Raw genomic sequence first — 102757 nt, 5'->3', positions numbered from 1 at the left:
GAGGCAGCAGCAGAGTACTGCTAACATTTGAGCAGGGGCTTCTCTTTTGACTGCTCACTAACAAGCAAGCCAGCTGAGCAACGGACAGGAGAATGAGACAATGCAGACACTTTGGCGCAACTTCTCCTTCTAGTATTTGACACTTAAGAATTAAACAACGTACTTAAATACCCATGGCATTAGTGAACATCTGCCAGCCGTGTCCCAGACACAAGCCACTAGAACAGATACATCCTCTCTGCAGGCCAACAGAAAAGCTAATCAGCATTCTCACCAGCTTACTTGAGATTTTGGAATATTTAGCTATCCTAGCAAGTGTGTCATGTGAAAAACATCACCAAACTCTTGTGACTTACCTGTAAGTATAGTACGAATTCCCCTGATAATCACCTCAGCAAGCCAGCTACTAGTGCTAATGCTTTTAAATGTAGAAAACAAAACAAGCAGAAAAAACCAAGAGCATCACCTGCAGTCTCTTTTCAATACAGTTTATCAACATCCCATTCCAGGCTAATTATAAGCCACCAAATAACAGGGATAAACCAATAAAACCTCTAGAGTGCTTATTTTATCTTTCCCTACTTACAGAGTACCTACAAGACAAAACCCTAATTTTTTTAGGGTAATGTTGCCAAGGCAATAAGGTATCTAAAAATGTTTTCATCTTCCCTATTATTTAACAAGTGTGTAAGGCAGCTCCTTATGCTCTTAGGCTGTAACTCTTTCTCCCTCTCCTTCCCACCTAAATTTCTTTCGAAGCTTCCCCCTCTGCTCCCCATTCCCCAGACTCAAGAGCTTCAGTGCAAGAACACAACTCAGAGGGCTCCTGTCCCTACAGATTACCTCATGCGTTACACAAGATAAAGTATTACTGTTGCCACTGGCAGTTACGAGTCCTGTTTCCTGCCCCGGCACAGCAGTCCAGAGCTCTGCAGGAAGGTCTGTATCCCAGCCAGAGGCAAGTCCAACGCAGGGCAGAGACAGACTTATTACTATGCAGATGAGACATGAATTGAACTCCACGCTCACTCCCAGTGACACATGAACAAGTCTTGCGTCTCGCTTATCTGCATCCGCAACATACGCATCATAGGTGCATCAGGAGCTCTGTTATTGTATTCTGAAATGTCGAAGTTGCAGGTTTCATTCCAACACACAAGTAAAACTTGTTCTGTGACAAGGAGAACAGTTAGAAGATTCTCAGGAGCTGAACACCCTCTTTACAGACCTATGCAAGAACAACTTTTGCACTGCAATCTGAAGCTTGATTTATTTCAATCCATATATACACATTTTATTTAAAAAAAAAAACAGAAGAGACAACACACCAGATAAAAAAAGGCTTAAAATCCACTTTAATAATGCATTCCTGTAACATTCCTCAGACAAACTCAAACTTGTTAGTGGGAAATTACAGCTTGTGTTCAAACAGTTTACACTAAATGAAAAAATCTTGTAGTACTTCTACACAAAAGACAAGGCAAGGTTAAGATTATACAAACATTTGTTTCGGTTAAGTCTTCAGCATGAGATACAGTATCTTTGTCCAATAGATTGTACTTTACTACCAGTAAAAATAAACAGTGATACAACACATTATCAATAAATCCATCCAAACAAGAGCCTCCAGCCATTCAGGCTGCACATGACAGTCAACTACTTTAAAGAAACAGATGGTCCAGATAAAAAGAATAACTACAAGTTAGGAGAAAAAAGAGGAAAAAAAAGAAACAAACATAAAATCTCCCCCAATTCACTACATGACGGATCATTTGGAGCTATATAAATTTACAGAAACATGGGAGCTGCAAAGTACCCAGATGCTGCCCTAGTTCTCCAGAGACTTGCCTGTGCTCTTAAGCAAGGTATGCTACACTAAAAAAATGCCAAGACATACCGCAATTTTCTCTAGTTTAGTCTCAGGACTCTGCCTGTAAATAAGAAACCTGGAATGGTCAAGGCAGTAGGGTCCTTGCCAGATCTTACCGTTATTGAACAATGCCAGCCTCCCAGATTCCATTTTTCACATTGAAATTATAGGAATGCACCACATGAAATTTTCTAAAACCTTTACCAGTCAGACTGCACTCCCCTTGTCCTAGAGTGGCTTTACCAAAACAGGCCCTAATTAACTGTTTTTAATATATCCCTCCCCCCACCCCAAGCTGAACCCTGTGTGGCCTGCCAAGATTCCTTTCCTTTTTGGGGCATGTGCAGGGGGTAGCTTAATCCTGTTAGTATCTGCGACGCTTGTTAGGGCCGAAATCACCCCCTGGATTTCCTCTGTTGAAGGCAGGTGGGTTCCCTCCCATCGCTCCGAGGCCTTCCATCGCACCGCCCTGGCCAAAGCGATCTGCAGGTGGTGGTGGAGTCTTGTAATGAGGACAAATGCAGAAAAAGCAGAAAGAAAAACAAGGAACAACAAAGGGGAGTTAAAAGCATTTGAGTTGATTCAAATTCTACCAGGATTCCACAATTCCAGCTGACCTTGCTACAAACCTTCACCCCACCAAAAATATCGCAAAGCCCCAAAACCAGACTGATAGGACCACTGCAGGACCAAGTCTCCTTCCCTACATAACTTGTAGTCTAGCATACTGGAATACAGTTTGCACCATCTCATAGAGTGGTGCCCTGCTGTGGAGCATGTGAGTAATGCAGTCTGGGAAAGGAGAACTTCACATTTCCACCATATTCCTTCACCCAAACCGAGTGTAAATGAGGAGCAATATACTGATACTACAGCACTGTCACAATCCAGGTGTACACAATACTCCAATTCCAAAATCAGTTTGCAATACCCATCTGGTGCTGTGATCGTATCCTGTTATTTCCATCCATTTGGCTCTCCCCTCTCCCAGCTGGACTAGTGCTACTGCACAGCCTGTTCCTTCCAGCTGAGGGAAGACGATCAAAGAATAATTCAGGTTGGAAGGTACCTCAGGAGGCCTCTGCTCAAAACAGAGTTGGCTATGAGGTCAGACAGGTTAGGCACAGCTTTATCCAGTCGGGTCTTATAAACATCCAAGGATGAAGGCTGCATAACCTCTCTGGGCAACCTGCTCCCCTGCTTGAAATGTCCTCATGGTTGACATGGTACTTCCTTTGGGGAAGGTACTGGAGGCAACCACTGCCTCTTCCTTCCCCCAAGACTGCGGCTAAGACTGCACAGAGCAGGGCTGCTCTACACCAGGTTCCTGGGTTCCATCTATTCTTTGTCCACAGGTTTACAGCAGTGATACATATAAACACAATGCGATACATATATGCACTTCATAATTGGTATTAGTACTGTAGACGACTGCATGGTATTGCCTGGTTCTACAGAAGACAAACCCAAAGTACAGTAAAATTGACAATAGGGAGGTCCCAGGGACTCTCAATGCTCACTTTGCTGGCAGTGAATGGGAGGCACTAGCAGTAACACAGCACTCCTACCTTTTTCCCCTTCTCTACAGATGAAAAACTCTGAGTAATTATGAACCTGTCTTGTAGGACACATCACAGGGAAGGACGCTGCAATCACTCCAAGCAGCTGGAGCAAACATGCAAAGTAACTGCTCCCTACCTGAATAAAAAGCTGGAATTCATGGGCCCAGTAACTCCTAAAACCAAGCACTTAGCCAGGATAAACAGTTTCCAAAAATACTATACATATTTCTGGCCATTAGAGAAACAGCGTATTGCTTTTTGGTCTAAAAGATATTATTTCATCATATTATTCTGAACTCACCTCCCTTTTCCATTCCTCTCTTCGTCTTCTCCCTTAATAGCTTTGTGTAGTATGCATTCCCTTAACCTCAGCCACTCCACTGTCCCTACCACTTAAGTACAAAAGCTTATAGACAAATAAAACTGTTCTTTATGACAAAAAAATTTCCATGATGTCACAACATATCAAGATCACGATAGATCAAGAAGACTGAGTAGGAAAGTTTGCAGGAAAATTATTTATTAGACTAATTGATATAAACTGCTAAAGCAAGATGAACTTTCAGGCCAAACTTGACTGTGACTACTACTGTTTCTGAAGTGCTGACACTGTGAGAGGATCGATCCTCTGTATGACAGAGAGGAATGACAGATGCCACAGAAGCCATGCTCTATTGTAAAGCTCTGCAGTAAGGTTTAAAACTAAATTAAATATAAAAATTAAAAAGGGCAAATAAATAAGCAAAACCTCCACTGATTCTTTGTTCTTTACCTCCTAAGCAAATGAGTTAAACAACAGGTCTAAGTAGACAAAGAAGCCTTAACTTTAGCAGCATAGTGCTTAACAATGGAAGCAACATAATCTACATTTAAAAGGTGTGCACAAAAAGCAGACAGAGATACATTACCATTCCCATGGCTCCATCAGGTATCATAGCTCCAGGACCAGTCGAAGGAGGTGCAGCAGCTGGGACATTGGTACCACCCATAGCTCCTCTATTGTTCATGCCAATGGTACCTGGAAAAGAAACCTGAGGAATAGTCCTGGCAGACACAGTGACTGGGGTCTACTCATCACTCCAGATCCACAAAACACTGATTAAGCTCCCTGCGGTGTTTTCTTCAGGGACAGAGTCCCAGCCTATTAACTAGCTTTGCACTATTAAGTCAAGACAGACTGATCTTGCATTCCAGCATTATCTGAAACTACAGCAGGCTCTAACGCTCACCACCTTCATTAACCACTAAGCCCCCATTGCCTTTTCACTTGTTCTTGTTCATGTGGCCTGAAATTCTAAATCATGCAGTCAAAATATGGAAATACAATAATCAAGATTATTTCCTCAGCTCAAGGTCTAGCACTACATGTCGTACCAGTTCCTGTATCAGTACAAACTTCTGAAGCACACTATGGGTCTGATAGCAACTTCAACCAAGTCTTTTGCTTACTGAACTGAGTCTTTTCACAGATGTACAGTACTGCCTCATACCCAAATTTTGTTATGTTTCCTGTCACATGAACACTTGTTTCCTGTCACTGAACTGGGAGATTACTGTGACTGAGTTTCTAAAAAAGACACCAATAAAATAAGACTACTCAGAAAAACATACAGATTTTGTAAGAGGAAAGGAACATGCATAGGAACAAAGATGGCCACAGAATACTCTTACCTCCCATACCCATCTGTCCCATTCGCATGTCTGGTGGCTCCCTCTGGAAAAAAAGACACACTCATTTCAAATGATAAAAATTCAGGCTTTTAAAATGTAATTATACAAATCCAATGAGTTCTGGGGTTTTACTATTGAAAACTCTGAAGAAAAGTTATTCCCAGGATACATTTCAAAAGAAGATCTGAGCTACCTTCACAGAATTAACTGCTGAACAGGTCTTATTTTAAGTATTTCATTCTGAAGGGCTATTTTTCACAATCATGGTAAAACATCCAGCAGCAAAGCTGTGCATGCAGATTTTACCAAACGGCAGCATAAAGAGATGTCTGATATCTAGATGGAAAGATCTGCTGAGCAGCAGTGACACATTAGATAGAGTTAGTTTTGCTACTTCTTCAGCATAGCTAAGCTTTTCCTGTTGAAAGGAAGCAGCACTGGGTCACTTGCATTAAAATACCTGTTAGTGAGTTCAATTTCTCTTTTATTAACTGAGCATAGGTGACACACCACAGATCTCTCTCACTGCAAAGCTAGAAGCACCTCCTCACTTCAGTCAGGGTACTACTTTTTCCATGGTGGGAACTGAAGAACAACAGATTTCACTTCATCTGTAGTCTCAGTGCCACTACTTTTCATATGAAGACACCATTATTTAGAGAAATCAGGAGTTCTGCTACACAGAGTAATATTCACACATTTAGGCCAGTCACACAGTTTTGGCCCTTTTGGTTTGACATATATTTAGCTATTTTGCTTATGGGCCAATTTTTCAGTAGGGTACATAAACACTTGCCACCCAGATGCATCAATACCATTATACCACCTAAATAATATTACAGCTGCTTCCACAACCGAAAGTTGCTGGAACTAGAAATTAATTGTAAGGCAGTTCTTCACAGAACTAGAGATACTACTATTAAAAGGCAGGTCACCACACATTTTACATTACAAGAAAATACTTGACCAACTGACTTAAGTACAAGCAATTATTGTGCCTGCAGCAGTGCCTCAAGTTAGGATCGTTTTGTCTAAGCATGACTAAGACAAACTGCAGGCTAGGAAAATAGCCGGGTGTATGACCATAACAGGGTTCTGCAGCAGTACTTCAGGACAGTACAGTACATCTTTGCCACTGTTAGAATAAAATTAGGTAGGATATATTCTTCTGAACAGCAAGACAGCTAGTGAGGGTCCCACATGAATAGCAGTGGGACAGTAACTGGGCTATTTATATTTTCCAGAATAAATTGTATTAAGATTGAAGGGGTTCAACAATTTAGGGCAGAATGCACTAAAGATGTAGAGTGCCTCAACCAACAAACTAAACATTCACAGAAAGCCCCGTGCTGTGGAAGGGTAAAAATCTAATGTCAGTATCCAGATGTAACTGGAAGGTAGAAGCACTCATACCGCATCAGCAAAATTCCCTTTAAAGCCTTCCTGCTGGCGTCTCATCATCTCTTCTTGCTGCCTTCTCATTTCCTCTTCACGGCGCCTGCGTTCTTCTTCTTGCCTGCAAAAAAGGTCCAAGGATGCTCAGCACAACATACACCAACCATCTGCATCACAGTGCTGCCTAATGGGTCCTGTTTGGAAACACACCATTTTAAGAACATTATTTTGCTGAAGCTGTAAAATATTAGGTACCTCGTGATGAAGACAGAAACATGAATGCACACTGAGGCACTTCTAACACTTTCAATTTTACAGAGTTTATTATAAAACCCAACATGAGCACACCCATGTGTGTATCTCACGAGGAACAGCTGAAGAAACTGGGGTTGTTTAGCCTGGAGAAAAGGAGGCTGAGATAAGACCTTGTCACTCTCTACAACTACCTGAAAGGAGGTTGCAGCAAGGTGGGTGTTGGTCTCTTCTCCCAAGTAACAAGTGATAGGATGAGAAGAAACAGCCTCAAGTTGCACCAGGGGAGGTTTAGATTGGACATTAGGAAAAATTTCTTCATCGAAAGGGTTATCAAGCACTGGAACAGGCTGCCCAGGGAAGCGGTTGAGTCACCACCCTGGAGCTATTTAAAAGATATGTAGATGTGGTACTTAGGGACATGGTTTAGTGGTACACTTGGCAGCGTTAGGGTTACGGTTGGACTTGATGATCTTAAAGGTCTTTTCCAGCCTAAATGATTCTACGTACACAGCAGCTCCCAAATACATGCTGACTACATGCAATATAATGCATACAAGCCAGACAGTTCTCAAGCCCCTTCTGTTATAGAAGTAGTCTGGAAATCTTCCTGGAGCTTCTCAAAATGACCCTGAGATAAGGAAGAGCTGGAATGGAAAGAGAAATCTCTGAGACTAAGTTACCCCTCAAACAAAAACATAGATTCTAGAATGGGGTTTCCCAACCTGCAGCACTGAAGCCATTGAATCACTGCACAGATTCTGATTTTTCTATCTGACTCAGTCAAGGAGCTAAACTAAGACACAGAACTGTAAAAAACCAAATACTAATCAGTGGAAGAAACTCTTAACTCTTCCACCTTAAACCAACCATGCACTCTCCCTATGAACAAAAAGGCCCAAAATAACTGCCATGCTTTAAGGTTGAAATGAAATTGTCACACTGAACAATTCAGGTACACTGAAGCAGCATTTCGTTCCATAGTATTATGGATTCACAGCATTTCATAACCTGTCCCCTTACCTGAGTTCCAACTGTTTACGTTTTTGTACTTCTTGGTTATGCAATTCCTCCATTCTCCTCAGCTCTTCCTGGCGTCTCATTAGATCTGTAAAAGACAACAGTAAAAAACCCCAAACTCAACTCCCACGCCAAGTCTTATCAATTCCTGAACTAGAACCGTAACACACAAGAGAATAAAGTAACAGAGCCTCCAGCAATACAGTAGCACCTCCCCACTCATTTGCTGCTACTATGCTTGGTTACAAGTCAAGAGTTACACCTTCAGTGGGCGCTAGCCACTCTACTGAGCTACCCACCCCTGGATGTCACAGGACCATGTTCTGATACTGTATTTATCTTTGATTGGTACCTTGCCGCATGAGCATAACCTGGTGCTCATGGCGAGCTGCTTCCATTTCCATTTCCAGCTTCTCTCGAGCTTCCTTGATGTTGCGGTCTACTTGTTCTTGCTGCTGCTTCTCCATTTCTATTAGAGCCTTCCAACGCATGGCATATTCATACTCAAAGCTGCCAGGCTGTGCAAATCGAGGCGGCTGCTCACGCTCCCTGTCAAACAAGGAAGAGCTAGTGAATGCTTCAACAGAGCAAAGAGAAACAAACAAACAAAAAATTGTGTTAAATGCAATGGCAGATCCAACAGTTAGAAATGCATTTCTTAGTGCAACAAATAAGGAACCACTTTGTCTTCCACTTTTTCACAAATAGCTATGCCTGAGATGCCAGTTTGTCTGCTCCTCAGGAATCATCTTATTGAAAGGAGAAACTTGGGCAGAATCCTCCTGCATGACTAATTATATATGAAAACTGTGCCCTGCCGTTGTCCATAACAAGCAATTACACTGCTTTTGTAGGACACCAAAAGATACTGGGTAAAGACATTTAGAAATATTCTTGAAAGAAACAGCGTTTGCTCCTGCTGCACATCTTATGGATGGATCCACTCCAGAAACAAACACTGCCCAAATGTGTGTATTTCACTAATCTCTGCAGCCCCTGCACCTGGAGCACATGACTATTCCTAATGCAGCCTCCCAGCTCCTGAAGCTCTCATATTCCTTACCTGAAAAATTCATGAGCTCCCCTGAACTAATTCCCACTGCTTGGATCACATAATACCTACTTACGCTGGGAAGCCTTCAAAGGCCAAGGCCTTATACCTTCATAGCTCTACAATCTCCTAATGCTATTCACATTATTCCTTGGATTTTCACTGTGGGTTCAAATCTGTTTCCTCTACAGACTTTCCATAATACTTAGAGCAAGTAACTTACGTCTTTGCTTCACCTTCTCATCTGAGTAAGGGGATCTCATGTTATCTCAAACTGACACAATTTTTATTCCAACAACTGAAACAGACTTATGAAAAATATGCGAAGGCTGCCAGTCTTATCCAGCAGTGTGGATCCAAAACCACTCCTTTCTTTCAGCTAACCATCACAAGAGAACAGTGTATGCAATTCTCTTTCCAGAGTCAGGTCACATTTACAGAAAAAAGGAGGACCTTCAGTAGCACTGATGAGCCACCCTCCTAAGATTGAAGCACTAGCCACACGTAGTCTCATCTCCTGTCATATGCCAGGCACATACTTGTGATATTGCTGGTTTTTGATGACTAGTTTCTCTGGTAGTCCCTCTTCATCATCATACTGATCCATGGGCTCCACAGTGACAGGCCGAGGGAATCTGTAAAGAAAAGATGAGGTGCTTTCAAGAAAATTCAAGAATGAGCTTGCAGTCTAGGAAAGCATGTGTAATATCTGAACTTATAAATACTGCTTTTAGCACTGCTCAAAGAAATTCAGAGCAGTTGGGGATCTCAAAGTGAAACCAGAAATGACTTTGAACGTTTTTTTCTTCTTTCTTTCTAGGAGCTGAACTCTTAATCAAAACCCTTGTTGAATCCAAACCAAATCCGTACTGAAAGAAGAATACTTGCAGCTACTGGTTCAAATTAACAGCTTAGCTAGAACCTGACATCCTCCTGTAGAAAATACTCAGCATGAAGTATTGTAATCCCTAGAATCTGTTTTTTCTCCCTTTCCTCCCTTGCTACATGGCCAACCATGGGCTGTATGAGCCTTTTTGTAGCTGCCTAAATCAAAGAATAACTACACTGCTCCTCATTGGAGTTTGCTGGCTGTACCATTCAGTCATACTCTCCTCCTGAGACCACCACGTCCCATTATTGCCAAGCAGCAGTGCTCTGTAAGTGCCTGTTGGGCCCCGGCTGAATTTCCCCTCAAGAAATCCACAGCTGCACTTCACAACACAAATACTGCACACGTGATTCTGTCTTCCCAGTTTTTGTGTGCAGAAGAAAGAATTTAAACAGGAGTGTCCCCAGTCTCTGAATCAGCTCCCCAACACAGCACTGATACTGCTCATCCTCAGCACACAGCAGCACCACAGCTTCTCATTAGCTCCTCAACCCCATTTGCCAGAGCTGGGGAAATGGAAGAGAAATTATCACACTATGCCAAGCAGCAAGTGGTGCCCAGACTCCAGCAGGAAGGCAGGGTACGAGAGACTAAAATCTCATCAGCTGAAGATCCACAATCTAGCTTTTCACTTTGATGTGACATATTCCATTATTAGTTGTCTTATTTTCCAATGTGAATCAATTCCAACCAGTTTATCTAGCTGTTACTGTCACGAACTAGGACAAACCAGAACAAATTTAATCAAAACCAAACCACAACTAGAAATAAGCATCACACTAGTTTGCCGTCCTAGATATCAGAATCTAATACACTGACAGCTACAAAAAGATTGAGTGTTACCCTCAGGTGCTCTCAGTTACACACTGGTAGTGATTAGTTTTGCATGATCACTTTTAAAATTTGTATTCATGGTTCTTTCAGGATATAGACTTCTGAATCAGCAAAAGCTCCCTAACAGCAATCCTCCTGCAGAGCACTACATACTATGCTGGTTATCCCCAAAGAGTCTTAGGGGTTAAAACAGATACAAAAAAAACCCAACCCCAAAACACCTGCTTTTTGAAACTGAGCGTGCTTGTGTACAGCTGTGCCATATGCAGGCCTCCAAGAAAAAGGAGAGAAGTGAGAAGCACAAAGCTTATAAAATTACTTTAGAAATTAGCAATATAGTCCCAATTTCAGGAAGTGTTCTATTCACAAATGCTAGGTGCATACATACAAAATATACAGTAACTTTTATTTCCAAGAGATCAAAAACGGTTCCCTCTAACAGTTAGAGCAACAAGCCATGCTCTGTGGAATGCATCTAAAATTAGTCATTTACTTGTGGAAGTTCACATGATTACAAAAGAACATGCTTTATTGCCTTATGATATTCAAGCACGAGGAAAACAGTTTATTATGGTGAAAGCTCCAAACAATCCAATCTATTGGACCAGCTTCTCTGACAGATCCCATGCCCACAGTGGTGGATCAACATTCCACCCCAGCAGTGCATGCTGCTCAGTGAAGTCCCATCCCAAGACTCACCTCTGAAGCGACCCAGAGTGTACAATTAACACATCTGAGCTTCCAACAAATTATATGGATGGTCTCTGAAATAGCTCCTACTTCTTAAAGTCAGTTTTAATTGCCCTGAGAAGGCTTTATCAAGAAAGAGTTTATCAGGAAGTTTTATGCACTTATCCCACTAGCAGCTTCCCAGGAAAAAGTTTTTAGCCCTGAGTTTCAGCACAGGCTCACTCTTGTTGGAACAAAGCCAAGTTAAGTTCTCCCCAGGCAAATCACCTACAACCTCCTGCCCCATGTGTCACCTGTCCTGCTCTGGCATTAAGAAACACTGCTCACAAGCCAATGCCACCCATCAACCTGCACACATACCAATATAGCACTTCTTGCCCTCCACACTTACGTGGTTAGCAGGAAAGACCCATCACTACATCTATCCAGGGCCTTCCTAGCAGCAGGCTTCCCTGAGAACTCCACAATGCCTTTTCCAGAGGATCGTCCTCTGTCATCCACAATAACCACAGCCCTTTCCACCTGGCCAAACACTGAGAAGGCTTCCTCCAGGAGCTCATTGGACACAAACTGAGGCAGGTTCCTGACTGTCAGCGATGCGCTGTGGCATGCAAAACGCACTCTTAGCTGCTTCCCACGAAGAGGCATGTTGTCTAGCTCCACCTTTGCAATCTCTGCCAGAGTGCGAGTTTCCTGAAGATAAAAAAAGTTATCATTAAAACTCTCAATGCAGTACAGAATCAGCCAGGCACAGTCACAACAGAGTCACAAGCCTGTTTCTCCTGAACACGTACTTCACAGAGAGGAACAAATAATCCTCCCATAGTATGGTAAAAAGTGTCCTAACAAACCGTAGCTATTCTCTGTTACCAATTACTCTAACTGAATACGCATGTACAGAGTTTGGAGGGGGGGAAAATATATCAGACATAAGATTAATCCAACAGCCAGTATGGCCTAAGCAAACAATTAAATTATCATTATCCATCAGACATGATTATATTGAGGCTACAAAGCAAGCTTTCTTTTTTAAAAAAATACATAAAAAAATAAAAATCAAGACTCAACTATTAGTCAAGTCTGATAACTGTGAAAGGAGATGCTGATTGTATGACAATCCACGAAAGATGTCCTACACCATTTTCACACTCTTTCACCCATTTAAGCCACTACCAAGCAGCTACCCCACAGCAAAGTGCCCCAGACTTTGGTGTGGGAACCTCATGCTCCATCCACTCACCTTTAGGCTTTCACAAAGGTAGTACATGAGCCAGTAAAGTCTGAGAACCATTACTCTATGTTGGTAGCTACCTCCTCTCCTGGCCACACTTCAACATGATCTTCCAGACATCCCCTACCTCAAGAGCATTCATCACTACAGTAATACTGCGTGACAACCTATGTTCATAGAAATTCCATGTTCATACCTTTCCTGAAAATGGAGGTCCACCTTGTCTATAATAGCATCATGTTCATGTTTTCTTTCCATTTTCTACCAGCTGACTTCACAATAACTTTATCAGATATCTCGTAAATCCTGCCACAAGCTGCCTGAATTCACATTCCTTCTCATAAAAAGCTCTGGACAAAACACTTGTTGAAGTTGATCCTATATTCCAGGTTACTAAAATCAACAGCAGGCTTAATTAGCAAGATATCTGAACATCTATTTCCAATCAGCAATATTCCTCCAGTGTGAGTTATTGCCACAAAAACACCCCAAAGGTAGCAAGTCACTCACCAGCCTGATAAAGCCAAAGCCTTTGTCCTTGTGTATGAAGACTTCACCTGCCTTGCCATACTTCTCAAATAACTTTCTCATCTCTTCCTCTGTAATATCTGGGGGCAGATTCCCCACAAACAGGCGGCTTCTTTGGGTGAAGGTCTTTTCACCAGGTTTCCGGAAATTCTTCAGGTCAATAGTCAGGCCTTCATCTGAGGGGAATAAGGTACACAGCTGCTCTACAGTTGGGGGGATAAATTCTATTAGGTTTCATCACAGCGAACAGAGAGACATAGGACAATATAGGTAATACCACCCATTCACTTCCATCTCAGACCTCTCCAGCCATCTCTACAGCAAGAAGGGTATTTTATTTCAGAATGGTCCCATGTTCTTTTTAAAGAAAATGCATGCTTGGACATCAGTGCTTGTTAACACCAGTGAAAGATAGTCAACAACTGGAGAAAAGAACACTGCAGCTTGAAATAACACGAGAGATTTCACCCAACTTTTGAAGATCTGGTCAAGATGACTGGACCGAACAAAATCAACTGCAGTCACAATACAGGGTTTTGTTATTACAACCTGAATAATTACAGAAAAGACACAGTTTGGCCAGCAACTAGATTTTTACTAAAAAAAAACCAATCCCAGATGTCTAGCAAAATATGCAAATAAGAGGAAATTTTCCCAGACAGGTAACGTTTGAGACAGTTGTCATTCTACAAGATGGGATTTGGGTTCTAGACTCTTGGGTTCCAAGCTGAAGAGAAAGAAATGAAAAAACCCACCCCAAAAATTAGCCATATAGGCGAGACCTCAGAAAAATTACAAAGTTCATTACAAAAATCTATATAAGTAATGCTGTATCTAACACCAATAACCAGGAAAAATTGTAGAAACGTCCTTAAATCCCCACATGCATGTACAATCTTTAACACATAATTCAGCAAGAGTCCAGCACAATCCTGAAAACTCTGCTACACACCATACACATGGGTGGCTTTATCGTCACTTTACCTTCCCATGTCCCATTTTCTTAAATGTATACAGAACTTCCCCACACAGGACAGCAGGACACAGAAAGCAATCCCTTGGCTTTGCAGAGGACGTGCCTCATGGCCACACATACGAAATAAACTATGAACATGAGTGACTTGATTCAGGCTACAAGTATGGCACTAACCAACAAAGGCTATTCATGCAAAGACAACGCATCCAAGACATGCAAGGACAACTCTTTTATAAGAATAAGCACACATCCATGCCTAACACTAAAAAAAAAAAAAGACTGACAGTATATCTATAGAAGTAAGCTATCTACTTCACAGAGCAAGGGTGTATAAACTGAACCATTTTGTCCCGTGAACTTCTTCACACCATTATCAGAAGTATTTGGGGATCAATTGCAAGGCCTATGAATACCCTAGAAAGGATCTACAGCAGTTATACCACTATCACTGTTCTGCCATAAGTAGATCCACTCAAACAAATCTGAGATACAGTCACTCACTATAAGCTGGTCCCTGCGAGAATACCACAATACAGTAGTTGTGTTGTATTGCTTCCAACCTGAATGGAAACAGACTGATATGTCCCCCTTGTCTATTATCTTCTATGAACTGGTAAGGAGCTTATTTAACAGGGCCACCTAATAAAAATACGCAGAAATTTTTTTACTAGCCCAGTATCTCTGCATGTGTGCGTATACCCGCAACAGTTAAGCCTGCAACTTTGACAGAAAAAAACACACAGAGGAATCATGCAGAGTACACATGGGGCTTCTATATCCTTTTGTTTTGAACAGCCAAAGCGTCCAAACTTGAAATAAAAAAATCTAATATAACTATAGCACTTCCCCAAAAATGCTAATGGCAATGCCTTGCCACCATATTTCTAACTGTCAGGTTAGATTAGTTAAGGCCCCAGAAACCATTAATGCATATTGTCTCAGCTCACAAGCACCCTCTCTGTATCCCAGGTAACGGAGCTACAGTCCACGCTGATTAAGAACAAACCGGAAACACACTAGATTAGAGTAACTGCCATCCTCAATGTCAGCTGGTACTTGAATGCTGAAACATTATTAAGTAAAGCTGGGTATCTCCCGATTCCTCCCATGTAAAAGCTTGGTCTTAACAAGTGACTGCAGATTGCTATAACAACGTTCTTACTACGACTGTATCTTTACAGATAGTGAATTTATTTCGCTAGTACTTAAGGAAACCTCTGTTGAGAACCATATGTTACAGCTGGGGAAAAAAGAAACAGCCAATGTAAAACAGGCCATCTCGCATTTGCAAGGTTTACAGAAACACTGTTAAAGGTTCAGAGACTTCCAAACTCTTTAAGTGAGCTTTTCTTGAGAATTCGAGACAAAGGAGGAACCTCTACATCTCTACCCAAGTTCAGAAGAGCAGAAGAAACTTACAAACAAATCCAGTCAAACCTACGGGAGCCGCATGCATCTGAGCGGACTGAGCAAAAACCCCCAAAACCAGTCCAACTGCAATTCAAACCACTGTCTCCAACAATGGAAAACCCTGAATATGCCAGGCAAACAGCGAACGCAAGTCGCGGTATGCTTAGGGACTTGAGTTTTTGTTGTTTAAAACAGAGTGGTTTCTGTTCGTTTCCGCTAAGACCTGTTACACCCGTAGGGGCCGGCAGCTAACCGGGACCCGCAGTTACCCTCTACAGCGAGGGCGGTCGCTCGACGCCTACCCAAAGCGGGGCCGGGCGGCCCCCCGCGGCGGGCCCGGGACTCACTCTGGCTGTTGGCCTGCTGCCCGTTGGCGGGGATGGACGGCGGCGGGTGCTGCTGGTGCTGGTGTTGTTTCCGTGGAGTATGGTTCTGCTTCTCCATGTTGAAGCCCTTATTGCCCTGCATCTTCCTCACCTAGAGACAGACACGCCCGGTCGGCCGCGGCCCAGGGCTCGACTCCCGCTCTCGCCCACGGCCCCCAGGCCCCGACCGGCTCCCGCCACCCCCGGCCACGCCTCAGCGGGGCCAGCCCGCCAAAGCGGCCGCGTGCAGCCGCGGGGCGGGGCGGGCCGCGGCGGGCCCCAGCAGGGCCCTAGCATCGGCGGCCGCCGCCCGGGAGCGCCCGCCTCGCGGCTGAGCAGAACCAAGCCACGACCCTGCAGCCGTCGGGGCCTCACCTGGTGGCGAACACCAGCGCCGAGGCAGATCACGGCCTCCTCGCCCCGCAGCAGCCCGAAGAGGAGCGCGCGCGCGGCCGGAACTCGCGCAGCCTAACCGGGCACTCGCCACACGTGCTCCCATTGGCCTTCCAGCCTCCAGCGTCGCGCCGCCACTGGCCGTGCTCGCCGCCACTCACGGCTCGGCCGCGGAAGGGCGGGCCTATCCGCCACAGCTGCCCTCTGCGCGGAGCCGATTGGCTGCGCGGCGGCGGCATCCCTCCGCGCGCGCTGCCAATCATCACCGCGGGCATAAGCTTGGGTGAGAGGCGAGCGAGGGACAAAGGAGCCCAACGAACTGCCGAAGAGTGCCGCGCAGGCGCACTGAGATGGGAGGACGCGCAGGCGCGCCGGGAGCCACTCGCTTTAAAGGAACAGCGCCGGGGGCTCAGTGCGTGCCGCGCTGCGCGCTCGCTCTGCTCGTCTTCTCACACGCTATTTCCCTCCCTCCCTTACCCCCCGCCCCTGCCGTGTGCCCGAGGCAGTGGCGGGAGCGGCGGCCCCTCCGCCCCTGTTCTACCCATCCGTTATGGCCAGTAAGTACCGGAGCCCTTGGCGGAGCCAGCGCGCTGCTTGGGTCTCCTCCAGGCGCCGCAGGTGAGCGCCGGCCCCGTGCTCGCTCCCTGCCCCGTCCAGCCGTGGGCGCCCCCTTACCTTCCCTCTCCTGCGGACCCCGTTCCCGCTGCCCCGCCAGCCCTCCCCGTCGGAGCGGCGCCGCACCGCTGCGGGAGGACAGCCAGCTGGGCAGGAGGAACCGGCCTGCGGGAGTGGGGAGGGCCCTGCCGTGCCCTGTCCCCGGCGGCCGCAGAGCGCCGGGAACAGTCTCCGGGGTGCCGGGCGCCGCGGGAGCGTGGTCCTTATCTGCCACCGGCGGGCTTGATTTCACCGCCTTTTAATAAAACCTCCCGTTTCCCTCGGTGTCGCATCGCACGTAACCGGGAGGGGTGCCGTGCGTCCGGGGCCAGCCCGCTTCTGGGGCGCGGGAGCCCTGCGGCGGCTCGCGGGCCCCCCCGCCCCCCAAGCGGGGAGCAGCTGGCGGTGGGGCCGGTTCTCCGTAACTCCGTCGTCCCCTCTTGACGGCTGCAAGCCTGCCTTTCCCTCCCCGCAGCGCGGGAGGTCGCCCTGGTGTCTCGTCCCAGCGCTACGCGCCCCGGAGTGCCCCTGAGGGCCAGCCCACTCTCAGCCCCTGCACCCCGTCTTGCCTGCGGGGAGACAAAAAAGCACGCTGGGAGGGGCTAGTTCCCGGGCCCGGGGGGAGAATGAGGAGGCTCCCAGGGGAGGGGGGCGGAATGGTGCTCCTCTGGGATGAGGGGACTCCGGGCGCCGCGGGAGTAGAGCCCCCGGGGAGGGGCTGAGGGTAAGCTGCGCGGGGGGGCACGGCTGCGCCCACGGGTAGGTGGGGGAGGTGTGTCCGCTGGAGGGGGTGTCGCGGGTGGGGGAGGGGAGCCCGGGTGGGCGGGTGTCATGGTTGGGGGAAGGGTGCCCGGGGGTGTATGAGGTGCTGTGGGTGGGGAGGCGAGTGTGGGGGTCACTGAGGGGGCGGGGCCTGGGTGAGGGAGGGGAGGCCGGGTGGGGGAGGGCAGCCTAGCGATGCCGGGGCGGGGCGCGGGCGGTGGCCGGGGCAGCCCCTCCCGGGGGCGGTGCCGTGTCCCAGGCCCCCGCGGAAGCCCCGCCCGGCCGCGCTGTCACTCACCGCCCCGGGGAGACGCTCCAGCTCCAGGGAGGCGGTGGCGGCGCCTGGACCCGGCCGGGCGGCTCCCCCCGCGCGCAGGTAGCGGCTGTGGCGGCGAGGCCGGCCTGGGCAGCCCGGGTCGGCAGCGGGGCCTGGGCCGCGCGAGGCGGCAGCGAGAGGGTTAACGGGGGGGTGGGGTGTGGAGTGGGGTGGCAAGCCCGCTCCGTGCAATCTACTTCGCACTATACGAGTGGCCGCGCGGGCACCGGCGGGCACCGGGTAGCCCCGTTCCGGCCCGTGCTCCCCGCCGCGCACGGCCCCCGCGCCGTGCCCTGCTGGGGTGCCGCCGCTGCCCGCGGTCGGCTCCGCGCTATCTGTTCGCGCGGCCGCGCTCCGCCACCGTGATCCGTTCCGGGTTTTCTGACCGCCCAGGGGAGTCTGGGCTGTTGCGCCGATCCCGGCCTCGGGGCTCCGCTCCGCGTTTCCGAGGCCGCCGCCCACAAGCGAGTCTCGCGAGCCCAGGCCCCGCCGCGGCCAATGGGAAAGCGTCCCTCGCTCTGTACAGCCAATGGGGCGCTGCCCCTGCCCCCCCTCGGGCTGCAGCGCGCTGAGGGCTCCGAGCGGCGCCTCCATTTAAAGGGGCCGCGACCCGATCCGGGCTCTGGGTAGAGCGGGCGGCGCAGCGCTGGGGAGCCAGGTACGAGCGGCGCCGGCCGCGGGCGCCTCCCTAAGGCTGAATGGGAGCCGCAGGTGGTGCGGCGGCGCCGCGTGAGTCGGCCTCGAGGCGCCCGCCCGTGGGGCGCCGGCGCTTGGCCCCGCGGGTGGGGGCGGGGCAGGCGCGTGCGGCGTGGGCCCCGGGGGGGGGGCGGGGCGGGTGGGGCCCCCCCACAAGATGGGGCGCGGGGCGCGGGGCGCGCGCCTGGCGGGAGGGGCGGGGCCTACCGCTCCGCGAGGGGGCGGAGCCGGCGCCGCTCGCCCCCCCCCCGTGGTGACCGCTTGGGGGCGCCCTACGGCGTGGGGCGGGTCCTGGGGACCCCACCCCGATGCGGCACCGGACCCCTGTCTGCTGGGGGGGGGGGGAGCAGCCCCCACTCCCCCCCCGGTTGGGACGAGGGAGACCTCGGTGCCCCACCGGTAAGGTGAGACGCATCCTGTGCAGTCCCAGTGCCGGTTGGCACGGGGGGGTGAGGGGGGGCAGGCCCCGGCGTGGGACCCAGCCCAATGCTGGGGGCTGGTTGTGCCCCATGTCGTATCGGTGGGCCCGGGGGTTTGTGGTTCGTGAGACCTGCCCCAGCCCCCAGTGCAGCCACCCCAGTGGGACCCGTCCTTGCGTGGAGAGCTGCGCTGCAGAGTGCCAGCAAACAGCCCCCGACCTCCCCTGGCACCAAGCTGCTCTGAAGCTTGCCGTGAATGAAGTCTGTGGAGCTTGCAGAAAGCACAGCTGCTGGTCTGTGAACTGGCCAACCATTCTGTCCACTTTCCCCCTGCATGGGTGGGGTGGGTCTGGACCGGGGCAGGGCTTGGGAATGTCCCGGAGGTCTGGATTGTGTGTGTGAACCCCTGGACACAACGCACGCTCACAAGGATCAGGCCCTGAAACTGCCTTGTGCCACTGGAGAAGGCAAAGCCCCAACCTGCTGAAGACTTGGCAGGCCAGGCTGCATGTGAGCAGCGTGGCCATGGCCAGCAAGGTGCCCTGGGGACCATCAGTACTTCCATGTGGTTTGCAGAGGTGGAGGCAGGACTGGCCCTAGACAAGAGGGTGTACACTGGTAAGGCTGGGACCTGGCTGTGGCATATGCCTGGCACGGGAAAAGGCCCTGGCAGTCAGATATGTTTGTGTGGGCAGAGGCAGCGCTGGACATGGTCTGTGTCAGGTGATGGTGAGGGATAGGATGCTCAGCTGAGTGCTGGAGAATGGTTCCTGGAGACTCTTTCTGATGAGGATGAGAGCTGCTTCATTGTGCTCTTCCCTTCCCCTGCTGCTGTGCTTCTGCTATGGCTCTTGTTCTAGGCTGTAACTTCTTTCCCTCTCACTGCTGCTGCATCCCTCAAGAAAACTTTTAATCTGCATTTTCTCACCTAACCCTGCCTATCCTAGGTTCAAAGTTGGTGATAAGAGAGTAGCTCTGTCATGATTGCTAGCCCAGCTTTACTAAAGGAATAGCCACAGCCTACACAGCTGCTGCCTGTAATGGCCAACCTGCAGCTTACAGCCCCAGCTCACATATTTGCACAATGTCTGTTTCCTTCTGCACCTGTTTGCAAGCCTGTCACTGTGAGTGCCCTTGCTTTGGACGATGCTTTGGAGGATGACAGTAAGTCATACCAGATTCCTCCACAACTATGACAGCCAGAGCAAGGGGCTTAGGCTGAACCCACAGCCTTACTTTGGGAGCAAAGCCCCTTGTGTTATTTCTTTTACAAATGTTTTTTGGTCAGTGGTGCTGGGATGCATAACCCTGATGGACCCAGGTATGTTAGCAGAAGCCTAGTGCAGAAGGGTTATGGTGAAAGCAATCCAAGGGAAGTATGGAATAGGCTACAGCTGTGACAATGAGTTTGTTAGCTTAGTGAAGGCTGTGCTAGCAGGATTTCACTGGAATTGTGTTTTAGTCTTGGTAGAGTGTTTTAAGCGTTAACTGCTTCCTCTGGTGGCGGCGCAGGTCAGGAAAGGGCAGTGCTTGAGACCATCTTCAGCAGTCCTGGCTGGCCATGGCCTCTGGTGGTGTCTTCTGGCCGCTTCCCATAAGCCTGCTTTGCTGGATCAGCCCTTGGCAGTGTAAAGAGAAAGGGGTTGGTCACTAGGCTGGGTGAGACATTGGTCTGTTCAACACAGCATTACCCGGGGCCGGTTTACAAAGCTGTGAGGTGAAGCATCCCAATGCTGAGATGCCTTTTTGGGGACCTGGCAGCAGGCACTTTGCAGAGCGACCTCAGACTGTCACCGAGGCCGAGAAGACAGCTCACTTTGCGTTTTCAATATTTTGGCTCTGTAAGGCACTTAAGGAAAATGAGATGTTTTGCCCTCAAGATACATCTTCCCTGAGACTCAGCACTCCTGCCTCCTCTCTCTTTTTTCTGTGTAGTAAGGTTTATTCAAAGAACCACGGACAGATTTAGGTTAGAAGGGACCTCTGGAGGTCTCTGGTCCAGCTAACCTCCTGCTCACAGCAGAGCTGACTTTAGACGCATTGTTCAGGGCTTTGTCCAGTTGAGTTTTGAGGACCTCCAGGTCTGGGGAGTCCATGGCCTCTTCCCAGGCTGTGGCACTCTCCACAGAAGAGTCACCTGCTGTGCCTGTAGCTTTCTGTTCCAGCTGGCTGTGGCTGCTTGTGGGAGGTGTGCAGGACTTTGCTTTAGGTTGACTGACACCCTCCTGCAGCATTTGGGCAACTTGAGGGCCATCTTTTTTTTACCACTTCCAGGTCTACTGTCTATTTCTGTCTTTCAATCAGTGTCTAAATATCATTGGGGCAGTTTCAACAGATACTGCTCGAGTATGCCATGCACCTCCATGCTTTTTTGTTGTGCTTCAGATGCCACTTCCAAAGCCTTTTTACCCACCCACTCCCTTCCCCTGTGTATAACACTATTTTGGCAGGTGTTGTCCTGTGGCGAGTGGTGAGCCTTAGAAGAAATGTTGCTTATTCATGCTATTGACACAAAGCTGAACAAGCAGCAGGAGAGTTTTGACTCGATTTCTGATTGGAGTTGGTTCTTGAGGCTGAATTGCTCTCCAGAGACCAGGCATTCCTGCCAAGACCTTTGTCTTAACACATGTAAACAAAGCAAGTTGTGTTAGAGTATACCTAGAGTTCTTGTTCCTTTCTCTGTTGTGGAGCCTTGACACTTAGTGCTTGGGGGGATCCTGGCCTTACAAAAAGATGTGAGAGTATCCAAGCAGTTTCCAACTGCTGCCAGGATGGCATTCCAGATGGATAAGCATGCTCCTGTTGGTGGTCTTAGAGTTTACTACTAGTACAGAGGTGTTGGGTTAGCAGCAAATAATGCCGAGATCCGACTACCTTTGAAGTGTTGCAGGGGGTCTCCTGGTAAACCTAATTCCAGACAATTCTGCAAGATTTCTGAAATTTGTCCTTCCTCTTGCACTTTCTTGAAGCTGAGATGAAGTTTCTGGAATGCAAGTTCAAACTCTAGTTTTGTCGTTTGCCCTTGAGGAATTACCAGGAAACTCACGGTGCAGCACCATCTGCTCTGTGTTGGAGGGTTCAGGCTTTCTTGATTCTAGGTGACTGCTATATAAAGCTTGAGGCCTGCACCCTAAACTGGTGCTCCTGCTGTAGAAAAATCTAGCAGTGGTCTTGGTACCTCCTGGCTTTGGGACTGTTAGAAAACCATTGCTGGGGTCTTGAGGTTGTTAGTGATGTTCTGGTAAGGACCTTTTTACCATCTACCAGTTCCTGTTGTGTAGGCAGTTCCAGTCACATGTGAAGACTGGCCTGAAGGGGACATGGTGATAGCTACTGCTGCTTGCACTCTTGAGAGAACCAATAATATGTTTGGAGATGAGAAGAGATGACTATTCACTGAGCCCTGTCTGCAAAGCACAAGCTGAAGAACTTGACCAGTGACATCTGCAGTAGCTATAGCTGACTTGGAGAGAGTCACTGAATGCTGTTGTAAAATCTCCAAGTCACAGAGGGTTTACATATTCCTGGGTCAGTTGTTTAACTAATCATCTATAGTGTTAATATGGAATAGCTGTTTCTGAGTTTGTCCAACTTTGACTTCCAGCTTTTCAAGTTCTTCTGTGCATTTGTATCTCTGAAGAGTTGTTTGCTATAAATCTTCTTACCTGGTGGGTTTTTTGAGATGGGTCATGTCTCCCCATTTCTCTTCAATGAACAAAATAGGTTTATCACTGGAAGGTGTTTTCTGAACCATGGTTGATTCTTGCATTACTGCGTCAGATTTTGGGGGGTTTGGTTTTTTGGTGGTGTTGGTTTTGGTTTTTTTGAACATCTCACCTCTCCCAGTGTCTGTCATCAAGTGTAGACACTAGCCAAGAATGAGACAGTAATGGTTTAATGTGGTACTGTGTGCAAGCACCACTGTACTGAATGTTACCAATGGGCTTTGTGCTCTTTGAAGACCAAGTTTGGGCTGCCAGGTGGAAGCTCGGAGAGCTGCCTTTCCAAAAATACTAGTGAATAACACAATCCGTTCTGGAGAATTTTGACTGGAATGACACCTGGTCTTTAGCAAAGTGCTTAGTTTACTGGTGATTTTTCATGAATTCATTTGCTTTAAAATGAATTAACCAATCTGTAATAAATGTTTGCGGTGCTTGAATCTGAAAAGCTATCAGCTGCCCAGATAAACTCAGATAAGTCACAGGACTGAAGTTAGTTTTTGCCATATTTGTCACTCAAGGTATAACATTGTTAATGAAGATCTGTTGACTGAAACCATGCTGGTAGGACATGATATCATTTTCTTAATATTTTATTCATAGAACTCTATCGACCACTGTTATTTTTGTTGAGAAATACTAGGTTGGGTGTTACTGTTGAGTGTTACTGTTTATTCTAAAATTTGGCACAAAAAATAGGAACTTCCTCCAGAGCTCTGCTCATGTCTTACATAACTCATAGGTAGGAATTGGCTGGAATGTTGATTTAAGTGTCTTAATTTTGGTTCTTATTAGTTAATGCTTTTTATATTTCAAATGATCTCTAATAGCAAAAAAGATAAATCCTTCATCCTTCAAAAGTCTTAAATCTGAATCCACATCCTTGAACAAAAGTCTAGGATAGGTACCCAAGCAGTTGCTGTTCCTTTGCTAGAGGAAAGCAGTAACTGCATGGCCATACTCTTTTGTGGGCAGTAGAGACTTCTGAGGTATTCATTTCATCTTGAGGGAGTAACAACAGTATTTTTCCTTACTGTCTGATTTTAATTAAATGTTTGATGGCAGCTGCTCATTTTTGTAGGTAGGCCACATATTCCCCTGCTAATAGTTATCTGAGATGTGGAAGATCTGTGCAGTTACAGCACCACTGATGTTTTTAATAAGTTAGCTGAAGTCCCAGGTTGTCATTTGGTGTACTTGAGTGTCCTGGCAGAGATGTCTCACTCTGAGCTTCCAGGTCTGAGAGGAGATCCATGTGCGTCCTCTTTGGCAGAAAGGGCAGGCCAGGTCTTGTAGTCACATGTGTCGGATTTGGCAGTTAATGTTGTGTTCTGTGCCAGTCCTGCGCTCTTGGGGAGGACCCTCAGCCATCCGATCACTTCTTTGGAAACTCCTGCATGCTACCTGAGAAGAACTCTGCTTCAGACTGTTGTGCAGGGGACTTTGATCCTTGAAGTTGATCTTCCCCAGAATCTCTGTTACTGAACACTACAGAGAGGATGGTGCCAAGTCCTAAGTAAGGAGTTTCCAAATGTCCGATACAGCAGTCATATCTGCTGTAACATGCAGGATTTCTGCCCACTGCCTTCTCTTTGTTTGGCTGAGTCGTGTTCCAGCGTACTTTCCTTGCTGCAAGGTATGTGGCTGGAAAAGAGGAGGATTTCAAGCAGACCAGTGACCAGAGCCTAGTGACTGAGCCATTCGTTGGATGATCCTGGAATAAAGAAGGTGATGACTTGTGGTGGATCACTTCAGCATCTGCCAGAAACCATAAGCTATTTTTCTTCTGTTGGAGAAAGTGAGAAGAGACTTTACCAGAGGTAAAGTGCACGTTCAGTTGGCAGCTTAACTCACTGTGAAGCTCAGCAGAAAGCCCAGATGAATCTGAATGCCTGGGGCAAACAGAAGAAGTAGTGTTTCTTACCGTGCTGCAGCTGGGGAGCTCTAATTTCCTCAGGTTGAGTTTGACTTCAGAGCAACCCACGGAGCTGGAAAGCATTGTTCTCTCCTGTTCTGAGGGCTGCCCTCTTTATCAGCTGGCAGTTGAAAGCCACTGTAAAGACTTTATTGTCAGGGAAACAGAATTGCTGTGATGGGCAGGGACACTCCTTGCTTTCCCACTCAAACTGCTTGTCAGCATCACCTCCTTAGGTCCACCCTCAATTCTAACTCCATCGGTTTTTCCAGATTCTTGTAAATACATCAAAAGTCAGCACTCATCTGCTGTGTATCGCCTTGTCACTGAGCTCTGCTGCAGCAGGTTTAATATAAAGGAAAATACTTTTAAAGGACTAAATGTTAGGCCACAGAACGTATTGCCACTGGAGTTTTTGGACGCCCAAAGTATAAATTGGTTCAAAGGGGGTTTAGGCAGGTTCATAGAGGATTTGCCCAGTACAGACTCTTAACAGTAACAGTCTCAGTCCAGCTCAAGCCAAGCAGTTCTTCAGCAGCTGATTGTTGCTTGGTCAAAGGATGTCCTGAAGAGGAATGTCCTGTTAGTTATGTTTCTTATACTCTCTCCCCAGGTATTCATTCTTGGTGTGAATAGGAGCAGGATATTTGAATACATGGTCCTTTCATTTGACTGACTGCAGCAGTCCTTAGCTTTGCACATCCTTAGATGTTTTGGGTCGTTCGTCAAAACATAAGTCGTTCTGCCAGGGGGTTTCAGACAGAGCTGATGAAAGCGTACAGGACCTTGAACACACAAGGCAAGCACTGTGCTTCCAACCAGAACATGCAAGTGAGTGGTCTTACTGTGGACTCTTGCGTCTGCAGAAAGGTGCAGACCATCTGTCCCAACCATGTTTGGAGTTGACTTAATCTGCAGAATACCTGTTCTCTTTAACACTTTTGTCGGTCAATGTTGTTGCCATTAAGTTTGTCAGAGTCTTGTCTTGCATCGCTAATGCTCTTGTGCCCAAAGCTTGAAAGCAATGTTAAGGTATACACTACTGAAGCCAATGCCTTTGGTCTATTTGTAGAGCATAAGTAGCATGGCAAGTTCATAGATTAATTGCTGCTTGCATTTGCAATTGTTACATTCTGGGAGGGAATGCACAAATGGATTTCTTATGCTACAGAATTGTTCCCAGGATCTGTTTCTACCAAGCAAAGACTAGGCCAGCTGAAAGTGGCAAATACTGTAGGAGTATGACCTCTGTGGTTCACTGCAGACTCGTGCAAAATGTCTGAAGGTGCATTTGAGGTGTAAGTTAGTCCTGTTAAGCATACCTATAAATAAACTTTCCTTATTCATCTGGGTGGCTTGACCTTTCTGCTGCTTATTGTTGTAAGGTCTGCTATCTGGGTGGGGGGCATCTTTGAGAAGGTGGCATTGTTTGTATGTGGAGTAGCAGAAAAAGAACGTGTTTATCATCTTGGGAGGGTTCTCACCTGCTTCAAATCCTTAGCACCTTTCTTTCAGATGTCTTTATTTCTGTTTCACTTTGTTCTTCTTTCTGTCACCCACCCTAAAACACATCTTAGAGCCTGGAACTGGCTCATTCTAGAAGCTTTGTCTGTAACAAAAGAAAGTGAATAGAATGACCAAAAATTTTAGCGGTAAAACTTGCTGAGCATCTCTGAAGATTACATATTCTGTGGTTTCTGTTTGTGATTGTGGGGACAGTGCTTCTCTGCCACTGTGCGACAGAGAATGTCACTGTGTTTTTAGATAAAATAAGGAGGCAAGGTCTTTGAACTCCAGCTGTAGGGTATGATTCCCTAAACTCCTGCTTAAATGAGTTTGAGAATTTGGGTTCATTCTCTGTCCAGGTGTGTCCTGTTTAGTTCAGAGTGAAGCGTTTGTGAGTAAGACTTGGTTATCCTTTCAGAGGTAATAATATAAAGAAAGAATTAATCAGCTATCACCAGTGAAATTATTGCAGGCTTCCTCCTTCATTGATATGGATGAGTTATGCCCGTAGTAAGCCTCAATAGACAAGAATACTGAATGTTCTGCTTCGGGACTTAAAACAGTGCCAAATTTAGAACGAGAAAGACCCTAATGAGGGGGGGATAGGTTGGTGCCACACCTTTTCATTCTAGTGCCTTCCTTGTAATGTCTACTTACAGCCTGTTCTGGGGACATGATGCTACTTCAAGTCTTACTCTGCCTCACCACTTGTAGACTCCAGCTTCTCCCTTTCCCTCTTCAGGTTTGTCAACCATTATCTCTTTGTGGGGGTATAATTAATTTTTAGCCAGTATTGATATAAATGCTTACTTACCTCATCTCAAAGTCTTTCCCATTCTGTCTTATGATAGTCATGTCAACCATGAGGAGCTGGGCTGTAACTTTGTCCCTCTGATGTTAGCGGTCAGCATCACATCTTCCTGTGCAAGTGCACTGTCTGTGCCCTGCAAAGTCACAGTGGTCTTTTCTCCTGACTCCATGTTGCATGCTCATGTCTACTGTGCTACTTGTTCTTCCTCTTATGACTGCTTTTAACATCATGGGCTTTACCACCTTTCTTCTTGCCACTCTCCAGAATTCCTCCTAGTTCTAAATTAAACTTTTCCAGTTGTTCTGTGTCTGAATATTAGCCCACATAGTTTTGGGACTATGCTGTAGCTGTACTTATACTATAACATGGTTTGTATCTGTCCTCTGACAAAATTCCTGCACGTTGTCATCCTGTATCTTGTTCAAGGCACAGGCTACAGAGCTGTAAAGGAATTCTTTCTGCCTCTATGTTTAAGAGAAAAGATATTTTAAAAATAAAATATGTGTTAGCTCCATGAGAACAGATCAGGAGAAAGGACATACCAGATTATTTGGGTCTGGTGAGACACAGAGGAAGTCAAGGAAGGGGGTATTACACACTACAGAACAGCTGCGTGAAGCCTCCTGAATTGGTACTCGAGTCATTTCTGATATCCCACTGTGTCATTTAGCATAAGCAAGTCTATCTGCTATGCTGTGGTGAGGTGTGTGGAGGCTGTAGAGTTCCCAAAGGTCTCCTATACTGAACTGCTGCATCTTGCTGCTGCTTTTTGGCTTTAGTTTTGCAACTTCACAAGCAGATGAGGTTGACCTGCTGGTATCCTGGTTATGACTAGCAATATTACTGGTCCTTGTTTTACTCCAGCAGTGTTCAGAAGAGTGAACAATTCATATGCTGTGTTAGACTACTTTTCATTAACTTGCAAGTCTCTCTCATTTCCAGTTCCCATCTTCTAAATGGATTCCAGTGAATTTTCGGGATCTTTGGACCCCCTCTCCTTGCCTGACAAACCACTTATTGGTGATCTCCCTGCTGACATGGAGTTTGGGGAGGATCTCCTGGGCTCCCAAACAGCTTCTACCCAGGAAGTTTCAGTTCTTCAGCCCCCTGACTGGGATCAGTCCAAGCAGATGACTGCAGATGGGGACTTGGACCTTCTAGTGAAAGCAGACAGCCTGTCTGAACTAAAGAAATCAGACAGCCTCGTTCTAGATAAGCCTAGTGTCTTAGATATGTTGGAGAAACCTGACGTCTTAGATGACCTTGATAAAACTGCTGACTTGATGGAGTTAGATAAATCGGAGGGTCTGGATGGGCTGTATAAGGCACATCCTTCCGAGGATGTGGAGGATGGACCGGCAGACTCGTCTGCCCTCTCTAGAGAAGCCCTTATTCCAGAAACATGGAAAGAGGGGGAAGCTGCACCAAAAAATTATTCTGGGGACCTAAAGGAAGATGGTGCTGCTGCTATTCCTGCACTGTCCGATGACAACACCCCTGAATCACCCCGACAGCCCATTCCTGACTCTGGGGACCTCAGCAGTAGCCCAGCCACGGAAGAAATTACAGCACAATCCTCAAGTCCACCGGTGCGCCCCCCCCAACTCAGTCTTAAACAGGCAAAGAAGGCAAGGTTGAAGGCACCAAGGAAAAGCTCACCCATGCAGAGGGAAGGGCTGGCAGGGGAAGCAGAGGTAGAGCTGAGCATGGACAACAGTACTGCAACTTTGCCACCTGAGCCCACGGAAGAAAACCAGGCAGAGGAAGGGGATGATCGTGGGAACAACTCGCTTAAAGAAAGTAGTGTACTGAAAGCACAGGAAGCCTCACCACCAGCAGGTAGGTTTTCATCTCTGCAGAACTTGTCTTCCTTTTGCTCAGGAGGTCATCCTGTTGCAACTGCTGAAGCTAGAGTCTGTTTTGTGATCCAACTTTTCCCATCGTCCCCTGCTATGGAAATTGTCAATGCTATTGATGGACTAGATTTGGGGAAAGCGTCTTGCTCACAGGGAATAATGCTCCGGAAGCTGATCCCTTGGTACACACAAGCTCTGGCTCCTGCTTTCATAGCTTTAACTTTGATTTTCAATGCTTGTGTCAGCAAGGAGCTTCCCTGATAAAGCTGTAGCTATGCATCAGCTTAGCTGACACGTCACCACTGGGTCTTTGTTGGAACTGAGAATCACCAGGAGAAGGTGTTTCCAATAGGCAAAGTCCCTCTACCTAGGCTGGCCATCCTCAGGAGATGCTCAGTTTTGGTCAGAAGCTGTTGGAAGCAACTGCCCAGCATGCCTTCCCCATGCAGGGACATCTCCCCCTTTAATGGATTCATCCCAAGCTGTGTATTTGGATCTCTAACTGCAGGTGGTGGGTTTAGGAGCTTTCCTGTGTCTGATCACCACCAGAACTGTGCTTGTTAGTCAGGACCATCTGAAGCTTCATGTGCAGACTGACCCAAAGGGTCGCTGTACTTGAAGAACACCTGTCCTCTTTTGCTGGAGAAAAGCAAGATGTTAGATGCAAGCTTATTCTGTGCTTATGTTCCAGGAGAAGGTCTGTCTGGGAAGGGAAGTGAGCTGCCAACTGAGAAGGTGAGGATAATGCAGTCAAGTATGTATGCTGCAGATGCATAGAGGGTAGCTGGCTGTTGTCAAACTCCGTGAGGGACACTGCCTGTCTTGTCACCTCTCTGGGAAGGAGTTTGCATGTCTCCACATTACAGCATAGGGATCACTCTGTCACAGGTGTCAGTTTGTCCCTGCTACCCCCAGCTGGAATGTCATTCTCATAAACCTACTTCTCCCTCTCCCCCATCCTGCCATCTCTGGTCAGGTATCCATCAAGTTTTATCCATTTTCAGCCTAATTATCAGGAAAGCAAATCCCAGAAGTTGGAACTCCACCATGATCTGGGATATTTATTCATGGTTGTCCTAGCAGATGGTTAGCCTAAGTATTTTCTGAATGTCTTCTAGGAGCAGAAAAGAAGCGAACGAGCCAGAAGATCAGAAACAACCAGGCCTGAAACTGTGAACTCCTCTGAGAGCAGTGAGTAACTAGGGCTGCTCAGTGCCTCTTTTCAGCCAGAGAGCAGGGCACAGGCTCATTGCGGGCAGGTGGCTCGTGGTGTGAGTACGGTGGGAACTCTGGAGCTTCTGTGCAGACTTTCCTCGTGAAAGGTCCCTTCACCCCGTGAGTCTTCATCCTAGGGTACTTGCCTTGCTTTCTCAGGGTACTTAGGTTGAAGGGAGGGTTGTACTACTTTTACAGTGTATGTGGACACCAAGCACAAAGTAATAGGATGAGACTCTGGGGTTGTTCCCAGGAAACCCACCTTCCATCTCCTTAGCCAGGAAGTTTCTTCCTTTGTCTCTATGGCAGCAGGCTGTCTGAAGGAAGGTTGCATTTGGGGGATTTTCCTGCAGAATTACGTGAAGTCTCTGTTCTTTGAGACATAGAGTGTCACCCTGCAATTCCTTAGTATTTGTGTGTTGCTCCTTCATTGTCTGCCTTTGCAGCTTGTGCTGGAGGCTGGTGATCCAGCTTGTTCCCTTTAAGGTCTGCTGGTTCTTGGAAGGTTTTCTGCTGTAAATGTTCACACTTTGGCCTTCTGCTCAACCTTGACAAATCATGACTTCCTAGAGAGGAATTGTACTTAAGCCCAGTTTGCATAAAGACCTCCTGACTGGTCTCCAATTCCAACAGAATATCTTTTAAGGGTTCCTTTATCATTCCACCCAGACAGGTACAAAGCATTTAGAGGGACTCCAGAAAAGTGATCCCAGAAAGCCCCAGCATGTGTCTCATGGCAGAGGTTTCTGTCTCAGTTCCTAATGAGGGATTTGAGTGCATCTTTCTCTGCTGCTTTCCAGTTCCGGTCTCTGACGAAGACTCTGATGCAATGGTGGATGATCCCAACGATGAGGATTTTGTTCCTTTTCGTACCCGACGCTCAACTCGCATGTCTTTACGCAATCAGATGGCTCAGCGAGCTGCCCGCTCTGCTGTCACCAAGATGACTTGTGCCAACTGCCGGACCCCACTGCAGAAGGGCCAGACTGCCTACCAGCGTAAAGGGCTCCCTCAGCTCTTCTGCTCCAGCTCCTGCCTCACCACCTTCTCAAAAAAACCACCTGGCAAGAAGATATGCACCTTCTGTAAAAAGTGTGTGTTCATTCCCCTTTCCCCAATCCTTCCACACTTGTGACCCCATTCACCTACCCACAGCCCTACCTGCCAGTCCCCATGCCTGTGACCCTCATGCTTCCTGTTCACACACATTGCTCCTGCCAGCTGCTGCCCATGTCTTCCTTCACACACTGCATATCCCATGCTCCCTACACCCTCTTCATATTATTGCATTTCCCTGCCTGTCCCCAGGCTCAATGCCTCATATCCCAGCCTCCTCAAAACATTCTGCATGTTCTGTCTCAGGCACCACCCCTCTGGGCTTGGATAGAAGCTGCTGTGAGACAGTTCTTGCCACCCTTTTGGGACACCTGAAAGTCCCCTGCATTGCAGCATGCCATCCTGTCCCTTCATGGCAGGACAGGTGTGTCCCTGCACTAATACATCCCCTCCTGATCCCCAGGGAGATCTGGAACACCAAGGACTCTGTGGTTGCCCAGATTGGTTCAGGTGGCTCTTTCCATGAGTTCTGCACATCTGTCTGCCTCTCCCTCTATGAGGCCCAGCAGCACAGACCAGCACCTCAGTCTGCAGATGCCTCGGACACCAGCCGCTGCAGCGTCTGCCACAAACCTGGCGAGGTAAACAAATCCCTTGTCTTTCCCATGTCTTGGAAGAGGTGCTTGTGACTTACAGCACTTGGCCCCACCTGTGACCATCACAGGGAATTTGCCACGTTCTCCCGTGGTGTGAGGCCTCAGCCCTTGAGTTGGCTTGGGCTTGCTCCCAGGTGTTTCCTCATTACTGTGAACTAGCCCTTATTCCAGCAGAAGAAAGAAGGCTTCTGCTTCTCCCTACCCTGAAGCTCATTGCTTCCTGCCACTCCACTCTCCCAGTTGCTCCACTGATTTTTGGCAAGGGAGGCTAGTCTGAATCCAGACCAGCTTCCAGTATGGCACTTGCCCAGGTTTTGGTGTAACAGCCTGTTATCCCAAGGGCTGCGGTAGTAGTGGTGCACGTGCATCAGAAGGAGGCACGTGGTGGTTTGAGGGAGTGACAGCAGTGATGTCTCTGCAGATCCAGCATGAGGTCAGCAATGGGAATGTGGTTCACCGCATCTGCAGCGATGCGTGCTTCACCAAGTTCCGGGCCACCAAGGGGCTGAAAACCAACTGCTGTGACAACTGTGGACTTTACATCTACAACAAGGGCTTGCCCCTGGAGTACCTCTTCCACGAAGGCCAGCAAAAACGCTTCTGCAACTCTGCCTGTCTCAACAGTTACAAGAAGGTGTGTGGAGTCAGCTGCCTGGGGTGCGGGGTCTCTGTGGGCACACAGCTCCCTTGCTTGGTGTGGCACAGGGCACTTTATGGCATAACAGGTGACTTAAATCCCCTTGGCCTGACAGGCTCAGTTCGACTGCTGACAAAACATTTAAGAGATTGCTGTGGGGAAACTTTGAAGCAGGCAAACAGAATTTATTTATTCTGTGTGGGCCTAGGCACTCAATAAGCTGGACTGTGCAGTGACACTGGTATATGCAGTTAACATGGGCTGGCTTCTTTTGGATGTCCCCCCAAAGCTTGGCTGGATATGTTCCTCTGTGGCCTGAGCAGGCTTCACTTAACTGTCTTGTGGGATTGCCAAGCTCTGTATTTCTGCCAGGGTACCCTTGAAATGAGAAGATGAGGTGCCGAAGGCAGCCTTTTTTTGCTACCATGACGTGATCTTGCAGAGTATAAGCCTGGCTCTGGCATCAGGTGTTCCCTGCAGGAGAGCTGCCCTGTGGTAGATACAGTAGTGGGGTAGGATATGAGGGTCGGATCTTGCAGGGGGTGATGGTCTCTCTGGCAGCTCTGTTCTGCTCTGTGTTTGCAGAAGAACACTCGGGTCTACCCGTGCATGTGGTGCAAGACGCTGTGCAAGAACTTCGACATGTTGCCCAATGTGGATCGCAGTGGCAAGATGGGCCTGTTCTGCTCCATTTGCTGCACTACCTCTCACAAAGTGAAGCAGTCAGGCTTGGTCGGTAAGAGCACCTACATACAGGGAACCAGTCACCTCTCCACTCTAACTCCTTCCTTGGTACTATTTATTGCTTGTGGATGAGACTGGAAAGAAGGCATGTTGCTTGCCTGGGGGGGAGTCCAGTGAGACAAGTGGAAGGAGATTTGGAGAGGGAGGAACCCTTGCAGCATGTAGGCGTCTTAATACCAAGAGGTAGAGTACATTGCTGTTCTTGAGAATGCAGGAAGCAGTTGTAGTGCCGTACTGTGCTGGCACTGCCCTTTTTCCATTACATGGAGTACCAGGGTGCCCAGGAATGGGTATGGTCTCTGGCTCAAGTATTGCAGCCTGTTCTGTCCAAATTTCTGTAAAGCCAGTGTCACTTCCTTGAACCACTCTGCTCGCCATCCATGTTTAACAGTTATTCTGTCCTAGCAGAATCTGGTGCTCTTAGTTTCCTGGTGTTCTTGTCCCTTGCTTTTTGATAATAGCTTGACAGACTGAGGATGAGTGAGTAGCTTGCATGCTGCCCTCAGAATCCAGTCCCACGTCCTGTGCTGCTGCCCTCACCAATTCCTGTCTGTTTCATCAGGTCCCCCTAGACCCTGCAGCTTCTGCAGAAAGAGTTTATCTGAACCCTGCTATTACAACAAGACAGACCGGGTTGTCTACCAGTTCTGTAGCCCCAGCTGCTGGACCAAATTCCAGGTACTGAAATATCCTTCATGCTGGGCTGGGCCATAGAGCTCATGCCTCCTTTCATACTTAGCAGAGTACACTCCACCTTCCTCAAGCTCCTCGGGGTGGTTCACAAGAAAGTCTCTGCTGGAGCACAGGAGTTGCAGTGACTGTAGTTTCCAATAACTCAGTCTTGGCCCTATCTCCCCCTTCCTCTCTTGGGATAAGATGGGCTGTAATTTGCTCCTGTCTATCATGTTATGCCCAATAGGACTGCAATGCAGAGCTGTGCTGCATGAGTGGATTGGGATAGTTGCCTTACAAGGGCATGAGCAAAAGCACAAGTAAGCTAGCAAAGCACAGTGGGCACCTGGTAGTGGGGTGGAAAGGGGCTGCCCTCTGAACCAGGTGTCACCAAGGGACGTAAGTCCTCTAGGATGTGTTGTCTAAAAATTTATGACCAGCTGGCCTGGATGCCCCATGTCTAATAATCCTCAGAGGCTTGACTGGTGGTTTTTAATCTTCTGATGTAAAGTTTCAACATGTGTGAAGTGTTTTTGGTATTCAAAGATGACTGGAAGAATCTTAGTTTTGTACAGTTGTCAAAGAGCAAAGCAACGCCAGGAAGACCTGCAAAACGTAGGCCAGGACATGCCTTAGGCAACTGAGAAAATTTAGAGAATCTAGAGGTAGAGAGCTAGTTACTGGAAGTTGCAGCATTTGGTTTTGGGGTTTGGGTTTTTTTTCTTGTGGTTTTTGTTTTGGGTGTTTTTTGCATGTTTTTGGATTTTCAGTGTTTTTTCTAAAATAAATACTTGATGTAGTATTTGCTGAGATAACAAATGGTGTTCATAGGGTACCTGTAGAATTGTTACATTTGTAGACTTCATAAGACTTGAATCAGAGAATAGTTTGGGTTGGAAGGGACCTTTAGAGGTCGTCTAATCTAACCCCCTGCAATGAGCGGGGACATCTTCAACTATATCAGGTTGTTCAGAGTCCCGTTTCTAGGGATGGGACATCTACCACCTTTCTGGGCAACCTGGTCCAGTGTTTCACCACCCTCGTTGTAAAAAATTTCTTCCTTATGTCTTGCCTAAATCTATCCTTTTAGTTTAAAACCATTACCCTTTTTCCTATTGCAACAGGCCCCACGAAAAAGTTTGTCCCCATCTTTCTTATAAGCCCCCTTTAAGTATTGGAAGGCCACAATAAGGTCTCCCCAGAGCCTTCTCTTCTCTAGGCTGAGCAACCCCAACTCTCTCAGCTTTTGTTCTTAGGGGAAGTGTTCCAGCCCTCTGATCACTTCTGTGGCCCTCTTCTGGACCCGCTCCAACAGGTCCATGTCTTGCCTGTGCTGCGGGCTCCAGAGGATGCAGTACCCCAGGTGGGGTCCCACCAGAGCAGAGTAGAGGGACAGAATAGCCTCCCTTGACCTGCTGGCCACAATTCTTTTTGGGCAGCCCAGGATACGGTTGGCTTTCTGGGCTGGACGCACATTGCCGAGTTATGTCCAGCTTTTCATCCACTGATACCCCCAAGTCCTTCTCCGCAGGGCTGCTCTCAATCCCTTCGTCCCCAGCCTGTATTGATACCGGGGGTTGCCCCAACCCAGGTGCAGGACCTTGCACTTGGCCTTGCTGATCCTCATGAGGTTCGCATGGGCCCACTTCTTGAGCTTGTCTAGGTCCCTCTGAATGGCATCCTGTCCCTCAGGCGTGTCAGTCGCACCGCTCAGCTTGGTGTTGTTTGCAAACTTGCTGAGGGTGCGCTTGGTCCCACTGTCTATGTCACTGATGAAGATATTAAATGGTACTGGTCCCAGTATGGACCCCTGAGGGACATCACTTGTCACCAACTGGACATTGAGCCATTGACCATAACCCTCTGGATTCATCCAACCAACCAATTCCTCATCCACTGAACAGTCCACCCACCAACTGCGTATCTCCAGTTTAGGGAGAAAGATGTTGTGGGGGACCATGTCAAAAGCTTTACAGAAGTCCAGATAGATGACATCCATAGCTCTTCCTTTTGTCTACTGATGTAGTCACTCCATCATAGAAGGCCACTAGGTTGGTCAGGCAGGACTTGTCCTTGGTGAAGACATGCTGGCTGCCTCAAATCACCTTCCTGTCCTCCATGTGCCTTAGCATAGCTTCTAGGAGGATCTATTCCGTGATCTTCCTAGGCACAGAGGGGAGGCTGACAGGTCTGTAGTTCCCAGGGTCCTCCCTTCTTCCTTTTTTAAAAATGGGTGTAATGCTGCCCTTTTTCCAGTCACTGGGGATGTCACCTAATTCACCTAACTTGAATTATTGCATAGGAAATCATCATTTTAGTGTATGAGTAAACCTGTGCATAACCTGCATTAGGAACTGCCTTGCTGGCACATCTCAGAACACACTTGTCAAAGACAAAACACTGAAAAGAGTGTTTCAAGATGGCTTCTTGGGGATCCTTTCCCAAGGATTTGAACATCTTCATCAATCTTCTGGCAATAAAGTCAATGTAAGTGTGATAAAATTTTGCAGATGAAACAGAAACCAGTGAAGTGTTAACTCATGGTGAGGTCAGAGCAGTCACAGAAAGCAAAGCAACTGGATTGTTTGACAAGACTTGGTTCCTCCTAACATGTGCTTAAACACAGTTCAGTGCAAGACCCTGTATCAGCTTTACTCAAGTAGTGTGGGAATGTAAGTCCTGGGAAAGTAAGGATTTTGAAAAGGTCCTGGGATTACAGCAGATAAGCCATTCACTATGAGCGTCTCAGTTCACAGCCACAGAGGGAAGGATTAATTAAGTTATTGCAAGTACAAGTAGAGGAACAGGGAGGTAAAGTTTGGGGGCTAGGGATCAAAAGAGCTACCTAGAATGTTGCACAGGTAGGAAGGATGTTCATCTGATGTCCACTTTATTTTCAATGTTGAAGAAAAAATGGGAGCTATGCTGAAAAAAGAGAAAAATTACATTTGGGTTTGAAAAATGCATGTACTTGCAGAGCACCTTATCTGAGGTTATCAGAAAGAAAACCAGGAAGATTACTTTATTGATAAACATATCTTTGTGAACAAGACACCAAGTGCTAAATGGCTGTTAGATCTAGCAGAGGAAGGTGGGATGAGAACAGCTGCTTGAATACTGAAGTTGCATTACCTTGAAAATAGAAACCAGTCACCTATGCTTCAAGATCTTTTAGAGGAATTCTCAGAAGAGGTATTGGAGCCCTGTCCCTTAATATTTTCAAATCCAGAGGGGCGGCAGCTTAAAAGTTTGCCTTTCTGAGAAGAACTGGACCCAGTACACTGGAAGCAAAGTGAAATTGCTCAAGAATCTGCTCTCCAGGAGCTTGAGACATTACCTGATGGACTGACTGTAAGTTGCTGACAGTGGCAGCAAGTGCAGGTCTGAGCAGCGGTAGACAGACTGCTGTGAACAGTGGAGGAGGCAGGAGGTGGTAGCACTGCGAAGTGGGTGCTCGCTGCCCTCTGTGTGCCTCTCCCTCCATGAGATTTCTCTGTCTCCTGCAGCGAACCAGCCCGGAAGGTGGGATCCACCTCAACTGCCATTACTGTCACAATCTTTTCAGCGGGAAGCCAGAAATCCTAGACTGGCAGGTGAGGACTTTCCCCCAGGGGACGTTGAGGTGGAGGCCAATCCCAGTGAGGACCTCAGGGTTCCTTCCTCTCCCTGCTCAAAGCAGAGTGCCTTCTGCAGCAGTGCTCTGAATGCCTTAGCTGCAGAGATGTGCCTCGAGACCTTGTGCTGAGTGCTGCACTCCTGATGTTCAGCAGATGTCAGAAGGGCAGGAGGAGACCACTTCTGCCAAACCCTGTTCCAGGAGAGCTGGGAACTTGGCTCAGCCCCATAGTCTTGCTCTTGCTTCCCTGAGAAATGTGGGGACCTCCTGCCAGGCTGGCTGACCTGGTGGCGGTCTCTTTGGCAGGACAAGGTGTATCAGTTCTGCTGCAAGGACTGCTGTGAGGACTTCAAGCGGCTGCGTGGGGTGGTGTCTCAGTGTGAGCACTGCAAGCAGGAGAAGCTGCTGCATGAGAAGATCCGCTTCTCTGGAGTGGAGAAGAACTTCTGCAGCGAAGGTACTTGGGGAAGGCACGGGAGAGGCAGACCCCCATGCCAGCCCATGCTGGGGGTGGAGAAGAGAGCATGGAGAGGAACAGAGGGGAGACTGTCTTAGCCAGGCCCTGGGGCAAGAGCCTTGCCATGCAGTGAAGGGAGGACTGTCGTGGGGATGGCTTGCTGTCCAGCCAGGCCCTAGGGCAAGATCTTTACCATTCATTGTGTCCTTGGGGAGGGCTTTCTCACAGCTTTTCTCTCTCTGGGGGCTGGGGAGACAGCAGGTGGCAGCTCCGCTCCTCCTGTCATCATGCACTTCTACGCTCTTGCGTCTGGGCTGGCCTGACCTGGCCTTGCCCTGCCTGCTGGGTTCCTGCACACAGGAGGTTGGAGTCAGACTCTTCCTAGAAGCATGGAGGTGAGAGATGGCAAGTCCCCATGAGGTCCCATCTTATCCCAGCCCCAGGGGCCAGTGCTGGATTGTTCCCTACAGTGTGTTGCGTGTGCTCTGTTGTCTCCGCAGACCTGGATTCTGGTCATGTTTGGGTCAGGGAGGCCCCCAGTTCATCCTGGGAAGGTTTCACTCCTATTGTTTCTCCGCAGGGTGTGTGCTTCTTTACAAACAGGATTTCACCAAGAACCTGGGCCTGTGCTGCATCACCTGCACCTACTGTTCTCAGACCTGCCAGCGGGCGGTCACCGAGCAGCTGGAGGGCAGCACCTGGGACTTCTGTAGTGAAGACTGCAAAAGCAAATACTTGCTCTGGTACTTCAAGGTCAGTATTGGCACTGGCAGCTTGTGCTAAGTGCTGTGGTGGGCACGGCACCCAGATAAGTGGGCATTGCACTGAGGAAGTTCGCACTGCTGGAGTCTGGCTGGCACTGCTGCGGAGAACCTGGCACTGCTGGAGTCCTGCCTGGCAATGACGGGACACTGCTACGGGGAAGCTCACGTAGCTGGAGTCCCCAGCTGATCCTGCCAGAGCACTGCACTGAGGAAGCTCACAGTGCTGGATCTGCGGCTAGTGCTGCTGTGAGAAGTTCGCACCGCTGGAGTCCCCGGCTGGCACTGGCAGGGCACTGCTGTGGGGAAGCTCACAGCACCTTGCTATGTGCACCTTTCACTGGAGAGTTGTGTTGCACTCGGAAGGGGTGTGGTTAGTTACTCGTTGTTTCTCTCCTGCTGATGCGGGCTTTAGGCAGCTCGGTGCCATGCCTGCAAGCGTCAGGGGAAGCTGCTGGAAACCATCCACTGGCGGGGGCAAATCAAACACTTCTGCAACCAGCAGTGTCTGCTGCGATTTTACAATCAACAGAACCAGCCCAACCTGGACACGCAGAAGGGGCCCGAGAGCCTGCTGAACAGTGAGTAGGAGGGAGGGAGGGGACCTGCATAGCTCAGTCCGAGAGACGCAGGGAAGACTGAACAGCGAGGGGTGGAAGCTTCCTGCCCAGGACTGGATGAGACGCTAGGGAACAATCCTGCACTGGCCCTTGGGGGGGAAAGGACGGAGTGGGACCTAATGGGGCTTCTCCATCTCTAACGTCTATGGTTCTATGACACACAGGGCCCAGACGGGAGGAGCCGGTGCCAGCGTGCTGCCTGTAGCTCACACTCTTAGCGAGGATACTCAGGGATTTAACATCCTCATGTTGCCAGCGGAGAGCTCGATTTACAGGGTTAGGGGACAGCGTGGTTTGGCATGATAATCCACCTGCAGCCCCACACCACCTCCGAGCTGTGACCTTCTCAGATCTCATAAGCTAATCAGGATTGGGCCAGGTCAGTGCTTGGATGGGAAACATTCAAGGAAAATGCAGGGTGCTGCAGGAAGTGGTGCTGGTGATGCTGTAGGTGGGCTCTCCTCAGCCAGAGCTGAACTTAGAACAATCTTGAGGGAGCACATGAGCTGCTGGAGGCACTCTGTCTTGCAGTGTTAGATTGGAGTCCTACCACTTGCCCAAAGATCGCTGCAGCTTTGGGGAGTTGCCAGCCCCGTGTCCCGGATAACCCCATTCTGCATTCGTGGAGTTCCAGCTGGAGAGGAGATTTTCACTGCCTGTTGCCCCATTTCCTATCATTAACTTGAGTCAGTTGCTTGTGGAAGATTGCAAAGTGCTTTGGGGTCCCTCAGGATGGAAGGTGCTCATAGTGACAGTGACAAGACATCGCTTGGCCCTCGGACACTTGTGTAGTATCATTCTGCTTGGTCTTTCATAGGCCACAATCTTCTAGGTAATCTATGTGATCTAGTTAAAATGCCTGCAGCTTATGGTGGGACTCGCTTTGGTGCATCAAGCTTCGACACATACCTGCATCACAGGCTCAGGGCTTTGCTGCCCTTCGTGGGATTTCATGAGGTGTAAAACCCTGACTAGGGTGTGCCAAGGAGGGAAAACAAAGACAAGAACCTTCTCACAAGAGACCTCATGTGCCATCTCCAGACTCTTCCTGGTTCCTCTCCTGGCAGCAGTGGGCTGATTTGCAAGACAGGAGAAGCCCTGGATGTCAGTGCTGCTTAGACAGCAAAGCAGAGCTGCTCTGCCAGAAACAGCAGGTTCCCCCAGCCAGGGGAATCCCAACCTGCCCTCCAAGAGCCACACTCCGTAACAGACAGTGTGAGGCAACGGCTCAAGTGGCAGCACACTGGAGTGACCTGGATAAGGAACTGTTGGTTTCTGCTGGCACAGGGGTGCCCAGGGGGAGTCTGCTTGATGGGGAACAGACTGTCCTGCTGCCCGGTGGAATAAGAGGTGTTAAACTTGCTGGTTCCTGTAGCTCACCAAGTGATTCCACAGCCCTAGCCATGCTGTTCCATTTGTCCACTGCTTTCAAGGCATCTTGCTTGTGAGGGACCAGTAACACTGCCTTTGGGACACAGGCATAGCAAGCAAGCTCTGCCTGCAGAGGGAAGCATGTTTCACACCATTTGGCTATTGTCTCCTTGGATCTGTGAACCACAAGACTGAGAAGTACTTTCTGTATCACCACCAACTAAAAGAGTCAGCCCCACTGCCCACCATGTCTCTGGAGGCCCCCACAAACTTTGCAGTTAGGCACGTGGGGCATCACCCTTCACTGTGCCACAGCTGCCTCTCTGTGCACCCCGTGAGGCAAAGGCAGCCAAGGAAAAGCCTGTTAGCAGTGGTGAGCACTCAGCTGAGCACAAGCTCCAGGCTGCCCCAGCAGCTGCCATTCTTGGTTAATGCCACTGGTGGCACAGGACCCTCTGCATGTTCTGGCACACCCATCCCCTGCCAGTTGTGGGATAGCTATGGACATCCTTGTCCTGGGACTGTGGATTACTGCTCAGCTTGCAAAGGACGGGTGTTGGAGCCAGGGCCTGCTGTGTACTTACTCGGAGAGCTTTCCAGCCCAGTGTGCTGCGCAGGGGATTTCAGGAGGAGCAGCTTGTCAGTGCGTGGTGAGGAGCTGCTTCTGCCTGGTCTAGCCAGGGTCTCCTGTGGACTTGGCAGATGTGTTGCCAGCTCACAAGGAGCTACCTAAATTTCAGGCCCATCTTGGGCAGAACTGCTGACTGCTTGCTGTTTCTCTTGCAGCCAGCGGTTGCCTAAAACCATTCATTCCTGTGACCTAGTGGCTGCTGCCAACCTGGTGATCCTGAGAGTGCTTGCTGATGGTAAAAGTGGCCATTCCTTTGCTGAGAACAGTCTGTGTAATGAGAGATTGAGGAGCTTCTGCCACAGAACTGTACCCAAAGACTTCTAAGAGGAACTGCTTCTGCATGGGGCTGTCCAGCTGGAGGATAGAGGGCCAGAAGTAATGGTTGGTGCAGGCAATGCCTTGACAACTCCTTGCTGGTGTTGGGATGAGAGTAAAGAGCAAGCTGCAGCTTTCCTGGAAGACTGGACATGTAGCACATGGAGCTTTGTGGCAGGAGGATCTTGTTTCCCTTATTCCTAAATCATTGACCTGTGGGGCAATCAGCTTTGGTTTTGATTCTGGTGCAGCAGAAACTGCTCATACTCTATAGCTTGTCTTTTGTTCAAGCCATTGATGTCTCCCACCTAGACCTGTTGCCCATCCACTTTGGGCTGGTCGGTGTGGGGTTCTTGGACCCATTGAGACTGTTGCAGATCCTATGGCTGAATACTCAGCTGCACACTAGGGAGCTTCCTCCAACTGGAACTTACCCATCCCCCTGTGGTGGTCAGCAGGTGGACCCTGCTGGGCCTCCAATTGCTCAAGATCTGTCCTTTGTTCCCTCGGAACAGAGGAAGTCTGCACAGTGCAAATGTCCATGTGTTGGTCCTTTGGGAGTCCAGGCCTTTCCTGGAGAGCCTGTCTTGTATGTAGGAGGTGCAAATGGACCCACCACTCCCTTTGGGTGCCAAGACCTGCTGCTTTCCTTGCGGGTGTCTCCTTCATGCACAGCCCACAGTTAGTCAGTGCTGTAGAAGGCAGTTCTTTTTCCCAGCCACGTGGGTAACCAGGGCCCATGGGAGACTTGGGTGAAGGTGCTCTTTTAGCTCATCAGCCTTTAAGATGTTCTCTGCAGAGCAAATGAGCTGTAATTATCATCCAAGGCAGGATGATATTGTCACCACCTGAGACTAGTGTCTGCCACAAGCACCTTTTACCCGCAGGTGATCCCGTCTTTCCTTACAGGAATGGACTGCATCCCTAGGGCTGGGGCAAAGCTGTCTTACTGCTTTCTGGGATATCTCAAACACTACTACTAGCTCTGTCACCTTCTTCCTAGGGATCTCGAAGCACTTTGCCAAGATATTTGTGGCAGGGAGATGGAGGCACAGGGAGGGGTCATGGCTCGGTACAGCAAGCCAATAGGCAGAGCTGGGAATAGAGCCCTGGATTCCTCTCTCTACAAGGGGCTGGGATTTCTCCTGACCTGCTGTGATGGGGATGGGGTGGACTGTAAGGGAGCACAAAATGACATGGGAATGACTTGATTTTGGAGTTGTAGTGTCTTCTGAGCTGCTAGGGCTAGAGACTGTGGAAATATTAACTGTTCCTGGAGTGGCCAGGAGCAGTGTCTGGGGAGCCTGTCCCTGCCCTCTGGCTGCTGCCACCTCCAGTCCCAGCAGTGGGACCTTTTGGCCTAGGAACTCTTGAACTTAGAGTCATTGCTTTCTCTTACAGGTCAGACTTCAGAGCCAAAACCACCTGCCCCTTCCCCACAGAAGGCAGAGACTAACACGGTAAGGCGGGTTGGAGGTAGGAGTTTGCAAGATAGCACAAAGGGGTTGTCCCCAAAGAGAAGACAGATCTGCCATTGCTCAAAGAGATTTCATTCTTCTACAACCAATGCATTTTACGATGTCTGGGTAGTGGGAGCTGCTAAGAGCTGCTGGGGAGGGCAGCATCAGCATATCTCCTGCAAGGGGGAAGAATAACTATTCCCCAGGAATTGATGATGGGCTCCAGAGCAGCCTGCCATTGGCACTGGCTCCTCTTTGCACAGTGCTCCCGTGTGCCTGGGTATAGTCATCCCAGTGTGTTCCCCCCTGCTCTGTGGGACAAGCGTGACCAGTGCAAGGCTCCCTGCTGGCTGCTGCAGAGATGCCACACAGGCTTGCTGCCTGCCAGGAGCAGCTTGGCAGTCCTTCGGCCAGGTCTGACTATGGGAATGTCTGCATGTACGTGTGTGTGTTGGGGACTGACAGGCTCCAGGAGGTGCTTTGGGAGTCTCTCCAGCTCCCTGGTTAGGAAGAGGTGGTGCTGCCTTAGGTGGACACCAACCTCTTGCTTTCTGCATTTCCTCAGCTGTCAGCAAAGACCTCCTCAGCCCAGATGTCTCCAGCTGCGCCACCTCCCCCGCCCCCTCCAGTTCCACCCACCCCTCGGAAAAACAAAGCTGCCATGTGTAAACCACTGATGCAGAACCGGGGTGTTTCCTGCAAGATAGAAATGAAATCCAAAGGATGTCAGACAGGTAGGAAAACAAGACGTAACTGCAGGATTACAGGAACATTTTGGAAAGGCAAGTGGCACGTTCCTGCTCCAGATTAAATGTGAATCCAGCTTGAAATGCTGTACAGAATGGTTGGGTGTTTGGCACTGTGCTGAGGAGTCTCAGAGCAGTGCAGGGCACACACAGCAGGGCTGGAGGTAGGGAGCCCATTTCTTCCAGCAGCAAAAGGATTGATGCAGAGATCACTGTAGCATGATCCCACCTCTTGTGGGACAACTCCTGTTCCTCTAGAGACCACCAGCTTGTCTGAGGGGCTGTCTGCTGAGCAGGTTCCAACAGTGGCTGCTGTTGGGCGTGTGTGTGTGTGGTCTCCAGCATATGCAAGGCAACTAGACCTTTCAGCAGGACCATGTAAAAGCAGGGCTTGCACCTCTGGCTAAGGCAGGGCTTAGCTGTTGCAGGGCTGTTTGGCTTGCTGCTGCTCCAGCTCTGCCCATGAGTCACAGAAGCTGGTGGCTGGGAGGACTGTGGTGCTGGATGGCTGGGGGCATGGCAATGTGCAGCGGGGCTGGGTGGAGGAGCTGCTGGGAGCAAGCTCACTGATGTACTTTTGCTCTTGTCAGAGGCTGACTGGAAGCCCCAGGTGATTGTGTTGCCAATCCCTGTCCCGATCTTCGTGCCTGTGCCTATGCATATGTACTGCCAGAAAGTACCTGTGCCTTTCTCCATGCCTGTCCCGGTAAGTGACACACTACCCGCTCATGTTCTCTTACTGTCTCAATCCTGCCTCGCTGTAGCCTACCTGCTTCTCTCTTCATCCTCTTCTCCTGCCTCTGCTTTTACGTCAGTCAGCTGAGTGTCAGTTTTCTGCCTGGTGTGCTGCTGTCGACAGGTGCCTGTGCCAATGTTCCTGCCCACCACACTGGAGAGCACAGATAAGATTGTGGAGACCATTGAGGAGCTGAAGGTGAAGATCCCCTCCAACCCCCTGGAGGCTGACATCCTGGCCATGGCTGAGATGATTGCAGAGGCTGAGGAACTTGACAAGGCCTCCTCAGACCTGTGTGGTAGGTTCTGCCATGGCTTGTTCTGGTCCAACAGCTGGGATCATGTGGGGTTTGCCGGCTCATGGAGCTAGAACATCTGCCTGGATTGCAGCTCCCCCAAAGCCTTTGAAAAGGGAGCAGGGAAGAGCAAATCCTTGACTTCTTCTGGGAAGTCAAAGAAGTCAGAAGGGAAATGCTGCAGCAGGGAGCAGTGTCTGCCATTGTCCCTTTTGGGGTGCCAGTCTTGTGGCACATGTGCAGCACTGTTAGTTTATTCAGGTGGCTGTTCAGGCTCTTACCTAAAGCAGCTTCCCAGTCAGAAGACTAGCAGACCTGACCTCAAGGTCTTTTTACCTGGGGGCTGCATTCCTCAAGGCCCAGTGACTAGGGCTGTGGCTGGGAGAGGACAAACATCCAATGTCTTGCTGCCCAAGGATAGCTGGGCAATACAGATGTTATGTGGCTGCTCTGAGCACAGGGCTATGCTGCAGGGAGCCTGACTTCGTTTTCCAGGTATCACAGGAAAAACAGACAAAAGACTTTCTTAAAAGTTGGGTTTATGATCTGCTTTTGCATTGCAGACCTGGTGAGCAACCAGAGTGCAGAGGGTCTCCTGGAGGACTGTGATCTGTTTGGACCAGCACGGGATGATGTGTTGGCTATGGCTGTCAAGATGGCAAATGTCCTCGATGAGCCGGGCCAGGACCTGGAGGCTGACTTCCCTAAGAGTAAGAGCTGGGTGAAGCAGGCATGCAGGGCTGCTCATGCTGCAGCAGGGTCTTCCCGCTGCCCTCAGCCAACCGTTGCCAGCAGCATTAAGAGCTGTGTGAACTTACCTCCCCATGCCCTCTGACCAGGCTTGAGGCCAAGAACTGAGAGTCTTGCAGATGACTGCTCGCAGCAGGGGTGAGGAGACCACCACCTTTGAAGGAGTGTGTGTTTGTCTAGACTAATTGACCTATTGCGGAAATAGATCTGCAGAGAAGGGGGAATAAGTTGATTTTAACAGCACAAAAAGCAGTGCTGGTGGGCTTAGGGATAATGACTCCAGAGGATCCAGCAAGGTGAAAGACCGGGACAGGGCATGACATCCTGGGAGCCGGCAGAATTGCCAAGTGTCCATTAGCGGGCAGAAGGTGGAAGAAGAGGCAGGGACTTGGAGGAGCACAGCAGTACTGAGGCAGGATGCTAGCAGCAAGGGACAGAGAATTGGGGTGCCTGTGCCAGGCTGTCCCCAGTTCTGGCCTGGCACAAGGGGATGAGGAATGTTCCTCAGGTTTTAAAAAACAAACAAACAAACAAAAAAAAACCCCAAAACTGTCAGAGGGAAGAATGTGGGGTTCTGGTTAGTCTGAGGGAAAGCCTAGCACCATCTGCCAGAGCTGTATTTCCTTTGTGGGGCTGTGGCTGAAAGTTCGTGCTGGGCAGTGGTGGAGGGTGTGATGCGTTGGGCTGTGTGTTCCCTCTTCATCTTGCTGTAAGAACCCAGCTAGCACAGAGGACAGGATGAGAAGTGTCTGCCTTTGTTTCCTTTCAGACCCTCTAGACATCAACCCCAGTGTGGACTTCCTCTTTGACTGTGGGCTTGTGGGACCAGATGATGTGTCCACAGAGCAAGATCTGCCTCGTGCTGTCCGAAAGGTGAGCTCTCTGTGGGTGTATTGCAGGCTGAAAGCTCTTTGGGTTTGGAGTGGGAGCTGCTGCCTGGAATGAATGAGGTGAAGTGTACCAGAGGCTTTGGTGTGCTGAGGAGGTTGTGCCCTTTTCCTTCAGGACATGCCTGGTCTATGGGCTACTCCTTGAATGGAAATACTTGCCTGTCACTTCAGAGGAGCTTTGAATGCCACAGGTCATGTGAGAGCTGGCCTCTTTCCTGCCTGTGGTCCTCATAACTAATGGGCCTTGTTGGCTTGGCAGTTGGCAGGATGCCTACTGGCATGGGCACAGACACACTGGGAGAGAGCTGGCAGTCAGCAGGTCTGAGGGGTGCATTTTGCATCAGGTGACAGATGCAGGTGACTCTTGCATCTGTCCCAGGTAGGTGCCCAGTCTTACAGTACACCTCTCTGCAGGGGCAGAAGCGTCTGGTGCTCTCTGAAAGCTGTTCCCGGGACTCAATGAGCAGCCAGCCCAGCTGCACAGTGCTGAACTACTCATATGGTGTGAATGCCTGGAAGTCCTGGGTGCAAGCCAAGTATGCAGGGGGAGAGACCAGCAAGGGAGAGGAGCTACGCTTTGGCCGTAAGTGCCTTGTCTAGATGGGGTAGAGTGGCAGAAACCTCCCAGAAGCTGAGTCCCAGGGTGCTGAGGTGCTCCTGGCCTTGCAGGCTATTGTCTGAGGCTGCTGTGCTTGTCTCCATAGCCAAGCCCATGAGGATCAAGGAAGACATCTTGGCCTGCACAGCTGCTGAGCTCAACTATGGCCTGGCCCAGTTTGTCAAGGAGATAACACGGCCCAATGGGGAACGCTACGAACCAGACAGCATCTATTACCTCTGCCTTGGCATCCAGCAGGTGAGGGAGGACTTGCTGCCCTCAGGTCCTCCACAGCCAAACCTGGGGGTCACATCTGGTGAAGAGAGCTTGTACCCTTTATTCTGCCTTCTGAGGACCCAGAGAGGCTCACTGGACTCTCCTTCAGTGCCTCAGCCCAGGACAGCAGCCCACCTGGTTTGGTCTTTGTTCCCAAGCCCAGTGAGTAGGGTGGCAGCTATTCCCTAGCCTTGCACCCTTCTTGCACATCGTTGAGGAGGGCTGGGAGATCTCTCCAAACTCAGTCCCTTCTTCAGGACAAAGTCTGCTTTGTCATGCCCTGGGGTTCTCCTCACAGCTCTCAGAAGTGGCTGGTTTTAGGAGTCCGCCCTGCAGTTCTGGTTGTACAAGGAGGGGCACTGTACATGTGTGCCCGGGGCTCTCTGGGGAGGGTTTGCATTCCAGGTGCTGCTGTGTCTCTCTTGACTGTGTGTTCTATCCTTTCTAGTACCTGCTCGAGAACAATCGTATGGTGAATATATTTACAGACCTTTACTACCTGACCTTTGTGCAGGAGCTGAACAAGTCCCTGAGCGGCTGGCAACCCACAATCTTACCAAATAGTATGTGTCTCCAGAGTACCTTCAGTCACCACATGTACCCAGTTTGTGCTTCTAGCCTTGGATCCTCCGGTCTGATTGTGGTCCCCCAGTCTCAACTCTCGTCTTTGACATAGGCAGCACGGTTCCACTGTGTCTTGGGGTCATACTGACACATACCGACAGTGGAGCCAGCCTTGTTTACACTTCAGCAGCTTCTGTTGCCCAGAGTCAGGGTAGCTGGGAGCAGAGCACGGCTGCTTTGTGTTCTGGGACAGTTTGAATCTTTACAACACTTCACGGTGATGTCTCCACCCTTTGGCAAAGAGGATACCAAGCCAGGAGGCACGCTGGCCCATGCCTTTGTGTTCCCAGCACATGGGCAAGTCCTGAACGGTGCTAAGTGTTGGCCAGGGTTACTGCGCTGCTGCCTAGTGAGCAGACAAACTCAGAGCTCTGCAGAGGCTTTTCATGATGCTGTGATCTGGGCTTCCTTCCCTGCTGTGTCTTGTCAGTGGTTAGTTTGCAGATCCAGCCTCACCTCTGAACATTGGCTGTCCCAGGCAGAGACATTTGGCTCCAGACCTATGTGTCTAGGCAGGAACTGGCCAGGTCTGTCCTGCCTGCTGCTTTTCCTTCATCTCACGCTGAGTGTGGTGGAGCACTGACCTGGAGTTCACTCTGTGGCCATCTATAGGGATGGGCAGTTAGGATTGATTTGGGTTCTGGCCTGCGGTTTGGCTGCCCTCTGGGGTGGCTCGTGGCTGGGCATGAGCATCTAGCTCTGCTAATGGCTCTGGAGAAGTAACCTCGTGGAAAAGGGGATGTTGTGAAGTGTCAATCTTGCAGTAAGCTTGCTTGGGTAGGGTGAAGAAATTTCCATGAGGTCACTGTGTATGTGACCTGGTTCTTCCTCTGTGCATTGCAGATACAGTTTTCTCACGTGTTGAGGAGGAGCACCTCTGGGAGTGCAAGCAGCTGGGTGTTTACTCACCCTTCGTGCTGCTCAACACCCTCATGTTCTTCAACACCAAGTTCTTCGGGCTGCAGACAGCAGAAGAGCACATGCAGCTCTCCTTCACCAATGTGGTGCGCCAGTCCCGCAAGTGCACCACAGCCCGTGGCATGACAAAAGTGGTGAGCATCCGCTACTACGCTCCTGCCAAGCAGAAGAAAGGCCGAGGTAGGGGCTGACAGAGCATCTCTTTCTCCCTCCCCCTGCCTCCCCCAGCAGGTCCCAGCTGTGATCCTGTTCTCTTCCCCTCTGCAGATGGTGGCTCTGGAAAGCGGAAGCGTGAGGAGGAAGTACCGATGCTGGAGCAGCGGGAGAACAGGATGAACCCACTCCGATGCCCAGTCAAGTTCTATGAGTTTTATCTCTCCAAATGGTGAGGCTTTCTCTGGAGAAGGGGCATGTGCCATTTTGGGGCCACCTCTCAGTTTTGGTGGGACCCTGTGGATTGGCTGCTTCTCTCAAAACATTTGTACCTGAGTGTGAAGCCTTGCCCAGGGTCTGCACTGCTTGTATTAGACCACGGTTGAGAGAATGCTTCTCTCTGGCCCCCTCCACTACTTGCCTCTCGCCAGACAGGCAAGAGTGTGCAGTATGAGTCCTGGTGCTTGGCTGGTTAGGGGCTTTGGTCCTGAGCAAGGAGCTGCAGACTCAGTTTGTGTCCTCATCCTGTGGAAGGATGAGAGGCTGTGACAAGCTTTGAGCCCCTCTTGATAACCATGAGGACAGGACAGGCTTTCTGAGTCCCTAGAGTTGGTAACCCAGGGCTCACCTTCCTCTCTCTTTATAGTCCCGAGAGTCTGCGGAATCGCAACGATGTCTTCTATCTGCAGCCTGAACGGTCATGCATCGCCGAGTCCCCACTCTGGTACTCTGTCATCCCCATGGACCGGAGCATGCTGGAGAGCATGCTGAACCGCATCCTGGCCGTGAGGGAGATCTATGAGGAACACAGTCGGCTCAGCAGCCTAGATGATGACATGGACTAAGAGCGAGGTGCTGCCAGGCTAGCTGCACTCCAGCCCTGGATGCCTTGTCTCCCTGCCTCCTGCTGCAGGGTGGGGGCCATGCAGCATGGGAGGGGATATTGCTGCAGCAGTGCTGTGTTTTCATCGTTACCAGACTTGGACATCCCATCCTGCTCGTTACAGGCCTCTCCTATGTATGTGGCCCCTGTGCTCAGCCCTGCCTCCTGTCCTGGCTGCTGGGTGAGCTGTCTTCCCAAGGGCCAGTCCCCACAGCACAGGGGTGGCAGAACACCTGGGGTAGCTCCCCTTGCCCAGCCCTGTTTTCCCCTAACCCTAGCCCTGACACTACCTGCCCCCGGGCAGGGGGAGAGGCAGGAACTGCACAATATGGCAGAGTGCTGTCTGGGACCAGTGGCCCCAAGGCTTTCAATTCCCACTTCCTTTAGCATCACCTTGCGAGGTTGCAGGTGGCAGCTCTCCTGCTGCAGCAAAATGGTGTTTTCAAGTCAGCGGGGAATGACCACCAGCAGCCTGAGAGCTGTTGGGTCAGGGGCAGGGCTTGTTCCCAGCAGTGGGAGAGGTTTGGCCTGGCTTTGGGGAGTAGAGGGAGCTGGTGCTGGAATGTGAGGGCAGAGACCTGGCCTTGCTGTGAGGCCACCTCTCTCAATTTTGTCAGTGTTTTCTGAGTTAGCGGAAAACTGATGGAGATGGGTCTGTGCCAGTACTGCCCCTTTCTCCCCACTGTCCCCCGTCCCAGCATAACACATCTCCCTGGTGCAAGGTGCCATCGGTGTGTCCCTCTGCTCTGGCTGGGGGCTCAGGCAGCCACTGGCACAAGTGAGGAGCTCTGCCTGGCCTCCCCCTCCCTCCTAAAGCAGTGGGGTGCCAGCACCCTGCCCGGGGTGAGCCTGGCTCTGGCTGTGCTGCTCCCTGCCCCTCCTCGTGTTCTGGTCAGTTTTCTTGAGCTGTACATGGGTCTCCTGTTGAGCCTGTATATATTGTTCTGGGCCCTGGCCCGGGGCCATCTGTTCTCTGTGTCTATGTGGAGAGTGAGCCGCTCACCAGTCTTGTTGTAGTGATGCCAGGGCAGTAGGACTAACTGTGTCTCTGGAAACCATTCATTTCAAATAAAGATGCAGAAAACTTTTGGCAGCCTGTGCTTTTCCCCCCAGAAAGGGTGGGCACTACAGGAGAGCAGGGCCAGTGTCCCACTGCTGCTGTGCACCTTGCTCCTGTCCCTCCCTACCTCCCTTTGCTGCCTGAGCTTCCTACCTTGTCTAGCCCCTGGTGCGCTGCCAGTTCTGGCATGCTGGGGTGGCCCCTGACCTGCTTCTCCCTGCCTGTCTCATTGCCCATAGGGCTACAGCCCAACCCAACCCAATCCAGTAGTGACCCCACCCTGGCCACCATGGGATAGACAGGTTAGAGAGGGATGGCAACGTGCCAGTGGGCAGACCAGGAGTCGAGTGAGGTGCAGTGGGTGTTTATTTGCTCCACCTGGGCTGATGCTCCAGCCCTGCCCTCCTCTCAGCCCTGCTGCTCCCAGGAGCACAACAAGGGGCTGAGCTGTGTCCCGACATCCATTCCCATCTCGTGCTGGCTGTGTGGTCCATGCCTGGCAGGACCCAGAGACAACCACAACTGTGGCTGCCTATATATCACCCATCCCTGAGCGTCCCAGCAGGCCACAGTCACACTGCCAGGTCTGCTGCGCGCACCTTCCCGTGGGACCCACTGGCCACCCCTAGCCATGCATCTGCCTTCCTCAGGGGTGCCAGGCCATGGGGGGGCCTGCCAGCAGCCATGGGGCTGCCACTGCTGGGCAGGATGACACAGGTGCTGTGGGGCCCCGCAGGGCCACCGGGACTGGGCAGGATGCGGGACTTGGGGCCTGGCCGTTGCCGGCACTTGGTGAGACCCAGGTGGTAGATCTCCACCAGGTTGAGCAACAGAGACACGCAGGCCACCCCCAGCATGAAGAGGATGAAGATGGTCTTCTCAGTGGGCCGGGAGATGTAGCAGTTGACAGTGTTGGGGCAGGGCCAGCGGCTGCAGGTGTAGAGGGGCTTTAGCTGGAACCCATACAAGGCGTACTGGCCCACAATGAAGCCCACTTCCAAAAGAGCCTTGAAGACAACATTGCAGATATACGTCCTCAGGATGGCCCCCCGCATGCAGACCCGTCCCCGTGTGTCCCCCGCAGGGAGCTGGGGCTGCCTGGCACGCTGCTGCCTGGCCCCGCTGCTGGCCTGTACCACTGCTTGTTGCTGCGCCTTCTCCTCCAGATGCACTAGGTGCAAGATGTGTCCCAGGTACACAAGGCTCGGGGTAGAGACGAAGATGATCTGCAGTACCCAGAAGCGGAGGTGGGAGATAGGGAAGGTGCTGTCATAGCAGGCGTTCTGGCAGCCAGGCTGCTGCGTATCACAGGAGAAGCCAGACAGCTCATCACCCCAGACCCGCTCAGCAGCCGCCCCCAGCACCAGGATGCGGAAGACGAAGAGGACGGTGAGCCAGACCTTCCCCACCACTGTGGAGTGCTCCTGGGTGCTCTCCAGCAGCCGCCCCAGCAGGCTCCAGTCCCCCATGGCACACGCCGCGTTGCCCTGCAAGACAGCTGCCCTCCAGACTCCGCCACCCCGCAACCTGCCAAACCGCCACCCCATCCCCCAGGTGGGTGGGTGTGCAGGGACTCAACCCGGGGCTGTCCCTGGAGTATCCCCACCCTGCAGCCCATGGGGCCCCCTAACCTGTTGTGGGGAGGCCAGTGGGAGCAACGACCTCTGGCAGAAAGCAGCCCCCGCCATGCTGGGAGCACTGTGGGGGACGCCACAGTGGTGATCCAGCATGGGGACCCCTCACCGTTGACAGGCGCGTGGGGCAGAGCCTGGTGCTCCTGCGCTGTCCTGTCGGCTCCCCTTGGTGGGGCAATGTGGGATGCTGCGAGGCCCCTTCCTGGCTGGTCCCTGGCTCCTCAGCGGGGTGCAGGCAGGTCCAGCTGGCTCTGTTCGTCTGTCCACCCGACAGTGGGCATGGGGTTATTGGGGCATGAAGCAGCTGCATGCCCCATTGGCTTTTGTTGTGACTGGCAGATGAAACAGCCACTAGGGAAACTTTTTCTCTCTATTTTTGGTCTGGGCATTTTTCTAAATATATTTGGGGCTGCAGGGGCTGGTGCTGGGGGAGCGCAAGCCCTTGGACACTGCTCAATGCCACCCAGGGGTCACTGCTTCTACATGCCAGTTGCCAGGGCACTGTGGCCATGGCCCCAGCCCAGCCCAGCCCAGGCACTGCAGCTCTCATAGTCCCTGGTGGCACCCACCTGGGCTAGGGTGCAGGGTTGGGGACCCCACGCTGGCACCCCAGCCCCCAGCACATCCCGTCCGGAGCAGAAAGGAGGGAGGCAGTGCCTGAGAATGGAGATTTAATGGCCCGAGGTGCCCTCCTGGCTGTCCAGGAGGGCTGGACCAGTGCCTGAGGGATGCTATCCATGGGACAGGGACAGCATGGGACTGTGGGGTGGGGGCAAGGCTGGGTCCCCTGCAATGCTGGCCCTAGCAGGCAGAGCAGCGGTCAGCCTTCTCCTGCAGCCCAGGGTTGCGGCGCAGCATGTCCTTGAGGGAGCCATCCTGCTCTGTCAGCAGCTGGTTGATCTCATTCTGCTTGTACTCAGAGGAGAGCTTGTGCCCATAGAAGGAGCCTTTCCCTGATGGGGGGTTGGAGTTGTGCTGGCCTCGGCGGGCACAGGCCCGCACCATCAGGTAGACCAGCTCTGCCATGTTGAGGAAGATGCAGATGCTGGAGGTCACCAGCATGAAGACGGTAAAGATGGTCTTCTCGGTGGGCCGGGAGATGAAGCAGTCAACGGTGTTGGGGCATGGGTAAGCCTCACATTTAACCAGCCGCACCATCTGGTAGCCCGGGTAGAGCATGTAGAAGATGTACATAAACACGGCCTCAAAGATTAACCTGAAAACCACGCTGCAGACGTACGTCCACCACAGTGAACCTGATATGCGCATCTTGTGCTTCTTCACCTCCTCCATGTGCTTGGGGTCTGCATGCCCTGTCAGCACCAGCAGCTTCTTCTCCTGGTGCTGCTGGTAGGCCACATGCATGGCCACAAGGAGGGCTGGTGTGGTGACGAGGATGAGCTGCAGGGCCCACAGACGGATGTGGGAGATGGGGAAGAAGTGGTCATAGCAGACGCTGTTGCAGCCGGGCTGCTGGGTGTTGCAGGTGAAGGCAGATTTCTCGTCCCCCCAGACACTCTCAGCTGCCACCACCAGCACCATTATCCGGAAGATGAAGATTACAGAGAGCCAGATGCGCCCAATAGCGGTGGAGTGGCGGTTCACCCCGCTCAGCACTGTGTAGAGGCCTGCCCAGTTCATCGTTCCTCACGTCTGCAGGAGCAAGCAGTGAGAGATGCTGTTAGGAGCAGGAAGAGCCCCTGGATGAGAGCCACCACATCCTGGCCCTGGTGGCAGCAGCCCCAGGAGCGAACCAGGAACAACTGGCTGCCAAAGCCCCGGTAGGTGGACAACAGGATGGACGGACAGCAGGACAGCAGCATGGCTACCACTGCTGACATGGCTCAGAGCAGCGTTTTGGCCAGAGCAGGCAGGATACAGGTTGGCCCTGCAGTGCCAGATGTTCCTGCCCTGCCACCCCACACTGGCACAAGGATCCTGACCCATGGCTGCTGCAGAGGATGGGGGTGAAGCTCCCACACCTCTGCAGGGGCCCTGGATCTGCACCCACCACTGAGCTCTCTGGCTAGGGATGGACCCAAGGAGCTCCATGGGCTCCTCTGCAGTAGCATCTCCCTGCCCTTGCACCCTCATTCCCTGAAGGAGTAGGGCCAGGGAGCCCAGAGCTGGGGAGATCCCCCGTGCAGCTAAGCATTGCCACCCTCCTAAAGCCACCCATGCCTGGGGAGCATGGGGGTGTCCCCACATCCCAAGCACAGACCCCCACCCCGCTGGGGCCACCCGCTGGCACTGAGCAGCCCCAGAAGCTGCGTCCCACCCCAAGCACAAGGCTAGGGGGCTGGGACCTGCCTTCCAGCCGACCCTGGTTGGAGGGTTCCGGCGGTGCGTACCTGCCAGTGAGGAAGGGTCCTCGCGAACTGCCCCCAGTGGCCCCTCTAAGGATTCATGTCTCCCACAGGAGAGCTCAGCTCCGCCTGCCCTCGTCTCTATCCGCCACTGCCCTGCAGTGGAAGTCATATGCTGCTTTATAAACTATTTACATACAATGGGGCCTTTATCAGCCCCTGAACAACACACTTTAGCATTCAGATCCAACGCCCTGACTTCCGCCCACCCTGGCCAAACAAAGTGCTTGTGTGCTGTATTCCCACTGCCCAGCCCTGCACCCGCTCCCACCTCGCCCTATGCTGACCATGGCCCTGGCCCCCCCAACTGCCAGCTGCAGGGTGCTCATTGCTGTCTGGTGGGACCCATGCTGCAGGCACCACAGGGCTGGACAGCCACCCAGGGTGCCTGGGGGTCTTTTCCCCAGGATGCATAGCAAAGCCCAGCTGGGTGCCCATCCCTCATGGATGACATGGGGCACCATGATGGGAGCTAGAGTCTGGCTGCTCCCCAGCATGGCACTGAGCAGTCTGTGGGGACCTGTGAGGCTGGTGGGGGCAACAGCCCCTGTGCTTGCAGACCCCCATGCCCCTGATCCCTCAGGGCTGGTGTCCCAACCACACCATCACACTGTGCCCCATACCTGTGGGGATGGTGCCACGTCCCTTGAGTTTTGTCACCAGGCTCTGGTGACCAGCAGCACATCCAGTAAAACCTAACAGCTGAGGGCCCGCAGGGTGGCAGGGCAACAATGCCGTCCCAAATGCCACCTCCACCCCTTAGCCCAGGGTGCAAACACCTGGAGCTGCACAAACAGTGGTGGGCAAAAACCCTCCAGCAAAGCCATGGGGAGGGCAACCGGTGCCCAGGCCACACTCTGCTCCTTGCCCCTCTCCGCCTATGCGGGCCAGCTCTGCCCTCCATGGCCCATGACCGAGCCTCCCTGTGGCCCCCACCCTGGACCCCCCCCCCAGTGCCCCCCAGCTAGGGGAATGTGTAACTACCCCAGCTACAGTGCTGTGCCTACCAGCCTCTCACCTCAGCACCAGGACAGGCACAGGTCTTGGGGAGCACAGAAGCCTCAGCGTTCAGCACAGCAGCACCCTGGACTTTATACTGCCCTCCTGTACGTCACCCACCCCCTTCCAAACAGCCACACTCCCGCCAGGACTCGCCCTCTGCCGAGTAAACAACACAGGTGTGTCCAGCCGTCCAGCCTGCACTGACACCACTGAGGCACCCACCAGCACCCGAGCATACCCCGGGGACAGCGCGGGAGCCACTGCAGCACCGAGGCAGGGCCAGCCCCCCGGAATAGTCCCCGTGGGAGCTCTGTGGTTGCCCTGACCACGTTACCCTGCTGTGAGCATCCTCTCCTGCCATGTCCCCTGCAACCCGGGCACATGCACCACGGTGGGACCCCCCGCCTCCATCCTGGGGGATGGCTCTGGGCACCCCTAGCACCCAAAGCACTTTGATCCATTGCTGCACGCTGCAGGCTGTTCTGAGGGGAGCCACCAACACCCAGATTTCATGTATAAAAGTGCCGCCAAAGGAAAGGCAAACAGCCTGTCAACGATTAACCCAGCTAGCGGCCTACTCCAAGGTCTGGCCGCCCAGCACCCTGTGTGGCCACGCACTGCACAGGGACATGGCGACCCTGCTCTCCATTTTGGGGCCCCGGGATGGGCTGCAGGACCCCGCACACCAACCCCTGCATGAGGATGGCAGTGGTGTCACTGTCCCCCACATGAGGGTGGCAGGGTGGCACTGTGGGGGGCGACGGTGGGGGGCGATGGGCAGTGAAGGTCTGGGGATCGTCGGGGGTGCGGGGCGGGTGGGGCCGGCCGGGGGCCGCAATCTCAGCCCACGTAAACCGCCGGCTTGCGTCAGCTGCGCCCTGCGGAGAGCGGGAGCGGCCGTAAGCGCCGGCACCGCCTTGGCCACGCACCCGGGGCGCGCCGCGGGACCGGGGGGCCCTGCCCGAGCGGGGTGCGGGAGGGGGCACGGGGGGTGTCGGAGGGCAGACGGGGAGGCAGTATGTGCAAGGGGCTAGTGGGGCCAGGCCGGGGGAATCAGGCCGGGTGGGGGTGACAGACTGGTGTGCACTGAGGGATTTGTGGGCTGAGCTTAGTGGGGGGAAGCATTGCGGGGGGCTGCAGGAGCCAGGCTGCGGGTCACTGGGGGCTCCGGGAGGCAGGCCCGGGGCAGCGGGGCAGTGCGGGGCTGGCTGCGCCCGGCAGCGGCAGCAGGTGGCGCTGCGGGGCCGGGCCGGGCCGGGTCGGGGGGCGGCGGGGCCCCACCCGCCCGCGGCAGCACCCGGCGGAGCTCAACGTGTAGGAATACACCTAAAATATAATAAAAATGAAGAAAAAATAAAGAGGAAAGAGGGAGGAGGACCCCGGGGCGTTGCTGTCCAGCGCGGTGCCCGCCCGTCGTCCTCACCGGGAGGTGATGGGAGGACTAGGAGCCCCGGGGGTGGGCGGGAGTGCGGGCAGCACCCTCGCCTGCCCGGGGCTGCCGCTGACCTCCGGGCCCGGCCTTCGGGCACCGCCGCCTGTTTGCAGTAGGCAAAACTGTTGTGCAAAAGCCAGTGGTCAAGGACAGGCTGTACAAAGCAGCTGTGGCTGGCGCTGCCTCCAGCGGCCAGAAAACTGCCCCGTCTGCAACCACGTGCACCAGAAATTGACTCTGTTAATGACGTTATGGTGAGGTTAATTTGGTGTCTGAGTTTGCAGCGAAGAGCTCGAGACATGGGCACGTTGAATGCAGACAAGCTGATGAGATGGGCAGGGCTGACCCAACGTTCACATGGTAGGCCAGCAGTGACGCAGCTGCTGGCACCTTGCTGGGGTCAGAGATCTCACAGACCAGCAGTCTGCATTGGTACAATGGAGGAAATCAAGCTCCAGCCATCACCAAAACACCTCCGCTACCAGGAGGAAAAGCATGCTGTAGAGCAGGTTCTCAGCACCCCCTTTCCCCTTCCATCCTGCCCCAGGCAAGGATGGCCCCATGCATGGCTCAGCCTTGCCGCCAGTCCAGATGGCCACTGCAGTGCAGGGGCTGCTGAGCTTCCAGGCTCAGGGTGACAGCAGCACAGGCATTCCTGGATCCAGGCTGCTGCCCTCAGAGAGACAAAACCCTCGGTTTGAGTCAACTCTGCTGGGAAGGGTGATGGCAGCGGGTAAGCACAGAAATCCTTTTGTGCTGCTGCAGCACAGGGCAGAGGGGATTGCAGTGCACAGTGTAACGGCTTGTCCTGCCCGCCTGCGCGTCTGCTGTCCTGTGTCCTGGGTACATCGGGGTGTGGGGACCGAGACCAGGATGTTGTCTCAGTAATGCTGCTGTGTGGAGCAGCATCCCTGCCCTCCTGCTGGCTATGGCTCCCGGAGCCGGCAAGGGCCAGGCACAGGTCACTCATCCTCTCCCCATGCCAAGGACACCTTTGTGGTTTCGTTCCCTTACGATTCTCTTTGCCAGCAGCCCTAAACATGTCCCCTGAAGCTTAGGCTGTCCTACAATCATCACACAGCTGTTACCTGCATGTAGCCTCTGGGACAGCGTGTCCCCTGTGCTTTGCCTCCAAAGATGGTCTCCAAAGAAATGCTGCTGATGGTCAAAGACATCCTGGACAGATGGCAGGCATGGGAATTTTGCAAAGGCAGTAGCGTAATAGCAACATGTCATCTGTCACCAGCTTGTCCTTGGGGTCCTAGCTGGGGTGGCCATACTGGCACATAGGGACAGCAGGCAGCTGGGGCCATGCAAGGCCTGAACAATGCTGCCCAGGGAGGTGGTTGAGTATCTGTCTCTGGAGGTATTTAGAAGAAGGGTAGATGTGGTGCTTGAGAATATGGTTTAGTGGTGGACTTGGCAGTGCTAGGTTAGCAGTTGCCCTTGATGATCTTAAGGGTCTTTTCCAACTTTAATGATTCTGTGATTCTAAGGATAAGGAAGGGGTTCGGAAGGGCAGGGCAAGCCCTATACTTGGGCAGAAAGGCAGCTCCTCTTCAAGAAAGCACTAGCCACCATAGTGTGGGCAATTGGTGGTGATGCTGGCGTCGCTGGGATGGGCCACTGGCCTCTAGGCAAGGCTGGCTGCTTTGGAGCTGTGCATCGGAGCACCACCATTTCTGTGGAAACCCAGTCTGGTGTCCCGATGTGGGTTTTTCATCTTAGTTCCTCCTGCAGCTGGTCACTAATCAGGGGCAGCTCGTGGCTGCAAGGGAGGGCCCTGGTTCCGCGGTCCTGGGGCTGCCGGGTGGGTCAGACTGGAAGGGCAGCGCTGGATAGGGCTGCGGGTCAGGGTTCAGGTTGGGCAGCTGTGCCCCCACTCAGAGAGGTGAGCTCACAGGGAGCAGCTCTGCCTGCAGCATGGAGAAGCCCAGGGAAGGCAGCCCTATGCCCTGGGCAGGGGTCCCGTTGGCCCATTGCAGTCCCATCATAGAGGACTCTGTTACTACCTGTCCCAGGCACTCTGCAGCATCCCACCTCTTGGCGGCATGGCACGGCACAGCACGGCATGCCCCCTGCGCAGCCCTCCCGCCTGTCACCCCGTGACCCCCAGCCCCCCTGGCTTGGGGCCTCAGCCTGGCTCCGTTGCCTGCACGCTGCCTGGAGGCGATTCAGGCCCCGTGCCTGGTTTCCATGGCAACTCCAGTTGAAATTACATTAAAAAGAAATGAAACCAGCAGCTTTTCTGGTTGGTAAGCAGGGGGAGGGGAGCTGGGCTGGGAAAGGTGGGGGGGGGAGCTTGGTTGGAGGGGGCTGTGGGGCAGATGAGGTCCCAGTGCTGGGCCCAGAAGGGTTGGGGGTATGCAGGGACCCCCCCCACTGTGTCACCCAGTGTTGGCAATCCTGGGTCGCATGGTGCTGGCTCGCATGCCTGCTGCACTGTGGGTCCAGCAACACAACCTGGTGGGTTGATACCAGGGCCCTCCTGCTGCTGCTGTGGGGTGGGTGCCAGGTACATGGGGACTGTCCAGACCCTCTGCCAGCAGGCATGGCCATGGCCAGGGTGGCTCTGAGCCAGCATGGGCACCCCACCTAGCCTGGGAGGCCCCAGCTCCTGCATGCTCCAAGAAGAGGCTTGACACACTGCTATTAAAAATATCACTTCTGTTTTATTTGGAATTTGTTACTCTGCGCGGGTGACAGGTTATAAATACATTCTCCAACGAGCATCCTCACCCTCAGCCCTGCCCGGGTGCAGGAGCCGGGGCAGGATGCAGGGCCAGGGGTGCGTTGGCTGCAGACAGTAGGGCCAGCCGGCACCAGTGCATCACGGCTGCCAGCGTGGGCAGCATCTGCCAGTCGGACCGTCTTGCACAGGGACGAGGTATGGTGTCCCTGCTAGGACCCGTTCTTTCCTCCTGCCTCCCCAAGCCCCAAGTGCCAGTGCCCACCGTGGGAGGCTGAGACTGGGGTGCCTCACGTGGGCTCCCGGGTAGCGCCTTTCTACACCCTGCTGCACCGAAGCCCCTTGCCTTCAGCCCTGCTACCTGCAGCCACATGTAGTTTGGTGGCCACCACCAGCCCGGCCCCAGCCCCAGGGCAGGTGCGCTCCCAGCCCCATGCAGGCTGCATCACCCCCAGCAGCCCTGCTCAAGCAGCCCCAGACCAGGCATCTATCCCAGCCCCATGCCCCAGATGCCAGAGCTGGGGCCACCCCACAACGGGGGAAAGGCCCCAGCAGGAGCAAGATGGGAGGCAGTCACTGTCAGTGTGTGGCTCACTCTGTTCCAGCCAGCCCTGCAATGCTGCCCTCCCCTGCCACAGGCTGTAAACAGCTGGCTCTGCTTTTGGGCAGCAGCGTGGGCAGGGAGGGCACCGCATGGCCCCGGGACAGTGATGAAGGGACGTGGGATGCTTCCAGGGGAGCAAGGCAGGGTGGGGAGCACTGGGACACAGTGCTGGGGGCTGCCCTGGGTTGATGGGGGTGGGCAGATGGTGCGGTGCTCACAGCAGGTGATGCCCATGCGGGGCAGTGGGTGGCACTGGTGTGGTGGCAGAGGGGTGGGCCAGGGTGGGAGGTGCTCGCGGGCAGGCCATCGGGTAGGCTATTTGGCTGAGATACGTGGGCACGGGTGACAGAGGAGGGAGAATATCAAAAATACAAAAGAGCGCGGCCCCACAGCGCAGGAGGCAGTGCCCTGCCTGGTGCCCGCCCGTGGCAGGCGGGGGCTGCGGGGGGCCGGCACCGCGCGCACACGCTGGCTTCTAACTGGCTTTTTATTTTGTATCAAGAACACTTGGTTTTAAAATCTTTACAAAGGACAAAACGCGGCGACTCCGTTAGTGTGTAAAGAACTAAAGATCTGCTTAAAAAACATCTCTGCAAAGAGAAACGACTGACACAAAAGAGATTCTCTGCAGCGCAAAGAGGAGCAGAGCTGCCAAGTCTCCAGCCTGGGGCCCTGCTCCCAGGGTCCCCGGGGTCCCCGAGCCCCGGCACTGGCCCCAGCGCCCACACCCAGCACAAGGCCAGGTCCCCAGACCCTGCCCCGCTCCCTCTGCCTGTAGCACCATGGCCCGGGGCCACTTCTCGACACAGTGAAGGAGCCTTTTCCAGGGCTTTTGGGATGCCAAGATGCCTGGCGATGCCCGGGCACCAGCCAAGAGTGATGCCTGGCCCCGCTCCCTATCAGTCCTGGGGTGCTCAGCGGATGGAGTACTGGGGACGCAACCACCCCATGGCAGGGCACAGCTCTGGTGCAGGGAGCCCTGTGGCTGCTGCCAGCGGGGTCCCCCCTGCCCGCTTGTGCCAGTGCATGGGTGCAGGGGCTACACCATGTCCCTCCCTGCACTCGACTGGCACCCCAGGGTGACCCATGGGGCCCTCCAGCTGGAAGTTGGGAGAGTCAAAGCACTTCTCAAAAGTTAGATAGGAACGAAAGAAAGCGCTGGGTGGAGAGCAGGGCGTCCGGCCATGCCAGGACCCCATGGGTCTCAGGGCTCGGTGCCGCACCGTCCGTGGGCGCTGCCCCTCTGTCCGGGGGCTCTGTTGGCCCTGCCGGTCCCTCTGCCAGTGTCTGCTGCGTGCGTGTGGGTGCGTGCATGCGTGTGCGCCGGCGGCAGGCAGCTATACCCTGGTGGTGGAGTGTGAGTGTGGGAGCCCCGTGCTGTTGAAGCCGGCAGTGAAGGTGTTGTAGGGGTGCAGGGTCTGCAGCCCCACCAGCGAGTTGGGGATCATGGTGATGGTGTTGGGGGTCATGAGTGGGATGTCGTCTGGAGAGCGGCGCAAGGTGAGGGTGTAGTCGGGCAGAGCGGCCAGGCGCAGGGCATCATGGGGCGGCACAGCCTCGCACTCATGGTGCCCCTGGCTCACCTGCAAGGAGGGCATCTCCTCATCGGGCGCATGGGCGATGTCGTTGGCGGCACCACGCTGGGGACTGGGCTGCCGGTGAGTGTCCTGCCGGCGCTTGTCCTTGCGGTAGTAGAGGGCAGCGAATGCCAACACGTTGAGGAAGAGGAGGGAGGCACCCACAGCGATGGTGACACTCAGCTCGGTGGAGTAGTCACGGGGGCTCTCAAGCAGGGTGCCCGCCTCCTGCTCTGGGCTCCACTTCTCCTTCCCATTCTCACTGTTGTAGGCGGGTGAGATAGCAGGGCGCTTGGTGGTCCAGATCTTGCCATTGGGCCGGCGGGTGATGTGGGAGTTCTGTGTGGTGTCAGGCGGCGGCACTTTGGTGGTGGTGGAGGTGTAGTGGAACATATCATGCAGATTGTACAGGTGAGGGACCAGGTGCTTCCAGAAAGCCACCTTTGTGGCCCGGTAGTGGTCACGTACCCGTGGCTTCAGCCCAATATGCAGGTACAGCTGGTCGCGGGGGTTGTACTTGGACCAGGCTACCTCCTCAAACCGGTTGGCCTTGGTGTGGATGAATTTGGTGTCCTGGGGGACAGGCTTGTTGGGGTCCCTGCGAAACACAGGCAAAACAGCTAGCACTGGGAAAAGCCAGAGAGGCAAGGAGGGAGAGCCGGATGCAGAGATGGAGGCTGGGGGGGACCTTTGCTAGTGGCAGCACAGGGTGGGCTGGTGAAAGGTCCTGCATGGCTGGGCAGCACCCCAACCCTGGGTCACCATAACCACAGCCAACCAACCTCCCCACCTCTGTGCTTGGCTGGGTTCTGTCCCAGCACTCTCAGCTTCTCACTGTGTGGTTGATACCTTGACCCCAGTGAAGGTGCAGCACACAGACCTCTGGGCACGGGGCGGGCTCAGTGTCCCACAACAGACATGACACCCCCACCACCACAGCACCATCCCAAGGGGTGCAGCTGCAGTGACTGCTGCCACCTCAGGCACAGCGTCTATCCCCACTCACCCTGTCTTGGCAAAATTGGTCCAGTAGGTCATCACCACAGCGCTGAGCATGACATCGTTCTTGGAGAAGTTGCAGGGAAAGAGGTCTGTGGGACCAATCATGGGGATCCCGAACACATAAGGCACCTCGTCCCCATGGGCTGCGTCGGACCATGCAGGCTTCATCAGGCTCTGGCAGTGGTGATAGAAGGCGTAGAAGTAGGTGGGGGAGCCGTAGCGGGCATGCAGGTCAGCCGTCACCACTGACGGCTCTACCCACTGGTGGTCAGTGAAGAGGGCCACCAGAGTCTTACGACGTGTTTCAGGGTTGTCCCTGTCAGCCCAGTCTGTGTACATGAACTTGATGGTCTCCCGCAAGGTGTCCTTGCCCTCGGGGTAGCCATACAGGTTGTCAACAAAGTTAGAGACCGAGTAGTCAAAGTCACTGCCTGAGACGCCATCCTCAGGATCCACCACACCCTCCACGAACTTCAGTCCCTCGCCCTGGTTGACCCCCAGCATGATATCATAGTTGAGGAACTCGCCCTGCTCCATCAGGATCTCTGGGTCATCTGGGATCACATCCCCATCAATAACGGGCCCAAAGGCCACATGGTAGCGAGCTGGCTGGATGTCTTGCTCTACAAGCTCCTTGGCGCTCTTCTGTCGCAGGCAGTCCACCATGTCCACCGTGTCCAGCACATTGCAGCCCACCTTGTCAGCCAGCATGCTGGTGTACTTCACGGGCTGGTAGTTCACCGCCCAGCTGGAGAGCGCAGAGCCACTCTGGATGATGGCTCTCTGGAAGAGACCTGCAAGACAGACAAGGAGCAGGGGAAGCCCGCAGTGGGGTGAGTGCTGTTCCAATACCCCATCACTTTAGTGCAGGATGCACCGTGGAGAAGGCATCAATGCCCTTGGACTCCTGCAAGGACCCAGCACTATGGCCCACACCTGGCCTTGACCTGGGCTGTGCTGCCCGCTGCCCATGAGGGTGGCAGGGTGACAGCTGGGAATGCAGTGGGTGCTCCTGGTAGCAACCAAGGGCTGCTGTGCTCCCTGAGGATCCCATTGCAGCGGATGGCCTGGCATCCCTCTGTCCCAGTGCAGGGAAGAGAGGGGCCATGGTTGCATCACAGCCTGTCCCAGCCACGCCAAGGACGTGTTGCCTGAGCGCCCGAGGGGCACATGCTGCCCCCCAGCTCAGCGCCACCCTCCAGCCCAGGGTGGCAGAGGCTTCACTGATCAGCCAGGCTGCAGCTGGCAGCAGCAGGAGGGTTAATGCCTGATCAGGAACACTTAACCCTGCATGTCCCACCCCACTGCTTTGTCAGGGTCCCCCTCGCCCCCCCTCCCTGCTGCTTCCTGCCCAGCTGGGGCTGCTCGGTGCCAATCCGGCCCTGCAGGAGCACGCTGCCAGATGCACAAAGAAGGCCTTTCTGCCACTGGGAACACAGAGGGAGTGGACTTTCGCCCTGGAAAACGGGGCCACAAAGGCCCTGGCCCAGGCGGAGGAATGCGTGGCTGCGCTCCAGCCCCATGTCAATGGCGCTTGTGCTCAGAATACAAAGGGCAGCGAGGAAATGGAGCCTCCAGGGCAGTGAAAGGCAGCTGAGCTCAGGGTGCACTCTGGGGTCCCTGCTCTCTGGCCAGCCCTCTCCTGCACCCCAAGTGCTGCCTGCGCCCTTGCTGGACCCTGGCACTTGCTCGCCAAAAGGGATTGTCTCAGGCAGACCCCGAATAGTGCTAGCGCAGCAGTGTGGTGGCCACAGGGTTGCCCCCAGCCTCCCTGAAATGCGGAGCGCCTGTGTGAGACCCCCTGTGAAGCCAAGGCCATGCTGTTCTGCAGGGGAGCATGCACCTTTCTGCAGCAGAAGTGTTTGGAGGCTCCTGGCTCCCAGCCACCATGTCCATAGCTCTTGTCTGCACACACAGTCCTTGCTCTGCCAAGTACCTGACGTACAGTCCCATGCGATGGGACAAAGAGAAGTCACAAGCTCTGTTTGTCACCTCCTGGTGCCCTAGAAAGCTGTACCCAGCCTACGGGCTGGAGCCTGGCCATGGGTTCTCTTGCTCTGCACCATCATCCATGTTCCAAAGAGCCAGGATGGAGATTCCCTGACTCCCAGGAGATGCTGTTCCAGCAGCAGCTCCCCACCAGCAGCATCACTTCCTAGACAGACCCACTGCACTGTGCTTTTCCCTTGCCTGCCCCTGCCTGGGGAAGCACAGGCAGCTCATGTCACAAACAGCTGCTCATGTCTCTGATGGAGCCCCTTCACTGTGTCTTTGCATGGCCAGGTCCTGACCCAGGAGGACCCAGGAGTCTGCAAGAGCCCAGACCTGCCATGTCCTCCCCCTCCATACCAGTACCCAGCTGAAGCCTGACAAGCACCCCAGGGAGGCATCACCACCCTGTAGCTCTCCCCAGAGCCTTCCAGCCTGCTGGGGCCCAGGCAGAAAGATGCAGCTCTATCTTCCCTGCCTGTTCCCCTCTGAGGTGAGGATCCCAGTGTCCTGCAGAGGGGGCTGCCATGGCACAGTGGAGCCAACCAGTGGGACCAGGGCTCTGCTGGAGGGTGCCTAGTGCTGCAGGCTGCCACCAACTCCTGATTTCCCCTTTGCTTTGCACAACAGCTGAGACTGGAAACACCTCTGGCGTTGTCTGGGCCAAGCCCTGCTTAAAGCAGGGTGCTGGGTGCCTTGTCCAGCTGACGTCTGAGCATCCCTGGAGCTTGCAATGAATGGCAGCAGCCCCCATGGCGCCAGAAATCAGGCCAAGGAAGCACAAGATGTTTACCCGGCAGCAACTGCCCCTGCCCCATCATAGCTGGCTGGGGAGAGAAGCAGCACTTTGGTCTTTGGCAAGGAGTCCGCTTGCCTACAAGGGCTGAAGCTGGCAGGGGAGCCATGGGTGTCTCCAGCAGCCAGACCCAGCGTGCGCTGCACCAGTCTTCAGTGTCTGCCTCTTGCAGTGCCTGGCAGAGCAGGCACAAATTAGCAGCTTCATTAATAGTACTTGATCACTATGAGTTTTATTTTGATGGGATAAAAACAAACCCACTTGGTCTGCAGGCTGCATTTTAGTGCAGCTCCCCTGCTGTGCTCCAGAGCCGGCTGCCCTGCCTCTGGGGAGATGGGTGCCCTGGCACAGGGTTTTTTTGAGGTCATTTTATGGCCATTTGCTTTGATGCAACACTGGCTGCAGCACCAAGTACTCACCTCCTGCTTCATGGCATTTACAGCCAGCAGCAGCTCCCCTGCCACAGCAGTGAGGGTACTGTGCACCCAGCACCACTGTGATGCAGGGGGACCACACCAGAGGCATTGGGGCTGGATGAGGCAGCAAAGGACATGGCATGTAGATGCAGGGTTTAGTGTCAGAAAGACTAGCATCACCTGAAAAGTGCTATACTGGCATGGCAGTATTTTTTGTGGCTGGAAAGTCAAGAAGCAGCCCCTCCAATCCACCCCCAGCCTCTCTCCACGCTTGTCCCTCCATCCTGGGCCTGTACAAGCAGATGGGACCACCTAGGCAGCCAAGCACATGGTCTTGCTTCCAAAGAGGAGTCACCATCTGGCTGGGAAAACCAGTCTGCAGTCTTGGGGCTGCCCAGCCAGAAGCACCCAATCCCAGAGAGGGGACTCCTGGACTGAGAGCAGCTCCCCATGATCCCCACCTGCCTCCCAGGCACTCCCATGATGGAAAGGATCACCCTAAGAAGCATCATGAATGCATTACACCCAGCATCCCCTCGCTGGCCTTTCACACTCAGTGTGGGCAGAGGAAACCCTTTTTCTTTCTGCAGAAGGTTTCAGCCTGTAAAAGACTCCCCACCCCTTGGTCTATGCTGCCCAGTGTCCCTGTGCAAGGGCAGGAGGGCACACAGAGCCCCAGGAATCCACACAGAGATGGCATGGTCCTGCACAGGCCCTGCAGCCACAGAGCATCCCCTGCCCTGCCCACTGCTCAGAAATAAGTCTACCCGTGCTTCTTTCCTACACACTGCTCAATTTACTATCTAACACAAGGAAAGCATCCTCTGGCTTTAGCCATCAAAAGCATCTCCTCCTGTGGGCTAGAAAGCCCGCCCAACACAGTTCTGGGTAGCTGGGAATCCTACTCCAAGAGCCCCAAAAATGGTGAGGGTAGCCCTGGTCTTGCCCTGCTCTGACATTGCAATACTGGCAGCAGCTCTGTAGGTATAACTCATATTTTCCATGTTCTTGAGCTTAATGTAGTTTAATATCCATTAATATTTTTCCAAGCCACCTGAAGAGGATGGGGCAACAACCCCAGGAGCATCCTGCTCAGGATCTGGCACAGGGGGAGCAGGATGACAGAGGGGCTGACTTCAGGCACTGGGCACTCACGCAGGAGCACAGACTGAGCACAAGTGTCCTGAGCATCTTGGGGCGGCAGGGAAAGGGGCTTACCCAGAACAGATGTGTCCTGAGTGGACAACAGCAGCTCCATACATCCTGCCAGGGCTGGATCACTACAGCTTTACCTGCCTTTTTGTTTCTCCCTGCTTTACTCAAACATGGCAGGGCACTGGCAACAGTGACAGCATAGCCAGCAGGCTGCAGGTCAGTCATCAAAGACCAGGATCCACCATGGACTTAATGTGGGAACACCCAAACCATCAGCTTTTGGGAAGCAGCTGCCCACCAGGAGCAGACATGCCTCTGTTGTCAGGTCTGTGGGGCAGAGCATCCCCCAGAGCTCTGGTCCTTGGGGCAAGAAGGGGAGCCCAGTGGCGGGAGCAGCTGCCCTGAGAGCAGGAGCACTCTGCACAGAGTGGGTTGGTGCTGGCTGTGTCACGGGATCCTGCACAGAGGGAGCATGGGGCACTGGTGGGCTCCAGACCCTGTTTTGGATATCCCACCACCCAGGAGGCTCTGAAGCTCCTCTGCATGCTCTGATCCCGTGGGCCATGGCAGCATGTCTCAGCCTCTCTGCCTCAGTTTGATGGCCTGTCCAAGGAGAGGCTGGCAGCCAGCTGTGACCGCTGGGCACCCTGATGGGCATCAGGGATGGGTGCGGAGGCACAGCAGCCTATCAGCCCCACTCTTGTCCCTGGGGAAGGGGCCATCAGTGGGAAGCAGAGCCCAGCATGGTGATGGGTCTCTGCATGGGCGTGAGCTCACCAAAGGGCAAGTGGCTTGCCAGAATCAGGGAAGTTTACCCAAAAGGTCAGCTGGAGAAATCTGGGAGAAGAGAGCTCTTTCGGGCTTGTCTTTAACTCCATGGTGAACTGCCAGCATCCTATGAGCCTTGTGCCAGGTCTGGGCCAAGCAGGGTGCTGCCCTTCACTCCCCACCATAAGATCAGCCTCTGCCACCTCTCACCACAGCTAATACCAGCCTCGTGCTGCCCGCAGCACCGGCAAACCTCCACATCAAATACTATCAATCAGATCATGATGCTGGTGCTGGTGCAGCCACCTTTGCAGCAGCCTGGACTGAGATCATTCCTACTTTCAATAATCAGGCAATCAGCCCATCGAGAGCTCCCAGGATCGGAGGAAGGCTGCCTAACTTTGCCAGCAGCCTGGCCAGTGCCAGGCTCTTCCCATACACCCTCTGCCATGCCATCAGCCCTGCTGAGGTTCTGAAGGTCTCCTTCATTCCTGTGCAGTTCCCAGCCTGTTGAGCAGGGCTGCAGCTCTTTGCAATGGCTTCAGGTGCAATTTTGTGCGTGTGTGTCTGGGATGCAGACCCATGTCCACTGTCCATGCATTTCCCCTTCTCCCTGCACCATGCTTGGGGACACAGCACTGAAAGAGGGCTGCACTGTTACATAAAGCCCCTGTGATCAAGTCCCTGGCAGCCTGGTCCCCTGCAGACCACATCCAGTTCAGGCTTTGCTCCTGTGATTTTCTTTAGGAAGTTTATCAAGAACGCCTCTACTCCCATGGTTATTTTTTTCCCCAGTGCTCAATGTAAATGTCTTTGCAGGTGGTTTACATGCATTTACTCTTATGCCAACATAATCTTTTAGTGTAAATAATTCCTTTCTTTATCTAGAGTAAACACTCTGCTATATTTACAGATATTAGTCATATCACTTCCACCTGTGTTTTTCTATTTGCAGCTCTTCCAGCTCTCCCATTCTTGCAAGATCTCTCCCATCCCTCCCCAGGCTCAGGTCTGGCTTCCCCTCCATTCCAGTATGAATGCCTTTCCTAGCACTGAGATCTGTGCTCCCAGTGCCCTGCATGATGCCCTACACCCCCTCTACACCTGCACATAGGTGACCCCAGGCAACTGGGCAGGGCACCGCAGAAGAGGTGTCCACCTCTCGTCACACCCAGGTACTGGCCCCAGGCTGCAGCCCTGTGTGCCTGGAGCACCAGCTCCATCCATGGCTCCCACATGCTCTGCCGCAGGCCTCTCCCTGCCCACAGTGAGAAGGTTTTACTTCCTGGCCCTGGGTCAGGCTCTCACCAGTGACTAATTAAAAAGCAGCCATGACTTTGCTAGTGTGGCCGGCAGTACCCAGGCAGGCCCCCTTCCCTGGGTTAGCATCAGCAAGGTGCTTCCTCACAGCTGCAGCATCCTCAGGCACAGCTGGCACCTACCTTCAGAGTGGTGGGAGAGGGTGAGTAGGCTGACGCAGGAGGCACCGATGCCAGAGCCGAAGACAGTGATCCGCAAGGGATCTCCCCCAAAGAAGGCAATGTTCTCACTGACCCAGCGCAGCGCCTGTATCTGGTCCAGCAGCCCATAATTGCCCTTGGCAGCCTGGTCCCCCGTGCTCAGGAACCCTGTGGGCCAAGGGGAGCCCAGTTAGGGATAAAGAAGCAAGGGATGTCCAGATCTTCCACCCCCCTTCCCCAGGCCTAGGGGAGCTTCTCTGGGTCCCTGTTCCATCACAACACGAGATCCCACTCCTGAGAGAGTCCTGTGAACTCTAAGCTGGAGCAGGGACACCACCGAGCTCCAGCCACCCTCTGCAGAGAACAGAGGGGCAAAAGGCTGTGAGTGCAGCTGCAAGCCCCAGGGAACCTCTCCAGCCAACTGCAATCAGTGACACAGTGATGGGCGCGAAGCCCTGTCCTACCCATACCACTACCTGTGCTAATACTGACTCAAGATGCCTCCCATGTGCTCCAAGGAAAGCCAAGAAAGCATCCGTGGCAGCAGGCAGGTTGGGTGTGTGCACAGCTAATGCTCTCCATGGACTACTGTCGCCTGGAGGAGGCTTTATAAATGTAAGGAGGTGGGCTGGACAGAGAGGAACCCACTGCAGCTTAAAATACAAAGGCTCTCAGTGAGAAAGATGCTGAGAAATGCTTTCAATAGCAAAGGAAACACCCAGGATAAGCTATCAGTGTTTAATTTGCAAAGCAGGAAGCCAAAACCATGGTCCTGAGGTAAAAATCCAGGCAGGTAACCCTGGCAGGCAGGGAGCAGAGCCAGTGCTGCTCTGACACTGGAGGTGTTCTGGCCGGGTGCACTGCAGCACTTCAATGGAAATGACAATGGCACCGTTTAAGTCTTAGTTCATTTTGTGACTTATGCCTCTTAAATTTGCACCTATCCCTCTTAAAGGCATGACTTTTAATATTGAAAGGTTGTGAATAGGCTTGTTTTTACAGAAAAGCCTATATTCTACCAGGTAACTGCCATCTTCTGCAAGAGACTGTGGAGGCTAGATGCTGTCAGAGGGATGTGCTGCCCTGGGTACTGGCCAGGAGCCCAGCTGTCCAGGGAGAGCACCATGCCAGGCTGGATGGCTAGGAAGAGAGCCAGCCCTTCCAGCAGCTTGGCTGGGAAGGAGCTCTCCCCAGACCTCCACGCCTCTTGTCCTCCCTGCTTCTAAGGGAGGCAGCAGTGATGCTCCAGGCAAATCTTCTGTGTCCCCATCTTGCCTCTCTAGGTCACTGGTGCTTGTGAAAATGGGACTGCCACCCTCCTCTATATGGCATCCGACAGCCTTCGATGACCCCCTCTGCAGGCAGCCAGGCTGCAGGGGTCCCAGCAGCTCACCTGGCTTGGAGGCAGCCCATGCCCGGGGCAGGAGAGCTGCTGGGTCCCCAGGGGAGCCAAGCAGTACCTGCTGGCAGCTCACCACTACAAGCCCTCTCAGGAGGAATTGCTGGGTAAACATATTTATTATTTATTTAACCGCAGACCAATATTTGCTTTCAGCTGAGCCCGTTTGTGTAAATGAGCCTGGGGGGCCAGTGCCAGGAGCCAGACCACGCTGTCACCGCCCACTGGGGGCACTGCCATGTGGCACCCTGTTTGGTGGCCAGGGTGGAGGGCAGGGGCAGCAGCCGCAGTGCAGACCCCATCCTGCCAGGCCCCATGTCCCCCACTGCCCCCTTCCTGGCTGGTTCAAGCCTGGTCAGCCGTGGGGGCTCATCCTGCTGCCCAGCCATGCTGGCAGCACAGCCCATGCTGGCCAGCCCATACCGAGCACTCCAACGCGGTAGTTCAGGGTGATGACAATCACGTTCCCGTAGCTGGCCAGGATGCTGCCGTCTATCATGTTCCCCGTGCCCTCCATGTACGAGCCGCCGTGGATATACACCATCACCGGCTTGGCCCCGCTGTCCCGGATGTCTGGAAGGAGAGGCGGTTAAACACAGGACCCTGATGATGGCCGCAGCACCCTGCCTGACAGGCAGACCAAGGACAAGGGCAATGCAAGCTGCCAGGACCAGGGAGGGGGCTTAGGAGCCAAACCCAGAGGTCTCCTGGGGTCCGCAGCGTGGACCTCCAAAGCTGACCACCACTGGACCAACCCTGCCAGTCTCTCTCTGAGTGGCAGTAGCTGCTGCACTGTCCCCACACTGCTGTCCCCTGCGGGGGGGTCTCAGCACATGTGGGAGAGATGCTAGCTGGACCCAGCTGCTCTTCCCCAGAGCGGGGCTCTGGCTGCATGTGGGAGCCAGACCAGTGGCACCTTTGTTGCAGGGGGGAGTTGCAGAGTCCATCTCCAGGACGCAGCCCCATGTCCTGTCTTTGGCTGGATCCAAGCCCTTGGCTCCGGGAGTCCTGGAAGCTGGCATTGTGTGGGGGGCAGGGATGGGGTGTGCAGGACCTGGAAGGCAGGGGGGCACTGGTGGATGCTTCAATGTCTGACTCTCCCATCCCCTTGGGAAGGCAGAAACCTGCTAGCCGCCTGGATGTGAACCCATGGCACCCCAGTGCCCAGACACAGACATGGTGATGCGGCAGACAGTGTGTGGATGTGTGTATGTCAGGGAGGTGAGCACAGTGTCCAGACAAGGACAGGGCATGAGGCATGGAGTGAGGATGGGGAATGGGACCCTGAGGGCTGGGGATGAAGGACTGCAGGAGCCTCGGGGACAGGGAGCAGCCATGCTCCCTCTCTTGACTGGCCCTGTCCAGGGGATGTCCTGCACCTTCTGCCCCACTTGCCTCAAATTCTTCATAGAGCAGAGTCCAGGCACAAGGGAAGAATACCCGTGCTTGGCTCCTGGTACACCTCGCCCATATTACACAAAGGAGGCGGTTGCGCCCATCACAGAGACGGTGCCAGGTACCACATGCCTGTGGTGCCCAGCCCTCTCCTGGGCTGGCAAGCCAGCACCAATGGACTTTGCCTTCCCTTGTGCTTATCTGCACCCAGCACCTTGCTCAGGTGGGCTGGCATTGCCTGCTGGGGCTGCTCAGCCTTAGCTGCCCTGGCCAGCCATTGCTCCCTGCCTGCCTCCCTCACTGGTGCACCACACCATCCCAGCAGCCACCCCCCACCATGGTCGCCACGGGGCTAGGACTCCCAGTGCACAACCACACCAATTCAGTGGGGATGCCCAGCCAGGGTGGACATGATCCCTCACACCCACCTAACCCCTGGCCATGTCCACTCCTCCCTGCAGCTTGCCCAGCACAGAAGGTTGCAGGGCAGGCTGATGGGTTCCTCTGGCCATCCCCACCTCCAGCTGTGGCCCATGGTATGGCTAAGGGTTAGCCTCCTTCCCATACAGAAAACCTCTTCCTTCCAGGAGAATGAGGCAAAACCTGTGCCGGCTCTTTTCCTATTGCCAGGATGCAGTCAGGCAAATACACAGACCTGGGGAGCAAAAAGCACTCACAGCTCCTCTGGGACAGACATCGTCCATGTGGCAGAGCTATGGCAGAACAACTCTTCCTAGGGCAACCTGCTTGAAATGCGAAGGGCAGGAACATCGGTACCTGTGCCCATGTCCTCTCCTCCCTGCCACACACTCCCACCGCCACACAAAGGGACATCCTCGCAGCAGAACGGCAGCAACATGTGGAGACGTACCAGGGAATAAACAGCTCCTAATTGCTGCCGCACATTTTAGTGGATTAGGATTTAGGACTGTCAAGTCACTTAGGCTGAATGCCAGTTTATGCCCTGGTACAAGAGATCCTGGGGCACAGGTTAGTGGGCGAATACAATGGGGGTTTGGTACTGCCAAGGAAAAAGCTTTTCATCTGTTTCCTGGAACCCAAACGCCATCTGCCAGGCCATTCTCGAGCCGCCCTGGGACTCTTGCACACTGTGAGGTTTTTACTGTCCTCGGCATGTTAGGGCTGCACCCTGGCCAACCCTTCCTCCCGCCTCTTCTTCACATCCCTGCAGCCAAACACACTACTTCACACTCTGCAAATGAACAACCCTGTTTTACTAAAAATAGCTTAGTCTGCAGCTTGCTTAGCCCTGGCTTATGTCTAGAATCACATCTGCTTGAAAGCCCACTTGCTTTGCCTTGGCTGGTGCTGATGCTCTGGCTGCAAGCAAGACCTCACTTGCATTGTGTGGAGGAGGACAGAAGTTAATAGAAACTATGTCCAAGCAGACCTCAGGTCTCCTGGGTACAGCCAGGTACCCTGTGGGTGCCAAGGGTGCCAGGCTGCTGGTGGGGCCTGGCAAGGGTGGAGGGGAAGGTTGCTGGCTCACAGCTGCATGCCACTGACTGTGGAGGGATGAGGCTGGAGGTGGGATGTGACCGGGCTCGAGGTGAAATGGGCCCAGGTGTCTGAGGGCTCTTCTCCTCCCAAGCTGCCATGCTTCCTCCCTGCCCTCGCTCAAGTGGAGCAGGAGCAAACTTCTCCTAAAGCAAAAAACCCCACAAGCTTCCCCCCATCCCAAGGAGGGGAAGGGCCTGGGTGCCCTGCACAGCCAGCCAGCCTGCCCCCCGCCCCGCGCAGCTGCCCAGCACGGCAGACGGACACACACAGGGGCTCCCTGGGAATGGCAGCGGATGGCAGGCAAACAGTTGCTTTGGGTGTCATGCAGTGGCAGCCTTGAGCACAGAAATACCTTCGTCTTCATCCCCGTCATTATCCGCTAAGTCCTCGCCCTGTTTCTTAGCGCTGGCTCCTAGGGACCAAACATGAGGAGACAGAACAAAAAGGAAAACAAAAGGAAACAGAAACAAAACAAAACAAAAAACAAAACAAAACAAAAAAAAAAGATAATTCAAAAATAGCATGACAGCAGAGACGGTGGGGCCAGGCCTGTGCCCCACAGAACTGCTGGCTACTCACACTGCACCTCTCCCAGAGCCAGGGCGGCACAGGGTGCAGGCAGGACTGCCCCAGCAGCTGAGCCAGGATGGAACTTCCCCTGGACCCCTTCCCAGATCCTCCACAAGGAGCGCCGGGGCAGTGGGCAGGAGGAGAGAGGGCCTGGGGCAGCATCAGCACTGGCGGACGATCAGCCTCTCAAAGCAGTCACTGATCCTCCTGCATCCCAGCCTGGCCCCTGCCTGCTCATGCACCCTCAGCTCCCTGGGCCAGGGCCAGGTTCCCTCTACCACCACCCGGGTGTGAGCAGGAGCCCTGCTCCCAGCTCTGCTGCCACCTGGGACAACTATCCCCTGCCACCAGCAGAGCCCACCTGAAGGGTTGCCCTGGGTGGCCACTGACCACCAGCCGGGGACCTGCCCATCATCCCTACGCAGTGCACAGCCTCTTGTGCCTGGCCCAGCTATGCCGCATACCACCAGTGTCGCAGCATGAGACCACCACAGCATGCTGCAGGGGGCCGTCACGATGGGTGCTTCCCTGTGCTGCTCAGCTCTGTCCTGTACCAACTCCCTTCTTAAAAGGCCAGTTGCATGGTTTACTGAGGATTACAAAAGCATCGACCAGCTTGCCCTGACCAAGGCAGAACCCTGAAAATATTGGTTTCCTGTAACATCCTGAATGCCTTCCAGTTGTTGCACAGCCCTTAGCAAATCTGCGAAGCCAGGACACGGGCCAGGCCAGCAGCCCCAGCCCAGTGCTGTGGGATGCTGTTGCGGATGGCGTGGACTAAGCGCGACGCTCCCTGAGCTGCATGCAGCCAGCATGAGCCAGTGGGCTGGTGGGGAGCAGACACAGTGCAGACCTGTCCTGAGGCCCCATTGCTGCAAAGGGTTGCATGCCCTTGTGGGCACAAAGCCGAGTGGTGCCACCCCTGTGCCCTGCGGCCCTGAATTACAGGAAGAGGCCATAGTCTCCTTATCCCCTTATAGCTGCAGACCAGCACCTGTGGTCCTCTGCTTCTTAATGCCTGAACTGAAAAGGTTCCCTGGGTGATGGCGACCTCAGGGGTGACAGCATGGTTTCCCCTGGGCAGGACTCCCACGCTGTGCCCACGCTGCCCAGCAACCACCCCAGATGCACAGGGCTAGGAGGCCCCTCCAGGCACCCAGCTGATCCCAGGGCCCCACTGCTGTCACCAACCAGCCCCATTGCCATCACAGCAAGAGTTTTGCACGGCCTCCAGCAAAGCTCCTGCAAGCGAGGGGCAGCCCTGTGGCTGGATGAAACTACGACAAGGGAAGAACAAAACTGGCCAGGAAGACAAAATCAGGGACTCAACCTCACTGCGACTCTGGGAGTGGGATCCCGCAGGTGACACAGGAGACAGATAACAGGGCTGGCAGCATAGAGGGTGGCAGGATTTGAATTCAGAAGGAATTTGTGATGGTGGATTGAGAGGTCTGAACAGGCTGTGGGGCAGCTCCATCAGGGCAAGAAGCTTTCACACCTTAAGCAGCCGTGACTTGCTGGAGAATGTCTGGAGGAGCAATGACCAGAAGTCTAGAAAAATTCAGCAGGCAAAAGTTTGCAGGAGGCTGTGTCACATGAAACCTGGGAGCAGAGGAGTGATGGGAGCTAAAGCAGCATCCCAACACATGAAAGGCCACTGTGAGATGGTGATGTGGAAGAGCAACTCCTTCTCTGCTGCGCAGAGCACAGGCAACCCCAGAGCTACACAAGGAAGCTGGAAGCTGGATGAGAAGAAAACCTTTCTGACAGAAAGGGCAGGAAAGTGCTGGAAGACATGGCCTGGGAGGTATTTAAGGCCAGGCGAGACACACTGCCAGGAAGAGGTGAGGTAGCGCTGCTCCTGCCTGCGACAGGGATGGATCTGCTGTCTCCAGAGCCATCCTGATTTCCTCCGACTTGGAGTTTACCTCCTGACCTACCCGCTCCATTCCTGAGCCCTGCCTCCTCGCCTCCTGCTTCACCACCCAGCCATCCTCTGAGCTCCTCCCACAATTCTCCTGTCTTCACCCAATGCTACCCCCCCATCCCTGCCATCTCTTGCCCCAGCACCCCAGGCTCAGCATCCCCCCTTCCTGCTGCGTCCTTCCCACGCGCTCCCTTCCCAGTCCACCTGCCAGCTGCACGCTTGGCCAGGTGCGTGCGGCTGCCCAGCCTGTTTGCAGGAGGCTGCAGGCTTGACCTACTGCATCTTCATTAGGAAGAGCTGCAAGCCCAGAAAGCACTTAAATGACAAAGTAGTCATGCAATATTTGCTAACCAGTGCTATGCGCCAATCTCCTTGGTACTGCTCAGGGATAGGGATTTTTCTCTAATGAAGACCACAGGCAGCAAGCCTTCACCTGCACTATGCTTCAGAGCTGTGAAGCCAGTCACAGGCAGCTGGAGATCCCTTTCCACTGCCAAGGGCCCTGGTGCTGTTAAAGCCATGGGACCAGCCAGGCTGCAGCCCTACAGCCTGATCTCTTTCAGGGGACGAAAGTCTCCATGCAGACAGGGATGGAGGAACCGGCTATGAGGAGCTGTCAGGCTGTAAGAGAGGGCAGTGACAACATCCCTGTGATCTGAGCAGCTGTCCTGGCTGAGCAGGGAGGAATCCAGCAGGAGGCCACCACCCTCGATCTTCAAGATGGATGGGACAAGCCTAAAGCAACCTAAGCTTCACATACCACAGAAAGGATGGTAGAAAGCAGCACTGGGAAGCTAAGCAAAGCAGGAGCACAGTAACACAGGCCACAGGGAAGGGGAACAGCAGTGGCATATGTGTGTGGCAGATGCAAAGCACAAGCCTTCCCCATCAGCAGGAAGGTGCCAGGGTGGCTGGGGTTACAGCGAACATAGGCTGCTGCGACCAAGCAGACTTTTTGCCTCTTGCTAAGTTGTTCACCTCCACAATGACCCACCAATGCCCAACAGCTTTTGAAAGTAATTACAGCTTCACTTCTTTCATCCATCCCTTGCACTTTGCTCCATTATCTCCCTCCACTGGTTATTGCCATGTTCAGGGACACCCATCCCAGAAGATCTTCCTCCGCACTGGCAAAGGCCACCATACAGAGCTCACAGGAATGGGTTTAAGCTTGTGGATTCAGAGCTGGAAAAACTGAAAGGCCTCATGGCTCCTACTCTCCTTACCCATCAAAAACTCCCTCCATTAACCCAGCGTGAATGCCTGTTGTGCTGCTTCAATGTCACTTTGCAGTCAGCTTAAAGTGTTCAGGCTGATAGGAAGGATACATATGCTTTTATCTGAAGGCTCTAGGAAGACTTAAGCTCAAGTTTAGTAAAATATAAAATCACTTTCCTTGAAACAGAGGCAACTATGCTGGATTTATGCTATCTTAAGTAAACCATGCCAACAGCACTGACACCAGCACAGACAGAGATAAAGGAGGGTAAGGGGCCTCAGTCCTTGGAGCTTTTGTGCTTAGCATGGTGTGGATAAGAGAAGAGCTGGAGCCTGAGCTGACACTTTTCCAGATCCAAATGTCTGCTCAGGGTGGCCACAGGCAGCCCCAGGACCCCCTCCTCAGCACAAGCTCCCTGGGGCACCCACTCCCACACAGCAGCCACAACGCTGCAGGGAGCAGGATGCCGCAGCAGCGCTGCCACCATGTTTGATGGCCATGTGCACCAAGGCACACATACTGGTGGCCATGCTGGCTCAGCTGCTTCTCCAGGAGCAACATTCCTCGGACTGGGACTGATGACAGCCTTTGAACCTGTTGTTGCACAACCCCACAGGCAGAGGCAGCTCCCCTGGGACCTGTGTCTGGTGACCCCTCCAGCCATCAGCCCTTGCTCCAGGACTGCAGTGCACCTTTGTGCTGCCCTGCCCCTCCCTGTCCCTGGGTGATGCGCAGGAGTTATCTCCATCCTTAAGCAGACTCCATAAAAAGCACTACATCTTCTCACATTCTGCTGCCTCTGCCAGCACAAACTTACCCTCACCTTTGCAAATCACTCCCCAGAGTGGAAGTGGGGCACCAAGGTGGTGGTCTGCTCCAAGCCAGCTCTGCAAAGCAGCAGGCTTCGCAGGAGGCTGGTGAGAAGCCTTACAGCAAGGGAGTGCTGCAGAAGTTGTGCAGCTGTAGGGAAGCCTCAGCTGGTACTCGGACAAGTCCGCTTCTTGGAGAGCAGCAAAGAAGCCACAATGCTTTTCCCACAGAGCAGCTGAAAGTGAATCCGAGCCCAGGAGCTGCTGAGAGCTCCAGCCACCCTTGCATAACAGAACAAGATGCTGGACTGGCACATTTGTCTCCTCAGCATCGTGGACCCTGCACAGCCCCATCCAGAGAGATTAGGGCTGTTGCTGGTAAAAACTGGGGAGAGTTGCTGTGTGCATGGCAACCACACTTTTCCTCCTCCAAAAATTATATCCACATCCTCATAGTGTGCAGCAAGGCATGTCCAGGCTGGTGGTGGAGGGAAGGGGAAAGCATTTTGGCACCTGCCACAGCCAAACACAGGCTGGAGGTGTTGGCAGCACAAAGCAAAGGGTAGAGCTGCGTTTTGCACATCGCTACTGTACCGTGTGTGTGTGTGTGTAGACGTGCTCTTCAGATGGGCAGCATTATTTTACACAGCAAAACCTGAGCCTCAGCGCTGTCAGCTCCCCCAGCACCATGCAGGGCTAATTTTTCTTAAAGCACTGCTGCCCTGCCTTGCTTCTAGAGAAGGGACCAACATGTATGGAGGGGAGTGGCATGTAGGAAATTTCCATATAGGATATTATTGTGGGCAACTGGGCAGGGAAACAGGGATGTTTTTCTGTCCCAGGGATAAATTCTGATAAATCCTCACTCCTTTGGCTACTATGAAATACACTGAGCTTAGTGGTGGCGGAAATCATGAAAACTCCAGTAAGATGGGAGCTAAGGCATTTCGAAACAACAAAATACTGCACAGCTGCCTGCTCTGTGAAAGGAGAGCTCATTCACTGCTCATATGTGGCCTTAGAAGTAATAATCAAGAATATTCCAGAACGAGCCAATGTTCAAATGACACACAACCTGAGAGGAAATCAGCACTGCAGGTACATTAGCCTCACCCCAAGCATTACTAACCCAGGATACAGGATGAGGGGCAGGGGGGCATCTGTGTCTCATTAGAAGTGACTCAATTAATGTGGGTCAATGGCCACCAGAGTCATGGCCGGAGCCGATGGGTGGCACCAGTGTCTGGGTGCTTTAATTCCCAGCACATCACACCTGGATGTTCAAATCGCCAGCTCTGGGGAACAGCTGGTCTGTGAGTCAGCAGAGCCCAGTCAGAGCAGAGGGCACATCCCCTACCAGCTTCCCCGGAGGTGACCAGAGATAACCATGGATGGGCTGCAAAGAAATCCTGCCTGTGAACAGACCCAGCAGGGACAGAAAACCAGGAGGCGAGCACGGCCAAGGTGTTTTGCCGTGCCTTACATTGTCCCCCTTCTCCAGCCATAACCCAGACCCTGCTTCCCAGGCCCTGGCCATAGGGCTGGGGGCGGTGGGGGTCTGCCAGCCTCAGCAGCCGGTGGGAGGGCCGGGAGAGGAAGTGCTTTGAAGTGGCTGGCGATCTCTGGCACAGCCGGCTCCGGAGGCAGCGTGCAGAGACTCACTAATGTGCCAGCCCTTTCAGGGGCAGCCTGTGAACTCAGAGAGATGGCGTGTGAATAGCCAGGACAGCAACAGGAAAAGCAAAGCAAAGAAACCCAAAAACAGAACTTGGGGAAATGGCTGGAAGGAAAGTGCTCCCCAAACCAAGCCCAGCTGCACCAGACCTATCCAACCCCAGGGGTGCAGGGAGGAAAAGGCTGGGATGCAGGGACCCCACTGCCACAGGATGCCCAGGACAGCAGCCCCCTGCCTGCCAGACACCCCCTCCCTGCACTGAGCCTTTCAGAAGAGCTTGGCTGCCAACCACTTGCACATCCAACTTTGGGATGCACAGAGCAGCCCAGGCTCTCCCTGCCTGCAAGGGAGCCATGCAGCGGGATGAGTGAAGCATTGTGTCCAACAAGGGGCCAAACCAGCTCCCATTTGCATGTCTCCATTCCCCAGCCCAGGGTGCTGGGGCTGGGCAGGAAGACAAGATTGCTTTGGGGCAAGGGGGTCTGAGCTGCCCCCCTTGCCCCAAAGTGCAGCAGGATCAGCCCCACACTGCCCTGGGAATGGAGGCAAGACAAAGTGGAGATGTGTCTGAAGTGGAGGTGCCTGGCTGCCCGCAGGGTGACTGGAGCTCAGGGAGGATGTTGTGCTGGGAGTGGAGAACAGATCCTCGCTGGCAGGGCTGGCAGAGGCATGGGGGTAAGAGCAGTGGGGAACAGCCTTGGTAGGACCATGGGCAGGAACCATGGGTAGGACCATGGGCAGTGTTTTCACAGCCAGAAGAAGTTTTCTGCTTTTAACTGAGGAGCTTTGGATGCAAAATGACCAGGGATGCAATGGGGGAAGAGCTCAGGCCAGGTGCTTCCTTGAGCGGGTCCCATACACTCCCAGCAGGGGATGCATCCCTAAGGGATGGGTGCATTTAAGTGCTACCCACCATCAGAGGCTCCCCCTTATATCCACAGTCTGGGAAGCTGCTGGTGCCAGCAGGACGAAGGTAGGAGCACAGGCTCAGCCCAGGAGAAGCTGTTCTGAAAGGCCTGGAGCAACATGAGCATCCTCCTCTGACCTGACCCCAGACCTGCACTCCCAGCTGGCACCGATCCTGGCTCCCCCAGCCAGGGAGCAGAGGTGGCCGGAGCATCTGCAGGGCTCCTCCAAGTGGGAATTGGGCGGTGGCAGGGTGGGCTGCTCAGAAGGCCCGCAGTCTGGGTGGCAGCAGAGAGGTGCCGGAGAGGCATGCTGCAGGCCGGAGGCCGGCCAGGCACCCTCTCACTCTCTCACTCTCTCTTTCCTCTCTGTGCCTCTCTGCCGGTCGGCTTGCTACATACCTCCTTTCCTACATATTTTCTTGTTGGGCTTTCGGGTGCATTCCTTGGAAATCCGTTTTACTGTAAAATGAATAAAAGACTACAAAATAACAGGAGGCTCCACTGGTGGGAGTGGGCATGCAATCACAACCACGCTGCTGCCCTCCCACCGCCCCCGGGACCGCAGGAGATGGGGAGGGAGCGTCGCTGTGGGAGGAAAACTCTGGGCCGGCCATGCTGGGTGGGAAGGAAGGCATGATGCATCTGGTGGCCAAGGGCCCCAGGGAGAGAGGAGTGGAGCCAACCAGCCTGGGAGAAGCCACCAGCCCGTTCCACCAAGTGCAGCAGACCCACTGTAGGTCCCTTCCAGCCCACTGAAAACCCCTGGGGGCTCCCGTTGCAGTGAGGCTGGGGCGGGTGCACGGGCAGGCGCTGCCTCCTCTGCCCTCTACTTACAGTTCAGGCGGGATCCCCTACAAAGGAAAAGGTTAGACAAGGAGGCACCCATCGCCGCTCAGCCTCACCCCAATGGGACCATGCCCCGTGGGTCCCCGGTACCCCAGGCTCATCACTCTGCCGCCATCCTGCTGGTGGATGGGGGAGCAGCCAAGTGATATGCCTGCTGGTGCCCCCAACCTCCCGTCTGTACCAGGGCCCGGAAAATGGCTCCACAGTCCCTTCCTTGCCAGACCATCTCCCCAAGGAGAGGCAGAGAGTGTTCCTCCCAGCCACAGCCACAGCCCACACCCACAACTAGCGCATGGACCTAGGAGGGTGGGAAGGGGGGAGGAAGGACAAACCCGAACCAACTCAAGACAGAACCTGGCACTCGGCGCCTGGGGAGCACAAACCAGCTTGTCGCTCTGTGGATCTGCGGTCAGAGAGTCGGATTCAGATTTAGCAACACAAGAGAGGAACCCGTGACAATGCCATGGAGGTGGGAGGGGGACAACCGGGAGGCGTGGGAGAGCAGGAGCACGCGAGACAGAGATGGGAGCTGAGAGCAACAGGGTGAGCTGCGTGGCCAGAGAAAGCTTTCCACAAACAGACAGCATGCTGCAGGGTCCACAACCACATGCTTCAAACACAACACCCAGGTGAGAGGAACCACTGCAGGGGAGGGGCAGAGCGGCCCGCCCCCCTGCCCCCCATGGGCACCCCGGTGGGGACTCACCATCCTCTGTGGGGATGTAGATGTTGAGGTACAGACAGTCCTCATTGGGGTCCTGGATGTACGTGGCCACGATATCCAAATTGGAGGTAAACCAGATGGGCAGCATGATCTCAGGAACAGCGTTGTGGATGTTCTGGGGGCAGACTGGCGAGAAGTGGGTAGCGTTCCTGATGCCTGACCAGGACGGCGGTGGCTCAGGGGGCATGAACCTCTTCTCCCCAATGGGGGGGGCAGCATAAGGCACCCCCAGGTACTGGTCCACGGGCCCCAGGATCTCGCTGGGCAGTGGCACACGCACACCCCGTAACTTCCCATAGTGCGTGTTGACAGTTGGCGAGTAGACCTGGCCCTCCATCTGCACAACCACTGAGGCAAAACTCAGGACCCAGAGGGTGAGGCGCAGGTCCCAGCCAGCCACCAGCTCAGGCACTTGGAGAACGGGGGGCAAGAGAGGGCTTCTCCAGAGTATCAGCCACATCGTCCGAGAGGAGCAGCACCAACATCCAGGCCTGAAGCTCCTGAGGTGAGGGCTCAGGGCATCCCCATCATGCCAAGCCTCCAATTTGCCCACAGGGAACAGACAGAGCAGTAGAACCGGGAGTCAGGAGTGTGCAGTGCAGCCACACCTTCTGCTGGGTGAGTCGAGAGCACAGATACAGGGAGATGTGCCACTGCTCCTTACAGCCTGCCAGCTGCCTGCTGCTGCTGTCCTGCCAACGGCCCAGCCTGGAGGGGACTGCTGATACTGTGGAGAGATGGAGGGAATTAACAGCAGACTTGCTCCGGGAAGGGTCAAAGTGCTGCAGTGCAGAAGGAGCCAGGATCCCTAGCCAAACCCTCCCACCCATGGGTGCTCATTGGCTCTGCCATTGCCCAGGCAGGCAGCTCAGGGAACAGGCAAGCACAGGCAGCACAAGTTGAGCACATGCAGACACACAGACTGCATCTGTCCATGTCTGCAGAGCCTGTCCCCAGCACTCAGGGGCCAGCCTTCCCTAGGTGAGCCCCACAGCTGCCCTGTGCGGTGGCAGAGTGCCACTTCCCTGCCACTTCCCTGGTGGTCATCACTGCTGCCAAGCATGGCCCCTGCACAAGAACCTGGTGGCACCTCTCCCTGCCTGGCTGAGCTGGAGCCACCTGCACTCCCATGCCACGCAGTCTGTGCTCCTTGCCTCAGCTCCACCCCAACATCACTCACCTGTCCAGGTGCCACCACCCCGTCTCACACACCAGCAAATTAGACCCTCATGTTCTACCTAGACATACATTTTGGCTGCTTACATGTTCTCCAGCCAGCTTTCTCCTTCCATGTGCCGCTGGCCAAAGTGGTGAGACCCCCACAGTAACAGCCAGAGTGCTTCTGGGCAGTGTCCCCTGTGCCAGCAATGCAGCCTCCCTGCCACCCCTTCCCTGCCTCGGCTGACTCCTGGCCACTCAGGTAAGCCCCAGGGAGGCAGAGCTCTGCTCCCATGTCCCCATGCTGGGCTGTCGGCAGGGGGGGAGCAGATGTGGCAGCCCTCCATGGGGTCTGCAGGGAAGGGAGGGAGCTGCAGGCAGGGCAGGCAGCGGCTGCAGGTGGGAACCTGCGGATGTATGTCAGCGAGCAGAGATCCTGCGCCAGGGAGCCCTTGCTGGAGGCTGTGTGGATTTTCAGTGCACTGCCCTTCACCTCCCCGCAACGCCTGCCGCATTCAGGGCTTATGTAAGTGCCTCCCCCCGTCACACCCCCCCCCCGCCAGCACTGCTGCTCCCAGGGGGACCTGGGCAAGGGGAGCCACGGAGGCTGTGCTCCCCTGGTGCTTGCCCTCACCCTGGCTGGGTGAGAGCAGCGTCAGCCAGAGGCCAGCTCTGCACCTCCGCAGGTGGCTTTGCAGCCAGGTCCCTGGTAAAAGGCACTGCTTCATGGCAGGTCAGAGGATGCTCGTCCTGTCTCTGCCACATGTCCTTACCCTGGGAAAGATGGCAGCGGTGGCAGGGCACCTGCATTTTGCCCCAGAGCATCCTTACATGCCCACCCAGTAAACCTTTCCCGAGCTCAGAGAGGAGCAGAGTTGCCTTGGAATTATCAGAGCACAAAATAAGGGCTGTATGCAGATGGGAGGGTACAGCTCTGGTGGAGGCTCAGCTGGGCAGGAACTCCATGAACAGAGAACACCTTATCCAACAGGGAAAATCCGCAGGGGAAAAAAAAAAAAAACAACCCCAAACAACAAACCATGGAGGGCGTCTCAAATCTGCACTGCACATGTGCAGGCAATTCATTGCTGGTCATTAAGTAAATAGGCCCATGCTGTGCCTGCCCTCCTAATATGCCCAGGGAACACAGCAGGCTCAGAAATCAGGGTATGACAGGCATAATAAGAAAAACTCATCCCAGAAAACTATGTTACTGCATCCAGCCTGCCTGAGCAGTGAGGCCTCGCAGGGCTGGGTGTGCGGGCACATTTCCAGAGTCCATGGAGGGACCACAGGTAATGCCAGACAAGGAGAGTGGTACAAATGATGGGGAGAAGCAGTTGCACCTACTGCCCCACCCATGGCACAGGAACAACCTGAAGGCTGAGCTACCATGACCAGGGCTCATCCTGCTCTACCCCTGACCCCCATCATGTCTGCACATCATTCCCCTCCACCTCCTCCTGCCCCACCAGGCAGTGACAGAAGCACACCCAGCAGGAGCATGACACTGCTGCATTATCCCTTAAACAGCTGCCAAAGCCTAAGAGACAAAAAATGTATCAAGGGACAGAAATACAGCTAAGGCACCCAGAGACCCCAGGCTCTGCTCTGCCCCACCACTGCCGGAGTTGCCTCTGTTGCCCCACTCTACCTCAAGCTCTGGAAGAAAACAATCATTTGTCTAATATTCCTTGCAGCTATGTTCCTCCTTCAGCAGAGAACTGACCTTTGGCTAGCAGCGATGTCCCAGGGTGCAGTGACAGCCCAGGACCCCCCAGAGCTGCATTTCTAAGTGGGATCTCAAAGGTGCTTGAGACCCACCACTCTGCCTGACATTGCTGGAAGGCAAACCGCCCAGTGCAAATCATCTGCTCAGGTTCCTTTGGGTACCATGGGTTAGGAAAAAGGTAAATTATTAATGATTGTCATATCTAATTTGTATGACTGGAAGCTACAGGCAGCTTCCAGTCTTTATGATAGTGCCCGCAACTCCCCACAGAGCCATTTCAACTGACCTGCCATTGTTTTCTCTCTGCAGGAACACCACAGCCCTGGCAGCGGTGGCTTACCAGCTGATTTCCTCACTTCCTTGGGGCTGCGGCTGCATGCTGCCGTAGGCATTGCTGCTCCACCAACTCCTCCAGCAAAGCAATTTCACAGCATCAGGCAGCACCATTCCGCAGCCCGCAGCTGCCTGGCTGGGCTGCTTACACCAGTCACTGCAAAACGAGGGCTGAATTCACCACCCACTTTGCATCCTTGGAGCAGCCACACATCCAGCATAACCACCCTGTCCTGGCACAATGAGGGAGCTCTTTTTACAAAGCACAGCCAAAAATCAGCTTCTTGCTACAGCTCCTCAGAATTATGTTATGGTGATATTCCTTTGGGTTTTTGTTTAATCCTTATCCATGGTTCTTTTAATAGCATTTTAAAACCATGGAAATCTGAAGAAAAAAAACATAAGCTATGATAGAATTAAAGTTCCAAGTACACATCCTTAACTCAAATAAAATGATGCTACAGGACTTGCAACTGTCTCCAATCATGACTTTTACGAAGGATGAGGCACAGAGGTAAGCTATGTTAGCAATAGCCAAATATGTCCAGATACGGAGATACACAGTTAAGACCCAGCAGCCCTAACGCCACCCTGGAGAGCCACGATGCCTTAACACTCAAATCCAGATCACAGTTATTTAACATTTTAACATGTGTAATTCCACATCTGGTTCTATCATTTTTAAAAGACTTTTTCCCTCCATCTACCCCTGCAGCACAGAATAAAGGCACCCAGTGTCAGCAACATGCTCCTAAGCCTTCCTATGTTTGGATTGTTTTTCAATTACAAACCCAAAAAATTATGCAAACCCTAAATCTGGAATTCCCTGGGTTTCAAATGCCTCATTTGGGATGATTACAATACCCCCGTAACACATCTTATACCCTCATATTGCTGTTCTGTGCTCTGTGCTTTCTGCTGTAACTTCATGTTAACATAACATTTAGGATGGGAATTTAGCCTTAATTTAATATTGACAGACTGCCATGAAAACCCAAGCTCAGCCCCCAGCAACCTGGGGGCTGTTGCATGTGCCTTGCATCGCTGCCTGCTGCCTCAACAGCTCTTAAGCTTCCCCTTGGTCTTGCAAAGCATGCAAAATAACAGAGAGATCCAAGAAAGGACATTTCATTTAGGGAAGCTATTCCCCGCACATCCCATGGGAGGTGGAAGCAAAACTTCCCCAGTTTTGCCGCCTACAGCACTCCCGATCTTCCCTCCAACAGCAAAGTCAAATGCATCCCCCAGTGAAGATGGCTGCTGCCTCCCTGCAGCCCTGTGCCAGGAGGAGCTGTGCCTGCCAACTGGAAAGGAAACCAGGCTGGCCTGGGCAGATACGGCCAAACTGGGGATGCTTAGACGAGTGTGCAGCAAGGAGCCGGAAGGATAAAGACACTGCAGGCATCCCAGGTCTCTCTGCCAGACCGCTGGTGGGGTGAGAGGAGGAAGTGAGGCTGCTAGCTGTTAGGGATGTTATTCATGTGCTTTGGAAAACAAATGCTCTATCAGTATTTCCACGGCCGTACTGTCTGCCAGACGGCTCCCTCCTCAACAAGGAGACGCTCTCCATGGAAACCTGGGCGGGCGGGATCCTCTGGAAGCCTCCCTCGCAGATGCACAGTCAGGCGTCTCAACACCAGCCAGACAAGACGGATCCACACCTTCCCTGGCAGGCGGATGAGGAAATGCAAGCAGGCAGCCTGCCCTCACATCGGACCCTTCATCAGGGTCCAGCCTCCTGCCCCTGAGCACTTAGGCTGACCCAACCCCAGGCTCATCACATAGAGCCACAGCATCAATGTCCTGTGTAGTCCAGAGCCAGGACAGACTGGGACCTCAAACCTCCCGGCTGCCACAGATGGATAATCTCCCCTGACAGCAAGTGGACAGGATGTCCCATTGGTCCCATAGGGACCAATCCCAAGAGAATGGCAGGAAGAGGTTTAGGTTGGATATTAGGAAAAGGTTCTTCACCCAGAGGGCAGTGGAGCACTGGAACAGGCTCCCCAGGGAGGCAGTCATGGTGCCAAGCCTGACGATATTCAAGAAGCACTTGGACAATGCCCTCAGAGATATGGTGTGAATTTGGAGTTCTCCTGTGCAGGGACAGGAGTTGGACTTGGTGATCCTTGTGGGTCCCTTCCCACTCAGGGCATTCTACAATTCTATGATTCTATGATTGCACTGTGGCCACTCTGCCTTGTGCAGCATTGCTCGCCATCTGACCCCATTGTATCATGGTGAGAGGTAGGTGGGGGCCAACCCACTCACCCCAGCACAGACATGCACCCAGTAAGCAGCATGACAAACCTCTTCCCCCAGGTGAGTGAGCTCCAAACCTTTCCATCAGCCTGTGCTCTCAGACCTCAGGCTGATGCTCAGCTCTCAGGCAGCAGCACCTGCCCGATGCTCTGCCCACCCTGCCAGCTGCTCTCCTCCGACAGGCAGTGACCCCAGCTCTCACCAGCTCTCGGTCCCATCCCGCCTGGCCTGCGATGCTGCAGAGACCCCATAGGAAACCCTGGGGAATGCAGAAGCTGCAGCACAACTGGACTGACATGCTTGTATCCACATGTTCCAGTGGCTCCTGAAGAGCATCCCATCCATGCCACAGGCAGATGTTTCCCAATCTGACAGCACTGTGGGAACAATTCCCAGGACTTCAGGTCCATCACAGAGCTGGTACACAGTGATAGATAGTTATCAGTGGCTCACAGTTACACTGAAAGGGGACAAGTAGGGTCTCAGAAAGGTCTGCCCTGCTGCTGCTACTGCTCTGTTTTTCCATGAATGACCTAAATGACAGAACAGAGTAGGTTTTAAAATCTGCACATGACATCCAGAGCTTTGGAGGCCAGGATGGGAACTTGACACACTCCCGACAGAGTGGGGAAAGGGCTGAGAGATGATGGGCAGGGCTGTAAGTCACTGGAGGTAAAAAACTGCACAAACAGACCACGGTAGAAAAGACAGCAGTGTTTCTGTCAGAAGGGTCATAAGGGCTACAGAGGAGTACAAACTGAACATGAGCCAGCATGTCATTGCCACAAAAAAAGGCAAACGCAGTAGGACGTGTGAAGGGCCAGCTTATAAAGACACGGGAAGTAATTACTCTGCTCTCCTTTTAGCTCATAAAGGCACATCAAGTAATTATACTGTTCTTCTTCAGAGAACCAGTTCACTCCCCAAAAGATCTGGACCAACTGAGAAAGGCCACAGGAGACCAGCAAGACCATCAAAAAGCCTTGGACAAAAGCCTGGAAGTGTGGGGCTAGTCTAGACAAGACAAGTCAGGGGATGCTGTTTTATAACATGTAAAGGCCACTGTAAAAAAGGACAGAACAGTCTGACATTGAACTTTGTGCTAGATAGGAGACACATCATATTAAGAAAGGAGAGTCAAGTATACACCAGGAAAAGTTAAAGCACTCCATGCATATCTGCAAATCGTGCTACATGGCAGATGGATGGACCAAGCGACCCCTCAGCATCCCCTCCAACCCAGTCTCCTAGACTTCTTATCATTCTGGCTGGCAGCTCTGTCACTGTCCTCATTCATTCAGCATTTGTCACCATCTGGGTTTACAGCCACCTTGGCCATGAAGCCTTCAGCATTTAGGATGCTCTGACAGAGAACACTTAGGAGGCTTCCCAGCACTGTGGAGCCCATCACATCTGTCCTCCACTCCACAGAGGACTCCCCCAAAGTCCTGTGTCCCCCATCTCACTCTCCTCCTAGAGGCACATCTGCAGCACCTCTGATATCTAGGCACTACAGTCGCTCTGATGGGAGAGAAGGAGAAACAGTCGCAAACCTCACCCTCATTTGCTTCAAGTGCAAGTCACATCCCTGTGACTTGCCTTTCCTTACTTCTACTCGCAGCACCCCCAATATTTAAAGCAAGCTGAACATCAGAAGCCTATGAGACACTCCAGTGCACATCTTTTGCCCTTTGGGGAGGATGAGAGACCACATGAGAAGTGTCAGTTAAGTTCCTCAATGCTGCAAGAACATACATGGGACAGAAGCTCTTTGACAACTCCCAGACATCTGCCAAGACCCTTGAGGACTCCCGTTCAGAACAGAAGAGCGCTACCCAAAATCCCTAGAAACAGACAATTTCAAGTGCCACTTCTGCTGGGGTGCCAATGGCCTACTGCTTCAATATGGCCTGTCCCCATTTGCTCCATGGCCTTTAATGAGTTCTTCATGAAGAAGCCAAGCCTGCCTTGGGAAGGACACCAGGGGCCAAGCAGACCTATCTTTTGCCCACACTTCAGCCTTTCCAGACATTTTTAGTGTTGAATGCCAGTATGATGTTTGATGCCCAGCTCCAGAAGACACACTACCCAGCAGGTGAGATAGCCTGGCTCATTTCCAACTCCTGTTTAGCAGCAAAAGCTCCAAAAATGCAGGAGGTTTCTCAGTGTCACTGAGCTGAGACTGGTGATGCTGCTGAAGGACAGCTAGTGAGCACTGCAGCAGGGAAGGTGTTGGGGTCAGCACCAAATACTGCTGATGCAAGCAGAGGGTGGCCTCTATAGAGGACCCAGGGACAACTGCTTGAAAGCCTAGGCTCTTTTGGAGTGGGCTATATGCTCACCTTGAGCTGGTCCAGATTTCGACTGACCTTCCCACTCACTGCTTCCCCGGTGTCAGGTGGAAGGCCAGGGCCATGTGGCACAGCCAGCAGATGCTGTGTGAGCAAGAGGCTCTGCTGGGACAGATCCCTGGCTGTGAAGTAGGCAGTGGCAGCAGCCTCTTGGTGGGCTGCTGGGTTTCTATATGGCTCAGGGATCGCTGCTGGAAGTAGGCTGTTTAGTGCCACGTTCTGAATAGGAATAATCTGGATTATCACACATTATGGCTTCCCTGACCCCAGCATGAAGAAATGGCAGCAGCTTTTCTCTCCCTTACCTTACTGCTTGCACAGTTTCAATTTACAATTGCTTCCCTGCAGGGGCAGAGGTTAATGAGAACCACTGTCCAAACACCAAACACTGCCCTGGCCTTAGCACTGATATACATGCACTTGCTCCCCAGCCAGAACAACTGTCAGCAAAGGAAGAGAGCCTGACCCAGCTCGGAAGATCAAAGAGCCCCAGAAGAGCCTCCAGAAGCCCCTGTGATGGTGCCACCACACACGCTGCAACAGCTGGATGTGGCATCGCTCTATCCCAGCCTGAACGTGCCTGGTCCGGCCCGGCAGGTTGCAGGCTGCCTAGCGCCCTTCAGCCCTGCCAGCACGGTGACCCCTGGCTGCTGTGCCCCGCCGGCGGGGGGTGGGCCCGGCGCGCCCCCGCCGCCGTCCCCGCGCCGGGCGGGAGCTGTCCCTTCAGCACCGCGCCGCTCCGCCGCCCTCCCCTGCTCCGGGGAAGGAGCGGGTCTCCTCCGAGCAGACCCGCAGTACGCCCCTGCAGCCCAGATCGTCCAAAAGGCACGGAGTGCTTGCAGGAAAAGCGCTCGGTCTCTCTCGGGCTCCAAGGGGCCGTTTGTCTGGCAGCTGGAGCAAGGGCAGGATGTGCAAGGGTATCTGCCGAGCAAACTCTGAATCACTTGGACTAGCTGAGGGGAGACCTCATTGCTGCTTACAGCTTCCTGAGGAGATGAAGCAGAAAAGGAGGTGCTCATTGATCTCTTCTCCCTGGTATCCAGTGATAGGACATGTGGGAATGCACCAGGGGAGGTTTAGACTGGATGTTAGGAAGCAATTCTTTATCAAGAGGGTGGTCAAACACTGTAACAGGCTTCCTAGAGAGGTGCTATGACCCATGCCTGTCAGTGTTTGAGAAGCATTTAGACAATGCTCTTAATAATTTGCTTTAACTTTTGGTCAGCCCTGAATTGGTCAGCAGTTGGACTAGGTGATCATTGTAGGTCCCTTCCAACTGAAATATTCTGTTCTATAGGAAACAATGCTTCATAAATAAATGGCAGAATTACTCCAGCGTTTGCTTTGTGCGGGCAGGTGACTGGCAGTGCAAAAGTGCATCTACAGAACCCTGGAGTTTCCAGACATCTATTCAGGAGCAAACTGACAGACAATCTGCTTTCAGCAAGCCCTTGGCATGAGCACAAAGTTCATGCCAAGACAACTTGCTTACTCTCCAACACATCATAAATGAGAACCAGGCACCTACTTTAAGGCAATATAAGCTCACTCACAAATCTGAGATCAACACTCCACAGCTAGCGACTGGAGTGCAAATCTCACCCAGCTAAGAGAGAGATGTCTGCACAAGCAGCATTCCCCTCACTTCCTTCTCCAGCTTCAGTGAGCTGCACATTGACATTATCCCAGCTGCTCATCACCATCCCCCTCACATCTGCCAGAGTAATGGCTCCTATGTCCTCTCCCAAACAACCTCCTTGGAAACTACTGTGGCTAGCAGGGGCCCTGGTTTTTAGGTTAACATGGATCACTACGACTGAACCATGTTAGGAAGCAATTACATAGGCACAAGGCTCTTTTCAGAGCAACAAGCTTCTGAAACTCTAAGCGCAAACATGTTCGTATTTCTTATATTAGCAATGGCAGGTTTGAAATTTCATAAAGAACGGAGACTTCAGTGACCCAAAGAGTCTGGATGGATGCAATGACACCCCCATTTCAAAAATGCCCCAAACTAAGCAGCAAGTATGAAACCCAGCTATTGATAGAATGTCCTTTCCTAAAACTCTCTCATACCCCAGTCCCTCAAGCTCCTTTCTGGACACCCAGAATTGCAGGAGACATGGACCCCCTCCAAGCAACCAGGACACAGGCAGTTTGCACAAATCCCTGTCCTACCCATACCACCTTGCACATGCTCCAAGGAAAGCAGAGAAAGCACTGGTTGGGCGCGTGCACAGCCAATGCTTTCCATGGACTAGTGTGGCCTGGAGGAGGCTCTATAAATGTAAGGAGGTGGGCTGGGCAAAGAGGAACTGACTGCAGCTTAAAATACAAAGACATCCTGCAAATGCCTCTAGAGAGAGTAGGCAACAAAACCAAAGAGTGCTTTGAATGGGAACAGCTACACCCAAAATGAGTTGTCAATGTTTCATTTTTACTGACTCAAAGCAGGAAGCCAAAACTGCTTAATCACAGGTTGTAATCCAGACAATGGCTGTAAGAACCTGTGGTTTCAGCATCAGAGCTGATAAAGGATTGTTTCCTTTATGGATACCTACCCCAACCACCTATTTCTGCCTGACATCACTGCCCACTGCTCTGCCAGCTGAGCAAAGTTTTGCAGGGCAAAATTGTAACCCAGGTCATGGAGGTGATCCAGGCGGAAGATAACGAATCCGAAGGCAAAGAACAAAGATGAGGAAAACAGTTGGAGACTACTGGAGGCAGGAACTAACTTTTCCACAGAAACTGAAACACAACATAATTAGTCAGTTTTCCTGTGCAGAGATAAGGTTACAAGTTATCTGGCAATGTACAAGCACCACCCATTACCGCCCTGCCTTGTACTATGGGACACCAACTCAGCCACCAAGTCTGTGGAGCAGGGTGACTCTATGAAAACAGCAAATCCCTGTGCAACAGGGGATGTGGGCCACCCCGACAGAGCCACCCCTCCAGGGTCAGAACACAGGCAGCAGGGCCATGCATGCTCCCTCATGGTGCTAGAAGGCCCAAGAATTGCAGTCCAGCACCAAATTGTTTCCTCACTGCAGGGTCCTTGGTGGCAATGCTCCGGAAAGCTGTCCCAGGAGATGTTTGGGCTAGCGTCACCTCCACCATCCACACCACCTCCACCTTGTTACAATAGTCCCTACTTCCAGCTGAAACACCAGACAGGCTCTGCACAGACCCATATGCCCAGAGCCCAGGATATGGGGCTGTGCCACCCCACGCCCCCTGGCTTCCCACAGCTAGGAGAGCTGCAGCTCCTGTCCTGTGCTGGAGAGATGTTCCAGCTGAACCCCAGCCCATCACCCTACTCAGAGAGGTGAGTACCCCAGCACATCCCTCCTGACACAAGCTGCTGAGTTGTGTGTTACTGCCAGTGGCCCTGACCAGAGACCAGACATGATTTTCTGGCCATATTGCAAGAGTCAAGCCAGGGTCAAGGGAGCAGTGCTTCCTCTGGCCAGCAAGGAACACCAGGACAGACTGATCATCCTGGCATCACCATGCTGGTGCCCCTTCCATGCCTGATGGCATCAGCAGTGACCCACCACTGCTGAGGCTTGCCCGGGGACACAGCCGGCCCCAGCAGCGGCCAGCACTGAGAACCAGGGCACTGCTCAGTCCCAGCATTGCCATGGCTGGCCTGGGTGACCATGCTCCCCTCCTCACAGCACCGGCCTTTTCATCTGTAACAAAGGGCTGCTCTCTGCAACGCACTCAGAGGCAGAAGACCAAAAAAGCTCTGGACTGGGGCAGGAGGAGGGGAGCTGGGACCTCTGGTAGCAACACACAGAGACGACAAAGCACAGGCCAGTGCAAGCTGCATTTGCTAACACTGTAACGCCAGTTCTCTCTGCTCCCACCAGCAAGCGAGACTCACTGGAAATGTCAGGAAGGGAAGACCTTAATGTGGAGGTGGGAAAATGCCACTACTGCTAGAAGCACCACGGACTCCCCGTCCACAACAGCCATCCTCCCTGCCACCCAGCTTGCAAGCTGCTGGTGGCAGAGAGCACCAGGTCCCCCTCTCTTCCTGCTGCATTGTGCCCCTCACCTCCGCAGGGCAGGGGAGACCAGATGCAGGGCAGCACCTCTCAGCAGGGCTCCTGCCAGCAGCCAGGCTGCACACCCAGAGCCAACATGACACAGCGTCAAACAGCCACGTCCTGCAGCAGCCACTGCTCCTCCAAGGTGACGTCAGCCTCTGCAAGAGCTGGCAGGCAGGACATGCTGTGCATGCCGGCCGCGCTGCTCCCAGACACTGCCTGGCTCCAGCAGACATTGTGGCCTGTGTTCCTCACCAGCTACAGCTTATCTACAAATTGAATTTCACACTTGCACACTCCAGAATAAGGCACAGGTGCTGGAGAAGCCACCCTCCCCCTCCACATCTGTCTTCCCCCTCACCCCACCCTGCCGCTGAGAACCAGCACTGACGATAATGGCTGGCAGCTGTGGAGGAGCTCCTGGGCAAAGACACTGACCCTGCACAGCCAGCATCGGCTCGCAAGAGAGCTGCCATGGTGCTGGCAGTACCATCCATGCTTGGGGCAGCACCAGGATGAAGGGAGCCTTGGGGCCTCTGGCACAATGGCCACCCACACATGCTGCTGGCACGGCATCCAGAAACACCCGTCAGCAGCTGAATAAGATAAAAGCCCATCCTAGAGTTCCTGGTTTCCCCAGAAACCCTAAAGGCTTTCCCAGGAACTCTGCAAACACAGATTTGCTACGTGCTCCAGTGAGCAACCTAAAGAGTTCATATAGGTGTCACAGCCAGAGATCACCATCGTCACAGGTCATACGTATAGCTGGCAGCCCAGACAGATGTGGCGGCAGTCACCTAGAAAGGACCTCAAGCATTTAGATGGTCCAGCCCAAGCTCACCACAGCCTCTAGTCAACTAAGACAAGCAGCTTCCTTGAGCAGAGAAGCCTGCCCTCAGCAAGAGCCATCAGCTGCTCACATTCTCAAACTGAAACCAAAGCCGGTATGACTGAGCAGAAGACCATGAAAAACCCCTGGGCTGGAGGGTCAGCCTGCAGCCAGGGCACCTCTGCAAAGTCTAACTCTTGCTCATGCACCCAGGGCTTGCTAAGGACTGGCCAGACAAGCCAGCAGCTAGGAAGGAAGCCTGTTCAAATTTAATCCAAAATATATTTTCTATTTTCCCTTGTACCTTTCTCCTCCCATATTTTCTATCTTCAAGCACAAAAAAGCAGAAAGCCGAAAACCTCTGGCAAAAAAATCCTTTAATGTGTTTTACTGTAAAGGCTGCCTAGTGTTAAGAAATAAGCTGGACTGGAGCAAATCAGGCAGCCTGGGGATGCCCTGTCTCTCCAGAGGGAGCAGACCAGGATGAAGCAGGCCATACAGATAGGCTGCGAGGACAAGCAATGCCAAGGAAAGGCAACCCCCAGCGCTAAGAAGGCTCCTGTGCTCCCTCCTGCTTCTCAGAGGTCCCCAAGCACAGCTCTGCCTCTCTGCCTTGGCAGATGCCCACTTCGAAACATCGCTGCTGGCAGAAACAGGATTTTTTTGGTACAAAGAGCAGGTAACCACTTGGCTCCTCTTAAAGTTGTGAGCATCAAAGTACAACAGCTCCCTACCCAAATCTGCAACCTCAGCTTGTCACCAAGAAGAGTCCAGCAGCAACAGAGACCAAAATGGCAACAAGACAGAAATGGAGATAGTTTTTGTCTTAAGGCACAGGATCTGTCCCCTCACGACTCCTAGCCAAGGGCAGACTTCAGTTTTGTGGTTGAAGGATGCCATTGTGCTGGCTGGATACTTCCCTCAGCCCTTGCAGACGGGGTCCTCCTGGAAGTCATCGGGATGGGAAACAGTGTCCTTTTCATAAGCTTCAACCTTGCTTGGCCTCATCCTGCTGGCCCCCACCCAAAGCCCACTGGGGACCGCTAGATCCCCAGCTTGTCCCTGTATCCTCCTCTCCAAGTCTACTTGTCCCACAAGAAGCCATCCTCTCCCAAGCTGAGCCTCACGTCTCCCTGCTGTCATTACATGTCTCTGGACTGCTCAAGGAGCTGGGGGAAAGCCTTCTGGCATCCCACATATGCTGAGGTGAGACTGAACTGGATCCTCACTGGTAGCAGGACATGAGTCTTTTCTCATCTGGGCATAAAACCAGGAACAAAACTGAGACTGATGTTTCCTGACATGCATGAGAACAGGCAAAGCCAGGGGAGTGGAGGAGGGGGAGATGAAGATCAGATCCCCAGTGATCCCATGGTGCCCACAATGTGCAGCGAGTACCAGGAAACTGGGACAATGCCAGGATGAGACTCTAGTTCTGCTGCCAGCGTATCAGGAGGGTGCCCTGCGCCCAGGGAACCAGAGGAAGCAGAACTGCCAGGTAACACAGGAGGGAAGGGATATCACCATCCATTTTCAAACCAACTGAATTAGCAGCTGTTCAGCCAACAGAAGTTTGTCAGAAGTCTCCAGCAAAGGGTCCTGTGTGCCAAGGCAGAGGATTGGTGGTTAAGCACAGGTCTCACCTCTCCAAACAGCTGCGCCTCCATCACATGGGTAGAGCATCCCATGCTCTCAGCAGGGAAGCAGGACTGAGCAGGCATCTGTCACCCTGTGCCAAGCAAAGTAACTCAGAGCTGAATGGGGATAAACCTATCCTCCTTTACCAAAGCCCAGTGCTCCTTCCTGGCTCCAGCCTCTACGGGAGGCACATTATGAAAATAACAGCTCAGACCCAGGGTCCACCTTGCCCTATGAACTTTCTTGCCAGTAGTCAGAAGGACCAGCAATTTGCAGCTCAGCAGCTGCCCAGGTCAGAAGTGGATCTCAGTGTATTTATTGGTTTCTGGGGGAACTTCTTGTCCTTATTGAATTCATCCCATTTCTCCTGGAACCAATGTAAGGTTCCACCATTCACAACACCTTGTTCTGAGGATTTCTGCAGCTTGATAGCACGTCTGCAAGAGGCAATGCCCCTCCTCCTGTTTGGCACCTCCTGCTAGCTTCATTTGATGTAACCTTGTACTTGCATGGAAAGAAACAGTGAACAGTTAACCTCTATCCGACTTCTCCTGGCCTCCTGTAGACATATCTTATCCATCTTCTGTTGTTTCTGTTCCCGATTGAAGAAGCCTGCCTTATTTAGCCATTTTTTGCACAGAGGCCATCAAACCTCTGACCATTCCTGCTGCAGCTTCCAGGCATTTGACTCCACAATGATCTCAACACCCACACATCTCTCCTGAGCTCCCCCAGGGAACTCTAGAGACAGAGACACAGAGCAACCCCTGCCCCCTTCTGCATCACTGTCCCATGAGTCCTCAAGATGCTCAGCAGTGCCTGGAGTCATGTAAGTGTAGAGGAAAGACATGAAAATAGCCAGACCCACAAACTCACCTCCACAACTCCTTTCGCACTGGGTGCCGGTACTAGGACACGAACACAGCCACCTCCACGGTGAGTGGCACACAGACACTGTGGCCATGCTGCAAGCTTAGGCTGCTTCTCCCACTGTAGAGTAGCAGCTAATGAATGCCTGATGAAGTCAAAGTCCCTGCAGCCCCTGATTACCATGCCAAAGGGCATTCTCAAGCAGCCTTCCTGACTCGCCTCTGCCAACCATCCTTTCCCTCAGAGAGTCCCAGCAGTCCAGGTCCGAGGCTTGTGCACCATACAAGCCCTGTAACACATTCTCCCTCTGAAACCTTTCCCAAATTTTGCCACCTGCTCTGCTGGCATGGCCAGAGCATCTGGCCACCAGGCAAAGCTTCAGCTCTACTTGTCAGGCACCTCACAGGATATGCTCACACTGAGATGCTGTTTGAAAATAACAGATGTTACTCCACCGTTTTATATTTTACAGTGTCAGGAACAAGGCTTCTTTACCAACAATCCCCTGAGCTCCTTGTCAAGTCGGTCTCAGCCCAAACAATGCTCCCCAACACAAAGTCTTGCTCACAGACCACCCTCCCCCCCAAGGCAAAAGGAGTATACTGCAAGGGCAGAGTTTCCCCAAACAACTGCAAGAATAAGCAGGAACACAGGTTTCATCATGGACTGCAATACCACATCACTACTGAGCCCAGACAAGCCTGTAAACAAGCAGCATGTATCCTCTTAACCAGGGAAAACTTCCAGGAGCCACATGCACCAGACAGGACCTGGCAGCTGCAGCCAGAAGCCCCCATGTCTTTCCACCACTCTCGCCTCATCTCCATTTCCTCTCAGTCACACTTGCTCTAGGGTCTGAATGATGTGGGTTCAAACTGCCAGCTCTGGCAACCACAGGACCTTTTATTCATTACCCTCACACCTGTTGCAGAATCCTGTTGAGGTCAGCAGCACACAGCACTGGTCACAGCCTGGTCCCTGCCCCAGCTCTGGGGGGCATCACACTGGGAGACCACCAGAGCACTTAGTCCACTACGCAGCACCACGCGACTCTGCCACAGTCCTCAAACCCAGCTGTCCTTGAGCACCCAGTACCAGGATCCACCCTGCCTCCTACTCCTGATGTGCCCCTGCCAGCTGGCTGTGACCACCTTCTCTCCACGCTGACCTAAGACCCACACACGCCCCTGGCTGTGGGCGCAGGTGCAAATGCCAGACCCTGATTAAGAAGCATCTTCTGAAATGCTCTGTCAGCAGCGGCCAATAACCACAGACCATCAGGGGAGGAATCTCTGTCTGAGATCCCATGGGGAACAAATAACTGTCCCATCCCAGTGGCACTGAAAGCCCTAAGGAGAGAGCCAAGCTGTCCCTGCCCCATCCCCCTGCACTTGGTGCACAGCCCCAGTACAGCAGATAGTGAGCCCCACTGTGCTCTGCAGTGAGATTTCACAGGTTCCTCTGTGGCTCCTCCACAGCTCATGCCCAGACACATGCTCCATGTCCCCATCCCCACTGCTTCCCACCATCTTTCCACCCTTCTCCTATTACTGGATTCCTCCAGCTGCCACCAGTGCAGCAAGGACACTCCACACCAGTCTGTCCGAGGCCACAGTTGCTCCTGGACAGCCAAGAGGGCTTCCCTTCTTCCCCGCCTGCCGTGTAGAAGTAGCTCCTAGAGGAAGGGTATGGGAAAACAGCAGCAAACTGCTTGGGAGGCAGCCAAACCACTGTGGCTGGGGAGGTTTAGGAGCTGTCTGAGCTGATGCTGCTCAGTAATGGTTTAGATGGAGCTTAGAGACTCAGTGATCTCGAGGTTCCTTCCATACCTGCTGTCCTAAAACTCCTCCTCCCTTGACACAAAGGTAAGGCCAACATGGACCTGCCAGATTATTTTGGCAGTCACTATCTCCTTGCTCTCACTTGTGGAATCAATGTGATCCTGGTCAAAAGGCACCTGGATCAGGTCCCTGTCTGTGCTGGACCTGAGCACCCAGACTGGACCCCACAGAGAGCCAGGAGAGATGCAGCCACCACAGCTAGAGCCTCGGCACAGCGCCCTGCCAATTCTCACGCTGCCTTGTGAAGCCTTGGCAGGCCCCTGCCCGCATGCAAGGCACTGCCAGCTTGCACAGCAGCTCCGCTCGTGACTCCAAGGCTCTGCCTGCCCTCACTGGCCTGCTCTCAAGCACCTTCGCTCCAGCCTTTTTGGAGAAGAGGCTTTACACAGGGTCTGGGAAGGAGACAGACCCAGATATAAGGTCCAGGGCAACACCGCTGGCATGGGCTCAACCTTCCTCTCCAACAGTGCTGCCCTAGATGCACACTGCATGTTGAATACAGGCAGTTGGAGGCTGTGCAAGGCAGTAGCAGTCAGACCCTGCCAAGATGGGCACTGCAACTCCATTTCCTCAGCACATTGCTGCACAGGGCCCACATACCCAGGTCCAAGGGCTGCCCTGCATCTTGGCGGCTTTCGCTCATGGCCTGATGCTCCGGAGGTTGAGAGCTGCATGTTTGCAGGTGTCCAACCAAACTCCACATCCCGACTGCACATGTAACCATGGCAACTGCACATGCGAGTGGCAAAGCCTGGAGCTGGGCTAACTGCAAATGCAAATGAAGCAAACACATGCACAATGCTAGAAGTGTGACCTCTAAATGTCAGCCTTTAACCATTTTGCAGACACCAGCTTTGGTGGTGGCCACCTGCAGCATGCGGAGCAGGAGGAGGTCTGCTCTGACAGGAATGTTGGGGCACCCAGCCCTGTGCCAGGGGTTGGCATGGGTGCTTTGGTGCAGAGCAGGGAGAAAAGATGGTGCGTACATTTCCCAGAGCTAAGAGTGACCCCTGCCTTGGCAACCCACAGCTCCCTCTCTGGGGCACATCCACCCCCTACCCAGCTGGCAAGATGCCCCCAATTTCGCAAAGCACCTGAGTTTCCAGAGGAAGAAAGGTCCCACCAGGCTGTCACGAAGCACAGCCAACGCAGGGGCTTGTGGGGAGCTGGCTCTGTCAGCTCTCCTGCTGCACCCATGCATGCCCAGCCGTGGGGACATCTCCAGCCCCTCTGCCATTGCCTGGGGCCGAGCCGGCAGCAGTATGGGATGAGACACCCTCAAAGGACAGAGGAAAAATCCCAGTGACTTCATGTCAGCGCCACTTCCACAAGGGAGGTCCATGGCCTTGGGAAAGGCTGGCAGTGGAGGCACTGGGAGGTGTCACCATTTAGGAGAGTGTGGTTCAGAGAGATTGGCTGGTCAAAGGCCTCATGTCCCTCACCACTTCTCTCCCTTGCTGCTGACAGTGCCGGACATAAGACGGACCCTGGTGCTAACCATCACCTACCACACCTGTCCTGCTGGGTGGCTTCAAGTGCAATGGAGCCAACCTCAGCTGAATGGCACCGACTCCAGCCACAGCACACATCACAGGAGCCACCGGCAACCCTGCGTCATGTGCCTGACCCACCACCCGGCTCAGGGACAAGCATGGCCAGCACAACAGAGCCCCCATTTGACACCGAGCCTGCCTCCACGTCAGCCCCCTGCCCAAGAGAGACAGGGAATGCCCTGCTTCGCTCTGCAAGCCTAATGACTAATGTAATTCCCTATGCTATGCCAAATAAGTCGAGCCAAGGGGATCTCCTGCCTGCCCTTGACCCAGGGATGCTCACACCAGCAGCCTCTCACCGGGTGGAACCGGTTGCATCCTTGCACCCCAAATAACCGAGTGCAGCTGCACCAGCACCCACAACCCCCCAACGGCCCCGCAGAGCACCCCAGTCTCTGGGGCAGGAGTGCCCGAGCCGGGACAGCCCCTATTCCCCACTACATGCTGGGCCCGACGGGCTGAGCCGAGCGGAACCGGGCCAACCGGGCGGCCCCGGGCCGGGGGATGCGGGCGGGGGCCGGGGATGCGGGCGGGGGCCGCGCAGCTGAGGCGGGCGCACAATCCCCCTTTCAGCCTGTCGCCGTGGCAACCCGCCGGCTCGCCACGGCCGCTCATCCGGCCCCGTTAACCCCCGCCGTTACCCGCCGCCAGCGCCGCGCTCGGCCCCACCCGTTACCGCCGCCGCGCCCCGCCCCGATGCCCGGCCCGGCCCCGGACGCCCTACCCCGGGACCGGGACCGGGACCGGGACCGGCCCGCGGCCACCCCCGCCCCGGGCGCCCCATCACCGCCGCGACGCCGGCCCCAGCCCCGCGCCGTGGGGCCGGGCCGGTCCCGCCCGGCCGCCCTCCCCAGCAAGAGCCACCGCGGGCCGGGCGGGGCACACTCACCGTCGCGGGTGGCGGCGCGGCTGGGCCATGCCGGTGGCGGCAGCGGATGCTCCGCGCTCCGCTCAGTCCGGCCCGACCCCGCACCGGGAGCGCGCGGCGCGTGCACGGCGGGGGCGGGCCGGGGAGGGGCCGCACCGCAGCACCCCTTCGCTGCCGCCGCCGCCCGGTACCAGTACCGCACCTATCGGACACCCCACGGCCCCGCTGCTCTTCTACCCTGGGCATCCTGCACCACCCCGGGCATCCAGACCTTGCTGCACTGCACTCTGTACCTGCCCCAGCCACTCTGCCTGGGTGCTCTCCACCCCCCCGCTCTGCCCAGCCCTGAGCTGTGCTGCCCCAGCACACCCCAACGCAGCTAGAGCAGCCCATACTCTCCAGCCCTGGCATCTTTCCCCAAGGCCAGGAGCGCAGCCCCTGCCGCTG

At 53.5% G+C, this 102757-nt stretch overlaps 5 protein-coding genes across 14 annotated transcripts; 1 reads left to right on the top strand and 4 right to left on the bottom strand.

Annotated features, from left to right (window-relative positions):
• Positions 1-1338: 1338 nt before the first annotated feature.
• Positions 1339-16226, bottom strand: NONO (non-POU domain containing octamer binding). 4 transcript variants are annotated; one of them, XM_075106912.1, is made up of 11 exons: positions 16120-16226; positions 15682-15856; positions 12976-13196; positions 11626-11927; positions 9361-9456; positions 8123-8319; positions 7774-7858; positions 6517-6619; positions 5104-5146; positions 4341-4450; positions 1339-2372 (listed from the first exon to the last, which is right to left on the bottom strand). In XM_075106912.1, the coding sequence occupies exons 2-11, from the start codon at positions 15845-15847 to the stop codon at positions 2235-2237; spliced, it is 1461 nt and encodes a 486-aa protein (XP_074963013.1). In that variant the 5' UTR covers positions 15848-15856; positions 16120-16226; the 3' UTR covers positions 1339-2234. The 4 variants fall into 4 exon arrangements, with proteins under 4 accessions (XP_074963013.1, XP_074963014.1, XP_074963015.1 ...); XM_075106913.1 differs by having other exon boundaries at positions 12976-13169; XM_075106914.1 differs by having other exon boundaries at positions 15727-15856.
• Positions 16227-16476: 250 nt separating this feature from the next.
• ZMYM3 (zinc finger MYM-type containing 3) lies at positions 16477-50962 on the top strand. 4 transcript variants are annotated; one of them, XM_075106910.1, is made up of 25 exons: positions 16477-16694; positions 27881-28777; positions 29486-29529; positions 29913-29985; positions 30810-31101; positions 31529-31706; positions 32143-32355; positions 32944-33094; positions 33665-33780; positions 37281-37367; positions 37697-37847; positions 38428-38600; positions 39024-39189; positions 42947-43005; positions 43571-43739; positions 44342-44457; positions 44611-44785; positions 45346-45492; positions 46302-46405; positions 46837-47005; positions 47127-47278; positions 47745-47859; positions 48764-49018; positions 49106-49223; positions 49638-50962. In XM_075106910.1, the coding sequence occupies exons 2-25, from the start codon at positions 27895-27897 to the stop codon at positions 49834-49836; spliced, it is 4305 nt and encodes a 1434-aa protein (XP_074963011.1). In that variant the 5' UTR covers positions 16477-16694; positions 27881-27894; the 3' UTR covers positions 49837-50962. The 4 variants fall into 4 exon arrangements, with proteins under 4 accessions (XP_074963011.1, XP_074963009.1, XP_074963012.1 ...); XM_075106908.1 differs by lacking the exon at positions 16477-16694 and adding an exon at positions 17786-17929; XM_075106909.1 differs by lacking the exon at positions 16477-16694 and adding an exon at positions 18414-18527.
• Positions 50963-51282: 320 nt separating this feature from the next.
• On the bottom strand, positions 51283-52481 carry LOC142063307 (gap junction alpha-3 protein-like). The gene has a single exon (XM_075106916.1). It carries the CDS (start codon positions 52479-52481, stop codon positions 51507-51509), a length of 975 nt encoding a protein of 324 aa, XP_074963017.1. The 3' UTR covers positions 51283-51506.
• Positions 52482-53224: 743 nt separating this feature from the next.
• GJB1 (gap junction protein beta 1) lies at positions 53225-56061 on the bottom strand. 2 transcript variants are annotated; one of them, XM_075106919.1, is made up of 3 exons: positions 55953-56054; positions 54920-55030; positions 53225-54221 (listed from the first exon to the last, which is right to left on the bottom strand). In XM_075106919.1, the coding sequence occupies exon 3, from the start codon at positions 54207-54209 to the stop codon at positions 53370-53372; it is 840 nt and encodes a 279-aa protein (XP_074963020.1). In that variant the 5' UTR covers positions 54210-54221; positions 54920-55030; positions 55953-56054; the 3' UTR covers positions 53225-53369. The 2 variants fall into 2 exon arrangements, with proteins under 2 accessions (XP_074963020.1, XP_074963019.1); XM_075106918.1 differs by lacking the exon at positions 54920-55030 and having other exon boundaries at positions 55953-56061.
• Positions 56062-60020: 3959 nt separating this feature from the next.
• NLGN3 (neuroligin 3) lies at positions 60021-102451 on the bottom strand. Of its 3 annotated transcripts, XM_075106907.1 has the most exons (8): positions 102332-102451; positions 82800-83544; positions 81647-81706; positions 74492-74551; positions 71647-71796; positions 69807-69992; positions 63245-64034; positions 60021-62836 (listed from the first exon to the last, which is right to left on the bottom strand). In XM_075106907.1, exons 2-8 carry the CDS (start codon positions 83275-83277, stop codon positions 61999-62001), a joined length of 2562 nt encoding a protein of 853 aa, XP_074963008.1. In that variant the 5' UTR covers positions 83278-83544; positions 102332-102451; the 3' UTR covers positions 60021-61998. The 3 variants fall into 3 exon arrangements, with proteins under 3 accessions (XP_074963008.1, XP_074963006.1, XP_074963007.1); XM_075106905.1 differs by lacking the exon at positions 81647-81706 and having other exon boundaries at positions 102332-102449; XM_075106906.1 differs by lacking the exons at positions 74492-74551; positions 81647-81706 and having other exon boundaries at positions 102332-102448.
• Positions 102452-102757: the final 306 nt, after the last annotated feature.

The sequence above is a fragment of the Phalacrocorax aristotelis genome, chromosome 11, assembly GCF_949628215.1.
Source record: "Phalacrocorax aristotelis chromosome 11, bGulAri2.1, whole genome shotgun sequence".
Taxonomy (NCBI): domain Eukaryota; kingdom Metazoa; phylum Chordata; class Aves; order Suliformes; family Phalacrocoracidae; genus Phalacrocorax; species Phalacrocorax aristotelis.
The sequence above is the reverse complement of the archived record's forward strand: the minus strand, read 5'-3'. Positions and strand labels throughout refer to the sequence as shown.

Coding starts and splice junctions, on each gene's coding strand:
- NONO (XM_075106912.1), bottom strand. CDS start 15,847: ATGCAGGGCAATAAGGGCTTCAACATGGAGAAGCAGAACCATACTCCA. Junction 13,197..15,681: donor GCCGCCCGGCCCCGCTTTGG/GTAGGCGTCGAG, acceptor CCCCAACTGTAG/AGCAGCTGTGTACCTTATTC. Junction 6,620..7,773: donor CGTAAACAGTTGGAACTCAG/GTAAGGGGACAG, acceptor CCTTTTTTGCAG/GCAAGAAGAAGAACGCAGGC.
- LOC142063307 (XM_075106916.1), bottom strand. CDS start 52,481: ATGGGGTGGCGGTTTGGCAGGTTGCGGGGTGGCGGAGTCTGGAGGGCA.
- GJB1 (XM_075106918.1), bottom strand. CDS start 54,209: ATGAACTGGGCAGGCCTCTACACAGTGCTGAGCGGGGTGAACCGCCAC.
- NLGN3 (XM_075106907.1), bottom strand. CDS start 83,277: ATGTGGCTGATACTCTGGAGAAGCCCTCTCTTGCCCCCCGTTCTCCAA. Junction 64,035..69,806: donor CCTCTCCCACCACTCTGAAG/GTAGGTGCCAGC, acceptor TCTGTCTTGCAG/GTCTCTTCCAGAGAGCCATC. Junction 62,837..63,244: donor ACCAATTTTGCCAAGACAGG/GTGAGTGGGGAT, acceptor TGTGTTTCGCAG/GGACCCCAACAAGCCTGTCC.
- ZMYM3 (XM_075106910.1), top strand. CDS start 27,895: ATGGATTCCAGTGAATTTTCGGGATCTTTGGACCCCCTCTCCTTGCCT. Junction 33,095..33,664: donor GAAGCAGTCAGGCTTGGTCG/GTAAGAGCACCT, acceptor CTGTTTCATCAG/GTCCCCCTAGACCCTGCAGC. Junction 39,190..42,946: donor GCCCGAGAGCCTGCTGAACA/GTGAGTAGGAGG, acceptor TTTCTCTTACAG/GTCAGACTTCAGAGCCAAAA.